We start from the raw sequence: 101,666 nt of genomic DNA, 5'->3' as shown, positions 1-101,666 counted from the left end.
TCTAAAGGCCCCCTCCCCCAGCCTAGCGGGAGGGACCACTGGACCCAGGAACCAACTAAATCCTTGGGACAACTAATGTAAAAACAGGGAGTGAAGTGACAGTCAAAGGTTCAAAATCAGGGTACCAGATGGGGATTTTCTAGTCAGTTGGTAACAGTCTGATAACTGATGGGGATTAGAGAAGGGTTTTACAACCGCTCTACTCTTCCAAGTGGGAAGCCGGCCCACCCTGGGCTAGCTGAGATGGGGAGGCCCAGGGGATGGGGCGGCTGAGACCCCTCACGTGGGGTTTGTTTATGTGCATGACCCAAGACAATTAAGGCGAGATGTGAGGATGGCCATCTGGATCTCTTCGGCCTTTGCGGGGGGAGGTGCATGCTGCCGAAGGCAACTGTGTCCATGGGCCTTTTCCCTGCCACCACAGGCTTGCCCTCGGTAGATCAGTTGCCCAGCTCTGCCTAGACTTCAGGGGCCCAGCAATGGGGCTTTCACCACTGCCTGTCTAACCGCTCTTCATGGCAGGAAGTTTTTCCTGATGCTGCACCTGCCCTTTCCTTCTCATCGTGCCTGCGTCTCAGCCACACAAGGACATGAGTAACTTTACTCACACAAGTAGTCCTCTGTGCCTGTGTCTTCAGGATTGGGCCCTTAAGTTAACCCTATTACTAGCTTTACCCATGCTCCATTCTTGCTGTCCCTGCCCTGAAGGAAGGCTGGGAACTGCTTTCATCCTCGCAGGGGAAAGCAAACTCTTTGGCACTGGCCCGCGTTTTCCCATGCTAGCGCCTCAGGGGTTGGTTAAAACAATTTTGTATTATGTATTTGTAAGTGTCTCTCATCCAGAAAATAATAAAGATCCAGCCTTCCTGGTGGGTATGCACCTTAGCTCACTGAGCCACCTGGTTAGCAGCACTGTTGTAAACCCACGTCAAAAAATAGGGTTGTTTTTTTTGCTGACCTCCAGCTGCTGCAGTTGCAAAGTGATTACATGGTCGCAAGAGGCGTGCGGCCTGTGCTTTGCTGTAGTGCAGAGGGGCAGCAAAACACACACCAACTCAGCTGGCTGGCGTCTAACAAGCCGTTTCATCTCTCCAGCACTAAGCGTACGCTTTCATCTTCAGGGGAGATTTGAACAAACACCAACCCATCCTTGCCCATCTACAGAACAAAAAAGAAAAGCTGATCTGGACCCACTAGAAGACCTTGAGGGCCAGTCCTGGATGTGGCTGCAACCGCAGCAAGCCAAGAGGAGAAAAAAAGACCAACAATCACTTGTGTCAGTTAAACTACCGCAGTAACGTGGTAGGCTGAAAATGACAGAGCAGCACGTCAGGTGCAAAGTTAAGGGTGGCTTAACTGTGCACCGGTTCTACAGCTAAATAATTGAGCTGCTTGAAAAATTAACCTGAACGCTGCCTTGCGTTAACTATAATGTCTGGGCCAGGTTGTTGCACCCGTGAGTTACTGATATGTAGTATCGGCAGTTTAGCAAACCTGTTGGCCAGGAACAATTTTTAGCTATTACTCGGCGCATTTAGCCATAGAGATTACTGCCAGAAAGTACCATTATGATCATCTAGTCTGGTGCGTCTCAAGCTTTTTGTGTTGGCAACCCTCTTTGGACTGAAAAAAAATGGCCCCTCCACTAAAAAAATTGCAACCCCCTACCTTACACTCGGGGTTTCAGCCCAGCACTCCCACAGGGCTGAGAGTCTGTGGGGTTTAGACCTCCCCACGGGGCTGAAACAAGTAAATTAGCTTCACGTGGGCCCCTGGGGCGAGGGGGCCCAGGCAATTCCCCTGCTTCCTACCCCTAACTCCAGCCCAGCTTGCAACCCCCTCCCCCCCCCCCAAACCAGTCCCATCACCCCCCTTGAGCAGTCACAACCACCCCCGGTTGATAAACACTGATCTAGTTCAACGTCCTGCACAGGTACCTCAGAGAATTTTAACCAATAATTCCTGCATTAAGACCGTCTGCTTGAACTACAGCTGTTACAGATTAACATTTTGCACACTATCCAGTCTTGATTTAAAGCCCACCAGGTATGGAGAGGCTGTAACATCCCTAGGTAAGTTAAGTTGTTCCAATGGTTAATTACGCTCCCAGCTGAAACTTTGTGCCTTATATCTAGTCTGAATTTCTCTCACTCCCACGTCCAATGGCTGGATCTCATTATGCTTTTTCTGCTATATCAAAGAGCCGTCTATGCTCAGAAAAGATGTCAAAGCATTTCATAACGCGAGAAACATTTTACAAACAGGGGGAACTGAGGCAGAGGGACGTGACCCAAGCAAGCACAACACTAGCCACAAATAGAAAGCGGGGCTCCTGACCGTCCCCTAGCCATTGGCCCAGGGCAGGGCTCCGGTAAGGAACATATGACACAGTGAAGGGTTATTATATATTCTTGTGGGATGACAACCAGTCCCAGTTAATCTCCGCAAATATGTCAAGTGGATTACGGTGTCTACCGATTGCTGGTGTCTCGTTTAACCACACAGTTCAGAGTTAGACCTACAGCAGCCAAGTTCAGGGTATCTGGTGAAAGGGATTGGCGGCGAGGGTGGATTTATTTTTAAGGCTAGAGTTTTGGTGACGGGTTTTCTTCTAGGCTGTATCTACACTTGGAGCTGGTGGTGAGCTTTCCCAGCTCACTGAGGTGTGCGCTCATCAAGTTAGCACGCTAAAAATAAGGGTCACCTGGTAGTATGGGCTCTCACGAGTGGTGGCCCGGGCTAACTGCCCCAAATGCATACCCCCAGAGTCACGAGGGTTTGTGCTCGGGCCGGGGCCAGCTACCCTGCCACTCACCCCTGCCAGTGCTATCATGGCTACATGACTGGTTTGAATACATTAGCACCATGACTCACAGCCCTAGCTCCAAACATAGCACGTTTGTATAGGTGAAAGGTGCTAGCTCCCTGCTTTGAGATTTTTGCAGCACTGGCTTTGACATATCTATACACAAGTGGTTTAGGGGACTGAACTGTGCGCCCAATCATGAGAACTGCTCACCCCCCCAAACACGTCCTTACAGGCAGCGTTGGGACATTCAATATGTAACCCTCCGAAAACCAGGAAGTGGAGACTTTCTGGCCAAGCCACTCGCACCACACAACCGTCACGTTGGGTTAGCAATAGCCCCTGCAGATGGTTACAGGAGGGTGGGCTCATCACAGGCAAACATGAGGAATTTCTAAGCGTGTGCCCTTGTTTGCATGGTGCACCACAGATTGAAACGCCAACACTTGTCTGTGGGCACATTCACTGTGCACTGAATGAGAGCTTAGCTGGAGCCGGTGGGTATAACTGGGGCTGTGATAGGCGGAGAGGTGCATGTGTGCCCTGAATGAGCACGTATGCCTCATTTCGGCACCGCGTCCCTCCGTTTTGTCAGCAGAAGTGCACAATGGTGCCCTTCTTGCCATGTGAATTGGCAGCAGGTTGCTGCTATACCTGATGGTAGGCTCCCGGGCTTACTCAAGGACACATGAATTCGGGGTCTCAAAAGGCGCTCTCCGAGGTGAAGCGATGGTAACATTTTTCGAGCGTGTGGGCGGGTTCTGTGACTCAGGCAAGGCTGCTCCTGTTTCCTATGCCCCACCTCAACCCAACGTTTGCCTTAGCAAAGAGAAAGGGTTAAACCAGGGGTCGGCAAGCTTTGGCACGCAGCTCACCAGGGTAAGCACCCTGGGGGGCCAGGCCGGTTCGTTTATCTGCCACGGCTGCAGGTTCAGGTGATCGCGGCTCCCACTGACTGCGGTTCGCTGCTCCAGGTCAATGGGGGCTGTAGGAAGCGGTGTGGGCCAAGGGATGTGCTGGCCACCGCTTCCCGCAGCTCCCATTGGCCTGGAGTGGCGAACCGCGGCCAGTAGGAGCTGCGATCGGTCAGACTGCAGATGCGGCAGTTAAACAAACTGGCCCGGCCTGCCAGGGGGCTTACCCTGGAGAGCTGTGGGCCAAAGGTTGCTGACTCTGGGTTAAACTTTGCTCTACAGCAGGGGTCAGCAACCTATGGCATGCGAACTGATTGTCAGTGGCACTTTGCTGCCAGCCCGGGGTTCTGTTCACCAGCCCCCTGCCAGCCAGGGTCCTGGCCGCCGGCCCGGCTCAGCCCACTGCCAGCCTGGATGGACAGAACCCCGGGCCGGCAGCAGGCTGAGCGGGGCCGGCGGCCAGGACCCCAGCTGGCAGGGGCCAGCGGACGGAACCCCAGACCGGCAACGGGCTGAGATGCTCAGCTCACTGCCAGGCTTGGGCCCCAGGCACCAGCTCCTGTAAATGTAAAATGTATGACTGGCACGCAAAACCTTAAATTAAAGTGAATAAATGAAGACTTGGCACACCACTTCTGAAAGGTGGCCGACCCCTGCTCCACAGTGTTCACATGCTCAGTTCAGAAAGTGTTCTCTGTCAAGCATCAGTAAGGGCAGGGAGCCAGGCTGGGTGTTATTGACATATTGGCACATCGAGGACAGAGTTGTGGTTGTGGGGAAGAGGCGACATGTACCTTTAATTCCTGGTGTATTCCTTCATTGCATGTTCCTGTTTTAAGAGATTGAAGGTTGCATTACTTTAACTTTTCAGTTCCACATAATACATTATTTTAACTCATCATTTGCTGTTTTGCAGAGGGTCAAGTACTGGTGCATTTCACATTTTAGAGAGTACAAGGCCCTGCTTAACCAGTGTTTTTTCCTCTCTGGGCCCTGCTGTTTGTCCATCACTCACCAAAGAGTCTAAGGCAATAGAGGTTGCAGCTATGAGCATTCTGTAAGCAGATGTGTTAAAGCTTTTAGAATGCAATAGCTTTTGCAATATTTCGAATAGCCTCCTTAATACCAACCGCCAGCAGCAATCAAGGGCAGTGCCGACTATAAATTGCATGAAGGTCAGATCCTTAGATTTGCCCTGCTCTGCACCAAAGAAGTTATAAGACTCTGACAATGTTGTTAGCAGCTCATTGAAATACTGAAACCCATAGAACTGGGGCTGTACTAGACTATTAAGGCTGCTGGTTCCAATTTTCAAAAGAACTCAGTACGGTGGGTGCCAAATTCTTTGGAAAATCTGCTCCAGTTGTAAGTACAAAGTATTTGAAATTCTGTCCCCCGCTGCAGAAGCTCCAGTTGTCATGCTGCATAATCCCTATTGAGAAAACAAAGGATCCCATCTCACTTTAACTAGTCTATGCAGAAATGGATCACGTAACATGCCATCGGAAGCCAAATTTGAAATCTGAGCAGTGGTAAACAGTGCCGGGGGGCACAACTTGCCCACGTGCAGAGGCTCAGAAGAAGGTTTCTGCACTGTTCAGAACCTACTCAAGCGAGACTCAAGTGCTGCTGCCTGCAAGGGCAGGGAGGAATTTCATCCTAGAGAGTGTGCATGTGCATCTCGCTCAGTCATCTGTAAGTGACTGGTTTTAGGGTAGTAAAAACACCATTTGATTGAGGTGGCAGTGGCCAACTCAAGCCAGTATAGGAATGAACAAAAAGTACAGCTTGCATCTTCCCCTTAACTTGACCGTTATCCACACAGAAAAACCCCTTATGGCTGGCTGGCTGACACACACATGTGAGCATTGGGCAGATCTCGAATAAGTTCACCATGTTACCCATTAACAAGGTATCCATAGTGTGGACACGGCGCTGCAACCACCATTGAGGCGGTGCTCCAATGCCTTCCCAGGCTTCCTACAGGCCCCCACAACCCTATGGCATTTTCTTGTTAACTAACTGTTCCCTGCTGCTTGACAGGAAGTCATCCACCACTGCAAATAGGCCTGTTCCTCTTTTCGTGTCCATGTCCTCACGCAGCTTCCATGCATCAGCTAGACTCATCCATCCCTGGTACAGAACTCCTTTTTTTTTGGGGGGGGGGGGAGAATGCTCCTGCCCCAATGTGACAGCTCACGCATGCTGCCAGACGGCCAGGACTGGACACCATGGTACTTGTGGGTCTCTGGTGCAATGCAAGCAGGGCCCATGGTTTCAGGAGTAAGAACCAAAATGCCAGGCTGTGTGATACTTCACAAACTGCCTGAGCACAGGCTCCATCAAACAGGACCTCAGTGCCAGGAGAAAAACCAAGAGATTAAGATGGCAGCGGATCCCAAGTTGGAGCACGCCAAGCCAGAACTAGCTTATCTGAGGCATTGCCAGGTTTATGCCATTTCCACCCAGGTTCTCCAGAAGGGCCAGACAAGTTCTCTCACACAACACTGCAAAAGTAGTCACAGAGAGACACAGTTTATAGAAGTGCTACGAACCACGGGACGTGTCCCCAGCTGCCTTAGTGCCACACGTAAGCAAACAGAGCACCGCTATGGGCACAAGACATTTCGGCAATCTATCTCCTGCAGCAGTCGTCTATTACCCTGTAGCGTGGCCGCTGCCTCGCCTGATAGGCTAATATGAGGACTAACGCAACAGTAGAGTCTGCTATGTGGTCACTCCCTCAATGTTCGGGGCAGATTCTTCTGACCATGTTCTGGAATAGGCACAAAGGCGGCTTATTTTTAAGAGAAATGTGTAATTTGCATTGCATCCGTTTAAAAAACAGCATTGGGGAAAATGTTCACGTGTGAGTTGCACAAGGCACATTCAATTTAGTAGGAGAGACTCAGACTTGTCTCAATGCAAGAGTTCACATCAGTTTGAAGAAAAAAATTCCGCTGGAAGCACGGGCAAGTAACAGTGTCATTTTTTTCATTAACCTACAGCCACTGTCTCTGCAGACGTGCAGCCATAAGTAAGATTACTGCTATAATTTTGTCTGGTCCCCTGGGAAAAAGGTTTTGAGAACTTTAAAGGTTACTAAACAAGACTTAAACTGGAGGTAGTTTCAGTTTACTTTCAGATTTCAAAATCAAATCGCAGCTAGACACACATCAAAAGTAGAAATGTCAGTAGTTTTGCTTTGTTCTTCGACACGGTAAAACCTACAACCCCCATAAATCAGATTCCCTCATATAGAAGAGCTGAAGGCCAAGTAAACAGCTTTTTAAAAAGCTTATTCTTCAGGAAAGACTATGGCAACAGAGTCCACAGGGCAGATTCTTCTGTCACTTATGCAAGCTCTACACGGGTGTAACGCCATTGGTAAGTCCTGACTTACACCACTGTAAACAAGATCAGAATCAGAGTGGGCTTCCACTGAAGCCCCCCTTTAAACCATCTGAACAGAGGGGAAGCACTTTTCCAAAGCTAATGCTCCCCACGCTTGCTGCTTTGTAACATCACTGAATCTTGGAAGTTGGGGCTTGATATTTGGCTCCTCTTATCTAATTATGTTATGCAGAAGCTAAAATGTCACCAGAGAAGTCCTGGCAAACAAATGCTTGGGTCAATTTCTAAAGGCTGAAATTAAACGGAATAGAGCAAGAGAGTTCATCAGTGGATGTAACCTATGGCTTCATAGCTTGCAAGAGCGGTAAGCCAAGGTTGTATGGTGGGAATGGATTGCTTATAAAGTGGAAGATGAAGGTTTTCTTACAGGATGAGACAATCGAGCCCATGGGGATGAAGGACCGCTCTCCAGTTGCAGACATTTAATGGGGAAATGTAGCTTTCATGAAGACAGAAGACACCAAAGCAAAGCCTCATACCTTTACTCACGTGCTGCAGAACTCAGCTTTTGTACTTTTACGTCGTTATTCAATGACAAGTGTCATTTTCTGTGGGGACAAGTAGTATCTTCATCTCCAGCATTTAAGTTCTGACGCAACATTGGGCTGCACTGGAACAGTCGAATATTTTATATACTTTGCACAAGCCACAATTAAATGAAATCCTCATACAACATGTTTTTATCTCGATTGGCCAGGTTACCATCAATTATTTATAATGCAAGTCACTAGAGCATAATTCAGTGTTTTCTTTCCCCTGCTATTTTATCTCCTGACAAGTTTTACAAAAGAGAAGAATGGAATATAGCTTAGTTGCACTACATCCAAGATGCTGCCTACACAAATGCCAGAGAGAGACGCTAAATGAACCCCAGAACATATGGCGCTCTGCTGACAGAGCTCAGAAACTGGTTCTGCATGAGCAACACGGAACATCTTGAAACGTACGAGACATATGTGTTTTAGGAAGAAGATTGAAGTGTTTCATAATAAAACAGGACAAAGTGAAATACAAGCGCTGTATAAAATTTTAATTAAAAATTGGTTTTACCCTTCAACGTGCATATACAATATGCTTCACAGATGGATTTCATATTTAAGTATTATCCAAACCAAAAACGTAAATGAGACAAATAAAGCCTTCAAAAAATGGCACAGAGGCTAAAATGTATGTAAACACTCCATGATTGTGGTGAAAACAAGGCAGGCAGGGAAAGCAACCTTCTGTCAAGTGTTTACTACTGGAGTGCTGAATGAACCGGTTCACAGAGCTATCGCCTTTGAAAGAACACATGGAGCTCAAAGTCCAAAAATTCCAGTTGGTTTAATGATCTAAACATAAGCATCCAATCTACAGAAGTTCGGAGAAGTGGATATTGGCTGTGTTACTTTCAAACGATTTATTTAAATGACTGTTTTATAAACCCCTCATCCATGGCATCTGGGTGCGTTGATGCATATGGAAAGCGACACATTAAACTGCCCCCAACAGACTGAACAAAGATCTCCTTCTTTTGTGTCACCCCAACCCATCCTAAGAAAAACCTCCCCAGCAATTCCACAGAGTTAAGTAAAAGCCTGACCAAAGAACAGCAGCTCACCCTATGCCCTGAAAGGTGGTAAACTCTGAGGAACAAAGAGAGAAAGTTCTACAATCACTCTCCACCAAAACATGTCGGCCTCTAGGCCTAAAAGTTTTCAAAGCTAGGGACCATAGCAAGAGTAGCTCAGCTGATAGCAGCCGTCATAATGGAGCATCGTGGGGAAAGTGGTTTCAGATGGCTAGGTGCCACGGCTCTGTTAGATCAAAACCAACCATCCTGACTGGATGGGAATCCCCAGCAGAAAGCTTGCATGACCTCTGAAGTTGATATGCCAAAGGTAACGTTTAAATTTCCTACAGGTTTTCATCCAGAAAATTATCCTGGATTTCAGAATAGTTTTCCCTCACAAAGCAAGCACATGAAACTACAAGGGTGGTAGGTGATTAGGGTGCGGGGAAAGGGGAGTGAGAGCAAGAGTTTCCTTGTCTCTTTTTTCAATCTGTGGTGACAACAGTCAACACTTTCAGAGCCACAATCCGCCCCCTCTTCTTTTTTTTAAAAGATTGGGATCAAGATGTTCTAGTGGTGACCACTGATGATGGTTTGTGTGTTCGACCCCCCTACATGACAGAAATAGGAATTATTGGAAGACCTTAGTGATCTTTTCCTAGAATACCAATTTGTTTGTTATGGGACATAGGACTTGATCTAAAAAGACTTCCCTCTTTACTGCATCATCTCTGTCAATGAGGTAGTTAATTCAAGTCATACCCAAAGGCTGGCTTCTAGTGGGTTTATTGCTGTAGAATGGCTTGGTCACTGACTTCTAAAGTTTCAGGGTTTTCCCCATAAACTTTTTAGAGGAAAAAAAAAAAAGCTCAAAAGTCCTTGTCACACTCCACAACTAATTCCAATTTTTAAATCTTCTCAATAATAATCTGATAAATTTTATCATTCTCTTAATCAGACAAGTAAACTCGCACTGTCATAATTAAGACAGCTGTTAGACTTCACATGGTCCAAAGACTCTCTATTAAATTATAGTATTTATATACTGAGGCAACTAGCAAAATTTTGCTTTGCACAGTTCAATGTTGCTAAAATAACATCAAGTTTAGGACTTAGGAAGACGAAGATTATATAGTGATAGAAGGACTCACCACCTTCCACTCTAAGTGCAAGGCACATTTTGACCTTGACTCTACTAAGATAAATTAATAGCACAGCATACGTATGCATACATGTATACACACAGATGAAGTATAAGAACCTGTATAGAGTAGAAGAGACTCCAGTAGGAACAATGAAGGATTAGACATGCAGGATCAAGACCTAAACCAATGAGGTTGGCTAGGATTTTTATTATAATGATTAGACTCTAAGCCACAAGCTGTCAGAGTTGTATATTCTCTTTCTCAATGGACTCTGTCAGATTTAACATCAGACTCCCATCTCAACAAGAATAGTGCTTGTTTATTTTTGACAGTTACATGATAAAAAAAAGTAAGAAATTGGGAAATCTACAGTAAAGCCCTTTTTATTGAATAGTAGATGGGTCTTGGTGAGGTTATTTTTTTTAGGAATAAATCGCTTCTGTAACAAATTCTATCTCAGGATCTTTAAGCATTTTTCCCTGTGTAGGAGAGGTATAGTCTCTCTCTTTTATGGATAGGGTAACAAAGACACAAAGAGGCAGAGTGATTCACCACAGACTTCCCGAGTCTTCTTGTTCCCAGTTCTATAACTTAACCACAAGGAGAGGTTACTCACTTTGTGCAGTGTCTGGAGTTCTTGGAGATGCGTCCCCGGGGTGCTCCATTTCAGGTCCGAATGCGCTCTGTGCCTTTATCAGAGAAGTGCCCGTTCATCCCACACATGCGCCCTGTGACCAAGCCTATATAGGGCTGAGTGGGCAAACCGCCCTCTATTTCTTCTGTACTACAAAGCCCCACAAAGGAATCTCTGAAGCAGAAGGGTGATGGAGCTCCCACAGGGGGACACATCTCTAAGAACTCTAGTTACTGCACATGGTGAGTAACTTCTTCTCCTTCATCGAGTAGTGTCTTATGGGTGCTCCACTTCAGATGACTTCCTAGTCATAACCCCTTAAGGAAGCAGAAGGTTCATAACAGAGTCCAGCACTGAAGAAAGGACTGTGTTGTCTATTGTAGAATCTGATCTTACAGCATGACCCAAAGCCTAATGGTTGGGAAAAGCAAGTACTGAGGTCCACATTGCAGCACTGCAGATTTCCACAACTGAAACGACCTCAAGTTGGGCTACAGTTGTAGACTGTGACAGAGTAGAATGTGCAGTCACTTGTAGGGGAGGTTGAACATCAGCCAAACTGTAACAGGTAAGAATACATTCAGAGATCCATTTAGAGAGTCGCTGCATGGAGATGGTGGATCTCCTAGGCCTGTCTGCAATAACGGCAAAAGTCTAGGGGACTTCCTGAATGGTTCATGGTTCAGTTTTGTCCAAGTAAAAGGTCAATGCCCCTTTAACATCTACTGTATAGAAGGTGGCTTTGGGTATTGTCTTATGCAGCTTAGGAAAGAAAACTGGAAGGTGAATAGTCTGATTAATGTGAAACTCAGAAGAAACCTTAGGTAAAAGTTTTGGATGGGGTTGTAATGATACCTTCTCCCTGGAGAAGACAGTAAATGGAGGGCCTGCCATTAGAGCCCCAATCTTCCCAACCCTTCGAGCAAAAGTGATGGCCACCAACAAGGACATCTTCATAGGCAAATGTAACAGAGAGCATGTAGCTGGCGGCTCAAAGGGCTGTTTCATGAGAGAGTTAAGGACAAGACTGAGATCCTAAAGCAGAACAGAACTCTAATTTACAGAACAAGTTTCATAAGACCTTTCAGGAACCTCCTTGTGGTTAGATACGTGAAACCTGAGAAACCTTCTACTGGTGAGTGGAAAGTTGTTATTAATTCTAAGTGAACCTTGATGGAACTCTCAGATAGATCTGATATCTTCAGTTCCAACAGGTAAATCCAAGACTGTGGAAAGAGATGACTGGACAGGTGAGTGATGAAAGTAGTTATACCAAAGATGATATCTTCTCCATTTCTGGAGGTAAGTGCATCTTGTAGATTTTTTCCTGCTATTTAACAGTACAGGTTGTACTTCTGATGAACAGGACACCCCTAATTCCAAGAATCATTGAGGAACCGTGCCTGGAGTTGCAGAACATTCAGATTGGGGTGAAGTGTTTGACCTGCATTCTGAGACAATAGTTGAGAATTGAGGGCAAGAGGTAAGTTCGATGAGGTAAGGAAGCCAAACCTGCCTTGGCCAAGTTGGTGCAATCAAAATGACCCTGGCTTGGTCCTGCTTGATTGTGTTGAAACTTTTAAAAGCAGTGGAATCAGTGGATAAGCATCAATAAAACCCTTTGTTCATGTAATGAGAAAGGTGGTTGCTAGAGATAAAGGCTTGAGTCCTCTTCTGGAGCAGATTTTTTTGCACTCTGTGTTGGCTGCAGTGGTGCAAAAGTCAACCTCTGGAAACCCCCAAATTAGGAATATTTTGTAGAGACTCACAAGTCCAACTCCCATTCACAATTTAGGATAAAATGTCTGCTGACATCATTTGCCATGGTGTTTTGTATACCTGGGAAGTAAGAAGCTGAAATGACTCTCTGGTTGACTATTTACCAATTCCAAATCTTTATCGCTTCGGTGCAGAGCAAGGGGGGACACACTCCCTGCTGACAAATAATATAATATATACAAGCTATGTTGTCCATCATGATCTTGATTGACTTGTTTTTGATTAGGGGAAGAAAGTAGAGGCAAACATTTCTGACTGCCCTCAATTCTAGCAGATTGATGTGCAAGCACTATTCTTGTTGTGACCGTTTGCCTTGGGATACATGAGGATCCAAGTGTGCTACCCATCCCAAGAGAGAAGAGTCTGATGTTATCATGACCATAGGGGGATGCTGGATGAACAGGATTCTTGCACAAACCTTGCAAGGATCCTTCCACGAGGTGAATGGCTGAGTAGAGTTTCAGACTGTTTGTTGGATATATATGCTGTTCTGAGTCACTCCTGGACATACTGAAGATGTAACCTGGTGTTCTATGTTACGAAAACGGAAGCTACCAGATGACCCACAAGTTGCAGCCATGTTCTAGCTGGTATGTGAGGCCTGAACTCCATTCTTTGGATAGAGCAAAAAACCCGTCTGGAGACTTCCTCGTCATCGAACCCAGGAACATTGCTATAAAAAATATACGCAGTATAGGGGTCAAGGCCGATTTCTCAATATTTATTTGTAAGTCTATACTGTGGAAAATTTAAATTGTTGTTTGAATTGCTGACAACACCTCCTGATAAGACCACACTTTGAGGAGCTAGTCGCCGAGGTACAGACAGACTTATTCCTAGACGATGGAGGTAGGTGGCTACAATCACCGTTATTTTTGAGAAAATCATTGAGGTGGAAGAATGGCTGAAGGGTAGGAATTGGTAGTGATCGACTATGAAATGAAGAAATCTTTTGAGAGAGGGATGAATTGCACGACATAAGTAAGCATCTTTGAGGTCAAGAGTTGCAAACCAGTCTCTGGACTTGGGGGAGGAAATTATAGCTGCTAGGGACATCATTCTGAATGTCTGATGTACTTAATCAATTGTTTGAGATCTACTTTTGGCCTCCAACCCGTTTTCCTTGGGTAACAGAATATACCTTTGACAAGCCCTTGTCCTTTATGTTGAAGTGGAACTGGTTTTATAGCCCTTTGACTTCACAGTGATGTGATCTTGTGTCAGCAATTGATCGTGAGAAGGTCCCTGAAGGGAGAAGGAAAAGGCAGGTGGGAGGGCAGGATGGAGATAAATTGGATCATATAACCAGAAGTAACAGCGGCTGATACCTATTTGTCTGATGCATGGGAGACAGTAACCTGTTGGTATAATGAGAGACAGTGTCCAAATTAAGGGAAAGGGGTGGAATAGTGTAGCCGAGAAACCCTATCAGGTGGTTCAAACTCTCGGCTAAACCCTCAAAAGTGAATTTTGGGAAATGTTAATCGGCTAGGATGAAGTATTCAAGTTAGTCACTGGCTCCTTTTTAGAAAATCTTGACCTCTTAGCCGACAGTTCAGATGGTCTACGGAGGGTGGAACATTAAGCAGGATGGGATCTTTGCATGGATTGAGTCCTGCTGAATTTCTTTTTATTTGCAGGCATGTATATCTCCAGGAACCTAAGCGTAGACCTAGAGTCATTTAGGGAATGAAGTGAGCTGTCTGTGGAGTCCGCACATCACTATTGCAGTGGAAATAGACTTGGCTGCAGTGTCACCCACATCAAGTAAAGCCTGCAAAGATGTCTTTGCCACGAGCTAACCCTCCTTTATTATGGCACTATACGGATCTCGGTAAATGGTCAATGAAAGCATTAAACGTCTCATAATTCTGGTAGTTACATTTCAACATCAGTGTTTGGTGACTCACAATCCCAAACTGTAATGTTGCCAAAGAGTAGCTTTTATGACCAAAAAACTCCAGCCACTTCTGGTCCTTGTTATACGGAGTAGCTTTAGAAATACGCTGACTCCCCCTTTCATTATCTATGTCTACGACTAGAGAATTTGGTGCCAGATATACCTATCTCATAGAACTGGAAGGGACCTTGAAAGGTCATCGAGTCCAGTCCCCTGCCTTCACTAGCAGGACCAATTTTTTGCCCCAGATCCCTAAATGGCCCCCTCAAGGATTGAACTGACAACCTTGGGTTTAGCAGGCCAAACCACTGGGGCACATCTCCTTGTGAAAACAAAAACTCAGAATCCCTGGCTGGGGACATAGTATTTTTTATTGGCATACTTGCACGTAGGGGGTTCCACTGCTGGAGTTTTCCAGATGGTCTGGCCTGGCTCAAGGAGAGCGTCATTAATCGGCAGGGCCACCTGTGCTGAAGTAGAAGTCTGCAATATGGCCAGAAGCTTGTAAAGGGAAGGTGGGTGAGAAAGGACCGAAGGCGCTGCACTCACACAGCCCTATATAGCCTCAGAATGGGGCATGTGGATGTGTAGGGTGCAGGCGAAGTCTGAATGGGCACTGCTACCAAAAATCTCCGATCAGAGGCACAGGTGTATGTGCACCTGAAGTGAGGCACCCACAGGGACACACCTCAAAGAAGACTAGCTTCTTTTAACAGATTTCTTAGTTTTCTGGTGACTCACTGAAAACTTCAGGTGAAGAAATCTTGAAGAGCTAGTCTATAAAAACCCAAACCACATACAGTACAGAGAACCTGGAGCACTTTCCTCATCAAATGAGTTTAAAGAAGTTCAAATTTTGAGCCTAAAAATTCTCAGTGTCTTCATTACCCGAGGAGTTCCACATCGTCCGCTCCATCTGACATGCTCAAGGGACCAGGCTGAGGTTTCTATCCTTCTAGCTGGGAAGCAAGATAATGCTGATCCTTAAAGAGCTTGACACTTCCACCTCTTAATCACTACAGGGCAATGCTGAGGGATTTTTAAAGTGACTGCTATTTAGCAAAGAGCCTGACTTGTGATTGAGCCCCAGTGTTTGTACAGTTTGTGTTTGCGCAAACCAAGTTTCTGCCCCAGTGGGAATTGAGACAAAAGTAGCCTCAATTTGACTTATTAAAAGAAAAGTGATTAAAATATTACGCTGATTACATTTTATGTCACACACAATACCAAAAAGGCAAATAATGTCTGGTTAGAATACTTCTGAGCTATGACAGCCCAGGGGAGGAAAAAAAAGACTGATGCAATAAACTCTAATTCTCTCAATCTATCCCATTATTTCTAGATTTGAGTAGGCAGGTAAAATGGTGGTGGTGGAATTATGCCATCCTACTGTCACTAACACACCACTTTGTGGATGGCAAAAGATAAGGACTGAGCAAGAAAATGCTATTTAAAGCTCTGCCCAGGAACCCAGAAATTTGCATTTGATAGAAGGGATTTAAATTGTATTAGAAGGCAAGGTGCACTAAACAATCACAGTTTATTACTATGTTGGTTCACTGCCTGAGACTATACTTATCGCACACGGCAGTAGCAGAGGAGAATCGGTCTTCTCTGCACTTGAGCTATATGCATATTAATCGAAGGTTAGCCAAGCACACAAACAGGGGAGGGGGCCAAACACTTGTTTTAAAAACGGCTTGCAGATTTCAGAGGGACAGAGCTGTGTGGCTTGACTCTTACGTCACATTTCGCTTACACGTTTTCCCCTAACAACAGAACTGGATTCCAATACAGGCTTTGGAAGAAAACCCTCAGCTATATCACGGTGTACATATTACAAGCACAATCCTGCTATCAGAGAGGTGGTTAGCGGATACTGATGATACTAGCTGATTCTAAGAGGCAAAACATCTACACACAATAGGAGCGGGGCCAAAGGGTGGCCATTCAATTTATAGCACACGTTATGTTATATAGCAAAACTTCATATGGAGAATATTCCTATCCAGCAAAATTCAAATATGAACGCTTCGTTTCCTCTCCCGTTCTTCCTAAAGGAAGCCCAGACTAAGCAAGCCTGTAAGTTCCCCACAAATTTAAAGAACCAGGATTGCCACCTGTCAATCAGGCTAAAATGGAACTTAAATTACAGCCTCGTCTTTCCCACCAAACTCCTGCCCTTTTAGCCCACACTTTCTTTCTATGCTCCAACTCATTATCCTGTCTTCCCCCATTCCTTGATTTTCTGGCTGCACATGTGGGACTGGGGTCTCCAGTCTCACACACAAGGAGATGGCACCTCTATGTTCAGCACCTCCCATGTGTTTAACTAATTGGGCTCAAATTAGTAACTAATTGGCTGAATCAGCCGAGATGGGTAGTGGTGAGTAGCACTCCTACCTGAACAGTAGTAAAGGGCATGCTTACAGTTTTCACGCAGCTATGACGCTGGGGTCAGGCCAGGAGGGAATACTGAACAAGGAGGGGTTGACTGCATGGGCAGGAAGACAGGACTCATGGCGGAGTGCTCCTTCACATCAGGAAATCATTTCAACCTGCACTTGCAATGTAGATTTTGGTTGGGTAACTCTAGGTCACATGCTGGCAGAGAGCCAATCAAATTCTGCCTTGGCTTTTCATGATGCGTAAGTGGTCTTCCCAGTTCTTCCTGCCATCTTTTCATTGGTCATTTTTATCTATTACAAAACTATTGTAGTACAGACCAATAGGGACTAGAGCCACAGAGAAGCAGCCCAGTTTAATGGATGAGCACAGGGCTAGGATCCAGAAACTTGTACATTCTAAACCCTCCTGTGCTGGTGAGTACCAAGCTTTGGATAAGTCTGTGCTGTACATGTCCATCTCTAAAAAGTGACTTACTAATACTTCTCTACATTATAGGAGGTCGTGAGGGTTAAATAACTGGTTAATTTTTGTTTTGCACTCTGAAAAGCTAAAGCACTGCAAAGGCCAAGCATGGGCTAAAGCACTGCAAGGCCAGGAACATGGAGTTGTTAATCCAGCCATTGGTTTAGCTGTTACCAGGAGCAGAAATGCCTGTATTCAGTACATTTCCTTCAAAAGCCCCCTTTCCTGAAGCTACGCTGCACAGCCTTTCAATGTGTTCTGCACCTGACTTACTCGTTCGCTGGCTGCTTCCTTAAATCAGTTAGGTTATCTTAGTATTAAAGCACGGATTGGAGTAGGCCAACATTTAGTCCATCCCCCTATGTTGGCAGGTTACAGTCCTAGATTTCTGCCATCTGTACAACTAGCTTTGTCCAAAAGCAAGATATAAGATGGCACTAGTGTAACTGAATCTGTCCCAGCTGCCTGCTTCTGTAGCGAATGCGCCAGGATACACATTTCCTTTTGAAATGGGAGAAACAAGCGGGAGATGGACATGCTTGCCCTTTTAAATCACTCAGATGGGCAGCTTGCCCTGGTCTGTTAATGTGGGAGCTGTTCACTGTGAGGCTGAAAAGGTTCCTTCTCCTGGGAAAGCATCCAACTACTGCCGAACATTTGGTGGCCTTTAACGAAAAGATGCAATTTCTGCCAATACATCCCCAGCAGGCTAGTAAGGATGGGCTCCAAATGTGGTGGGATTGTGATGCAGGGACTTCATAATGCTTGCATGGGGCATCTGGCTCTAGCCGACGAGCTCCGAAAGTGACCCTGGAAACTTTTAGACATCGTTACATTGGGATGCATGAAGAAGAGATGTTTTCTTACAATATATAGATAGTTATTTTCAAAAGAGCTTACCAGTAATAGAAATTTCCTGGCTGAGAGTGCTGAGAAACACTTTCAACACAGCTACATGGTTACTATTGTATCAGAATTTTTCCCTTCTCCATTTCTAGACCTGGAATGAGCAGACATTATCCTTCTAAAAAAATCCCTCCAAACAGATAGTCTTGTACTATGATCATCTCACTAGCTGTTTAAACACTGGGGCAGGTTTCACTTTCAACCACTTATATTTAAATTGCTAATAACTGAAACCGAGTTGGCTGCAATCAAAGCCTGCACTGATGACTGATAGGAGCATTCACTTTACTCAGCGCCTGCTTCAGAACTGAAAAGGACGAAGAGGGGGTGGGTGAAATAGCACCATCCTAGCTTCTTAAGGGAACAATGCGCCTGCTTAACTTTAATGGTTTCGGATTTTCTTTTTATTTTAAAATTTTGCTTTTGGGGTCCCAGCCTCAAAGCCCCACTAGCCCAGAAGAGTTCTTCCCAGTGAACATTCCATGTTAAAAAATAGAATACAAATATTTGTTACACAAAAATAATTCTCATTAAAAATAGTAACCTTGTGCACTGTACATTTCTGGTTGTATTGCTATCAGGAGGGTATTTTTCTTTTTGAAATGGTGCCACAAGCTTTTTTGTACATGTTTCTGTATATTTTCTCCAGGCTGTCTTCAAAGATAGCTCTGTGGGGTTTTCCTTTATACACAGCTGCACGGTTGGACCAATATTCACCATTATCCAAGTGAACGGTGGTGTTCTGCTGAGCCGATGAACTGTTAACACAAGCAAAGCCAAAATGATCAGTCTGAGGAGAAGAGGAATCATGAATCTGCAAATGCAGTGTGAACCCAGATACAGTGCTGAGAAACAGAGACATTTTACAAATAGAAATATAATTATACTGAAATTATTCTAAGAAACAGAAGCCCATGTTATTAAAATACAGAAGACTTAGTTCATGTAACCAAGTACACTTTGTAAATACCTCTGCAACAGAGGCAGAATTCGTTTTGGAACAGAATGTGGTTGCTTTACGGTATTTTGACTGGCAATGTGACTAGGCATTGAGCCCTATGCAGCAGCTACACAGGATGTGTGTGTCCTTTGAAGGTCAAAATGTAACCATAAGCAGCTATTTCAATATGAAGACAATCTATTCAAGGTAAATTAAATGATTGCAGTTGCAGCTATAATGCGTTCTATCCTCACCATCTCAGGTTAAAAATATATTTTACCAAATACATTATGATATAATGGCAATGGAACGTTACTTGTTTCTTCCCATTATGTGTCAGTGTTTTAATATTTGTAAGAAAAGATTTTCATATACCAGCAGCTTCCAGAATTCATTTTCCTAGAACCATCAAGTAGAATTTATCCTCTGAAAGTCTTCATTACCAAGCACTGACAAATTTTAATGCATTTATATATCTAAGCTTCATGGACTGTTTGCTTTCTGTTAGAACCTTTGAAATAAATGGTTGCATTATAATAAAACCAACCAGTTTGATTTTATGTTATTATATCTGAAATTAGGTCATCAAACATTAAAAAGGTAAAAATCAGTTCTGGGGTAAATTTTTCAAACACACCTAAATGACTTAGGTGTTTTTGAAATGTTTACCCCTGTTCTCTAAAGGTTCAGATCCCAACCCTACCATCTTCTGAATGGGAAAATAAACTGGACATGTGAAGTTTACTGGTGGCCATTTTTGTCTAGAAAATAGAAGTAAGATTTGATTTTACAGCTAAACTTCAAAATTGTGTTGCTTATGCATATATTGATCAAGTCAAGTCAGCAGAGTGACAGAATTTCCAGGTCTTAATATTCTGTCTTGAAGTTAATATGTATTAAACGATGTGACAAAAGGGGGAACCAATGTATGTGAAATTATTCATGAGGGTATTTTTAGGTAGCAACAGCATCTCGTACTGAGGTTTCCACTGAAAGGTGCACTTAAAACAACGGGAATGGGGTGGGGAAGAATGAGAGATTTAGGGCCAGATCTCTAAAACCTGGTCTCCCTTTTTGCAGATGATAAACAGAAGGTATAATCTTCCACTTACAATTATATGCTGGGGCACAAACAATGTAATTTGGAAGCCAGTCTACAGGCTATAGAAACAGGGAGTTGGGTGAAAAATGCATCAGCTGTGCCCACAATTGTGGGCACAAGGCTGAAAATGCATAAAGGCCATCTTGACACTTAATCCCCCCCCACAAAAACAGGCCTTGGTATTTTAAATCAATTGACTATTTGCAGTAAATTAAACATAGCTTTCCTTACCATCCAGGTAGAACTGCACTTTACAGCTTTGACTCATAAGAAATCAACACACAAGGAATGTCAAATCAACAAGAGATCCTCATAGTCCCATAGTGAATTTGGACAGTTCTGTAGAATTGGAGGCTAGGTCAAGATACCAGATTTGTATTTTCTTTTACACAGCCCATATCACTATCTATCCTCCAGAAGAGAAGTCACAGTCCACAGTCCAGCAAATAAATATCCTAGTGGGACAACGCATCCACCTTCATGTATACAACTCAACCAACAGTTCTACTTCCTTATTTAGATAGACTGCTCCCTATAGTCTGTATTTGCACTTCCTTCTACTAAAAACGTAATGTGGGCCAGAAAAACTAAAGTTCCTCACATGCCTCCATTCAAAAACCATCACAGTAGCAAACAAGGCTGACTCATGAAGAATGAGAGTAAAGTCAGCAGATTCCATATCAAGGTCATGACAAAGCCTTAAAGCTTAAGGGCTGTCTATTTTTGGTGCATTTCCATTAGTCACTCCTTGCTCATGAGATATTCAGCATTGGTATGGACAAAGACAGCCATGTTACAGAAAAGCCAGTCTCCTGTCTTAACTGGAAAGCATCCTGACAATCTGAGCTAAGTGACCTGGGAATTACACACACACAAATCATTAACAGCAGGATTTCTGCACACAACTCCCCACTCTGAAATACCTGTCATGTGCTTTTATTCCCTCATACATCTCCTTTAGGAGTCCCAGAAGTTCTTTTCAGAGTGAGTCATACACTAAATATTTCACACAACATGGACCTTTTCCATACTCCCAGTGGTTTTCAATCATCTACTTTACTGCAAACATTTCGTTGGCAGTACCATGTCCTTCTCTGAACTCTGTCTCTGTCCTTGTATCCTGTTAACAAAAACTGTGCAAACCCTGAGCAGTCAGATTATGTCTCTTTGCCTTTTGTGGAGTGGAATTAGTGTTGCCAGTGTCTAACCCCAAGATGCAGTACTTTCCCAACTTGAATGCCCCATTTCATATCCCGTCATTTCTTGATGCTGTAGTACTGGGGTTATTTCCCCCCGACCCCCTCAAGGCTTGAAGTTTCAACATCAATCTTAAAGTCTCAAAGCTGCCTCAACACAGAGATGTGTGTACACAGACACACAGATACTTTGTTTGCTTCAACTGTCAGGGCAAGGGAACATAAGGGATACTGCCACTCCCTTATCCTAAGTGTAAGTATAGAAGTGTTATCAACGCTTATGTAGCAATTGCTCTAAAACTTAATAAAGAGAAAAGTAAGTGTTCTCTGACAGAAGAGAGTATGATTGTTATTGTAACCCTTAGTTACACCCTAACTGCAGAAATTAAAATGTAGGGTTTTTTAAACGATGCTAATAGCAAACCACTAAATGTTACAAGTTCACTACACTGCACAATATGAATGTTCTTCCTGTCTGTACATACAATGACAACTTGGCAGTCATTGTGAAAGTTTGCATCACATTTAAGTGTCAAAACATAGTTATTTTAGGTCAAAACCGCCTAGACTTAGCACTGCAATTCTGGAGGGTTTTTTAAAAAACAAAAAGCAAAGGTACATAGACCTAATAATGTTTTATATGTACATTGGGATTTCTGAGGACGAAAGTTAGTGAAACACACTAAGTGTTTCACAAACTACCACCAACACCCTTTCCTCACCCTCCCACCCCCGCAACTGCAACCATCTCTAGGGGGTGGGAATGAACCAATGAATGCACTATGAGTAGGAACGCTGGAGCAAGAGCTTCTTCAGATGAAGAGTGCCAGAAAATACCAAGCCTATGTAAATCAGATAGGACCTCAATTTTTGAGGTCTCATCTGAAATACATACACTAAACTGTCGAGTACTGTGTTTAATCCACCCTATCACAGATGAAGCATAGAGTACGACACTTGATCTTAAATTAAAAAAAAAAAAACCTCTCTCAGTTACATGCCTGGGAAAAGCTGTCTAGCTACTAAGCATCAATTTTCACATTTCTGTAATTTAAAAGATAGCAAATTTTCTATTTTGTAAAAAGTATTTGGTTCTCTGGCTGAGATTATAAAATCCAAATTACTGCCCAAGGATCATTTTTATGACCATGTACATCCTGAAAATAGGGATTAATGAAGGTTAGACTGACAGTGTCAATCATAGCAGCATGGAAGACACCATGATAATTAACTGTATTTTGCTTTTAGGTAAAAAATCTTAGTAGGACTAACTCAGAGAAGCATTTGGCCATTTTACAGCATAAATGGAAAATGAATTCTTTAAGTATCCATTTTGCAGCTAGATGTTAGCAATGTGATGTACATGTTGTTTCTATACCAATTACCAGACAGGACAGTATATATCGTAGTAACCAAACTTCATACCTGCTCTGTAGTTCACTGCCACATAATGAGTCTTTACATGAAATGTCTCTTGTCTTACTTGAGTCTCCTTTCGATGAGTTACTCTCATCCTAAAAAACAGAAATCAAATTCTCATTAGCTCGGTTTCTGATTACAATAGTTTCATTTAGAAATAGTTTCCTTTCATTTAGTAAATGACTATTAAACTGCTTACATTTCTTGAGGGAGAGAAAGGAAAAGGTGTAATGAACCAAATACTACCTCTGATCAGTTTTAATTAAAATCACTGGAACTCAGCTAATAATTTTCAGGTAATAAACTGGAAAGAATTTCTGGGAGGTGTACATCCAAGGGCCTGTGCAGAGGATGGTAGTCACTCATGCTCACTATACACACACAGGGTTGAGTGCTAGGAAGCATGCTGGTGGCAGCACTGCATTTGTATCTTGCAGAAGGGGTATGTGGGGCTCAGGAGAAGGGTATGTCTTTAGTTTAATGGACTTTAAGGTAACTGTGATGTATTTACTAGGGTGACCAGATGTCCCGATTTTATAGGAACAGTCCCGATAATTGGAATTTTTTTTTTTAATATGGGCTCCTATTACCCCCCATCCCCGTCCCAATTTTTCACACTTGCTATCTGATCACCCCAGTATTTACTGACTCTGCAGAGATAGTCTTAAAAAGTAACTACTTAGGATTCTTCATCTTCCAAACTTAACAAACAAAGAATTAGTCCCCTGTGCAAAAGGTAAGTAGCATAATACCCACTGAAAGTCAGTAGAGCAACCAAGACTAGAAGGTAGGAATCCCTTTGTGACGGGTCCCCCGCCCCCCTGGGGTGCCACTTAGAACTGGGGTACTACTGGCCCGCCTGACCCACCAGCCTGGGTTCCCTCTCTGCTGTATTGTTGGGCAGCCTGCCAAGCCCTTCCTTGGGCTTCAGACTGAGCTTTACCAGCACACGTACAGGTAGGGACAGACCCAGCTGCAGCTTCCCACAGATGCTGAGATCAGCTCTGCAGGGAAAGGCTCAGCTAAGGAACTACCCAGTACTCAAGTGCACCCCACCCCCCTCTAGAGGGCAAATCCAAAATTATACCATCTTGCGCTGCACAGAGATTCGTACAGTGTAAGCTCATGAAATTCGCCCCCTCCCTCAACGTGGAGAGGAATATACACAGCTTTCGGCCCCACAGTTATGTTTTCCACCCACTGGTCTTAGACAAAACAAAACAAGTTTATTAACTACAAATGATAGATTTTAAGTGATTATAAGGGAAAGCAAACAGATCAAAGCAGATTACCTAGTAAATAAAACAAACACACAATCTAAGCTTAATATACTAAAGAAATTGGAGATGTGTAGCAAATTCTCACCCTAAATGTTGTTTTAGGCAGATTGCAGAGCATCTTGAAGGCAAGCTGCACTTGCTTGCAACTTAAAACTCCAGTTATTCCTTTCACAGGACAGAGAGCCCTCTAGCCTGCGTTCAGCCCTTCTCCCCCAGCTCAGTCTTTTTGTTTCCTAGGTGTTTACAGCAGTCATCTTGGGCGGGGAGCCAGTGAAGAAGGAATCACGATGATGTCACTCCCCTGCCTTAAACAGTTTTAACATATGGTGGGAACCCTTTGTCTCCCAGTTTGATTCCTGTGCTGGGTCAGTGGAAAAACACTAGTATTATCATGGAGTCCAGTACCAGGTGACTTGGTCACATGTGCCCGGAGGGCCCCACAGCTATGACTCAGAGGCTGTTTGCAGTGTCCCCAGGAAGGCTTCCCAGGAAGGCTCCCCTGGCGGGAGATTAGCATCCTCTAAAACCTATTGTTCTCCCTAATGGTCCTTCCCAACCAGCCATCTAGACTGATTGCATTCCGCCTAATGGGCATTCCCCAGGTGTAAACACATTTGTAATAGATGCATAAACAATATTCCTAACTTCAGAGACAAAAATGATACATGCCTACAAATAGGATAATCTTATCCAGTAAATCATAACTTTTTCAATGACACATCACATGACCTATCTTGTATAAAATACATCACAGTTATGCCATAATCCTATCATAACAATATCTTGATGAAGAATATGGGGGCGTAGTTCACACCCTTCCCTTGCTTAGCCACACCTACTGTGCAGGAATAGAATAAAAGACTGTACAGAGTCGAAGCTAGAAGATGTTTTCAACAGAAGCCAACTGCTGCAAGGATTAGTGAACAGATTACCTTTCACGTATGCCGTTAATATAATCAAATTGGTTGAGAACACAAAACTGGGAAACAGGACAATGAATATAAAGGAAAAGAGAAATAAAATGGAGAGCAAGCTGAAAGGCCTAGGACTGTGGAAAGGCTAACGCTATTTATCATGGAGAAATAGAAGGTAATGAGGGTGCATGTGTAAACAGGAAATCTGACTCTGCCCTCAGCAGGCACACTCTACAAAGCACCGAGCAGAAGGAATCAGGTGCAGTGATAAACCCTGAAATGTTTGCCAGAAGCAAATTAAATTTTGGAAGGCATAAGAAGATGCATCAAATGTAAACAGGAAGATGCTGTCCATAGAGCTGTCTGAATAACTGAGTTTTCGGTTTGCTAGCAGGTCCAAAAAAGAAAAAGAAATCAAATATTCATAGGAGCAGGGACTGGAACACCCAGGTGAGCGCTGTAACCACTAGGATTATAGTTTAGAGTTGTTCTCACTCTCTCTGGCCCAACGGATATACTACATGGAACAGCTTCAACAGGAGAAGACGGAGAGCCCCACCCAGAATACTTTATAGCCTAGTGATTAGGGCAATCACCTGGAAGGTGGGAGACCCGAGTCCTTCTTCCAGAGTGGGGATTTGAACCAGAGTCTCCCAAGTGCCAGGTGGGTGCTCTAACCACTGAGCTACTCTGTATAAGTGGGACGTGACCATTGCCTCCTCTTCCGTTTTGTGAATGGTACCTACATCTCCTGGTGAAGCCAGCCCCCCCCTCCCCCCCCAAAAAAATCTAAATATTTCATTTCAATTAAGGCAAAATAGTTCATTTCAACACTTCCTGTTTTTTTTTTGTTCTCAACTGAAACAATTTGCCAAAAATCAACAAATCCACAAAACGTTTTGGGCCACCCAAAGCTACATGTTTTGGCGAAAGAGCTTCAGATTAAATATTTCGCCCAGCTCTAGTTTTCCCACATGTTATAATTAGAGCTGTAGTAGCCCCCTTTAGAATATTCTCCAGAGTTTTGGTCACAGTATTTTAAGAAGGCACTACAGATATAAAAACTAGCAAAACACAGTTGGCTGATGTTGCACTTGATCTCAAGGTCTGTGGTTATTTGGAAAGGTTAGAGACATTAGGCCCTTGCTCTCTGGAATAACAGGAATTAGAGACCCTTCCGTAGTATAACAAATTTGGACAGGAGTGGAGACCTGAGCCAAGATCTCAGTTTCCTGTATGCTAATTTGCTTGCCGTATTATTACGTCCCCTCCTCATCTGCCTCACCTACCTGTTGCCTTCTATCACAACCTAGATTTTGAGATCTCTAGGATAAGAAGTGTCTTTCTACCGGGTGTTATAGAGCACCCTGAATTATGGTGCCTCAGGTGATAGTGCAACACAAATTAATGATACATAATAAATGTCAAAAAGCAATTCTCTGCTTATTTAAGTGAAGAAAGGTGATGTGAACATGAACAAAAGAGAATAAGAAGCAGAGCTTTTATCTGAAAGCCAGTCAGTTATAAGTGTACCAAAAATAAAAGATCCCATCCTGCCTGATGTCCTGCCTTCCTGTTTCTTCCCAATGGGTCTCACTCCCACCTGCCCTCCTAAATGGGATAGTCTTTTTGGGCAGGGACAGGGGGTCACAGAGACTTGCCTTCCCATTGTTCAACACAGCCTATACTAGCCCATCCAATCACCTGCAGAACTGGCCATGTCTGCTCAAGCCAACACAGCACATCCTGTCAAGTCTGGGTGAGCGTGAGGGAGAAATGGTTCAATATGGCAGTAAGAGACAGGAAGCCCCTAGTGCAGAGACAGCTCAGGAGTGTCATGAGGCTTTATTTTTGTGTTCTCAAATGATGACTTTTCAAGACAGGGCCAGTGGAAAAGGGGGGCTTGGAGGAAAAGACTCACATTTCCCCATTTGCAGTTCCTCTTTAATAGTTAAAAGCCATTTATGGCTTCATGGGAAGACAATGTAGCCGGTCATCAGGCTGTGTTAGCAAACTAGTAAATCCTTTTATCTTAGAGTCATGGTCTGGTGTTCAGGAGAAGCAGTCAAGGACTACTGGAGCTGGTTTAGGCTGTGCAAACTTTCATTACACATAGGTGCTAGACCATCATAAAATTCAATTTGCCATCCTAAATTCATTGGAACATCAGAAGAGGCTGACCTGAGCTGTACCTGCTTTTGAGTGCTTAGAACACAGAAAAATGTTACAAACATCTTGTATTTAACGGGCCGCAGTGCAGCTCACACAAGGTCGTGAAGTTCATGTACAATTTAGGGAAGGTACAGCGTGTGCACTTACATTTAGTCAAATAGACTTAACACGCACAGAAAAAAAGTCTCTCTAATAGCTTTGAAAAATAGCCAAGGGTGGACAGAAAAAAATCAGATTAGGAGACTAGGTTCTCATGCCTGAATATGAATGGGTGGGCACAAACATATGAATTATATGAATTTTAGTTACTGTCTATACTGTAAAACTGGGGATTCAGACCGAATATCTTTCATTTGACAAGAATTTCAGTCTGTGCGTACACCTAGTTTTGTAAATAAATTTGTAGATTAATAATTTGAAAAGTCAAATTTTTGTCCTCCCTCCAAAACAGAAGTTGCAGAAGCTCATGGATGTCATTTTAGGCTAATCAGTAACAATTCATTCTCATCCCTTCATGTAAAGAAGTCATATATAGCACGTGAGGGTCCTGTGGCACCTTTAAGACTAACAGAAGTATTGGAGCATAAGCTCTCGTGGGTGAATGCCCACTTTGTCAGATGCATCTGATGAAGTGGGCATTCACCCACGAAAGCTTATGCTCCAATACTTCTGTTAGTCTTAAAGGTGCCACAGGACCCTCTGTTGCTTTTTACAGATTCAGACTAACACGGCTACCCCTCTGATATATATAGCACCATTAGTGTCAAACTTTACCTTTCAGTAAATAGGAAAATCGAACAGTCTAACGTCAGAGCAGGTACAATATACCACACAGCTGGTAGAGGGCGCTAAGGATACACGTCACTGAACAAGTATCGCTCTCAGAGGGTATATCTATACTACAATTAAACACCCATGGCTGGCCCATGCCTGTTGACTTGGGCTAAGGGTCTGAGCCTCGCAATCCAGAGCCAGCAGCCGCTGAGTCCCTGGCTCGAAGCCACTAGGCACAGGCCAACTGGCAGTGTATACATACCCAGAGAGGCTGCATGGAACTTGGAGTGCGAAGCCGGGGAAGCATGAAACGAGACATGAATTTTAGCGTGAGAAAAGGAGACAAGGGAGAGTTAAACAGGAAGTATGGCAGAACATAGTGAGGAGGCTGGGTTGGGGGTAGAGATGAGGGAAAGTATAAAAGCAGAGTGGAGCTATGGAGAGCTTTGACAACATGTGGATCTTAGCAGATACATTCTGGATGCACTAAAAGAGGAAGAGAAGAGGGGAAGGCCAATGAGGAAGAGGTTACAGTAACCTAGGGAGGAAATTACTAGAGCATGGACTATCACATTGGCAGTGGGTGTGAAAAGAGGAGACTAATTTTGGAAGTATTGTAAAAAAGGAAATGACAAGTTTTGGCAATGGTTTGGCCATGATGGAAGAATCAAAGACTAATCAAAAATGACACTAGGCATGAGAGCCTGTAATACAGGAAAAATGGTGGTGGCATGAGACAACGGGGCGAGGAGAACAGCCAAGACTGGGTTCACTATCGTGAATCATAGGTAGCCGCAAGATGCAGAATTGGAAGTAACAATAAGAAGCAGAGAAGTAGATTTATGGATAACTACTACTGTAAAGATAGTTATGGATGAGATGACCCAGAGAGAGTGGGAGGACAGAGCCAAGAATGGAGTCCCAGGAACTCGGACGAAGAGGGAGAGGAGGAGAAGATAATGCCATAGACTATAGAGCTAGTTAGAAAGGAAGAAGAAAAACCAAGACACGGTACATTGAATTGGAAGACCAGGGCCAAGGAGGTGTTATCAGTCCTTTCAAAGGTGAAGAGAGAGCTAAAGCCATTAGATCTTGCCAAGATATTATCATGGGTTTCTTTTGCAAGAGTGATTTTGCCACTTGACTCTACAGAGCTAGTCACAAAGTGTCAAAGAGAGTTGGTAGGAAGGAATTGTCCATATGATCAAGAGAGGAGGGAAAGTATAATACAGTAGTTGGGATTCAGTAAGATTTTTATGATGGGAGAAAAACAAGAGAATGTTAAATATTAAGAGAACGTAGAGGATAAAGATGAGGGAAGGAGAGGCGCTTGGTCTCATGTCCAGTGACAAAAAAAGTGTGACAGCACCAACATCTCAAATCAACTTTTGAACAAAACTGATCTATCCATACTTGCAGTGAAACCTGAGTACCGGTATAATTGCTATTTGTGCCGGAGTGCTGAAGATGTAGGAGTTTGTATTTGTGAAGTTCTCAGTAAAGAATGGTTTAAGATACTCAGTGCTGCAGTAAGGTGGTATGGGATATAACATGCTTTGCTCACCCTCAGCTATGTTGCATGCACAGGTGGAGCGACAAGAGAAGTCTGTGCTTTGGAGATAAGAGATCTCGCGAAGGGAAATTTCTCTAACAGTATTCACTCCATACAATGGTAGAGCTTCAAGAGGGGAATTATCGGACTAAATGGAACATCACAAAAGCGTTTAACAGATTGTCATACTGTTTAACTTGTCAACAGAGCACAAAGGACATAGATGAACTTGAGCAACTTGAAACTTCAGGAAATAGGTTCAGACTAAAGAGATTTCTGGCTACATAGATTTGAGGTTTTTTAAGCACAGTTCTACTCTGAAGAGTGTTATGAAAAAAAGAAGAAGAGATGCCTTCTTGTCTTTGGATAGGGTAGCACAACAAGTCAGGAGACCAGTTTCTATTCCCAGCTGTGCCACTGACCTACTGGGTGACTTTGACAAGTCACTTCACCGTTCTGCACCTCAGTTTCCCCATCTCTAACACTAGCTCTCTTTCGTAAACCCTTTAAGTTCCATGGATGAAAACATTTAAGTATTTATCACTACTGTGTAGATCTGCTCCAATTTGAGTTTTACTAGTGTTTTTATTCTCATTACCTCTGACTAGCCAATACAGCTATAGGAGAGTGACTTGGATTCCAGTCTAGCTTACAGATCAGCAGCACTGTTAATTGCATTTCAACTACAGAATTATTGTTGGGGGACCATGAGGCAGAATGAACACATACTGACTTTCAGATTCCAGGTTGAGTTAGGCAATTATAATAAAATCTTTTTACTTGTAAATTGATTTGACCTGGAGTCACCAAGACACAAAAACGGAATCTCATTATGCCAATTTTACAAAATCATTTTCAGAGCAGAATTGCTTTTATGGCTGTAGAAGCTTAACTTTTAAAAAAATCTTGGCCTATGTTTCTAGGACTCCGACACACTAGAATATGGGTTCACTTATCTGACTACAAATGCCCTTAAGTTCTAACTGAGAGAAGAATGAAATTCACTGATCTAAGGCATAAACTTCTTATTTACGTAAAGAACACTCTTCCTCCACCATTCAGAGAAGGTCAGGTAATGAAGAAAAAATTACATGCATCTGAGGAATAAAGATACCTGTACAAAACAGCTGAATACAGTATCCCCGGCTGGGTGACGTTTAGGCACCTGGGAATTAAGCTTTCTGAAGTCACATAACACATTTCTATTAAGTTTATTTTAAATGGGAGCAGGAGAGAGAAATGTAAAGATTAACACAATGTCAGTATCCCTTGACGCTCTGTGAGGGAGTTACCCACAACCCCGTCCATAAAGGCTGCATAGTGCCTGCCATACTGTCCATGACTTACACAGAAAATAAACCTTTTATTACACAAAACCTATAGGAGGCACAATTTTTTTCCTAAAATATTTTGTGGCAAATAATGTTTTTTAGCTTGTGAACATAAAACTTACAAATGTTAGCCTTTGCCTAGCACTGTGTGTCCTTAAAATGTTTTTCACTCGTTTATGGATCTCTTCTCCATTTGCTGGTGTAGACCAACCAGAGTTAAATCTATAAGAGAGAGGGGGAAATAGAATAAATATTCTTAGTTTAAAGAGGGCCAACACTTTTTGCTGTGAAGTTTTTTTTAAATTAAGAAACACAAATTATTACTTTCTGTTTGGAATGTATAGAAGGTTAAAGTTCAATCCTCTCTTTCTCCTCTGGGATAGAGCTAAAGCAGTGATACTCAGACCTTGGTGGTATTCAGGAGCCAAATTAACAATCAACATTACCCAAAAGAGCCACAGTAGTGTGAATTTATTGTTTCATTTACTATATATTCATATTTAAGCAGTACAACAGGGGAAATACTTAGCATATATATATATATACACACACACACACACACACACACACACACATATACACACACATATATATATTAGTATTCTCACAAAAAATGACTGACCAAGTATTATTATTTTATCAACTACAATTGGTTAATAACATAGTAAAAGCATCCTGATTGGTTAATAACTTAGATTGGTTAATAATTAAATCACACAGCATTTTAATATCGTGTGCAGCAATGAACCTCAGTCTGAGTATCACTGAGCTAAAGAAACCTTTCAAAGGTGTGCATTGGGAAAAGATAGCCACAATTTCAATGATGTGCAAGCGTTGTCCATATTATCTGTGCACTGATTTGTAACTGTAAAGTTTGTGTGTCATATCTGTACTATTGCTATGGTATAGAAAAGCTAAACAATCATTTCATCCCCAGCAATGAAGTCCCATTTTCTCTTCTTACATGAAGAATTAGATTCATTAAATTCCCTCCACCAAAATGAATCAACAGAACAAACCCCAAACCACCAAAAAAATCCCTGAAAGTCACAAAACAGTTTTATGAAACTGCAAATTCAGTTTCCATCTTACAAGACGTAGCAAAGTTTTAAGTCTTAGTTTTTTTTAAAAAGACGCCCATATCAAAGAAGAAACTCCATCTGTTAATGCAAAACAAACGGATGGATTTTATTCTTTCATAACATGCACCCTGTTTATTTCATTTTACTTGAAAAAGTAATTTAAAAAGATTTCAGTTTTACCTTTCCCCATGCATTTAACTTTTCAGAATAGGAGTTAATCTTAAATAGTTATTTTTCTCCACTAAGATTTTGGGATCAGCTCTTTTTACACGCCTTCTTCATTGCTGACCTAACTTTTGCTGTCTCTCTCACACACCCCTCGCCAAACTCTTTACTATGTTAGAATATTATTATTCAGGTTGCAAAGTCCAGCACTCAGAAGTTAGGAGATGCCAGAATTAAGGTTCCCTGTGCAACCTTAATTCAGCCCCCTGGCATCTACGCATTACGATACAGTCTTTCATTAGATGATCAAGTACAATTTTTTCCCACAAGACCTCTGCCTCAATCAGTGCAGTGGATTTCTTCTGAAGATAAAACAGGGCTGTGTAGTGAAGGAGGCTGTTATCTGTACAACGCCTGTCTCATTTGTTGCAGAATTTGGAAGTCATGTAGTGAATGAGGCCAAGGACTGCAGGAAGAGAAAGGCTGGTCTTCTGGTTAAGGAGTTGAATGCTGCCTGGAGGATGGATTTCTATTCCTCCTGCTGCCACAGTGTTCCTATGTGATGCTGAGGAAGTCACTAAACGATATGTGATCATGCAATTAAAGACTATGACAATGCATATGCACAAGGGAGACGAATTAAGGTTGCACAGAGAATTTTAATTCTGCCATTACATAACTTCTGAGTGTTTGACTTTGCAACCTTAAAAATGTTCTTTTAACAGTTTTTCTGTGTGTAATTTCCTCGATTTTTAAAATAGCCAACTGAAAAAACAGGATTTCTACCATGTTGCATCATATTAGCAGGGATGGAATCTTTAGATCCACTACATAGTCCTCTGCAACTTGAGCTAATGGAGTAACTGATAGCAATAGTAGGTTGTCAACCTCTGTGAGGACCAGCAGTAGAGTGGTATGGGACCTTTGCCAGCAGGTTTCACAGATCTCTCCCCCCAAGCCCCGTCACCTTGCTCACCTAGTTCCACTTCCCCCTTTCCAGCTCCACACCTGATCTCTCTCTCTGCTCCCCACACAGTAGCTCCCAGTCTCTCCTCTCAGGCTCCTCATCCCATCAGTCTCCCCCACACCTTCTCCCCCGTTACTTTCCCCAGTATCCACCTACACTGGTTCCGAGCTCCAGTCTCTTTGTCCAGCAAGTCCCAGTTTAAGAAGTCTCTACTGAGCATGTGTGAACTGCAATTTTTCAATGGCTTGCAATATGGCCAAATTTGGGGCAATTTTAATGTGGACAACACAGGGCCATACTCTGAGAAATTTCAAGTCCCTGCTCAAAAGCACGGAGATGCTCGCGCTGTTTAAAGAAAAGAGAACTCGAATTCTTAAACATGGACAAAATGTACCTTTCACTGGCCTCTTTCTCGGAACTCAGGGAATCGTTTTGGCTGAAATTTTCAAAACCAAAAGCATCCTGAGGCAGACACCCAGCATGGAAAGTTTCAGCCCAAACAGTTGAAGTCTGGTAAAGTTATTAACTACTGAAAATAGGGTCTTATGGGACACGTTGGGCAACCTTAATAATAGGCCAGGCTACCACCCCAGCCTATAATTATTATTGATTGCTTAGGCACAGTTGCTAGATAAAAGGTGGGGGGGGGGGGACTGTTTTTTGCTGACCAAGAGTTTGCAAAGAAGGAAGGCTAAACTGATGATGATTAAATATGTTTATAAAAAAACCCAAAGGTATTGCCAGGGCAGGTGGAGCTTGTCCCCCTTGGTAGGCAGCTCAACTAGGAGAAGGGAAACTCCAATTTCAAACCAAAAGGTCGCAGGTTTGGATAGCTGACCTATAAAGCTCATCCAGCAGACATGCTTATGTGAACTGATGTCTATGTCAAGTACCCCAGAGAGCTAAGATGTTCCCTGCAAGCTATGTACAGCAGCCTTATTTGACTACCGTAACTAGGAAAAGGCCGCTAAGAGAAGTTAAAGAAGCAAGTGAATAAGCAGACGTGCAAGTTGGAATGTAGAACATTCTCTGGAGGAAGTCTGGAACTACACAAGGTCTGAAAATGAGGCGAATAGTAAACATGACACGTATACAAAAGATCATAGGGAAAGCTGTAGAGCCAAGATGCTGGTGGAGGGTTACAAAATCTATTACTCGGGGAATTAAACTTCCTGAAATAGTGTTGTAAATTGTTCCAGATGAAACCATGCACAGGCATATGATGGAGATTACCAGAAGGTTGGACTGACTAATGGATGTTAAATTGTGTTGGGAAGATGTCACTATTCGTATAATAAGTTGATGTGCACCACAGTTAGGAGAGTTCTCATAGACTTTAAGGTCAGAAGGGACCATTATGATCATCTAGTCTCACCTCCTGCACAACACAGGCCACAGAATCTCACCCACCCACCCACGTCTGTAACAAACCCCTAACCTATGCCTGAGTTATTGAAAAGTCCTCAAATCGTGGTTTAAAGACCTCAAGATGCAGAGAATCCTGAGAGGATCAAAAGAGAAGTTTTTCCAATGAGTTGCTGTGCCTTATTGGAAACATATCATCCAATGAGAAGACATTTATTGGAACAGATCTAAAATGAACACATTTGAACTGACAAGGCTGGATATGAAGCAGCCCATAAGGCACTGAAACCATAAACACATTTTCCATGAGGGGGGAAAGGTTCTACAGACTTGTCTGGCATTGGAATTGGTGACTGCACTTGCAGAAGAGGGAAAGCCATCTCATAACTTGTGCCAGTGGAGGACAAGTCCCAAATTGATTTCTTAGATAGATCACAAATAATTAATTGTAAGTTAATACCGAGAGAGCGCACTGTGAGACAGCACAGACTTCTCCTTATGGACTCCAGAATGCAGAAACGTCTGAGCCCCTGGGCACCAGCGAGGCCTAAGTGATGGCAACTTAAAGATGGGAATGAGAAAACCTTCAAACAAAGAGTAACGCATAGACTTCCTGACTACACACAGGGATGGGTGGAGGACAACTGATTCAAATGAAAGTAAACTGTTAGAAATGGCACATGAAGTCCTAGAAATGATGTAACCAATGCCAAAAAGGATATGAAGGGAGATTTGGGTGGTGGACTCCTCAAGTTAAAGAATCTGTTGGGGATGAAAAATAGTAACCTTCAAAAAAAAAAAAAAAAAAAAGCTGGTCAGTGGCTTGAGGAGAGATAAGATGGCATACACGGAGGCAAAAACGCAGCCAAAACAAGTGTTGTGGGGGCTAAAAGTGTGGCCCATGATGTGTTATATAACCGACTAGGAGGACCTGAGGGAGAGAAGACCATCAAAAGGCTTGCCAAGGCAAGAGAGAAAATGTTGAGAGACGTGAACAAGTTTGCTTACACTAGAAATGAATAAGGAATATTGCAAATAAACGGAGAACTAATTAGCAAAGTATGGAGTGATTACTGTGAAAGAGTGATGAATGAGGAGAACCCAAAGGAGGAAATAAGAACATGTAAGCTGAACTGAGGCCTGATGGATTGCATACAGAAGGAAGAGGCTACAGAGGCACTTAACAAAATGAAAAAGGGGGAAGTACTTGGGCCAGATGACGTACTAGTGGGTGAAATGAAATCACTGGGAATGGAAAGTATTAAGTATCTTATACGTTTGTTTAATTATATTCTTAAGAAAGGGAAAATGCTGGATGAATGGCATGAAAGCTTTGTGGTGCCTATTTTTAAACATAAAGGAGATATTCCATTGTGTGCTAATTAGCAACCAATTAAGCGGATATCACCTGCTGGGAAAGTATGGAAGAAGATTATTGAAAAGTATTTATGTGGAATGGTTGAAATTTGGAAGGATCAGGCTGGATTCATGCCAGGGAGGAGCACGATTGATGCCATATGTGCACGATGAATCCCCACGGAGAAGTTCAGAGAAAAAAGATGGCAGTTGAGTCTGGTCTTGGCGTATAATTATGTACCATAAGAAATAGTTCGGTATAGTGTGTAACAGAAGTGTTTCCCAGAAGGATACCCCGTCATATCCAGGATATGCATGACAGAGTGACTACCATAGACAAATTGAATGGGGCCACAGTAGAGATTTTCCAGTAAATGTTGGCCTATGTCACAGGTCAGTTTTGAGCCCCTTTATGTTTGTGGTTGTCATGGATGTGCTAAGTGAGAATATATGAAGGGAGGTGCCTTGGAATCTGCTGTTTGCTGATGACTTAGTGATATATGTGAAAGATTGAGAGACTCTGCAAGCCAACTTTGAACAATGGCAACATAGTTTTGAGTGGTCGGACTTCAAGTGAATGTTGGTAAGATCAAGGCTAGGATAATTGAAGGAGGAGGACTCACCAGAAAAGATGATATATGCAGAGAGCTTAGAAGAGTGAAAGTGATTAACTATCTAGGATCAATGGCTCATGATAACACAAAAAACAGGGGTCACCCCATGAAATTAATAGGCAGCAGCTTTAAAACAAACAAAAGGAAGTAATTCTTCACACAATGCAGAGTCAACCTGGAGAACTCGTTGCCAGTGGATGTTGTGAAGGCTAAAACTATAACAGGGTTCAAAAAAGAATTAGATCAGTTCCTGGAGGATAGGTCCATCAATGGCTATTAGCCAAGATGGTCAGGGAGGCAACCCCATGCTCTGGGTGTCCCTAGCCTCTGACTGCCAAATGCTAGGAGTGGAAAACGGGACGGAACACTCTATGACTGCCTGTTCTGTTCATTCCCTCTGAAGCACCTGGCACTGGCCACTGTTGGAAGACAGGATAGTGGACTAGATGGATTATTGGTCTAACCCAGTATGGTCGTACTTAGGATGATGATTCCCCCCGAGTAATGCCTGGCACTACTCTAAAGCTCTGTGGTGGAGGTGGCAGCAGCTGACCTCAATAATGTTAAAAGGCAGAGTATCTAAAACTGTAATTCGATCCATCTTAAGATATGGAACAGAAAGTTGGCCAGCCACAATAAAGGAAATCAGTATGCTCTCCACCATAGAAATTAAGTCACTGAGATGGTCAAAGACAGAACAAGAAGCTATGGTCTCAAGTTACAGTGGGGAAGGCCTAGGTTGGATATTAGGAAAATCTATTTCACAAGGAGTGTGGTGAAGCACTGGAATGGGTTACCTAGTGGAATCTCCATCCTTAGAGGCTTTTAAGGCCTGGCTTGACAAAGCTTTGGCTGGGATGATTTAGTTGGTGTTGGTCCTGCTTTGAACAGAGGATTGAACTAGATGACCTCCTGAGGTCTCTTCCAACCCTAATAGTCTATGATTCTATGAAATGGTTGGACATTCTATGATAGGAAACAAAATGAGGTTGTAAGGGGCCTAATATGGGTTTCTCCAAGTGAATACAAGTTGAGGGACGATGGTCTACATTGGTATGGGCATATCAAGCAGAGATCAGACAGCTACATCAGTAGGATGGCTCTTTCATGGTTGTGCACAGAAGATGACCCAGGGGAAAGACTAAAGGCACTGCACATTGGCCTTTCTGAGGTCTATTGATATCTGGTCAATCTGCACAACAGCCTCGTGTACGATCATGAGTTCTGGAAGAAGACTCAAAGTCATCAACCCCCAAAAGGGAAGTGGCAAGAAAGATGACAATGATAACCCAAAGGTTTCGATGTGATCTAAACTCTCATGCTTCAGAGAATAACCAACCTCTAACTGAGCAACTCCAAATATGGGCAGGTTATTCCATATGTGTTCTACTTCAAGATTCCTGTTCTTTCCTCCATTTTTCTGTATCCATTTTACCTGTTCTAAATTATTCGTTATTTGGTATGCCTCCATGTCTTCCCTGTAAACAGTCCCAATCTTTTCAGCCTATCCTCCTACAGAATATTTGCATGCATCTAATCATTTGTCATCCATTTTTGACCCCCCTCCTGTTTCTACTATCTCCCTTTGGAGAGAGAATGTGTAGAATTGACACAGTCATCCAGGTGAGGGTTATCACTGATTTATATATCAGCATATTTTCAGATTCCTTATATAGTTTAAGATTTTGTTTGCTGTTTAACCAGCACTGAGGAGATTTTTTTCCATTAAGCCAGACATAATGTCTTTTTCTGGAATGGTTACAGTTAATTTAAAACCTAGCAGTGTGGATGAGCAGTTCAAATTATTCTTTTCTTCTCAAGGTAGAACCTAAAACCAAAACAAATCTTGTCAGAGGAACAGATTTTAAGTAACCATTCTTAGAAAAAGGCAGAGTGGTCTGTTGACTTTTCTTAATTGACCTGCCATCAGAGAAATTATGAGTGAGAGGGCTGGATTCTGCATTTTTGTCATGTAACTGAACTAGGTCTGAACATTACAAGGAATACATTATATTATTATCCAATAAATTGCTAGAAACCTGCAGCTCTGCTGAAATGCTCTGACAGAGAATGAACTAGAGCAGGTTAGAATGAAATAACGACCCCCCTCTCCCCACCCCCCCCAAAAAAAGAAGAGCAGGGTTAGTAATGTGATCTTCCAACTTCTGGTCACTAATTTCAAACCCTAGCACTGGGTAAATTGCTGCTGAACTTGTGCATGTAAAAAAATGTAGATTTGCAAGTAATTCAAGTGTGCCAGTTCCTATTTCCACAATGAAATATAGTCCATGAGAGCATGGCACTTTGTCTCATGTATACAGCAATTTCAATTTGTCAGATTTGCTTGTGTTGTTTAATACTGGAAAGAGAGGTCTGATATGTTGCTGTAGTTTACAGTATTTGCTTTTTTGAAACAGGAAATAAAGCGGCTAACGTTTGTTTGGAGGATTTCAAAGCACTGTTACTGATCTTATGTTTATAAATATCCATTAGGGGTCAGATGCTCTATCTAGGAAAATATAAAACCATATTTGCTATTTTAGTCACTCATATGAGATGTATCCATGTACCACAGCAGAAGACAAAGTATTTAGTGCAAAAGCTATATGCATTTCTTCAGTGGCATTACTGAACAATCCACTAGTCTGCACTGTGGTATAAGAAATGTTTGTTGATCACATCAGCCCTGAACTTAATTTACAAAAATCAAAACCTTAAGTATGATTAAAAACAGTATCAGCTCCTTTTTAATTAGTTTTGCCAGTATCTTTACTGTCTAAATTTAGTAATAACTATAAAGCCTAATCCACATTTTAAGTCAATGTTAATATTTACACCAATCAAAAGTCATCCGAAAATAAAATGATGCCAGAAAATGTAACACCCATAATCTAAATTGAAACCATCTAATGATGTGATAACTCCTATTGGAGATATTTTATAAAATGGCTTTCAGAGCACAGCTTCTTAAATTATAAATAAAGGAATTTCAGTTGCCCCAAACCACTAATAATGCATTTTAAAAACCACTAGCTACTTATTTATGTGATTAAGGTGTCAGTATTCTATTGCAATGTTGGAGGAAGTCATTTCATTTCAATGGCTGTTTGCCCTGATAAACTTCTATAGCTGTATTCTGTCATACTTCCAATTTTCCTTGGGCCTTGCAAACATTCTGCAGTTACATCAGTTTAAATTGTTTATTGATTCCAATAGATTGTATAAACACTTTGGAAGTATAGCTCAGTGACCTAGAAAACGCCAGATCAGAGAAGTTCTCATCATTCATTTCAAAGATGCTATGTCAAGTACGATCTAAGGTACAAAACTATTTTCCCTTGGAATGTGACTAAAGACATTTATTTTCTTTTATGAGGTAAGGATTTTTTTTTCAAGTCATGCAAACAGACAACATTTACCTTAGTGCAAAAAAAAGAATTAAGTCTGGATGTTATAATACAGATGAATACAATTCTCAGACATCCACTAGGATGGAACAGACTATTAGAAATTCAAATAGATGTGTATACTATTTAAACACCAGCTTACAACTCTCAACTTGTATAAAAAATAGGTATTTTCAAATGTCAGACAGTCCAAACCTTCATTTGCACATAGCAAGAAACCCTACGCCATCTTGGATAGCAGAGTTAATGCAAAAGCTTACTGCAGAACGTTTGAATCAGGTATAACTCCTTCCCCACCAGCAAACCTTCCAACTGTGTGTGTAAACGTGCGCAGGTGGCCTCCATGAAGAATTTATCAACTTCAAAGCAGAAACGTCATGCTGAGAAGAAACTACATAGAAGGACAAACTATCACAGGACAGAAATCAATAACGTACTGTAGTAGCAGATTCACAATTGGAGAGCTCTATTGCAAGACAGAAAAAAAAAAAAAAGAAAGAACTCCTTAGCTAAATATAATCAGATAAGCAGCTAAAAGAATCTTTGAGAAACTACCCATGTAACATGAGAGATCATCCAGAAAAACCAAATGGATAGAACTTGGATACTTTGTATCTCTGCAGTACTCATGGTAACCAGAAGAAGTAACTTTATTCCCAGTTAAAGGATCGGAAGTGGCTACTTACCAAAAACAACCTGTTCTCGGCATATATTGCCGACACAGAGAGATGCTGTAAGAATTATGCCAGTAAGACCAATCATGTCAGGAAGAGGTGTGATTTTTTTTTTTGCTGACCTGATTATGGCAGTAAAAGCCTGCCTGTAGATATAGCTATACCAGTAAAAGCTATATGGTTTATAGTATATAGCTTAGTTCAGTTTCCAATCACAAGAAACTATACTGGTATAAAGCACCTTTATACTGATATCGCTGCTTCCAGACTATGTCGCTTTTGCTGCTTTAAGTGTGAAGGAATAGCTACCACAACCACTTTTTTTTAAAGTGTAGACAAGTACTAAGAGTCGTACGATGGCAGTACATAATTGTTTTGAGCAGTAGCTGGTGGGTGCACTCAATTCCTCTTGAGTGCTAAATTCTGTAGACAGGGAATGCATCATCCCTTCTAATGGTCCCTCAGTTCCTTTACACCCCCAGAAGCCCTGTATAGAGCTGGGCTCTGAAGCAGAAAAGAGGTAGCTCTATGGAGGCACACAGAGAACAAGAGCTCTTGCTGATAAATTTGTTAGTCTCCAAGGTGCCACAAGTACTCCTGTTCTTTTTGCAGATACAGACTAACACAGCTGCTACTCTGAAGCTTGCTGATAAGTAAACTCATTTAATTTAAAGCATGAAGGCTAGCCGATCAGCTTCTAAGGAGGTGGGTCTTAAATAATGTCCTTTAATACCACCATTTGCTCTGGATGTGGTGTCAAGAAAATAGTGATTCGTAGGTGTGAACTGACCTCTAGGTAGCAGCCCTACAAATTTCACATAAGGGTACATTGCATGTATACACCATCAACTTTGCAATGCCCTTGTTGATCGAACCCTTAAGCATTCAGGCACACCTGGTATATATCAAAACTGGATGCATTTTCTTATCCATTGTGACAGTCTTTGAGCTCAGGTGGTTAATCCTCAAATTCTTCTCCAGAGACCATCAATTTTCTGACTTCTGAAATGGCTTAGTCCTGTTTAAGGAGAAGCCAGTGCTCTAGACATCCATGGTGTTCAACTTCACCTCCTCAGCATAATTATGAGCATTGTGAAAGAGACAGGCAGAGATATCAGTGATTGAGATGAAAAGTCAGATATAAATTGGTCTAGATTGGGGTAAAGTAGCCACTGGTCTTTGTGGAGTACGGTATAAGGTGACAGATCATCAAGTCCTGTAACTCAAACCCTCCTGGCCAAGTTAACTGTGACAAAATAGGAGATCTTCACTGAAAAGCAATGAAGAAAGCAAGACCCTAAAAGCTCAAACACCTTCCCATGAGTCTATTTAATACCAAGTTCAAGTCCCAAAGTTGAGTAGGTTCCTGAACAGGAGTGTACAAGTTTGTATGACTTTTAAAGACGTGTTTCACCGGGGAACAGACAAAGCCAGAGCACCTTGTCACAGGGCCAGGTTCAGGGCCAGCATAAGCAGTAATAGCAGATGGAAACTGCAGATGCTTACCTAAGAACAGCTTTGATAACAGAGACAGAAGAAAGTCTAAATCAATTGGAACTGGACAGGAAACCGGGTCACAGCCTCTACGGTGAGCAAACTTTTAAAAACAGTTATATTTACCAGCATTCTTCTGTCTAGTGGAGGTGGCTTTCTGGACTCCATTTTAAGATATCTCTATAACATGAGACAAAGGACCTTGAAGTCTGGATGCATTACCCTTCTGGGACAGGGGATCTTGACTCAGGGAGAGAGTGAATAAACAACCTGGGGACAAAACTAGAAGCCAAGAACCTGGGATGAAATCATGACTCCATTGAAGTCAAAGGCAAAACTTCCATAGACTTCAATGGAGCCAGGACACACATGATCAACTGGACCCATATTGGATTAACTAAGATCATCCAACTCTATACTGCCAAAACTTTCCCAGTACTCTGGGAATGAGATAAAACAGAAGAAAGGAGTAAAAGGAGACTCTCTTGGCAATGCAAAAGAAAGGAGTCCTACACATAGATCTTTGACTGTTCTCAAGCAAACCTGATTGTGGTTTGTTGTTCTGACTTGGAGCAGATGAATCCATGTTACAGCGATCCCACCTGGCAGGAATCACACAAGCACCTGAGGGCAGGAGTGACCACTCATGATGCTCCACACCTTTCAGACTGAAATCAGCAGTTAGGAAGTTTTTACACGTGCCAGTTGCAGAATGGAAAGGATTACTTCAAACTGGATGCATGATTCTCAAAGCCCAATTTGTCTCTCAGCACACCAGAAATGACCAAGTATCATGCCTGTGCATTCTCTCCTCAGCTCCAACCAAAGAACTTCGATCTTTAGCTGGTGGAACCCATTTCAATGCTTGTAAAGGAATCCCAAACAAGGGGATGATTTCAGCTTGAGATTTTGCATCAGGCTTTATCATCTAGCAAGGCTTAGCTGCCAAATTACTTGTGCTTGGGGAGATGGGGGTGGGGGATACTTTCATAGGAGAAAACCACCTGTATGTATGCGCTATTGGAGCCTCTTCCAAAAGCAAGTTATGGACCAGTCTTACAATGTTTTTGGGCCCTTTTTGAGAGTCACAGCCTTTAGTGGAGGGGTAGTCAATAGGCAGACTGCAGGCCAAATCCGGACTGCCAGGTGCTTTTGAATGGACCCCAAAATTCTGTTTGTTTACTTATTATTGTTATTTTTTTATTATTTTCTCTGGAGTCTGGACCTTGACTATACCTTGACACAGTTCTGAATCTCTGCTGGGGAGAGACCTGTGAAGTGAAACAGCAAGAATGTTGACCTGATTTTGAGCTGGACTGGCAAAGATGAGTACCATGCAAAAAAAAGCTAAAGGTTGTTTTCAAAGTGTTGTTCTCGCCTGTCTACTGCCTGTGAAAGACCCACACAAAAGAAAAGGGGGTAAAATTGATTAGGCATAGTGACCTTAATTACACACACAGAGTTATCAAATACACAAACAAGGAGAAAAAAGAGAAACATTAACACACAATACACACTAACCTCTCAGTTATAGCAGTGAGAACGCTGTAAAAGTGTCAGGCAGAGGGCGATGGTAAGGGGACACCAACTTAAACTCTAACGATGTTTTAAAAGCCAGCCCACATATGCCCCACTAAAACTATATTTCTACATATTTTTAAAGAAAACCCTAAAGTAAAGTTTCTATTTATAAAAAGAAGCTGTAATTGTATTAGATATAAATACAAACAAATATTGGGGTTGAAAAAAATCAGAAGTAAAAAGTTGAAAACACCTTCAGAATATTTTACCAATGCAATCACCACATTTAAGTTCTTGATGTTTAAGTCAGTCTTTGGAATATTAGCATTTTGCTCGAGAGATATAATAAACATTCAGAGCCAAAACTTGGACTGAGTTATACCAAATATTAGAAACATGCAATTGGAGAAGAGATTTTTATTGCCATGATATCGGGACCCATGTCAGTTGGGCTGTACTGATGCAGTTGAGAGAAGATTGACACCCTAAGTTTTGAACGTGTGATCCTTTGATGACAGCTCAAATGACTACATAAAGTAACAGGAAATCCACAGTCATTTTAGCCTTATAACCCCAAACAGTCAACCTACAGTTATGCAAACATAACTGTTATTCAACTATTGCCAATTGTTCCAAAATTTCACAGACAACAAATGAAAACAAGCCTTTACCTTTCTCTAAGAGAAGAACGGTTGAGTACAGGACTTGAGGAATGTTTCTGCAATGAGGAGGGTGCTGAATGTATTAATGAACTAGTAGAACGAAATTGCCTACTAGCAGTACCCGACATCGGGTGCTCATCACAGCTGTCAGAAGAGCCATCTAAGTCTTTCCCATGATGAGACCTGATAATCTGTCAGAGAAAAAACAGCAGCAGAACTTCAAACCATATATTATAAGTGCCTAGGTTATGCCTGTGCATAAGCTAACAGGGAGCAGAGATGTACACTTTCCACTTTTTCTGTATGTAAAACAAAGTTTAAAAATTAGACTTGTCTGTATTAAGAAATACACATAAGACAATTATTTATAGAGATTTGCATATAACATAGGAGTGGGAATGGCAGCACCCCCCTAATTAAGATTGCATTCCAGGCTAACCCCCTGTTTTCAGTCACTGATATCTTTTTGAAGTTTTCACCTTTCTGGCTGAAATTTTCCAGGATTGGTTCTGAACTGGGACTTTTTAGTCTCAGCAAAAGCTCTTCAGCCATATTGGATTATCAAACAAGATGGTGGTAGGGAGGGAGACAACATTTTCCCCATTATAAAAGAATTTTTTTGCAATTTTTTTGGACCAGCTACAGAGCTGAAAAAAATTAAAGGCAAAAATCTGAAACAGCCCTCACTGAAGAAAGTGCCTTGGAGGTTTCTAGTGAAAAGAGACTTTGGAGATTTCCACTGGAAGTGTTCTCTATTTGCCCAAGTTATGACCCTTTAAAAAACTGACTACTACACCCGTACAGTGTATTTTGCATGGGTTTTCTCTCTAAGCTTGTAAAGTGCTAAGGAAAGTTACACCTTGCACGCTTGAGTGATGGGGTTTGCTGCTAATGAAAAATGTGCAAGCAGTGCAAAGGGCTTAGAAAGGTTGCTATATTCCTTAAGTTTCACAGAAAGGTGCCCCACTGTGATGAACCTTTTTTAGTATTCCACCATCTTGATCCAGCATCTCACTCCCTGCTGGTCCCATCAACTAGGGCCAAATTCTTGATCTCTAGATATTGCTCCAGCCCCATAAGGGAGATCTTTGGACACTGTAGAGATGTCAGAAAAGGCTCCATGACAAAGATGTGGGGCAGGATAAGGATGCACGTTTTCCAGCTTAGGGGAACAGGCCACGTCTCATCTTGTTTGCCATGCCCACTTATGCAGAAATAGCATTTCTAGATCAAGATTCAATCTGTTCCCATATATTCCTACAAAGAGAGTCATCATAGCCTTATTCAAATGTAACCTTGACTAAAGCTTTACACCATTTGCCCTTTAAAGCTTCCTGTACCCTGTGGGAGAAAGGAATTTGATTTGTTATTTTACACCACACATGTACAAGAACTCAATAATATTCCATGGAATTGTCCGTGCTAGCCAGGAAACCCTCTGAAAGGCAGGACTGTATCTGACCCCATTGTATAAGACAGTATTTTTAGGTGAACTTTAACCAAAGTTTAATGCCCCAGTCACACCACACAGAAGACCTAAATTAACAAATAAAAGCCAGGAGAGTCCTAACATTTTGGCCCCATGAGCTAATTCACCTAACAACTTTAAAAGAGGCAGCTGATGTTTGTTACAAAATTAGAATCCCATTCAAATGTAATCTTCAGATTAAACACACACACACAAACAGCATGCCCAAATATCATCCGCTTTATTAAATTTAACACTGATTTCCCCTTAAGAGCTACATTACACCAATAGTAATTCTCAGGTCCTCTTACTCTACACAATATTAACAACATCTAGTTCAGAGCTATACAATTATTTTTGGCAACATAAAAGGTATATTCCCTTTTGCCTGTATTTTTTTGTTGGAACCAGGAATGCTTAAGGGCATCAGGAGAGTGATGAATTTAATCTGTATCTGTGATATCTATGTGCTCCAAACAATGACGGCCACTAACATCTTCTTCCCCATTTGAGAAAAATGGATTTGAATTAAAACATCCATCATAAAAGCATATTTAGAAGTTCTCTGTACAGTTTATCACTTATCACTATGGAATAATCCAGAAGCAGCACAATATATTAGACTTACATGCCACATAAAACTGCAGTCCTACATAGTGAAAGTTGAGAAGCTGACAAGACAGTTTGGCCTGAACCAAAGTTTTATCCTTTTAATTCACTTTCCTTCTCCCTCCCTGCATCACCTCTCTTGCCAGCCATTAGACAATCTAATAGGGCACACACACAATAATTAACGGTCTACAGTCTGCTAATAAAATTTCCGGGGTATTTCAGGAAAAACAAAAATTAGGAAAGAAAGGATAAACAAGTTACATCTCATTTCACACGTCTATCAGGTGGGTTAGATAAACAAGCCCCTCCATCCCAACCAAGAACCTGGGGAAAGCAGCTAGCTGAGAAAGGAAAGACAAAACTTGAGAATAAGCACAAGAGCCAAACATTTGAAGTAATGAGCAGCAATTTAAAAATAAAAAATGTGGGCCCTGTTCTCATTTACACCAATGCTCTGGTGAGACAAGGGATCCTCTTGAAGTGAACGTAAATGTAATTTCACACCCACTTTAAAGTGCCTTGACTCACCCCGGCATCATAAAGTGAAAGTGACTTTACTGTAAATAAAAATTGGGTTCTATAACTGCAGAACATGATTTACTATGAATGTATGTCCATAGTGTTAACAGTTTGTTTATGCAGAATGTTTTGAGAATGCTTTATAGTACAAATGGAACAATATCTATATTTAATAATGGTCCAATGTACAGCATCAAACAACAAGATGAAGAAGTTGTATACTTGATTTCACTCAGGCACCTTCAACAGAAATCCCACACACTTTTCTATTCCACATACTCCAAAACAAAGACAAATGTACATGCGATTTTATTTGCATTACTTACTTTAGTATGCTTGGGTCTATAGCTGCCAAGAAGAGAAGGATCTGGAAAAAAGTGCACCCCAGCAGAATTTTTAACCAAGTTTTGAGACGATAGGTCTAGAAGCTACATGCAGTTTAGGAAAAAAAATTTAAAAGTCTTTCCCAAAAATCACTTATAACTCACCTTTCAAACAGTAGCGAAAGCAATTTACTGTTGTTATATATTTACATGCATTTACATTCTTCAGATGCAATTTACATGCATCCGAAGAAGTGTTTTTTTACCCATGAAAGCTTATGCCCAAATAAATCTGTTAGTCTTTAAGGTGCCACTGGACTCCTCGTTGTTTTCGTGGATACAGACTAACACGGCTCCCCCTCTGATACGTGATATTTTGAATTACACAATGTAATGTCACGGCCATTAGTGTTTTAGGGTTTTAATTTCTTCAGCTGACAACAATAACTTCAGGTTTGACTGCAACCTAAGGCTATGTCTACACTAGAGACCTTACAGTGGCACAGCTGTACTGATGCAGCTGTGCTGCTGTAAAATCTCTCACGTATCTGCTCTATGCCAATGGGAGAGAGCTCTCCTGTAGACATAACTAAATCACCCGCAACGAGCGGCGGTAGCTATGTCGGTGGGAGAAGCTCTCCTGCTGACATAGTGCTGTGCACAGTACCATTTATGCCGGAGAAACTCATGCTCAGAGGGGTGGTTTTTCCACACCCGTGTGACATAAGTTTTGCCGACATAAGTGGTAGAATAGACATGGCCTAAGTTAATGGGATCTCATCACAGAGGATGAGTACAGTTTTGTGAGTGAACTGAAGCGACTCATATTGTTATTCATTGCTTAAACCAATGTAAAGTAAAACTATAACCAGAATATTGCCCATATTTTCTACTACACTATAGTAAGCCACTTTGAAAAGGATGTCAAATTTCCATCCTAAAAGAGAAGTCCACTGTGTATCCACAGGACTGGAAATGTCCCAACTATTCACACACTGCTGCTATGCCTCGAATCCATTTGGTGGATAGTACACCTCTACCCCGATATAACGCGACCCGATATAACATGAATTTGGATATAACACGGGAAAGCAGTGCTCCGGGGGGAGGGAAGGGACTGCGTGCTCCGGTGGATCAAAGCAAGTTCGATATAACATGGTTTCACCTATAACGCGGTATGATTTTTTGGCTCCCGAGGACAGCATTATATCGGGGTAGAGATGTACCTACAAGGTAAGAGTGAGTTCACCTAATAATATCTAATGCTTAGTTCTTCTGTGCAACTTTAGATATCCAGAGAGCAGGAGAAACAGAAAGGGGCTACCATTCTAACTACAGATACATGCACAGAAATCCCACTGATATCAATGGCTCCCAAGTTTTGATACAATGTGCTTATATCTAAAAGAGGCCATATATTTGGGATCCTTCAGGATGAAAGCTTCCCCCTTAAGCACTGGGGGAAACCCTTCTTTAATTAAAAGCGCTATAGTATCTGCAGAGCCAATTTTTCAATAACTGTCTCTGATTCTACAGGCACAAAATGAATTTAGTATCTAATTTGGGGGTGCAACCAAGTAACCAAGTTTCTAAATCCCCTCCTAGAAAGCAGACAGGACCTCCAGTTTTCAGTCTCATCCAAAAGATCAATATATACTTGCAGTAAACTGCATGGACTCAGTTAGCTACCTCCAGAAGGATGAAAGAGGACCGAGCTGTCATTTCTAGGATTAGAACATTTGATTCCAGGAATCTGTATTTTTCAGAAGTCTGATCCTTATAACTGTTACACCCCAGGACATAGGCAGGGGGTTGCTCTCTACCAATGAATCTTATGACTGTTAGAAGTGACAACTCTTTTCTGAGGTAGATTTCAGTCCCCTAGTGACTGGCCCAAGACCACTAACTCATTTCATATAAGTGCTTGATGCTTCTAAGGTGGTAACGTGGCTTTGATATTATCAAACTGCAACAGATTCAAGTTTATGACCCTGAGGTGAAAGGCTTTGCATCCCAATGTCTACATCTGGAGCCTCCAGTCCTTCCACTATGGGCAAACTGCAAAGTACCTTTAATTCACAGTGAATTGCAATGAAGGTATTACTAGTGAGGAGTCACAATCAAATGTAAATAGTAAATACCGATGAAGTTCACTACAGTTCATGCTCTCATACATGAGGAATACTGAACAAATTAAACCATGTTTTAAAGTACCATCTTCCCTAATTTTACTTGAGACAGACAGGGAATCTCCAAGTCTGTGGAAATATACTATATGGAAGGAGGATTCAACATAGCTCTCCACTAAAGGATTCTAACTTTAATCCATGGATTACTGGAAGCAACAAAACAAACAATCCATGTCGTGCATATGGGAAATAAGAGATCAGAAGCTTAGGCTTGGTCTACACTACCCCCCCTAATTCGAACTAAGGTACGCAACTTCAGCTACGTGAATAACGTAGCTGAAGTCGAAGTACCTTAGTTCGAACTTACCTTGGTCCACACGCGGCAGGCAGGCTCCCCCGTCGACTCCGCGGTACTCCTCTCGCCGAGCTGGAGTACCACAGTCGACGGCAAGCACTTCCGGGTTCGACTTATCGCGTCCAGACTAGACGCGATAAGTCGAACCCAGAACTTCGATTTCCAGCCGTCGAACTAGCTGGTAAGTGTAGCCAAGGCCTAAATAAAATGGCCAAGCATAGCCAACACTGTAAGAAGGCCAGTATTTTTCAGTGCATATGAAGATACATAATTATTTTCCCTGCCCAGTACACCAACCCTGTAGGCTAACAGTAGCACGCCGGGTGTACTGTTCTTTTTGCAGATACAGACTAACACGGCTGCTACTCTGAAACCTGAAATTCAGAGGCAAGCATTATAGGGGCTTCAGCAGCTAGGTGGGTCCCAATAACCAATCAGACACATGGATAAGTGAAAGAGTATTTTACTTTGGCTGGCAGGAAAGGGAAAGGGAAAGGTTGCAGATATCCTAGGTAAAGAGGCTTAAAATAGTTACAGTTCAAAGTGCGTATTAGGGATTTTTGTTCGGGTTGTCAGGGCTCCTCAGGACTAGTGCTTGGAGTGCCCTCTCCAGTGTCATCTTTGTTCAAGCAAACAGGCATTTGCAGGTTTCCAAGCCAGGGTCAGTGAGTGTCTCTCCCCGGGTTCTCCGTGCCTTGCTCCTTGCTAGCATAGGCTGTACTTTACCAAGGCACCAGCCTATGTTGGGGGACACACTGTTTTCAGATGATACAGAACTAAGGACCCAATCATTGGAATAATTAGATATCCTAAGCCACATTTTTTATAACAGTAGTTTCATTCATCCCAGCGTCCTGGCTAAATCCTAGGAAGAAAGGACAGTCTTTCCACACTAAGGGGTTAAAAAGCCTAACCTGCTGTATGGAACAGGAGTATCTAAGACGAGATACACAAGTCAATACTTACCATAAGATACCCTGGACCAACCTTCTCGTCCACTGTCTCTGGTGGGATGCCAAGTATGAACGTCAACAGTGGGGCTCGGATGTTCAATCTGGAGCCAAAACATTGTTAAAACGTTTAGCGTTGGAGGTAAACTTTTTATACGACCACACACACACACAAATAAATTAAATTATCTTTCCTTCTCCTGTATGTACACCTCTGCTCCTTTCTGGTTCAATTATAAACTTAAGATTTTTGATAATATTTAGGAAGTTATTCTCAGAATTTTGTCTGTGTAAATGTAGTATTATTACATATACACAGACAATAATGTAAGAACATAGTTATGAAAACCCTTAGATGAGAAATTATAAAGCAAACCAGAAAGGAGGTGAGAGGGTGACACGCAGCAGAACAAGATGTAACTTATTGTCTTATATATTGATGCAAATCCACTAGAACCTTCTTACAGTAACTCAAAGTAACCAATAAATACAAGTTCTTGTTTTGAATTTTGCCAAACATGCAGCTTCATTACAGATGGTCTGCTACAGGCACCAGTTACATAACAGGAGAAAAGGAAAGGCCTTCCTTTTTGCATTCACTACAAATTAGATATCTAATATTTACCAGAAATAGTTCAGATCTCACCAAGATATTTAAAGCGTTGCTCTTCTTCCTAATTAAAGGATAACGTTTTAGCAAGTTCAAATTTTGATCTTAATGTAACACACAGAATTCCCAGTCCAAGAAGACCCCAGCATTAAAGATACCCGTAAGGAGTGTTATCACATCAGAAATGTAATGGAAGTCTGGATATGGCACATTAAAAGAATGCAGCAGATACACATTTTCTTTTTGTAGAAGAGGCACAAAAGTAGTCAGTAATCAGAATCAGCAATTGTCATGTAAAGGTGCTGTAATTACACTGTGAACATCACCTATAGATCAGAAACAGAATAATTGACTAATTTGAGTTAAAAGAAAAAATAATATCCATGGGAGTACGATAAGCGGTAGGATGAAGATTAATGGTTGCTTAAGGCTCATCTGAATTTCTAAAGGGTATCTAAGAGTAAAAGAAAAAACTTGTAAGTGAATTCCAGAGTTTGACAACATATGCTAATGAATTAATTAGTAATAAGCTAAAAAAAAAAAGGAATAATCAGAGAAGTAACTAAGATAATCAGGTAACGTGGCAGATAAGATCGCTGGAATTGCACGCAAGCCCTGATATCATAGCACAGAAACAAAAGAGCCCAATTTCTCTTTCTCTCTGCAATCTTTCAAGGTTGGATTCTTAAGGTAGATGTTTATAGTGATCATGGGAAATATTAAGAAAAAAGAAAATTAACAAAGTACATATCAAACAATATGATCCTTCAAGACGTTAAGCACTTTGGCCCCAATCCAGCAAAATACTTAAGAACATGCTTAGCTTTAAGCAAGAGTAGTCTGTTGACTTCAGCAGGACGACCCACGTACTTAAAGTTAAGCATATGCATAAGTGCTTTGCTAGATCAGGGTCAGAATGCTCAGGAACTTGAAGGATTAAGTTTATATTTTAGTAAACGGACAATTTCAAAGACAAGACGATAACGTAAAGAAAGGTACGAAGGAGGGAGTCTGACTTTTCATAAAGTCACTGCACTCTTTTCAAATCCTATTCAGCCACTTTTAATACTAATACCAATTACTTCCAACTTGAATTATGCACCTATTATGCTGTCCAGTGTGCTAGAAGAAAAAGAATGGGCACTCAGAATTTAAACCTGGTATTCATGAAAGAGTTTGATCCTTGTCAGTTACCGACGCTGACAAAAGGACTTTTATTCTAGTTAATTTTACATTTAAATCACTATGTAGCAGGCTGTTTAGGAGAAAAAAAGATTTTTCATATAAACTAGGATTTGGGGAGTAATATTTAGCAAAAGAATAATGTTTGACCTGAGCTTAAATGGGAAACACTTTGCAGAGAATACATACATGTCTAACTACAAATGGAGGTTTATCGGTTTCTCTTCTGAATTCAAAAGGCCCCAGATTTAAATGGGCCAGTCGTTGTCTGGCTTCTTCTGATAGCTCACACATTCGTCTTTTTGTGTATGGAGATGGAGATCGTGATTTAGAAGCTATTGTGGGCTGCTCATAGTTCTTTGTTGCTAAGCAGTGCCTGTTTTTCTCAGGTGAAGGGGTGTTTTTCTTTGGTGACCTTGTTTGTAATCTTCCATTTGGTGTTGAATGATGCACCCGATCCAAATTATCCTAAAGTGAAAAGAGAAATTATGTGGCTTGACAGCATGCCGAGCAAAGATTGCTGCTGATAATACAGCAAACAAACATCTGCAAAGCGGGAACCAACATCTCCGACAGAAATAGACGTATGTCAGTTCAAGTTACCCTAACAAAACTATAATCACACAGCAATTTAGAAAAAAAACAGAGATGGTCCTTTTAAAATAATGTGCTTAAAAACAGGAGAAGGATAAAATGCACATTGTTAAATGTCAGACTTTAAGGTTAAGTGCCTGATATTTATCCAATTAGCTTGCTCACACAGTTGGTGCTAAAGACACTATATGAAATTAAGTTGAATTATGTTACTTTAGTTCATTTAATGACAACTCTGCCTAGCATATATGATTAAAAGTTTACAGATTCGAAAATATTTGCTCAACTTGCTACCATCTTTTTTTGTAAAATACTTTCAAGTTTTTACCTTTCTGAGTGTAAGGTTAAATAAATCTGCCTATTTTTTTAAAAAAACAGTGGATGGCAACAGACTGAATTCTTGTTTATGGTTAAATTATATGCATTTTAGAAGCTGACCAAAGATTCATAATTAGTTAACTGCTTTGAAAAATGCATTTTCTTGAAAGATGGGGAATTTACTGGGGTATTTTGTTAAAGAGAAGGCTATTAGCAAAAAGCTATAATAATACAACTTTAAGGACCCACTTTCCAGTGTTCCTCTTCAGTTATGCCAATAATATAATACAAATGCAAAACCAAAACATTTGCCTGTAAATGGCATTTTTTGCATCCACAAATACAGGGTTTGGAGGCAAAGTTTGAAGACCATTTAAAATTCCAGCATAGGGGTCTAGCTCAGAGTTGACACAAGCTTTAAAAATACCACATTGTGACATGCATAGTATATTAACAAGCCACAATTCTTTTTAACCAGCAATACCAAACTAAGAGTTATTAAGGAAAGAGCCAGCCCTAACTATTAACTTCTTCACTTACCAGTTTAAAAGTCAACTGTCAAGATTAATACTTTCAGTACTGAAGTTTAATTTGAAATACATTATCACTCTTTTGTCATTTCAGCACAAAGTCATCTTTCAGCTGCCTCTACAAGCTTTATAGTTTGAGACATGCTAGGAAGAAAGGCTATGCTTTGAACGCTTTCTCAATGGCACATTTTGGCTTTGATGTCACAGTATAATGAACTGGAATTTCAGGTAAAGTTTGGCTTCAAATACCTTATTTTATTAGTATTTCATTTTGTATATTTTTATGACTTTCCTTTGGAAATTACTTTTCCTTTTAAAATAAAAAGAGATGACAGACAATATTCTGGTGCATATGCAATGCAACTGCACTACATCGGTGCATAAGAACTGAAACAGAAATTGACTAGAGTAACTGGGCTGTATTCAATGTTTATTGCTTGCCTTTCCATCTGCACTCACGGTTACGTGTTTAAGACTATATATGTTAAGAATCTCAGGTACCTTTTAGTACATTAAAAATCTCAAGTACATGCTATATATATTTCAGAAAAACACCAATATGACAGCATCTCTTTAAAGTGACAATGTCAACTTGATTTTTTTTTTTTTTTTAGGTTTATCAGTTTAGAAGCGTTCAGTTTTCTAATAGAATGTGTCTTTTAAAAAAAAAAAACAAATCCTCCTTTAAAAATGTTGATAAGGGTTTTTTTTTTTTATTTTGCTCCCCTGCTTAAGGATAGACCCAACATCACCACCACCACCACCACCCAAAAATTCACAGGCTACCCCTTTCGCTCTCTGTGCACATGCCTGCCTACCGCCTGTTCACTTTCAGTTTTGCTGTCACTATTACTAATAAACACCATTTTGAACAACATGGAAAAGAGTGATGTCATCATATAAGTGCATAAGACAGAAACCCCGACGGAGGCTCAAAACGGTGAAACTGACTATACACAAAATGCTGTCAAACACACAAAGTAAACAAATTGCAGAAAAATAGTTTCCTCCAGTCTGTTCAGTTAGGGCATCTAAAGCATTACTTATCATTGTTTCATAATTTTCAGATGGATATTTGATTGACAAATTGACGGTTGCCTGAAGAAGTGAGGTTTTTACCCACGAAAGCTTATGCCCAAATAAATCTGTTAGTCTTTAAGGTGCCACCAGACTCCTTGTTGTTTTTTAAAATGAAGTCTTCATCTCCATTACAAAAATAATTTCTCAAGATAATTACTATTATACTTTATTTATTGGTTTGTTGTTTTTAATAATTTGTCATCTCCAGGTTCACCCAGCTACTGTTAGATAATGACGAGAAGACATCTTCCCAACTCCACACATATCAGGGACTCGCCCCTCAGCTGATCACAGGATATGGAAGCTGTTAATTGTTTCGTATTGGAGGAACTCTCAGCACCTACTGTCAAGCACCTAGCCTTCTCTTTACTCATGCTTGATTAAAAATTTAATCAAGTTGTCAAGCACCTCTGACAACTGTTTTACTCAAAACAAAAGGATGAAAAAAGTTTGTAGGGAGTAGCACATGCAAACATTTGACAGCGCAGCTGTCAATTTCAATCTGGAAATTAAATCACAAACAGTTAAATTATGCTAACCTGTACATGAATCCTTCCTGAACTTAACAGGCTTTCTGTAATAAGGGAGCTGGTAGAAAATCTCAATTTTGGTGCAATTCCCTAGAAGAGAGACAATAATTGAACATCAAGCTCCAACTAAAGATAAAGGGTATCAAAGAAATAAATGTCACCTAATGTAACAAACCATTCCTAATTTTAAACCATTTCCTTTGTTAATTTCAGCCTTTAATAAAGATAATTAGAAAAGACAGAACAGCAATGGTAAATGTCAAGAAGATAACATTTGCATTTCTGACAATTCAATTACAGATGATTACATTGCTTTTGTACAACAATTAAGGTCTGACTTTTATTTCAATATATTTCTTTGTCAAAAGCAGTTTTAAAGATTTTTCATGTCATGTTACAACATCAATAAAAATTCAAGTAATGCTTTGCAAGTTTCATTCCTACTGACTTCGCAAACTTATTTATAAACACATTATTGCTTGTGGCTTATGCTAAACTATTGTTTTTCTATTTACTTATATGTGAACTTTTGGTATTCACTGACTGTGTATAATGTTAGAAAAAAATGTATACAGAATTAAGGGCCATACCATGTTCTGCAGATCAAGGGACAGCGGGACCCATCTACACATGCATTTTTCTCAGCTGTGCAGAAGAGAGCTAGGGGTTGGCTGTCCCTAGGGAACCTCATCCTCCAGCCCCTCCAAGCACCACACATCTATCCATGTGCAGATCCCCAGACCTGCAGAGGACACTGGGGTCTAGGTATCTGAACATGGAAATGGTGGGGAGAGGGAGACAGGAGGGTAAGGGCTGGGACATTCTGCAGGACAGCCTGGGGGTCCTGGGCACTGTCACAGGTGGTAGAGAAGGTGTACTACCACAGAAAGACAGAGGGGCTTTGGATTCAGTATGGAGGCAAAGGACCTCTTCCCCAGTAGATCTCCAAGATCATCCGAGATTTCAAGGTAGCCTTCTTCCATTGTGAACCCTGCTTCTGTCACCCTAAGAATTTTGGGGGAACTCCATGAGTGAGACCTTTCTCTGCCCCTTCTTCCCCCACGCCTACGCCACTGATTTCCCTACCCTCCATGAGATGGCATGATCTGGCCCCAACGTAGAGTACTGAAATCAGAAGTGCAAGAGACAAAGCCCAACGTGATCTTCGTTACCTTTAGCCCTGACAATCATCAGCGCCCTGGATGGTGACAAATTCAATCTAGTGGTTAATTTTAGTGAAAAAGTCAAACCACAGGGTATAAACACATCTTAAAGCTGACCTTCTTTAATCAGCACTCATTTTTATTATCTACATGAATTATCAACTGTCTAAAAAGGAGAAAATTAGAATTAATACATCTCCTATGAAAAGCCTCAGTAAAGTGCCTACTGTTCTTAAAGAGACCTAGAATTATTACAGAAACTTTAGACATTTGTTCAACAGAGAAACCGTTTCTTGAGAGCAAGTTTGGACTAGCACCTAGGTATTATAGCAATGGATGCCTCAGAAAACCCCACAGACTAGCAACAAGAGAGGACAAAGAGTCTCAACTCCTTTGTTCTAATTACTACTCTGCCACTGGCTTGAGGGTGTAGGCATCCTTGGGCAAATTACTCAGCCTCTCTGTGCTAACTGTTTACCCAGCTGTCAAATGGGTATAAAATGAACTAGATCAAGGGAACACCGTAAAGCTAGTTAATGCTTATAAGGGACTTTGGAAGCATCAGATGACAGGTTTGCAACTGTTAGCAGTAAGAGGAAAAGCAGTCTGTGTTTAAAAAAAAAAAAACTCAGCTCCCCAATTGGGACCCTAATGAAAGATACTGGAGGGGAGAAAAGGTCTGTTTAAGTGATGCTGCAAATATTTCACAGAGGGAGAAGATAGTACATTATATAAGCAGTCACAATCAGAGCAGGTTAATCATGTTCTTAGAGGTGAGGTCTGCACAGAAATGTTGAAGAATCAGCAAAAGCATCAGCAGGACAACAACGGAGCAGGAAAAAAAAGAAATAAAATTGTTCTGAGAGAACTCCAGGAATGCCTTATATTCTTATTGTGTGTTGTGAGCCTTGTAAGACATTTAGCTAGAGACATTATCAGACAAGTGCCAGCTTTCTGGAGGAGTTCTGATTTCTAATCTTGGGATTCTTTCCAACTGGCAGATTAGCAGTGCTAATCAGACACTGCTTGTCACTGCCTAGCTGAAGTCCAGAACTGTAACCTTGCTTTTGCTATCTTTAGTATTAACACAAGAAAAAGTTACTGGGCATCAAAGCACTATTGTAGCACAGCTATCAGTCAAATATACTGTGACCTTGCACTCCATATGTTTTATGGAAATATGCTTATGAGTGTGAATAGGACGTAACTGGAATATGCTTTATGCAAAAGGTCTCTTGTGAGGTATCATAACAAAGGTTATAAACTACTGAATATATTCCTCCTATTTGTATGCATGTATCATTCTTGTATCTAAAGCTAGAAATATGAAGTATAACTCTAGTGAGGTCCTCTTGTAATTATGCAAAGGGTGGGCCACTAATGGTGGTTTAGAATCTTGATGGCTCCCCTTGACTAGGACAACTGGTTGTAAATGGTTTATTTACTTGCAAGCCTTCCTGCGTATGCGTGGGCCAACCCAGGAAGAATGGAGACTAAGGGTCTTACAGTGACATGTGACCATGTCACCGGATAATGAAATCCATCTTAAATCTGGTACTTTTCCATTTAGTAGGAAGGGTGGGGATCCAGAGAGACAAAAGATTTCTGCCTTGTGCCAAAGCTATAAAAGGGGGTGGAGCAGGACAAAGGGGGCTGCCAGTCATGAGAAAACCCCTGTTTACCACCTGAGATGTCTGCTGGAACTAACAAGGACTGTACCTGGGGAAAGGATTGGGCCCAGACTAGGAAGGAGTCTAGCCCGTGAAAGAAGCTTATTGGAACATCTCTGAGGGTGAGATATTACCTGTAATCAGTTTCTTAATGTGTTAGGCTTTGACTTGCATGTTTTTGCTTTATTTTGCTTGATGACCTACTTTGTCCTACCTGTTATTACTTGAAACTTAAATCCTACTTTTTATAATTAATAAAATCACTTTTGTTTATTAATAAACCCAGAGTAAGTGATTAATACCTGGGGGAGCAAACAGCTGTGCATATCTCTCTACCAGTGTTATAGAGGGCGGACAATTTATGAATTTACCCTGTATAAATGTAATTCGGGGTTTGGATCCCATTGGGAGCTGGGTGTCTGGTGCTGCAGACAAGTAACCTGCTGAGCTATTCTTAGTTAAAGTCTGCAGCTTTGGGGGCGTGGCCCAGCCCCTGGGTCTGTGCTGCAGCAGGCCGGCGTGTCTGGCTCAACAAGGCAGGGTTCTGGAGTCCCAAGCTGGCAGGAAAAAATGGCTCAGAGGAAATTTCAGCATATCGGGTGACAGTCCCAAGGGGATCTCTGTGACCGAACCCGTCACATACACTTATTACGGCAGCTTGTTATAACTTTTCTTGTGGGAAGAACTCAATTGACTAGTGTGGAAATAAGGTGAGTACTTTTGGTTCTCAAGATCATGATTAATATTTTACCATTTGCAATAAAATTTACATACATTGATTGCTGCCCACCGGAACAGCAAGTAGATCTTACTGGTGCAGCTTAGAACACCCTTCGCCCAAGAGGGAAGAGAGCAAAGGGGTGGGGCAGAAGCACAGAAACACCCATCATTCCAAACCTCAGGAATCTGAAGCAGTTTAGAGAGTAGAGGGAGACCCACTCAAAAGGAAACACAGCTGGTATGATGGGGATCTGGGAAGGAACATTTGAGACTCTTTCATCTTGGTTTGGAAGGGGAGGTTGTTTCCCTCATGGCTGCCCAAACCATCAGCTAGAGAAAGGAGACGCAAATTGTTTAAATTATTCTTGGGGTACAGTCATTACCCACATTACCCATATAAACCATTCCATGTTTCTGGGAGGGAGGAGGTACACATGCTTCTGCAGGAACGGATTTCACCATCTAAACTGCTCCACATACTTTCCTAGGGGTGAGAGAGACTGGAGCACCTTTTCCCATTCCATCATTCCAGTCTTTTTAGGGCTGCTACAGCTTCATTATGCAGCTGCTAATGCCCCAGCTGGCTCTGCTCAACACCTCAACAAGAATCAAAGGCCCTAAAGCACAGCTGAACTACTATGGTTCATTACAGGGATTGTTGCAAAAAGCCAACTATCTGGACGCTTGTATCACAAAGAGGTAGACAGCCTTTCAAAATGAATACAAATACGTTTGATTTACCATAAAGAATTTGGGGAGACATGAACTAGCTTTTCAATGGAATTAAAGAATTCCAAATTTTAATTAAAAAAATTCTAAAAAGCTTCATATTTAATACTACTCCACCATCAAATATTTACTGTAAGTCCTAAACAACAATGTATAATAGGACTCTATTTTCTTTGGGAAAAAACCTTCCTATTAATATTAGAAGTTACCCTAATGCAGTATGATTTGCTTTTATATTGTATCTATCATCAAACTAAATATATTTGATAACATGCAGATAGGATGCTAAAAAAATAAAAGGTATGTATAGAGCAGTTATTGTGGAATCTTCCAAAACAAGGTGCACCTGTGTATTGAATTTTGACATAAAAACACTCCTGGTCCAGATCTGGATTGGTTATAAGCAGGCTTCAAATTGCATCACATGATGTTACAATTTTGTGGTACAGGAGAAATCGCTTACACACACCTATTTGGATTCCAACTCACCCAACGAAATGTTCATTTTAACAAAGTTCATTCAAATACAACCTATCATCATAAGCCCATCTCTGCTACTCAAGTCATTTAAATGAAGTATGCTCAGACTCCAATGTGAAACTGCAGAGCTGGAAATAATTTCAAACTGGACACCATCAAATTAGGCCTGAATAAAGACTGGGAGTGGATGAGTCGTTACAAAACCTAATTTTACCATACTAATTTCCCCCTACCGTCACACCTTCTTGTCAACTGTTTGAAATGGGCCACCCTCATTACCACTACAAAAGTGATTTTTCCTCCCTTGGTATTCTACTGTTAATTGAATTGTCTTGTTACACTGACACCCCCCCCCCCCACCACCACCACTTGGTAAGGCAACTCCCATCTTTTCATGTGCTGTACTATAATATATATACACCATGCATCTGATGAAGTAGGTTTTAGACCACGAAAGCTTATGCCCAAATAAACGTGTTAGTCTCTAAGGTGTCACAAGGACTCCTAGTTGTTTTTGCTGATACAGACTAACACAGCTACCACTCTGAAACCTGTCACCTCTATTTGTAACTGACAGGGTGATATTCAGGTTGTCCTTATGGGGCACAGTGTACCAGCTGCAAGCCATTTTTGACCTTTAATCATGAATTTAAGAAAACTAGTAGTAACTGACAGGTCAATTGAGCCCCAAATCATCCCAATCTCAGTGTTCTGTCACTTTAATGATATCTCCTTTAAAGTTGCTTTCAGGACTACCCCATTCCTATCTGAGAATCGTCAGCTTTAAACGCCTACCAAGGTGCAGGCTGAGACCAAACTTATTTTCATTTAGTGTACATTTGAGCCCGCAGCTAAAAAAGATCAATGCTAATTCATTCTGTTCACTTTGCCAATCACCCCTCAGCTATTATGGCTTTTTTGAAAGCCTAAATGTGGCTAGTTTCTAAAATGGCTTGGCCAGTCAATGTGAATGGAGGTTAAAGAGAGTTTGACAAGTTCTAGAAGGGACAACCAAAGCTATAACAGTGTCTAAACCAAGTTTTAATACAGGTTATGATTATTCATTCTTATTGTGTGAGATCCCTTAAGCCCCAATGAGTGCTGGAGACACACTGCACACAGTGCTGTACAAACAGATGGATCAACGGACCTTCACCCAGAGGGTTTCCGATGTAACTGGAGACAAAAATGCAACAAAAAGAGTAAGTGGGGGAGAGAGTTACCCTGTTACATAGTTCAACTGCTGTAAAATTTGATGGTTCCTGCTGGTAGTAAATCTGGCTTCCCACCCACTGGATGGGTGAAAAGAAGAAATAAGGGCTATGGTACTATATATCAAAGCAATCTAGATACTAACTTGTTCACATTATACCAGTATTGTTTGCACATCAAGTTAAAATAACATTTCCAGCAGACATATTCTATCTTCACAAAGTTCAGCCTTGGATTAGGACTTGCCATTTCAGGTATTGAATTATCTGTCAAAAGTAATCACTTTTGGCTTGAGGTAGATCACAAAGCTGTTTCTGTGAAACACACTGTATCATAAGTACCATACACAGTATGCACTTACTGTAAAACTAGAAGACCGCTTCATTAAAACTTCACGATCTGAACCATGGTGCCCACGAGTAAGCTTAGGGTCAGGGAACAGGAAATCTCTTGTATTTTCTTCATAAGTGGCTAGAATTTCTCCCACTAAAAAGGAAATATGTACTTAATGTATTGGGAAACAGTTATACAGTGTAGACACACATGCACAAGACTATGCCGAAACTAGTACAAGTTTTTACCTTTAAAAATTAAGAGTAAACTCTTACTACACTAGGCCATAAGACCATTGAATAAAATGGGACTATGCCTGATAGTAAGAATGCACAGGATTGGGCCCTTAAGCTTTTACTCAATACTGTATCAAATGTATGTAAATCAGACTGCCTTTGTTGCATTAAGAGACATGTAAAAGGTTTTCCTCCAACATTTCTTCAATTTCTTTCCTTCTTCCTCTCCTATGTACAGCCAACGGTTTTCTAACAGTAGCCAACTTCACATCTGTTATTCTGTATTACAGAACAATTATGGTTGTTAATCAGAGATTTAGCCAGCTGTCAGAAAGGAATTTAGGTACAATCAAAAAGAGTATTTCAAGATCCTCAAATCTTGTTCTATTTTCTTTAAGGAAAAAACACAAGATAGATTATATAAAACTTTCAAGTTGTTCTACCACAGTCACTTTTCCAAACGTCCATTATAAGCTATCTCAGAGCCCCTGAAATTAACGTTCTCCTTCTAAAATCTCCTACACTCCCACAACAACAAAATCCACACTCAGTTTGTTTCTTTGTATAAATATCCCAGTGAGCCACTGAGAGAAACAAGTATTTTCTTGCTTACTGTGGTGTTATTAAGGACCTGTAACTATGGGTGCTTTTAATTCCACAGTTCTCAAACAAGTCCTGCTTCAAATGCAGATTTATATTATCCATGGGAACATTTGAATTTCATTAAGATAGATTTTTTTATAATCACACAAACCTATAACAGAAATATGACAAATCGTTATTTATTATCTTCACCTCTCCCCAGAGACCTGTAATATTTATAGCGTGGATAAGGGTTTTCCCCAGCGGTCACCATTAAAATAAAATAAAAGTGTCATTTTGAGAACAAGATTATGCACTTTGAAACCTCACAGGCAGACACACCACAAGTGAATTTTGATGCCTTTAATAAGTGTGCATTGAGTGATTTCGGTTTATTTTCAATTTTTAAAGTATTATCACTTTTGTAAGCCTGAAAATGGAACATTTCAATATTAGCTTTATTCTCTTTCAAAAATGAGATCCTCTTGATCTATTAACATTTTATATTCAGGAGGACTATTTGTTGAAGAGCTTTCTACATGGTTTGTCTGTTGAGAAAAATGATTGTACGTCCTCATGGAAATTCACCTATTAAACTGCATAATTTATGAAGAGATTGATACAATACCTGGAGGAACAAGTTGTATTAGTTCAAGTACTGCTGTGTCAACTAGAAAGGAAAAAAAGTTTTTTCATAAGTCAAAAAATAAACTATGATCAGAAGTAATTTTAATATGCAAAGTAAAAGAGCAACCATTCACTGATTTAAACATCTCAACAATGTATGGGCTAATGGAATAAGTACAATTATGATGTACCAATAATAAGAGCAGATTATGAGCACTTTATATGAATACTACAAATCTAAGCTAACACAATGGAGCCCTTAGGCACTACCATCATGCAAATCATAAATTATTGGCTCAAGCTTATAACAGACACTGTCAAGTTTGGCAGTAGATGGATTCAATCCTCTGAAGAGACTACAGAGAAGCCATGAAGTTTGGATCCTGTTCTGGACTATAATTCTCGCACTGTTTAAGGGGACCTAGATTTGGAGTTTTAGTTCAGGCACAATACTTTTTTAATACGATTCATCATGTTCAATGTATGGCAACATTGTTCATTGTGGAGTCACTCTGTTTAATAAAATCACAATCACTTGACAAGGTAACACACTCAGTGAAGTTCAAAGTACACCTCTACACCGATAGAACGCTGTCCTTGGGAGCAAAAAAAATCTTACCGCGTTATAGGTGAAACCGCGTTATAGCGAACTTGCTTTGATCCACCAGAGTGCACAGTCCCCATCCCACCCCCCGGAGCACTGCTTTACCGCGTTATATCCGAATTCATGTTATATTGGGTCGCGTTATATCAGGGTAGAGGTGTATTTGAACAGAGCTTGCTATATGTGGTCAGTTTGTTGAGTTCTTGAAGTCTTTGTACGTGAAAAGCTACGTTTTTAACTGTTTTAAATTTCGCTCTCTTGAATACACTAGAAGAAATGTATAATTTAGAGATTTCTGGAAGTGACCTCTTATTTATCTGTATTCCTGGTAAGTTATTACTATCAAAAGAAGCCATCACATCTCTAAAACTTTCCTAGGCTCACATTTGAAGGATCACACATTAAGCAATGAGTATTTCATTAAATGATCACACATATTTGTAGCAGATCATTCTTAAGCCACTAGTGTTTCAAAGAGATAGTAAGAATGTTTTCCTATCTAACCCCTCAACTCTAAAAAATATCTTTAGATTCCATATTATTAATATATTAGCCACCAAGGGCTAGATCCACAAAGGAATTCAGGTGTCTAAATGCCATTTTAGGCACCCAAGTTTCAAACTTTAGATCTTCTAAAACCCCTACTCAGTGGTCACATAATCCCGTAGGAACCTAAATTAACCAGACCCCTAAGTTTCCACTGGTAAAGTCCCTTAAGCATCTAAATTTGTGACTGTGGGCATGAGCAAAACTGTTTAAATCCTGACACTGCTGAGCAACTCGGAACCCAGCTCATGCAGGGCTCTCAATCTCTTCTGTTAAAGCTGTTCTACTTTATATGAAATACTTAAATATTCCTTGAAGCAGGGACTGGACCAGAGTTTCCCGGAAAGAGCACTAACTACTAGGAGACAGAGTCTCTCTTTTTCTTTTGCCCCATGACTATTTTTAAGGGACTTAACTCCCCACTGCATTCTATACAGAGTCCAAGCACCAAACTCGTGGCCATGAATTCTGCTGGGAAGCAGAATGCCTACATATTAGGCACCACAATGCCGAGCCTAAGCCCTCTTTCTGAGGATCTAGCCCTAGGTGCATACAATATAATGTATATAAAAAGCAAAACCTACATTCAAGTAGCTCAACAAGTTCTCCAGGATCAACTACATCAGTAAATACCTAAAACAAAAGATTAAAAGCAATGTAATGGACACATTTGATCAGAAATAAAAGATGTGCTTAGAGAAAACTAAAGTTTGCCTTTGATTGATTATTGCAAACAGTACTATTCCCCATAGGCAAAACAACAGAAAACTGAAATTATAACCTGGCACTGAGACAGAATCTATTTCTTAGAAAGATGGCACTTTTGGTCAGCTGATTTCTAACCATTTCAAGATTCTTCCTCTCCATCTAAATTATGTGAGCCAATCACATGAACATGCAACTGCAGTCTGCACAAATTTCAGCAATATAAAAGACAAATAGCTAATCTTGTTAGAAAAGTTCATTTTTCATCTTTAACTGAAAAAGATGAAAGGGACAATGTCAGCAGCTTTTTTAATTATTGGGTTTTCTACACTGAGCAATCCCACAATTTTCTTAGATATTTGAAAATAGAATTATTTTCCCTTTTGTTTTTTCTTCTTTCCATTTGTATAATGTTGATAATTCTTCTGGCACTTGTAACTGAACTTAAAATAATGTGGCACATTTCCATTACATTCTTGTTTGTGCATAACTATTACTGATCATGTCAGCACCACCCTGGGAATACCGTTCATTCACTAACTACCGCTGTAAAGCCAAGAAGAGCAGCTCTCCAAAACATTTTTGCAAGTCCTGCTAAAATAATGACTAGTTTATTATAATTTCTAGGGGAAAATAGATTAAGTTATAGTTAAACTGCAGAAGAACAACTCCGCTGAACAGTTGCAAAGCATGCCTAAATTGTACTCTATTGACAATATGCTAAGTTTTCATCTTCAGAATATGGACTGTAGCATTACAGAATTTTTCAATGAGATTTGTAAACAAACATCACACCCAATTAGAGGGCAAACAGCAATTTTAGCTGCAGACAGTAGTGTTGGACGTTCAGCAGCTGGCACTCTTCCTACCAATTCAATACTGAGCCACTACCTCTGCATGCTGTTGAGGGACACCCTACTGCTGGAGGTACCAAACTTTTGAAGATGTAAAAGTAGAGAACCTGAATACCTCAAGCTATTAAATGACCCTCTTTGTAAGAGCATGGATGTTATTCCCACTGCTCTGGCTAAATTCCTACTTAAGAAATTGCACTCTATAAATACACCTAGATTTCTCCCTCAGTTTCAGTTGAATACAGTAATCAGCACTTCCTGTCCTAAGTTGTTTTGTACTCTGGTTATGCACTGTTAAATAGCTGCTATGTTCCATTTCCACCTTGCCTTTCAATGGTGGGTGAAATTATCCCTCTCCATGCCTTACCTATCTCACAAAGGTATTGTTGAGGCTTAATTAGTCAGTCTTTGAAAGTGCTTTGGGATACTTGGATGAAAAGCACTAGAGACATGCAAAGTATTGTTATTCATGAGTAGTCAAAAACCGGAATCATGTTTGTAAGGTACAGAATTTCATTATTCCTATGGCACTCACAATGAAACTAGTAGGGACACAGAAGAGGCGATAGGCAACGGTAAATTACAAGGCTATAGTGCCATCAAGGGGACTCTTGCGACGTCAAACCAGGAAAGAACAGCTCATATGGAGAGAGCTGTCACCAGAAAGCCCAATCTCATATTCCATCTTTTTGCTACCAATAGTTTTTATAATCTAACTTTGTGATTTTTAATTTTCATTCTTCTCCCTATTCCCTAATTTTACTTTCCATTTTGACCTACATTTAAGAAGCATAACACTTGGCAGGAACTAAGAGGAACTATTGGGGAAAAAAAGGTCATTTCGTAAAAGAACGACGAACAAAAACCAAAAAATCCTTATGATATACTATGGTCATATCCTCACAAATTTATTTTAAATTACCATATCTATATTGAAAAAACAAATGTCTTTTGTGTTGAAGAGCTGCTGAAATTAGTAGTAATACAATACCATGTTCAGTTTGATCATTTGTGTTTGGGGATTCTGGTTCTTTGTTTTTTAAATGCTCATGTCTGATGTTATGCTCATACCTTTTCAAATACTAGTTTCTCTTCTAAGAAGAGTGGAAACGCTGCAGGGACACATTGAGTCCTTTTGTATTGTCCAAATACACAGGCGCTGAGATAGAGCTCACTTTTGTCTTTCAGCAATACTCCTGGGCAAGTTATCTGGAAGAACAACATATTTATTATACAAACTTGAGCTTCAGCATTAGAATTAATGGTTATATCTGGGAGAAAAAATAGAATGGGCGAAGATGAAAATAGTTGTTTGCTTGGGAACTGTATGGTAACATATTTCGGTGGCACACCCTCCTTTTCTAAAGTAATTCTAGCCGTCCTTACTTATAGTAAGGCAAATACTTATCGCTTTAAAATATTTAGGACTAAGTTCTCCCCTAGCGTAAGCAGTCACAGCTCCATTAACTTCAGCCGGAGCTGAACCTGACTCCCCAATCTTAAGGTCACACTTTAGAATAGCTGCTGGTGTTCACGAGCCACATCATTTAATCATTAAGGGTTATACTGAACAAACAATGACACACGAGATATCCAAAACACGTCCCAAGAGCCAAAAGCAGTCCAAGTCCTAAAATGTAGCCTCCCAGCAGTGAAGACTCAGCTGATGAACCGGTAGTTTTTATTGCTTGTGAACTAATTCAATCTGCCTAAGAAAGGTACATTTGTTTTAGGGTTGGATTTTTTTAATGTATTTTTGGAAGTGTATGTGGGAATTAAGTGTAGCTCTTGGGCTCCTGGGAAGTTGCCAATGCAATTCCTAATGTTGCAAAGTTTGGGTACCGCAGGAGTACCAAAGGGAGACTGGACTTTTTTACTAGAGAGATACTCCTGGACATTGCTGGTGGGTGGCCACTGCATTGTCTTTCACATCTATTTCTAACTCATGGGTTTAGTTCTCTGGCTAGTGAGCATCTCATACATTTTTTCAAGCTGTGATGTACATCACACAATTCTCAGCTGTTCTCTCACATTAAGAACACACACAAATCTCTTCCCCACAGCTATATGTTATTTTCTCCAATTCTGATGATTCTGCTGTGTGATCCAGCTAGAGAATTCCCAGTCACCTTTCACTTCAGTTTATGCTGCTCTCATATTATCACAGTATTATAAATGTGAGGTTGCCTCTTGCAACACAAGGTTGCAGGAGAAGCAGTGCTCAGATTTTCAATTGCCAGCTAGAGGAGAAAGGGAGCAGAGTGACAGGAATGAAGTGAGGTATGTTTGCTACAGTTCTCCTTCTCTCAGATGAACATTTTGCATGAGGAATGCCTACTGGACCTAAAGAAAGATTCTTCATATATCACAGAAAAATAATCCTTGAATGAAAGAAGTTATGGAGGCTAAATCCGATGGATTTGTGCAGTGCTTAATTTGTAATGAAAGAGGTGCCGGGGCTCAAGCAATTTTTTTTACATTCATAACTGACGCAGCAAACCCAGATGTGCTGGGGCTATGAACGGCCAACCCTAAAGGTGCCAGAGCTCACCCCGGCACAAATTAAGCATTGGATTTGTGGAATTTAATGGGGACCTATGGTCTAAACAAGAAAGTCTGTTAAAACGTATATTAGCTAAGCAAAAGGTTTCCCCCTCCAAGAGCTATTATCTCTGATGAAAGGCACCAGGTTAATAGTCCTAAAGATTGAAGCAGACCTGCCAAGTATTACATCTCTTGCATGAAACTCATGCATACGTAAGTATGAATGCAAGAGAGACTTCCCCATGCAACCCCCTGTAGCCTAGGGGAAGATTCCCTGAACTACAAGCTAAGAGACAATGAGTTTGTCTCAGCTCTTCAACTGAATGTTCTTAATATTTCTGTGCACGTCACAACCCTTATAACCAAGGCCTCATATCTTTACCTTAGAGGAGGCAGCTAGCATTCCCCCATTTTACAGATAAGAAAAAAGAAAGCTTGAAGGAGGTCACTGAAGGCAGAGCGGAGAACAGAATCCAAGTCTCCAATCCAACAGACCCAAGTTTCATCCAGTTTCCCATTTTGCCTTGCCAGAAAAATGAAGTTCTTCCCAGATCATTGTTTGGGTATGCTGGAAGCTTGCACTTCCGATGCCCTGTAGACAAACTAAGGGCTTCATTTAGCAGAGCTGCAAAAGCACTAAATCTACAATTTTTAAAGCCAATTTATGGGTATATACCAGTGAATTACAAATATACATTTTAACTCACTAAATAATTTCCATAATGTGTCACATGGAGCTGCACAGACCTTGGCAACTACGCTGAAGCCCCTCTTTGATTGCATCGCTTAAGGACAATGGACAGTTTTACTCTATGCTTTGTGACATGCTATGTACAAATATGTTAATATTATCCCCAAGACAAGTACAGTTAGGGGAGCGGCAGTGCTACCCCCAAACTGATCTCAGAACAGATCTGGAGGGACCACCAGTAAAGATACAGTAACAAACTAGATCAGCATCCATGCTCATTCAATTTGTGTCTTCTGTGCCAAGCTTACCAAAAAATGTGTGGTCGCAGTGGTCTTGTGATGTAATAGGCATCCAATAAGAAATGGAATGAGACCCACCAAACTCATTTCATATAAGGGGACAGCATATTATAATGAACCATGATCTCCTTTCAAGGGGAGTCCTGCTCTTTGAGTTTACATGCAGTTTTAGGACTGTGGTGTGTGTGTGTGTATTTAACTAACTCCAGACTCAGGGCTTCAAAAATCCACTTGCCTACTCTCTACTAACAAATAAGATGCTCTCAGTGTCAAGGACAAACAGTGCCCATCAACTCCTACAGAGTTTTCACTTACAATGAGGTGTTAGCCAATACGGTTGCAAAGGTAACCTTCCAAATGTGAATGGAATGTAAACAGGTACAACACTAACTTCCTTAGCCTGCAGACACACAGCTCTAGTAACTCAGTATGTTGCTGCAGGTAAGAACTCTCTAGTTGGCAGTGAAATGAAGAATCAGGTGAAGTTCACTCTGCGGCTACTTGGGAAAGGTACGGGCAGCATCAAAGGCAGACACTGGAGCTATTCTCTAGGAAGGCGCATTCAGAACCGAGGCTGGTGGACATAACTAAAAAGCCTCCTTTGATTGCAATCTGGAACCTTGAGGGTGGGAAGAGTAGCAAATATCCCTAACCGCAGCAGCCAGAAGCGAGGAAGTAGGGGCTACCCTTCCCCACGCCCCATTACAGCACCCAGAACCTGGGGTTCAAGGAAGAACCAAGAGAAAATACTAGTTCTTCTTTCCAGCAGCCAAGAAGGGCTTTTTGGGGGGGGAAGGTCATCTTTAAATCAGACAGCCATAGATACAGGCTGATATGAAACCAACCAAGCTGCCATCCCTGAACAACTGTAGGAAAGCTAGTACCCTCCCCATCCTTCATCTCATAATAAGTGCATGGTCATGTGGCTGTTTCAGAGCAAACATGCAATTACCAGCAGTAAGAACAAAACAGAAAGCAAAAACACCAGCTCCATTTCCATCATAGGCTCTCACTGACAATGTGAGGACAATGCATTTTCATATTTTAGATGGCATCCAGGATTTTCCTTTGTGCAAAGTGCATTCAGGAACCAGTGGGCTAATATACCTATAGATCAAAGCGAGCACTGACCATGCAGAGTCACCCATAATCCCAACCTCACTTTGCCAGCTGGCACACAAGGTGTCTCCAAAGGTCTACAAATTATGGTAGGGGATCATGGGAAGAGACAGTTATGTTGAGGTCACATGACTCCTCCATAACATCTCAATTCACAGTAGTCACCTGGAGAAATATATGGATTTTAATTCCAATTGTATTCAGTCCTGGCATGTCCTGCACTGCACACAATTGAATCAGATGACACTACTTCCAGCTGATGAAAGTGAAAACATCACCATTTACACTGCTACTGACACTTGTCTCCAGGCAAGTCTAGGGTAAAATATAGCAGGCTCCACTCCTCCTTTTACCTAAAACAACGTTTTAGTCCAAAGGAGAAACTGCAGGGCAGGAGCTTCTACCAGAAAAAAGTGATCTCTTCCCTTGCATGATTGCCATGAGTAAGGCACTACCTAATTCACGATCCATTTTGGTCAATTTCACAGTCATAGGATTTTAAAAATAATAAATTTAATGATTTCATAGAATCTCAGGGTTGGAAGGGACCTCAGGAGGTCATCTAGTCCAACCCCCTGCTTAAAGCAGGACCAATCCCCAGACAGATTTTTGCCCCAGATCCCTAAATGGCCTCCTCAAGGATTGAACTCACAACCCTAGATTTAGCAGGCCAATGCTCAAACCACTGAGCTATCCCTCCCCCCCCCCAGTTATTTAAAACTGAAATGTCATGGTGTTGTAATTGTAGGGCTCCTGACTCAAAAAAGAGGGGAGGTTTGTAAAGTTATTTTAGTGGGGAGGTTGCGGTTCTGTTACCTTCACTTCTGTGCTGCTGCTGGTGGTGGCGCTGCCTTAGAGCTGAGCAGCTGGAGAGCGGCAGCTCCTGGCCAGCCCAACTCTGAGGGCAGAGCCACCAGCAACAGCGCAGAAGTAAGGGGGGCATGGTATGGCATTGCCATTCTTACTTTTGCACTTTTGCTGGCAGGGCACTGCCTTCAGAGCTGGGCGCCTGACCAACAGCCGCCAATCTCTAGCCACCCAGCTTGGAAGTCAGCACAGAAGTAAGGGTGGCAATACCATGACCTCCCTGCAACTCCCTTTTGGGTCAGGACCCCCAATTTGAGAAACGCTGGTCTCCCCCCCGAAATCTGTATCCTGGTAGTCCATCGATCCGATGATGACAAATCTGTGCAGATCATCTATTGTTGGTCTCATGGTGTGCCCTCTGATGACTGTACAAGCCAATTCTAGAGGTGCACATTTTGCTGCAGATGGTGCATGGGAAGTTCGCGGGTCAGTGGATTGTGCGCTGCTGATGCTCTATGACGTCGTTCGCATGCCTCTTGTAGACGCCGGCAGCGGTCTTCCTCAAAGGTGATGCAGGTATTTCTGACTGTTGCACGCCACTGTGTTCTGTCGCTGGCGGCGTCCTCAAGGTTCCTAGGTTTGATACTGCTGTACTGCAGATTGGCTTTGATGGTGTCCTTGTAACGTTTCCGTGGACGACCTATATGCCGGATGCCCTGGGAGAGCTCACCATACAGAAGCGGACGGGGGATTCTGTTGGCATCCATGCGGCTAACGTGACCGGTCCAACGTAGCTGTGACTTCATGATCATCATTTTGATGCTTGTCATCTGGGCTCTCTCAAGGACCTCGAGATTGGGCACTTTGTCTTGCCAGCGGATCTTCATGATGTTGCGGAGGCAGCGCATGTGAAATGCTTCGAGCTGCCTGATGTGACGCCTATACAGTGTCCATGTTTCGCACCCGTACAAAAGAGATGGAAGAACAACCGCTCTGTACACAAGCAGTTTTGTTGACATCCGGATGTGGTGGTGATTTAAAACTTTGACACGCAGACAGCCAAGTGCCTGGCTTGCTTTGGATAGTCGTGTGTTGATCTCACTATCCAGTGAGCCATCACTGGATATGACACTACCCAGGTATTTAAAGTATATCTTTAAATATATCTGACATCTGTATAAGAGTGGGTAAAAGCACACAACAGACCGGATTTCACAGGAGGAGACCAGATTTCACCGCCATGAATTTGGTAGGGCCCCAGCCATCAGAAATACCAGCAGCCTAAACTAATTCAATCCCCCCCCCAGGTCTCCATCAGCCTCCCCCCCGTCTGCGCGGGTTCACGCCCTAGGAAGACTCGGACCCTCGGGCCCCGCGCTCAGCCCGCCAGGGGCCGGGCAAGGCGAGGGCGGCCAGCGGAGGAGGCTGAAACGAAGGGCGCCGCAGCCCATCACCGCGCGGCAGGGCGGGGCCGAAGAGGGACGCGGGGCCTTTTAACCCACCGGCCTGCTCGGATGGCGGCCCAGGCTCGAACCACAGCCCCGGTCACCGAGCAGCTCGGCGGCAGAGCCGAGGGCAATGAGAGCCGGACTCCAGCTCCTGGGGCGTGCGGCCGCGGCCTTCCCGTGCCTCAGTTTCCCCGCTGGGCAGCGGCGGCACATCCCCGGCCGCAGCGCGGGGTCCCGCTGGGGGCAGGCGCCAGGCCCCGCCCCGCCCCGCCCCGCCCACTCACCGAGCGCAGCTCCAGCTCCAGGGCGCAGACCAGCGCCTTCCGCGGCATCGCGGGGCCGGGCCGGGCCGGGCGGAGGGGGAAGGGCGGCTCCGGGCCCGCACAGAATGCGCCGCGCCGCTAGCTCGGCCCCGCCCGCAAGGAACGACGCCGTTGTCGTGGCAACCGGAACGTTTCCGGACGCTACCATGTGACCCAGGGCGGGGGCGGGGCTAATGGAATGACGTTGGCCCCATGGGCGGGGTCAGACCGAGCAAAGCCCTCGGCGGCTATGCGCATGCGCAATAGGCGGAGCCCAGTGTCATTAGCGCTCGGGGGGCGGAGCTCTGGGGGGGGTGTCTACGCTGTGCTCACAGCGTCCCTCCAGCCCCTCGCGCACCCTGCCCCCGGCTGCAGGCGCCACTGGTGGGACCCCTCCATGCACCCTCCCATCGCTCCGCAGCTGTGAGCCCCTCCCACACTGCCCCCCCACTCTGCACCCCCGGATCCTGCACAGCCCCTCACCCCTCTGCACCTCACTGCTGCAATCCCCATCCAGCACCCGCACAGCGCCCCAACCCCCTGCACTTCCCGCCCCTCCCAACCCTGCACCCCACCGCTGTGATTCCCCACCCTGCAGCACTCTACTGCCCACACACACCCTTTAGTATCATAGAATATCAGGGCTGGAAGGGACCTCAGGAGGTCATCTAGTCCAACCCCCTGCTCAGAGCAGGACCATTCCCCAACTAAATCATCCCAGCTAGGGCTTTGTCAAGCCTGACCTTAAAAACCAATAAGGAAGGAGATTCCACCACCTCCCTAGGTAACCCATTCCAGTGCTTCACCACCCTTCTAGTGAAAAAGTTTTTCCTAATATCCAACCTAATCCTCCCCTACTTGAGACCATTATTCCTTGTTCTGTCATCTGGTACCACTGAGAACAGTCTAGATCCCACCCCTCCCGCCCCAGTCCACACACGGCCCCTCACCACCCTGCACCTCACTGCTGCAATTCCCATCCTGCACCCATACACCGCCCCAACCCTGTCTCAGCCTGTAAAGTCCCCACTCCTGCACCCTATGGGGATCCGAGTCCTACTGCAGAAGCAATTTTCCTCCCCATCCTATTTAACTGGAGGGATGAGAGCCATTTGGATCTTTCAGTCATGATCTGGTCCAATGACTGCTCTGCACTATAGACCCAAGCAGCTCGATAGATAGGCTTTTAGGGAAGGAAACCCCTCTATCAGCACAAACATTTACTGATTAGCAACACTGCTGACCAGAGGTACAAGAAACACATGCTCGTTTCAAGGATTCGGGGTTTAAAAGGATATAAGCTTTCCCCTAGTATGGAAGTGCCTCTTCAACTCTGAATTCCTTTGCTTCTGCAGGCATAAATCTTCTCTTAGCATTATTTCCACTCAGTTTTATGGAGGTGAATAAAGATGTCTCGGTAGCTGCCTTGCATAATATTAATTTTTTGCACTCAGCTCCATCTAAATGATACGATCAAGAACCCAGTGCACCTTCTGCTGCTGCTCCCCCTATTTGCGCAATGTACAGAGAAAGTGAAAATCCTGGCAACAGGGAAGTAAATGGAAAAATTCCTCCTCCTAATTCTGCTTTCACTTCTACCAGTGAGAATCGGAGTAACCGCTAAAAGAATTGGAGTTACACCAGTTCCAGACAAACATGAGGAGAATCATGACCCTATTTTCTTCAGTGGGAGTAGGATCAGGCTTTAGATCTGTTGCGGCAGGACATTTTCTAGACTATTCACTGAGTCCTGCTGATGGGGGTTCAGGGATCCAGAAATGTGGAGCAGGGAAGAAATCACATACATAAAGCAGTAGATGATATTGTGGTGATCAAAGTCTTGGAAGTACCCTGGATTAGAGAGAGGCAGAGTAGATAGTTTAGATCAGAGAGCAATTGTGCCTTGATCCAATTATTTTCCATTTCGTTTAATTTGTCTCTACCTTTAAAGCCTCCGTATTGACAGAGCAGCATAAAAGAGCCTTAACTTAACTAAGAATTGGGCCTCTTTTCTCTTGAGATTTCATCACTGAGAGTAATTGCCCTTACAATAATTGTGGCAAGTTCAATGAAAACATCTGCTCTATGTGCAGACCTAGAGGAGGGCAACAAAAAAATTGCTAGGCATGGAAAGATTTCCATATGAAAAGAAACAAAAGTTTAGGACTCATTTTATAGAGGGTAAGAATACAAAGTAATATGAAAATTAAAAGGCAACCTGTTCAAAAATTATAAAAGAAAGTGCTTTATAAAGACATAATTAATCCGTGGAACTCACTGCTACAACAAATTAGTGAAGCAAAGATCTTCAGAGGATTTGGAAAGCTAGATATTTATATGAACAATAGGAATACCTGCAGCTGGGGCAGTGATTGTCTTTGTTCTGTGTTAATACAACACCTAGCACAGTGGGATCCTGCGCCACGACTAGTGGACCTAAGCACAATTGCAATGCAAATAAATAAATTATAATACATATAGGGATGTGCTCATGCTACAAGACCAGACTTAGGGTTAGTAAGAAACTTCTCCCATAGGCATCTTATTGCATAGTTGTTGGGGTTTAATATTTGCCTCAGAAATTTCTGAAACCGACCACTGTGTGAGAGAGGATACTGAACTCGATGGACCTATTGTCTGAGCTACTAGGACAATACCTGTGTTCACATCTCACTCCTATCTCCAGATTAATTACTGGGATAACGGTACCTTGCACAGTGCAGTCATATGGCAAGATTTTGATTAGTACAAGGGAGCTCCCAGAAAAAGCTAATGTTAAACGATCTCTGCAGGTGGTGGGGTAAAGCAGAGAGAATTTTGTAATGCAAGAGATTCTAATGGGATCTGGGAGAAGCAAAGTAAAGTAAAGCAAGGTAAATTGTGTTACCACAGACACATATGCCAGGGAAGATAGAATGATAGGCTATAGATGAAAATCTATAATGCCCATAAAATCATTATGGGCAAAAGTCCCCGTGGACTTTGTCACTCTCTCCAGTCTATATCAAGCATGAGCCTCTGTTCCTCTCCAATCTCACCACGCTCTGTTAGAAAGAGCTTTCTCGTTCCACCTGGAACAAGCCTGACTACGGGTATGTCTACACTACTTGCCGGATCGGTGGGCAGTGATTGATCCAGCGGGGATCGATTTATCGCGTCTAGTCTAAATGCGATAAATCAACCCCCTAGCGCTCTCCTGTCGACTCCTGTACTCCACCTCCGCGAGAGGCGCAGGCGGAGTCGACGGGGGAGCGGCAGCAGTTGACTCATGTGGTGTTTAGATGCTGCTTGTATTATTAGAACTGGGAGCACTGGCTGTTGGGATCTGAAAGGACAGGAAACAGGAAGGACGGGGGAGGAGTTGAGGAGGCTGAGTGAGAGTTACAGAGGGTGCCGCTGCAGCTTGGTAAAGAGGTTTCCACTGTAAAAATAAAGTCCTGTTGAAGCTTGTTAGTACCTTGCCTGGTTGATACAACAACTCACCGCAGTGAAGACACTACGGTAAGTCTATCTAAGTATGTTGACTTCGGCTACGTTATTCATGTAGCTGAAGTGGCGTAACTTAGATCGATCCCGCCCCCAGTGTAGACCAGGCCTCAATCTCGATGTTTCTTCTTGCTTTTTACAGCCTCTCTTTCAGTTCTGATCGGGGGAAGTGATCTCTATTCTGCTACTAAGCAGATAGTGACTTTGGCTGAAGTGAATCTCAAGCTTTGACTTTTGAAGTAAATTGTGACTGAAGTAAAGCCAAGGTTATATTTTCACGGAGGGACAACATATCTCGATAGTCAGCCTATGCATTGATACCTACATTCTGCGTGTCTTCAACAATCTCATTATTACAGTGACGTTTCAGAGTGTAAACAGTTTCTCCATTGAAATGAACAGTCTAAGAGAGGAGAAGAAATGGATGGATCTATTTTAACGTGCTTTCATTACATAACATTTATTCCAGATCTCAGTGTTATTGGCTTTGGCTGAAGTAAACTATAGAAAATTACTCAATCATTTTTCACTCAGTCACAAATCAGGGACTGTTTTATGAAGTGCACATACCAATAGTCATCATTTAAGCCCTGGTTCTGGAAAACAACCCTTACTTAGATCATCACTTAAGGGAGATATGATAGAGGTCTATAAAATCATGAATGGTGTGGAGAAAGTGAAAAGAGAAGTGTTATTTACCCATTCATATAAACACAAGAACCAGGGGTCACCCAATGAAATTAATAGGCAGCAGGTTTAGAACAAACATAAGGAAGTATTTCCTCACACCACACGCAGTCAACATGTGGAACTTGTCAGAGGATGTCGTGAAGGCCAAAAGTATAACTGGGTTAAAGAAAGAATTAAATACATTTTAGCCAAGATTATGAGGGGGACAACCTCATGCTCTCGTTGTCCCTACACTTCAGACTACCAGAAGCTGGAACTGGGTGGTAGGGGATGGATTATACCCTCTGAAGCATCTAGTTCTGGTCACTGTCAGAAGACAGGGCTTAGATGGACCACTGGTCTGACCCAGCATGGTCATTCTTATGTAAGATATAACAGAAACAGTTCAAAACAATCATCAGGTGCCCAAAATAAAGCCCATTACCACAACACAAACATTTCTATTTAGCTCTAGCATCTTTTATTCAATCACAGCGCTTCTTCCATCCCAGTCTTTTCTCACAGCCGCTCCTCCTAGCTGAAACTTATTGACCTTATTGAGGTTACAGGAAAAAAACATCCTGATGTGTAGAAAGAATAGTAAATATGGCAGGCGACCAGCTTGGCTTAACAGTGAAATCTTTGCTGATCTTAAACGCAAAAAAGAAGCTTACAAGAAGTGGAAGATTGGACAAATGACCAGGGAGGAGTATAAAAATATTGCTCAGGCGTGCAGGAGTGAAATCAGGAAGGCCAAATTGCACTTGGAGTTGCAGCTAGCAAGAGATGTTAAGAGTAACAAGAAGGGTTTCTTCAGATATGTTAGCAACAAGAAGAAAGTCAAGGAAAGTGTGGGCCCCTTACTGAATGAGGGAGGCAACCTAGTGACAGAGGATGTGGAAAAAGCTAATGTACTCAATGATTTTTTTTGCCTGTGTCTTCACAAACATGGCAGCTCCCAGACTGCTGCACTGGGCAGCACAGTATGGGGAGGAGGTGACCAGCCCTCTGTGGAAAAAGAAGGGATTCGGGACTATTTAGAAAAATTGGATGAGCACAAGTCCATGGGGCTGGATGCGCTGCATCCGAGGGTGCTAAAGGAGTTGGCAGATGTGATTGCAGAGCCATTAGCCTTTATCTTTGAAAACTCATGGCGATTGGGGGAGGTCCCAGATGACTGGAAAAAGGCTAATGTAGTGCCCATCTTTTTAAAAGGGAAGAAGGAGGATCCAGGGAACTACAGGCCAGTCAGCCTCACTTCAGTCCCTGGAAAAATCATGGAGCAGGTCCTCAAGGAATCAATTCTGAAGCACTTAGAGGAGAGGAAAGTGATCAGGAACAGTCAGCATGGATTCACCAAGGGCAAGTCATGCCTGACTAACCTATTTGCCTTCTATGAGAAGATAACTGGGTCTGTGGATGAGGGGAAAGCAGTGGATGTATTATTCCTTGACTTTAGCAAAGCTTTTGATACAGTCTCCCACAGTATTCTTGCCAGCAAGTTAAAGTAGTATGGGCTGGATGAATGGACTATAAGGTGGATAGAAAGCTGGCTAGATTGTCAGGCTCAACGGGTAGTGATCAATGGCTCCATGTCTAGTTGGCAGCCGGTTTCAAGCGGAGTGCCCCAGTGGCGTAGCCAGCTTTTAAGAGGAGGGGGAGCAAACCTAAAAAAGGCGCCCCCCTTGGTTCCTCCTCTGGCCACACCCCCAGGCTCCTCCTCCAGCCACTCCACGCCCGCCCCCCCTTGGCTGGCTCCTCCGGCCGCACCGCCCCTCCCCCCCCATGGCTCTTCCGGCTGCAGCTGCCCGGCCGCCATGCTGTGCCCCCCCCTTGCTCCTCCGGCCGCAGTTGCTGGGCCACAGCCAGCCTGCACCCCCCTCCCTCGCTCCTCTGGCCGCGGCTGCCGGCCCACCGCCAGCCTGTGCCCCCCCCTTCTCCAGCCGCACCCCCCCTCGCTCCTCCGGCCGCTTTTGCAAAGTGTGCTGAGGTGAAGCGGCTGCTTCCTCTGCATCCCCACTAGCTATGCTACTGGAGTGCCCCAAGGGTCGGTCCTGGGGCCAGTTTTGTTCAATATCTTCATTAATGATCTAGATGATGGCATGGACTGCACTCTCAGCAAGTTTGCAGATGACACTAAACTGGGAGGAGTGGTAGATACGCTGGATATGATACAGAGGGATAGGATACAGAGGGACCTAGACAAATTAGAGGATTGGGCCAAAAGAAACCTGATGAGGTTCAACAAGGACAAGTGCAGAGTCCTGCACTTAGGACGGAAGAATCCCATTCACTGTTACAGACTAGGGACTGAATGGCTAGGTAGCAGTTCTGCATAAAAGGACCTAGGGGTTACAGTGGACAAAAAGCTGGATATGAGTCAACAGTGTGCTCTTGTTGCCAAGAAGGCTAACGGCATTTTGGGTTGTATAAGTAGGGACATTGCCAGCAGATCGAGGGACGTGATCATTCCCGTCTATTCAACATTGGTGAGGCCTCATCTGGAGTACTGTGTCCAGTTTTAGGCCCCACACTACAAGAAGGATGTTGAAAAATTGGAGGGAGTCCAGCGGAGAGCAACAAAAATGATTAGGGGGCTGGAGCACACGACTTATGAGGAGAGGCTGAGGGAACTGGGATTGTTTAGTCTGCAGAAGAGAAGAATGAGGGGGGATTTGATAGCTGCTTTCAACTACCTGAAAGGGGGTTCCAAAGAGGATGGATCTAGACTGTTCTCAGTGGTACCAGGTGACAGAACAAGGCGTAATGGTCTCAAGTTGCAGTGGGGGAGGTTTCGGTTGGATATTAGGAAAAACTTTTTCACTAGGAGGGTGGTGAAGCACCGGAATGGGTTATCTAGGGAGGTGGTGGAATCTCCTTCCTTAGAGGTTTTTAAGGTCAGGCTTGACAAAGCCCTGGCTGGGTTGATTTAGTTGGGAATTGATCCTGCTTTGAGCAGGGGGTTGGACTAGATGACCTCCCAAGGTCCCTTCCAACCCTGATATTCTATGGTTCTATGAAACTCAGCCCTCCAGCTCTGACCTTCAGGGCCAAACTCAGTCAGGGTTTCTCTCAGGACCTTCCTCCTCACTGGGTTCTGGCATCCAAATTACCCTGATGTCAAACAAAGTCCTTCCTGCAGCAGCTTCACTCACTCCCTGCAATTTCTGGAGCTTGCACTCTTTGCAGCTTCCTACTGCTCCTTATAGGGAATCACCTACTCCAACCCAGGTGTAATCAGAGTTGTCTAGCACCAGGCCCTCCAGCTTTTCAAAGGCAAGCCAGCCTGTAGCAGTCTTCTGGTTTTGTTTTGTTTTTTTTCTTGGATGGCTCCCATCAAAGTACTGATTTATCTGGTAATTTTTGATGAGACCATAGCCACTGGAGGAATAGGCCAGTTGTGCAAATCAGAACTCAGTGGTACTAATCAGAATCTCGCCATATGACTGAATGTCAGACACATTGGTCCGTATTCATCCTGCCTGTAATTCCAGTGAAGTCAACCCTATCACAGCTACAAACAGTACATTCATTCCTTCTCTGGCATATGAAGGATGATTTTACACATCTAAAAGGTCACAGCTGCACCCTTTTATCAGTTCAAAACAGGTGACACTTCTTCATAGATTATGTAAAAAATGCAATCAGAATTCTCCTATGTGGAGACACTGCACAAGACAAGTTTCAGCCTGAAACAAAATTCTTCCAACTAAGTTATAAACTCCTGAAAATGGGGGTTTATAATGGGACTGCTGATAGCCCCTTAACAATAGCCGTGTGAATGGAGCTGCTACAATTAATGATACTTCAGGAAGATTTATGGTCCTTAGACAGGGATAAAACAGAAATATCATTTCTCCTCTTTGCCTCCCATCATTTTATCCTCTATGAAATTTTATGTGAAATAAGTCAAATGAAAAATGTAAGCTCTTAATCTTTTCCAAGAGTCCTGTCTCTCACTTGATGAACACTTTTGTAGAATAAATTAGGGGGTTTTATTTCTCATGTATGTACCGCTTTGTATTTGAAAAAGCAAAGCAAAGAACAGTGTCAGGCTGGCAAAGTGACTCCAGATGATTGTGGTGGAGGAACTAGAATGTAGCACCTGAAAGTGGAATTTCATTGTTGTACCACCCCAATGCCAATGATCCTGATTTGGCAATAACTCAGTGTAAATGGCTGGGGAGGGTAGAAAAGGGAATGGATGTCGTTCTGCTAGCATATAAAGAGCTGGACAATATAGTACTGTATTTTAGGGCTTCTGCTAAGAAAAGTGTGCAGTGATGTCTCTGTCCACAACAACAATAGCTAAGTGGCCAGTCAGGGAAACTAAAAGAGACGACTTGATTATAGTGTATTAGTACCTTTGCAGGAAGAAAATATGAGTTACTAAAAGGCTCTTTAATCTAGTGGAGAAAGGCATAATAAGAACCAATGGCGGGAAGTGAAGCCAGACAAATTCACATTAGAAATAGGCACACATTTTTAACAGGAAGGGTTTTTACCCACTGGAACAAACTCCTGAAGGAAGTGGTGGATTCTCTATTTCATAGATTCTAAGGTCAGAAGGGACCATTGTGATCATCTAGTCTGACCTCCTGCTTAACACAGGCCAGAGAACTTCCGTACAATAATTCCTACAGCAGATCTTCTAGAAAAAAAACATCCAATCTTGATTTAAAAACGGTCAGTGATGGAGAATCCACCACAGCCTTTTGTAAATGGTTCCAGTGGTTCATTACTCTCATCGTTACAAACGTATGCCTTGTTTCCAGTCTGAATTTGTCTAGTTTGAACTTCCAGCCATTGGATCATGAGGTCTTCAAATCAAGACTGGATGCCTTTTGAGAAAATATGCTTTAGTCAAAACACAAGTTGTACTGTAGTCAGACACAAGTTATTGAGCTGAATACAGGAGTATCTGGGGAAAATGTAATGGCCTGTGATATACAGGAAGGCAGACTAGATGATATAATGGTCCCTTCAGGCCTTAAACTCCATGAATCTATGAAGTATGTTAATAAAATGCAGTAATAAAAGATGAGGGTTGTGCAGAGGCTAACATGGCGGCGGGGGACGGGAGTCGAGAATTTTTGTTTATGTTCCTGAGTTGCTGTGAGTGATCTTGGGTAAGTCACTTAGCCTCTGTGTGCCTCAATATTTATCTAATTCACATGGTGCCTTGTGACTTATTTAAAAAAAAAGCCAGTGTTTTATATTGTATCTATTTCAGGAGTTTGTACTGCTACCCGTCACGTCACATCTGAGCAGCTTCCACATTAAGCAGAATGGCAATTGTAAAGTCAGTCGTGAATTTCATGTGGTGTCTGGCTCTTTTCCTTATTGTAAGCTGTAGTGTTTTGCACCATTACAGTAGATACAATTTTACTTTCTTTAAATAAGGGCTGAGGCTACATTAGCTAATATAGAGTCCTGAAATTGTTGGTTGAATCTTTCGTCCTTTAAAATTGCTCGGATCCAGCAGGAACAAAGAGTCCTTTTTACAGGAACACAGTGTTTTCAAAGGAATTCACTCCACAAAGCAGGAAATTCCCTCGTGGAAAGAAACTATTTTAAAGGGCCAGCACTGTGTTATGGCTATGGTTGGTGCTTTTCCTACCAAGCACCATAAAATCATTCGCGGCAATAGGCAGAACTGGGGGTGAAAGCACAGAACAGCTTGCACAGGAACAGAATGAAAATGCAGCCACGAAAAAGAGAAGAATTGAAATCCAAAAGAAATGCAATTGTCAGTTAAGATTCTGGCAGGCTGCTGCAAGGGGTGAATATAAGAGGAGGGGGGAGGGGGAAGGGAAGGGTGAGTGAGGATTTTTGTTAATCACAGGCTAAAGGAAGAAGGAAAGCTTTAAAATGAGCTTTTAAAAAGCAAAAGTGACTTGTCAGCCTGAAGGGGAGAATTCCAGATCAGCACAAATGTAGGATAAAATGTCTGCGGGAGGTAGAATATAGGGAGACACCTTGTGCTCTGAGCTTTCCGATTAACATCTCATGGTGGGGGGCTCTTCTCAGCTCTGTCTGTATGACATTTGGAAAGTCACAATTCCTCCAGTCTGCAATGTACAGTGGGGATATTAATATGTACCCACCTTTGCAAAGCACTAGCTTGTCATCTGAAAGGCCCTACTTAAGTACAAAATATTATCACTACTAAAATCTATTTTTAATTTCTGCTAATTGCAACATAAGAAGGAATGGTCCTTAGCGGAGCTTGGTATGTGGATTGCTGATTAAATGTTGACATGCTAGAAAAAAAATCAATATGAATAGTGGTTACTTTCCACTGCTTGAGATCTTTCCAACTGAACGCTTTGATTTAAAAATACTAAAACTCACTAGAACACATTGCAGACTAATCACTTCCCAAACACATTTGTAATCAACCTTACCCTCTCCCGCTCCTCCCCCCACTTCCATGAAATCATTTTAGATCAATAAACCCTTAAGAGCTCAGTTCAGCTCTCAGTTACAGCAGAATAAATAAGGACCGATTCCACTAACTTAACAGGCATTCATTCTGGTGTGTCGCTAGGTGCAAACAGACCTTAACTGGCACTTAAGTGGTTCATAGTCCTTGGGTTGACCCTCTGCATGCTGGTGAATTTCAGTCTTTGAAAGCAGAATTTGACTTGTTATGTTTTACCTGCATGAACTTAATTTAAAACCCAAACAAACGGATTTGTTTTGTTTGGGAGGACGGCGAGGGCACTGGCATGGAAAGGGGGGAAAATTGGCTAAACATGCTTGCTCTATGCCACTACACTCCATACCAACTTTCAGCCTGGCATGATTTTTTTTTTTTTTAACAACCAAAGTTAGAAAAAACCTTCCGAGAACTGGGCTTTATGAGGGTCACGCCTACACAGCTGTAACAGCCACTTCACAAATGGGCCGCTGCTTATGAACCACAAGAATAATATGGCTAAATGTGCCGACTTTTGCAGTTTTCTCCTCTTTTGTTGAAACTAATGAGTCACGATTAGAGTAATGCTTTTCTGTGACTCCAAAACCATTTTGCTTAATGAGGTACTAAGTCTTTATAATTAGGCCCAGAAGGGAACTGGGATGTGGCCCCTTAAGAGCAATAATTATTTAGGTTATTTATGGTAATAAAAAATTGAAAATAGGAATTCTTCCTCAGAATGTGACTATTTATTCTTTTACATATTGCCTAAGAGGCAATTACCCTATTAAGGCTAAAGACATTAATTGAAATGTAAATTAAATGTAAATCGACTAATTAAATTGATATGTAATGAACTTGTCATGCAGGCCTCTGAGATCAGATGCATTCTGCTAATAAACAAGTATTACAGAAGCACAATTGCCCCAATAGAGGTAAGGTTTTTGAAGTGCTGCCTTTATGTATCCCCTATACTCAAGGCTTTGGATTGCATAATTAGAGGCTGAAGAGCGATTGTAAAAAAAATGACATTGTGAGTTTCCAGATTTATTCTCTCTCAATTATGCCCAAGATCAATTTTGTTCCACCACAAGAGAGTTTTCCTAAATGAGAGTGCCCCACATTGCAGCTGGATTCTGGTTTCCTCTTGCGGACTAGGCTCTTTCTGCCTCTTACGTGAACACCAGAAGTTGCGGAGTGTCCCATAAAAATCCATATGACCACTACCCTATCCTCCTTCAAGTCTCTCCTTACATCTCAGCTCTGCCATCATGTTTATAAGCTGCTCTCCAACAGCTAGGCAGCTGGTGCTCTGTGTCCGTTGCTTCTTACACTTATAATGGTCTCACGGTTACCGTTCCCTATGAGTTTGTTGCATCCATTTCTCTCCCATCTCATACGAAGATTGTAAGCTCTTTGGGGGCAGGAGCCATCTTTCTGTTGGGTGTGTACAGTGTCTAGCTCCAGGGGTGCCTTGCAGTGCACTGCAATACAAATAAAAAAAAAATAAAGATTCTGCAATCAGAATGGTGCTGGCAATTGCGTTCATGATGCACAAGGCAGAAGAGAGTCTGGTTAGCATTGGCGGTGGGAGAATGAGCTGGAGTAGCATCTTGCTTTTCTCAGTAAAGAGAGCATGCAAGGGCGAAGGCACACAGGTTAACCGGTCCAAGGCGGCCTTTGATATGGTGAGGTAGCAGAACTCCATGAATAGAAATGTAAAGGACAACCTCAGCTCTCCTTCATTTACTTATTTATTTTGTGACCTGGGGGCTAATGCATCTCAAACAAATACATGTCCTTGTGAGAACATAAGAGTGGCCATATTAGGTCAGACCAAAGGTCCATCTAGCCCAGTATCCTGTCTTCCGACAGTGGCCAATGCCAGGTGCCCCAGAGGGGTTGAACAGCACAGGTAATCATCAAATGATCCATCCCCTTTTCCCAGCTTCTGAGAAACAGAGGCTAGGGACACCATCTCTGCCCATTAATGGACCTATCTTCCATGAACTTTTATAGTTCTTTTTGGAATCCTGTTATAGTCTTGTATAATAGAAACCTACTTCCACAAATAGCAGCTGATCCCCTAACATTGGTGTAAATAGAAACCACTCACCCCGCTGGGAAAGCAGATAAAGAGGGGTCTAGACATGGCAGAAACAAGGTGTGGCTTAGAATTTGGGAAATTTTTGCCAATAGCTTTCCCCAGAACTCCCCCAGCTGTAGCCCACCTTGACATTTAAGCATAATTGTTTTGCACTTACTAACTCTTTCTTTCCATGCATAATTTACTCCACCCTGGTGTCCTTTGTGGGTAGGGGTAGTTAATAAACATGTCGACTATGGTTTCTTTTAAACTTTAATACAGCATCTTGACTCATACTATTGAAAAACACTCCAGTCTGAAGTTTACAGAGCAATTAAAGGCCCTCCTGGGGCCCCCGCTACACAGAGAGTGTCAGTGTATGTAGATTAGAAATTGTGAAGATTCTCCCTCCGGCTGAAGAGTTCCCAGACAAATTCCAGAGATCATCAAGTATTCATATTTCAGTGGGCTTTGTGTCGTACACAACATACCAGTGTAATTAAACTACAATGTGCCTCATCTAATAAACTTTTGGATCTGGCTATGCTTCTATTAATTTCTTTTAATTAGCTACTATCAAGAAATAAAATGAACATCAGTCTAAAGCTGCATCTTTGCTGCTGGAAAACATGCGCTCTGGGAAGAGCTTTCTGTTCTAATCTGGGTGGTTGTACCCCATGTAGAGCCATGGTCTAGGAGGACTTCACAACGGCGAAAAAACCTGACAAAGTGAAGAGCCTCTCTAATTCCTACTGCCTGGGTGAGGGGGTGTCGTTGATGGATGTATATTACCATCTTATGGAAAAGACCAGCTGACGAGGTGGGTTTCACATTTAGAATGGACGTGGAAAGCTTTGATCCCTCTGACTAGGAACCTCTAATTTTATGCGTCTTGTCTTTGATTGTTCCATTGACATCCACGAGCTGCAGAGGAAAAAACATTCCCTGAGGTAACTCAGTCTGTGCCATTTAGGGTTTGGGGCTCAATCCTGCAAGCTTCTGTCTTTCTCTGGTACTTATGTAGCCTCCATCACTACACTGTCTGAGCACCTCACACTCTTCACAACACCCCGTGAAGCATTATTATCCCATTTTATAGAAGAGGTATAGAGACACTAAGGCCTGATCTACACTGTGGGGGGGGGGGGAGGGGGAGAGGCGATTGACCTAAGATACACAACTTGAGCTACGAGAATAGCGTAGCTGAAGTCGACGTATCTTTGGTCGACTTACCTCACATCCTCACGGCACGGGGTCGACTGCCGCCACTCCCCTGTCAACTCTGCTTCCGCCTCTCGCCGCGGTGGAGTACAGGAGTCGACCGCAGAGTGATCGGGGATCGATTTATCATGTCTCTACACTAGACATGATAAATCGATCCCCGATAGATCGATCACTACCTGCCGATCCGGGTCCTCTCCTTACCCTAAGGGACAGATTTTGAAAGGTATTTAGGTGCCTAAAGATTTTCAAAAGGATCTAGTGCCTCACTGCCAATGGGAGTTAGGTGCTTTTGAAAATCCTACTCAGCACCCATCTACATCTGTTGACACCTAAATACACTTAACATTCAGGTCCTAAGTGACTTGTCCAGGGTTACACAGGGACTTTGTGGCAGAGGAGTGAATGGAACGCAGGTTTTTCAAGTCCCAGCACTCTAACCCACTGGCCCATCCTTGTTCACTGAGCTTTCATTTAAGCATGTGACTTCAATGGATACTTACATGATTAAGTGCTTTGCTGTATCAGGATAGAGTGTTCAGCACCATGCAGGATTGAACCCTTGAAGATCAAGACCACAACCCAGAGTCGATATTCTGTGGAAGCCGGTGTAGCGATGAGCATACCAGGACTATGCATTCACAGCAGCTAGTATTTCTTAGCAGATGGGAGGCTGCACGTCGTACCACGTTGAGTAGATACAGCCAATTATTTGACTACACTCTCAGTTCAATGTTAAAATTATTCACAAGACCAAATAGCCAACCTTAGTCAGGTTATTAGCCAAAAACAGATCAGTACACAAAAAGGGAGAAGCAATATCAGGAAGCAATCTCGCAGTGTTCACCTTACATAGAAGGTCTGCTTCAAAAACATGCTTCTCATGAGACTACTCATATTTATAGCACACTTGATTCCAAGTTTGAGAGCACTCTACAATCATCTGCCAGTCTGTACCTGTTTTGCTGTACCATCCTGTACCTTTCCTTATATTATTTTGAATACCACATTCCAGGTGTCAGGGGGCTGTGAAGGCACCCCTCACTTTACCAGGACATACTATTACTATATCTAGTCTCTGAGAGGCTTTGTTTTTGCTTCTGCAAAAAGCCAAGTTCAACTGTTGCCAAGTGTCATGGGACACCCTTCTGCCATGTACATTGGCCAAACCGGACAGTCTCTACACAAAAGAATAAACGGACACAAATCAGACGTCAAGAATTGTAACATTCAAAAACCAGTAGGAGAACACTTCAATCTCCCTGGACACTCAATAACAGACTTAAAAGTAGGAATTCTTCAACAAAAAAACTTCAAAAACAGACTTCAATGAGAAACTGCAAACTGGACACCATCAAATTAGGCCCAAATAAAGACTGGGCATGGCTGGGTCACTACAAAAAGTAATTTTCCCTCTGCTGATACTCACACCTTTTTGTCAACTGTTGGGAATGGGCAACATCCACCTTGATTGCATTGGCCTCGTTAGCACTACAAAGGTAATTTTCCCTCTGTTGATATTCACCCCTTCTTGTCAACTGTTGAGAATAGGCCACTTCCACCTTAACTGAATTGGCTCGTTAGCACTGACCCCCCACTTGGTAAGGCAACTCCCATCTTTTCATGTGCTGTAATATATATACACCATGCATCTGATGAAGTAGGTTTTAGCCCACGAAAGCTTATGCCCAAATAAATGTGTTAGTCTCTAAGGTGCCACAAGGACTCCTAGTTGTTTTTGCTGATACAGACTAACACGGCTACCACTCTGAAACCTGTCACCATAATACAGTTCACACTTATATGAATTAGCATAACTACATAACATTGACATGTCATAAATAATAAATAGAATATAATATACAAAGCAATGCAATGTTTTATACGCACAACATACAGGTTGGCTAACCAGTAGCGTGATCTTTTTTTAATGTACCTGCTGCCATTCCTATGTATGTTGTGTTACAACCGTCAAACTTGCAGGTCACAAAAGTGCACGTTACTGTGGCCAGGTCCATCTCTATCACTTGACCTCTCTGTGCCTCACTCTGCCTGCCTGAAAATGAAGAATAATATTCGCCTGCTTATCTAGCTGTAGACGAGGCTTGTCGTGAGAGCTAAGTAATCACGGATTGCACAGAGTGTCCAACACACAGGCTGAGATTTTCAAAGCCGCAGATGGGCTCTGAATGCTGAATTCCTACCAACATGAATGGGAAAGGGGCCTCCAAAGCAGCTGGGCAGCTTTGAAAATCTCAGCTGTAAGGTGCTACACGAGTGCTGAGCATTAATGATTTATTAACAGCGTTAAGGAGAATGTACTTCATTTCCATGCTGTTCACGTGGGCCAGAGGAGCGGCTGTTGTCGTTCTCAGTCACTGAAAACCAGACCTTTGGTTTAAGCTGTACAAGCTGGTGTACACGCACACACGCTGTCTCTCTCTCTCACACACACACAAACACACCCGGTCCCACGCACACGCATAAATGCCAAGGGACGCTATTTTCCCACTCGCTTTATGAAAGCCAGTTGCAAAGGATATTTCTTCAAAAAAACCAAAGCGAGCCACCTTCTAGCTCCAAGGAAGCTAGCTTTACATTGGTGTAATTGGGAGCAGAGTTTGTACTTTCTTCTTAACTCCACTTCAACAGTAGTTCTACCTACCGTGGCAATTTCGCATCCTCTTCCTTCTCTGTTCTCTTCCCTTCTTTACGGACGCAACACTTGTCTCACTTGCTCCGCCGAGCCCCTGGGTGGCAAAATTTGACTCCGTCTGTTTAGTACTGATGATTGAAGCCCAAGCTCTGTTAATCCCCAGAACAGGTAGTGCAGGCTTCCCCAGTCCTGTATGAAGGGAAGACCACCTCTGGAGGTAGGAGGGTAATGATCTCCATCACCTATTCAAACCTCAGATCCTCCTGTCAAGAAAGATGCCCTGGCCGTTCTGAGAGTAGTTGTGTGATGTGGCTACCCAGCCACTCGGAACTGGACTGAGAACAACAAATGGTAGCTACTAATGCTGGTCTTTGAGTCTTTACGGACCTAGGCTGACTTTGAAGTAAGTACCTAGAGGTGAACAGGAGTACTTGTGGCACCTTAGAGACTAACAAATTTACTAGTAAATTTGTTAGTCTCTAAGGTGCCACAAGTACTCCTGTTCTTCTTTTTGCGGATACAGACTAACACGGCTGTTACTCTGATACCTAGAGGTGAAGTCTATAATGTTATTCCCAAATCCCTGAGGCCTCAAAATCCCAAAAGCTCATTTAGGGCCAAAACCTGGTTCCACTGAAGTCAACGAAGTGTTGTCATTGCCATTAGTGGGATCAGGATTTAGCTGGTCCTGCTCTGTTGACTCATCTGGTAGTAGAAGATCCTGCTGCTGCTTTCTTTTATAAAGACTTGTCCATTTTTTAGGCTAGACCAGGAGAACTGGATCTGAGCAGAATATCTCAAGGTAAAAGAGCCAGGATAAAATAAATAAATAAAATCCAGCTGACTGTACCTATGATGATAGTCCTAAAAGTCATTCAGTTTAGTAATTTTGCTAGTTCTACATCCTATCTTAGGGCACCGACTTTCCAGACTGAATTGCGATATGGAATTTTGTTCGGTGGGTTTAACTGAAGCATTGCTAGCTGGAAACGGTAGCATTATCTGTAATAAAGTAACTCCTTCCATTTACTTTCTTGATCTTGTATTTTACGTTGGGCTGACGGAGTCTTAATACCTGGAAAAATGCCCATCACCTACAGGCCCTTATTTGAAAGGAAACTATGGCATGAGGTGCAGGATTTCATCATTTCTCTGTATCAATTTTGCAAATATATTTCTGAGAGTGAACCAACCTGAGATGCTTGTTAATTTCACATCTCATCTTACTCTAATGATAGTGCCCAGCTCTGTAAGAATTCATTTTCACTCAGTGGATTCTCCTCTCCCAGCCCCACTAAGCTAAGGGGACGAATTACTTTTTGTAGGCTCCAATTCTCTCAGCCCTCTCCTTAAACAGAGATGAAATTTGAAAATTAGGCCTAGCTCCAAATGGTGCGATGGTGAAACATAGATTAGATTTTCAAAACTCTTTCAGTTTTAATAACCTACAGTGTTATTACTAAGACAGGTAATGGATATATTGTGTGTCTGATTATATGTGTGTGTGTATTATATAATATATACATACATATCCATTTCTATATACACACACATGGGTTTAGGCTGGTGTAATTACCATCATTAACTGACCCCATATATGGATGTCAGTGATATTAGTCTAAATCCAGAGTAACTCTAATGACTTCAGTGGAGTGACCCCAGATTCAAAATTACATCAGTGTACTTGAGGTCAGAATCTAACCCAGGATTTTTATTTTTCTGCCATTTCAGCATCGTAGGGGGCCCAAGATGAACATAATCCAAGGATTTGAGCTAAACTCTGCATGAATTGTTATTCTCCCCCTGCCTCTGTCAAAGGAACACCTGAATGTGCTTACAGCTGCTGTGCTAGACAACGTCCTCCCATTGGATATAGTTTGCAAAGGATTAAAAGGATTAAGAATGAAGACCCTGATCCTGCAATTGATTGTGCACAGGAAAATCCATGCACCAATACGAAGCTCTACTGAAATCAGAAGAGGTCCACAAAGGTTGTGTAGGACTTCATAGCTAGGACAGTACAAAACCCTGGCCAGAGCCCTGACACAGAGACAATTAAACAATCCAGACAAGGATAAATCTTCTGATACTGCCCATTAACCAGACCGTGAATAATAATGGGTTTGATTTACCAACACAAAGAGTAATCAAGGAAGTGCGTTATTGAACAGGCAGCTCAATCTTTAAAAGTTCTTGGTTTAAAAGCGGTTATGTACATAAGAACGTAAGAACATAAGAAAGGCCGTACAGGGTCAGACCAAAGGTCCATCTAGCCCAGTATCCTGTCTACCGACAGTGGCCGATGCCAGGTGCCCCAGAGGGAGTGAACCTAACAGGCAATGATCAAGTGATCTCTCTCCTGCCATCCATCTCCATCCTCTGACAGACAGAGGCTAGGGACACCATTCCTTACCCGTCCTGGCTAATAGCCATTAATGGACTTAACCACCATGAATGTATCCAGTTCTCTTTTAAACTCTGTTATAGTCCTAGCCTTCACAACCTCCTCAGGTATGTACAAACTGTGACACAAAATTGTGAGCTTCATTTGCTTAGCACTAGCCACGTGGATTTAGGAAAGTGCGTGTAAAACACTACCACATTAGAAGTCACCGAGTCATCTCTCGCGCTAGCAGTAGCATTCAATGTAGCTAAATGGGAAATTGGAAAACATAATCCCAACTATGCATACAAAGTGACAGGGTCTAAATCAGCTGTTGCCACTCAAGGAAGAGCTCTTGGGCTCACCATGGATAGTTCTTTGAAAATATCTGCTCAATGTGTAACAGCAGTCAAAAAAAGCCAACAGACTGTTAGGAACCTTTAGGAAAGGGATAGATAATAAGACATTAAATATCATAATGCCGCTATATAAATCCATGGTACACCTACCCCTTGAAAAGTGCATGCAGTTCTGGTTGCCCCATCTCAAAAAAGATATATTAGAATTGGAAAAGGTACCGAGAAGGGCAACAAAAATGATTAGGGGTATGGCACAGCTTCCATCTGAGGAAAGGTTAAAAAAACTGGGACTGTTCCATTTGGCAAAGAGATGACTTAATGGGGATATGACAGCGGTCCATAAAATCCTGAATGGTGTGGAGAAAGTGAATAGGGAAGTGTTATTTACCCATTCATATAACACAAGAACCAGGGGTCACCCAATGAAATTAATAGGGAGCAGGTTTAAAGCAAACAAAAGGAAGTACTTCCTCACAAAATGCCGTCAACCGTGGAACTCGTTGCCGGGGGGTGTTGTGAAGGCCAAAAGTATCACTGGGTTCAAAAAAGAACTAGATAAGTTCATGGACGATAGGCCCAACAATGGCTATTGGCCAAGATGGTCAGGATGCAACCTCATGCTCGGGGTATCCCTAAACCTCTGACTGCCGGAAGCTGGGACTAGACAATATAAGATGAATCACTCAGTAAGTTACCTTGTACTGTTCATGTCCTCTGAAGCATCTGGCCCAAGCCCCTGTTGAAAGACAGGATGCTGGTCTAGATGGACCATTGGTCTGACCCACTGTGGCCATTCTTGAGTTCTTATTTCCCACCCACTTTGCACAGATTTAAATGACTAGATACGCTGCAGCACCGTGGAGTACCAGGCCCACTAAATGTAGTCAGGAATGCCGTTTTTCCCTACTGTGTCGATTGTTCTGTGGCTTGCATTGTCATTAAGTATGTATATTTTCACACACGACTTTCCACCCGTCCACAGCAAATCAGTCCGTGCGAGCAGAAACGGATTGTCCCATTGCTCAGCTGGTCTGCTTTTCTTGTATCTCCTGAAACAGTTAACTTCTGAGGCCTCGAAGCAGAGAACATGATGAGCACAGCAAAGCAACTGAGCGCTGATTAAAATTCATCCTACTGTATCACCCGTAAATAAGAAATAAAGGCTACACGGCTGTGATTAATCAACCATAAATGGCCGTCGCCTGCTGCCTGTATTCCACACAAACGCAACCCTAGCACCAGCTCAGCTCGGCATAAGGGTAACAGGCAGATCATTCTCATTCGTCAGGATTTTGAATGTAAACAAACACTTGACGGTTGGGTTTCTGCCCCCCTTGCAGATTTTCAATGTTTATGAGAAAATCGGTACATTTATTCTGGAAAAAGGCACTCACTCACCCCGTGCCAGTGGATCAAAATATATCTCTCACAGAACCACAGAAATGCAAGTTTTAATTAAGGAGCATTAGTAACACGAGAGAGAGCCAGCACCTACTGACTAATAACAACCATATACTTCTGGTTTTAAGCGCTGCTACCTGGATGGCGATCAGCCCTGCTGTAAACAATCCACAATCAACAACTGGCAACCAGGCTTGTGGCTGAAACCGGTGGCTGTAAGAATCTGCTACCTGTCACAATCCCGCCTCCATTAAACCCCCAGCTTGTGTGTCTGTGGCTTGCGGTGCTTGCTGCTCCGTTGACTTGCTGGCGGAGTGTAGAAGCGTCTCTCCTCTGTTTTTGTTTGCCGTTTTAGGGGTCTGATCCTTTCATGGACTGGCCTTTGGGGAAAGCGTTGCAGCTGGCCTTTAGCCACGACACCATTCTACACCAACCGCAGCGGGCTTTTCACCTGTCGCAGCAACTGCTTAGAGGCCATCCTTGCAGTGTGGCCCAATGGGGCAGGCCATGTGAGTCAAGGGAAGGCTCTTCTGCCACAGGCCTGCTGCGTGTCCATGTGCAAACCACTTAACCATCACGTGCCTCAGTTTCCCTACCTGTGAAGCGAGAACAATGAACCTACAAAGCCTTTGGAAAGAACTTCAAGACCCAGGCGCAAACAGTGCTGTGCAAGAGCGAGGTCTTATTATTTCGCTTGGCAGCCGGCATCTGTATGGTGGGCCCCACTGCTACGTAGCTTGCTGCATGAGTAGCCCTTTAAAACTATTTGCTCTGATTCTTCCTGTTGAAGCCTCCCCACTGAGCAGAGTTGGAGCAGTCCTGCTTGGGAACCAGCCTCCGCTTGCTGCAGGTATTTAGGCACCTGTCGGCCTCATTACATAAGTCTATCATTTAGGCACCGCTGACGTTTTCTGCTGCACCGCGGGTGCCTCCTTTCCACTGGTCGGCATTTTCAAAGCTGGCCATGTGCTGCTGTCGCCCCACAGTGAACAAGCTGCTCAGAGCCCTAGCTTAAGCCAGAGCCCCGTACGCAGGATTCGCAAACGAGGTGGGGAACCGCCTCGCTCACCATCTGGGCCTGATCCCGTAGGTGTGCTCAGAGCAGGCCTAAGACCTGATAGCTGTCAGACCCTGCGCAGCAGGGCTGGGTACAGGCCACTGGTAGGTGGTAGGGATGAGGTTGGGCAGTCCAGCACCCGCACTAAAAACAGCTAGGGCAGGCCCATCATGTTTGCTGAGGCCCCATCCCCTCCCATTTCATCCCATCTTACCCCAGTTACAGACATTTTGGGGGCCCTTTTATCTCCCTCTCGTCCTCCCATGGGGGGAAATGGGGAGCACCGTAGGGTGACCAGATTGTAAGTGTGATGGGACGGGAGTGGGGGGTTAATAGGCACCTATATAAGACAAAGCACCAAATATCCGGACTGTCCCTTTAAAATCGGGACATCCGGTCACCCGAGGCCACTGGGAAACACAAAGCAAGCGGGAGAGGTAAGCGGCGTGAGCAGGAAGTGGAGAGACATAGTTTTGGCGGCTGGGGCAATGGGGCTACCTAAGCAGCTGACGTGGCTCCTAGGGAGAGTTCGTGGCTGAGGATCCCAAGTAGAGGCAGGTGCCTATCTCCAGCCAAGCAGCCAGGTGCCCAAGGTTAGCCAGGGTTAGCCTAAGCCCCACTCCGGCCTGTCAATCCTGGCTAGTTTAGTTGCCACCATGCTGACCAGGCCATTAAAAGTCCGGTCAGCGGCGCAGCAGGGCTAAGGCAAGCTCCCTACCTGCCGTGGCCCTGCACGGCTCCTGGAAGCAGTGGTATGTTCCCCCTCCGGCTCCTTTGCACAGGGAAACCAGGGGGCTCTGCACGCTGCCCCCGCCGCAAGCACCAGCTCTGCAGCTCCCATTGACTGGGAAACGCAGCCAATCAGAGCTGCGGGGGCGGCACCTGTGAATGGGGCAGCACACAGAGCCACCTGGCCGCGCCTCCCCATAGGTGGAGCAGGGAGATGCCACTGCTTCTGGGAGCTGCTTGAGGTAAGCGCTCCCCGGAGTCTGCACCCCTCACCCCCCCCGCACCCCAAACGCCTGGTACAGCCCTGATCCCCGTCCCTCCCTACAAACCCCTCAGTTCCAGCCCAGAGCACCCTCCTACACCCCAAACCCCTCATCACCAGCCCCACCCTAGAGTCTACACCTCCAGCCGGAGCCCTCACATCCCCCTGGACCCCAAACCACTGCCCCAGCCTGGAACCCCCTCCCACACTCCGGACCCCTCAGCCCCAGCCAGGAGCCTCCTCCTGCACCCCAAATCTCTCATCCCCGGCCCCACACCAGACCCCGCCCCCATAGCTAGAGCCCTCAACCCCCCTGCATCCCAACCCCGTGCCCCAGCCTGGAGCCCCATCCTGCACCCTGAACCCCTCATTTATGGCCCTACCCTGGAACCCACACCCCCAGCTCAGAGCCCATATCCCCTCCCACACCCCCAACCCCCTGCCTCAGCCCGAAACCCCCTCCCATACTCCAAACCCCTCGGCTCCACCCCCTAGCCTGGAGCCCCCTCCTGAAACCCAAACCCCTCATCCCTGGCCCCATCCCAGATCCCGCACCCCCAGCCAGAGCCCCCTCCCACATCCCAACCCACTACCTCAGCCCGGAGCCCACTCCCGCACCCTGAACTCCTTAGTGCTGGCCCCACCCCAGAGCCCTCACCCCATCCCACACCCCCACTCCCCTGCCCCAGCCCGGTGAAAATGAGCAAGTGAGGGTGGGGAGAGCGAGCGACAAATGGAGGGTGGATGGAGTGAGTGGGGGCGGGGCCTCAGAGGAGAGGCAGGGCAGGGGGCGGGGCAAGGGTGTTTAGTTTTGTGCGAGTAGAAAGTTGGCAACCCCTAGCCATACTGTCCTCTCAAGCCGAGCTATGGGCCTACCTTTCATAAGCAATGAGAAGTGACTCAGCACTAGGCCCACACAACAGAAATGGTCCAGCTAACCATCCCGGGTCCACTGTCCAGTCTCTTTGGCTCATTACAAAATAAACTCATGTTGCCGTGCCACATGGATGTGCGAAACTTGCAGTTACAAACAGGCTGAGCAAAGGGATAAAAGCGCTTTCATCACAGAACAAATGGCACCGTTGGCCTGAGAGGCAGTAGAACACAATGATTAGAGCAACGATCATCTCCTGCCTGTGCCTTGTCTCGCCACGTGCCATCCAACAAACACCTCAACTGCTCCCTGCCTCAGTTTCCCCCTCGGTAGAATGGGAATGCTATTACATTGGAGGGGGCATTAAGGCGAAGTGCTATTTTCATAAATAACAGTGAGGTCTTCAGATGAATGCCGTGCATAACAGTAAGATATTATTACACTTATATTTCACTGGAAAGGGAGAGGAACTATTTTGCAAAACGCTTTTTTTTTTTTTTTACTAAAGCTATTTTATTTAATAGCCACTGTAAATAATAATATACTTTCCTCTTCCACGGCATCAGCCATGTGAGCATTTTACAAGCATCAACTAACAGAGGCTAACAGCGGGAGTTTGCCTGGGAGCTGTCCGAGAGGAGGTACGCTAAGTGCTGCATTAGGGGGGCTGTGTTGGTGAGTATCTGAGTGTCTGTTGCTGGGACAGTTTGTCAGTTTGACCGTGTGCTTGATTGCTTGCTTGTTTGTTTGAAAAGTGTGAATTGGGAGTGCTTTGTTCCAGGTGGGCCTTGAGTGGGCCTGACTGGTATATAAGGGCAGTCAGCAGCGAACCAGCTGACCGGCGAACAGCAGAGGCTAACAGAGGGAGTTCGCCTGGGGAGAGCTCACTGAGGCTTTCATCTGCATGGTTCTCTGAGTAGTTCCTGCAACAGCTGAGGAAGCTCTTAAGAGGAAGATGATATGAAAGGTGAGCGATCAGCTTTTGTAACCTGCACAGGTTGTGCCATGTTTGTCTTTCTTCCACAGGACAGAAGCGACTTTGTCTGTACAAAGTGCAAGCTGGTCTCCATATTGGAAGAGAAGGTTCGAGGTCTGGAGAAACGAGTATCGACTCTGCGTTGCATAAGGGAAAATGAAGATTTCCTGGACAGACGTCAGGAGATGCTTTTACGGCCACAATGTTCTGAAGATTCAGAGCAGGCGCAGCAGGGACAGAAGGATGGTGAAAAAGTTTGGCAGCATGTGACCTCCAGAAGGAGAAAGAGGAGCGTCCATGTACCAGCAATGGAGATACAGGTGAGCAATCGTTTCCATGTTCTCTCTACAGGTACTAATGCGGAGAGTGGACTAGATGACCCATCTGAGGGAAGGGAGCAGAAGGAGACTTCACCGATTGGAAGGCAAAAGATGCACTGTCCTAAGGATGGGGGTTCCATGACCACCACTCCCAAGAGGAGGAGGAGGGTGGGGGTGGTCGGGGACTCCCTCCTCAGGGGGACTGAGTCATCTATCTGCCACCCTGACCGGGAAAACAGAGAGGTCTGCTTCTTGACAGGAGCTAGGATACACAATGTGACAGAGAGACTACCGAGACTCATCAAGCCCTCGGATCACTACCCCTTCCTGCTTCTCCACGTGGGCATCAATGATACTGCCAAGAATGACCTTGAACGGATCACTGCAGACTACGTGGCTCTGGGAAGAAGGATAAAGGAGTTTGAGGTGCAAGTGGTGTTCTCGTCCATCCTCCTTGTGCAAGGAAAAGGCCTGGGTAGAGACTGTCGAATCGTGGAAGTCAACGAATGGCTATGCAGGTGGTGTCGGAGAGAAAGCTTTGGATTCTTTGACCATGGGATGGTGTTCCAAGAAGGAGGAGTGCTAGGCAGAGACGGGCTCCACCTAACAAAGAGAGGGAAGAGCATCTTCGCCAGCAGGTTGGCTAACCTAGTGAGGAGGGCTTTAAACTAGGTTCACCGGGGGAAGGAGACCAAAGCCCTGAGGTAAGTGGGGAAATGGGATCCTGGGAGGAAGCACAAGCAGGAGAGCACAAGAGGGGAGAACTCCTGTCTCATACTGAGAAAGAGGGATGATCCTCAGGGGAGGCGGCGGTGGTGGAGCGGAGGTGAGCTGGAGCGGGGAGCGGTTCCTCTACCCCCCCTTACTTCCTGCCCCCCCGGTTACTTCCTGCGCCCTCCCCACCTCTGCTCACCTCTGCTCCGCCTGCTCCCCTGAACGTGCCGCTGCTCCCCCGTCCTTCACCTGAGAGGGAGGGGGAGAAGCGGAGTGGCGGCACACCCGGGGGAGAAGGCGGAGCGGAGATGAGCTAGGGCGGGAGGTCATGGGGGGGGGCAGCAGGAAGCAATGGGGGGGGAATGCGGCACCCCTGGGGGAGGAGGTGGAGCCGTGGATTTGGGGAAGGGGTTCGGAAGGGGCGGAATTGGGGCGGGGCTAGGGGGCACGAAAAAAAGGCCAAAAAATTTTTTGCTTGGGGCGGCAAAAATCCTAGACCCGGCCCTGACTAGCACAACTTGTGGCAACACCCTGGTTTCCCCCCCCACATTGTGTCCCATCGAGTATTAACAAGCACACCCCTGCTTAGGCCTCATGAGATTACAGCCCAGCGTGCCTCAGCCCTGAGTATTCAATAGCGCTGCTTTCCAGAGAAACAGTCCTAGCGCTGCTAGAGAAATAGAATCTCTGTAAGGTGGTCAAAAAATTCAAACTTTGAAATTTTTCAATGAAAAAAAACAAAACATTTTCAACCAGCTCTAATTTCCACCGTTCTCATCTTACCAGGCTGAAAAGGACTCAGGATCCCCCGCATTCGGAGTGTTCATTTAACAAGGCTATTTAAACCCTTTTAGAGTCATTCTTTTAAAAATGTTACTACATATATGCCAGCCTGCTAGAGACAAGCTTGGGTGATCTATTAACAAATAAATAAATGCATAAATCAGATTCTCCTATATTTGATATCTAGTTAAGATAACCCCCTGACTACCATAGTACACTTCTACCCCAATATAACGCTTTCCTCGGGAGCCAAAAAATCTTACTGCGTTATAGGTGAAACCGTGTTATATCAAACTTGCTTTGATCTGATCCCCCCCGGAGCACTGCTTTACTGCGTTATATCCGAATTCGTGTTATATCGGGTCGCATTATATCGGGGTAGAGGTGTACCGCATTCCTGCAATGCAATTCACATGGGCTGCCCTGGGAACATCACTCGGAAACTTCAGCAGGTGAAGAACACGACTCACAAACAGTGCTATGGGATCTTTAATGGCCATGCGGACCAAAAAGGGCCTCCGTTTTTATGGCGTCTCAGAAGACCCACACATAATAAACCTCCAATACTCCATCTGATTTACCTTAGAAGGCTGGAGGATTGAGTTGCCCATGCTGGGATCAGAATTTCTGGTTCTGAGAGAGTCTAGGGGCATTCCGTGCCTAAAGCTAAGCCAACCCAGTTTGCAGAGGTCTTGTGCCAGTCACAAGCCTGTGTGTCAGCTTCCCCATACATACGATGGGTATAGGATATACTTACCTCAGCTGGGGGTTATGAGACATAGACCTGTTTGTATCTGAGATGCACCCATCAGTGGCCCAAGTGTAGATGAGGAACGCTGCTATTTGTACCAGCCGAACGTATCCCTACTCACCGGCCACCGATTGCTGAATGTTAACTCCAAGCATAGACAAGGCCTGACTAACGCTCGCTAAGTGGTTGGAGATCCTTCCTGTTATTATGACCCTTACTTGTTATTATGAAAGAGACAACCAAGCTGGTCCACAAGCATTGCCAACCATACGAAGGCCCCACTACAAAGGGAAACTTGCCCTGCTCTGTTTGCAAAGTCTTTGCCATCCTCTACCATCCTTTAAGGTGCTGATGAAATTGGTTTCTCATCTCTCTCTCTCTATGGAGGCAATGAGAAACCCCAGATTTGTGATATCTCTGGTGCCAGGTAAGGAAAGCATCTTTTTCCTTTTAACTTGCTGCTGTATATATATTGTTTCCTTGCAGTCTATCTTTAGGTTATAGCAGTTCACAGGGTTTTTCAGCAGATGTGTTATTCAATTACTTCAGGGCTTTTCCATTTGTAATATTATGAAGCAATGATAGCCAGCAGACTTCACCTGTCTTTTAGAGATAGCCAGCCTGGTAATTTTAACTCTGCCCATTTTATCCACACCAGTAAATCTCATAACATGGTTATAGAGAGATTCCAATTTTTGTAGACGCTTCTCCCGGGAATTCCTGTATACAATATTGCCATAGTCTGTAATGGACATAACCTGTGATTTGATTAATGTTTCCCCAGTGAAGAAGTCAAAGCATTTCATGTTCCTATAACTGGTTTGCAGCTCTGCAGTAAAGGTCTTTGGTGCAGCAGAGAAAATAATTGCAAACGCAGCCCCAGTCAGAATATATAATCCCCTCACAGCGAGGCTCCAATTCAACAGAGTTAGACTGTCTGCGCAGGGGGTTGCGGCAGGATTTTCATGTCAGGAGAGCGGGATGCACAGAAAACAAGGTAATTTCAGTGGTTTAATATTCATGAATCAGCCTCTGTGTAGAGGGAGCTAATTCGCCATTGCGCGTCCTAGGGGCGCAGTCTCCCAGGATCAGGGAGAGAACAGTGCGTGCATGTAACTGATTCCACCTCCCCAAAAACAAAGAGCCTCGATTTGTGCCAGAATAAAAGGGTGAGTCATTTTACATAGTAATGCATTTTCCAAAATCTGGCACGATGCCCAGTATTGGGACCCGTCTCGGGGATTTTGAACCTCTAAAATAGCCCTGGGGGTTGCACCTGACCCGTGTCTTCTGCCTTGCTGCCGATCCCTGAGTTATCAAAGTGTTTTATTGTACAGATCGATAATGTACGTCCAAGTGCCTCTGAGACACAGAGCGTCTTCTCAAGAAGACGACACAGGAACGGTTCACAGCTGGCAACTGGGACAAGTCTTTTTAGAGATCACTTTTCTTCTATTGTCTTGTCTCTGGGGCTGATCCAAAGCTCATTGGCGTCTTTCCACTGGACTTCAGTGGGCCTGGGCTCAAACCCTACGTGCCCAGGTGTTGCTTATGTGGGAGGGAGGGGGAGCGGGGGAGAGGGGAACAGAAGAGCCAGGTGATTCCAGCTCCCACACTAGCGCTGTTCTCCCCTAAGCGTTGGGCGTCCTGGTCCCTGCTGCACCAGCTAGCAGAGGCAGCCTGCTGTGGTAGTGGACACCGCATGCATCTGGAAGGTGGGCGAGCTCCCCTCACACACT

At 43.0% G+C, this 101,666-nt stretch overlaps 1 protein-coding gene across 2 annotated transcripts; it reads right to left on the bottom strand.

Moving 5' to 3' along the window:
* Window positions 1-8,434: 8,434 nt before the first annotated feature.
* Window positions 8,435-72,848, bottom strand: SPATA6 (spermatogenesis associated 6). Of its 2 annotated transcripts, XM_054037942.1 has the most exons (13): window positions 72,762-72,848; window positions 66,641-66,778; window positions 64,595-64,643; window positions 62,862-62,903; window positions 61,444-61,568; window positions 55,118-55,198; window positions 52,246-52,524; window positions 50,281-50,368; window positions 46,834-46,874; window positions 43,918-44,099; window positions 30,724-30,823; window positions 22,585-22,673; window positions 8,435-18,679 (listed from the first exon to the last, which is right to left on the bottom strand). In XM_054037942.1, exons 1-13 carry the CDS (start codon window positions 72,807-72,809, stop codon window positions 18,499-18,501), a joined length of 1,443 nt encoding a protein of 480 aa, XP_053893917.1. In that variant the 5' UTR covers window positions 72,810-72,848; the 3' UTR covers window positions 8,435-18,498. The 2 variants fall into 2 exon arrangements, with proteins under 2 accessions (XP_053893917.1, XP_053893918.1); XM_054037943.1 differs by lacking the exon at window positions 55,118-55,198 and having other exon boundaries at window positions 72,762-72,826.
* Between the last annotated feature and the right edge of the window lie 28,818 nt (window positions 72,849-101,666).

The sequence above is a fragment of the Malaclemys terrapin genome, chromosome 8 (genome assembly GCF_027887155.1).
Source record: "Malaclemys terrapin pileata isolate rMalTer1 chromosome 8, rMalTer1.hap1, whole genome shotgun sequence".
Lineage (NCBI taxonomy): Eukaryota > Metazoa > Chordata > Testudines > Emydidae > Malaclemys > Malaclemys terrapin.
The sequence above is the reverse complement of the archived record's forward strand: the minus strand, read 5'-3'. Positions and strand labels throughout refer to the sequence as shown.

What these genes read in the sequence shown, in the direction of transcription:
- SPATA6 (XM_054037942.1), bottom strand. Translation starts at nt 72,809, where the DNA reads ATGCCGCGGAAGGCGCTGGTCTGCGCCCTGGAGCTGGAGCTGCGCTCG. An exon ending in TTGGTCCAGGGTATCTTATG is followed by an intron (nt 46,875 to 50,280) that starts GTAAGTATTGAC and finishes ACTTTTTTCCAG; the next exon opens with ATCCTTCTCTTCTTGGCAGC. An exon ending in CGTTCTTCTCTTAGAGAAAG is followed by an intron (nt 30,824 to 43,917) that starts GTAAAGGCTTGT and finishes TCTCTCTTATAG; the next exon opens with ATTTAACTCTGGTTGGTCTA.